Here is a 144,179-nt window from a genome sequence, read left to right on the forward strand (position 1 = left end):
ACTTCAGCAATTTAACTTTGGTTTTGTTTTGATGTTTTAAAACTGATTTATGGTGTGATATATATGAATTATTATCAAATTCCAAATGAGGTGTTAAAATCATTCCTTGTGTGCAAGCAGCAGTGATTTTGGGATATTTATTCTACACCTAGGAGACCTTCCTGTATAAACTTACCTCCTCTACTACGTGATCTGTTCTTGTGAAGGGTCAGATGAGGGAAGTTTACAGTCAGTTAGTAAGGATAGTGATTATTAAGGTCTGATGGCACTGTCCTCTTGGTTGAAAATGTAGAAATCAAGTTCATTTTTAGAAAGCAAAACGTGTGAAAGTCTCAACATCGCCACGCATTTTTTTCAAAACTATTCTGGGTGAATTTGGCCTGCAGTCCATAGCTGACTCCACTCCAGCTCTCTAACCAAGAGCTGCAGGATCAGGTCAGGATCTCAGATTTTATGACTAGTCCAAAATTGCATGTATCGATTTACATGGCTGATAATACCATGAGAACTTACAGCTCAGAATATTAAGTAACCTGCAAAGAGAAGTTAGTTAGAACATGTCATAATTGCTATCTTCTCTCTCCACACTGATCACTAAAAATATAGACTTTTTGTCAAAAAAATGAGAACTCTCAAGTTATTTCTTTAATTTTATGTATTTTGATAATCTTGATTACAATTATTTTACTGTATTAAAAGCTCAAAATTTTCACTTACTAAAAAAATTCAATTTTATATCTAGAAAAGTTTTTGATATAGAATTTTCAAGATGCATTTTCAAGGTTAAGTTTTTGTTTACTTCTTAAAAGGATAAAAACAACCAAAAAAAAGTCCTAGGACAACAACAGCCTAAATTTAAGAAGAAAGTACAGTCTTCAACCCAGATTGCAGCAGCTCGCCTCAAACCAAATGTGAGTTACTAGCTTAAGTGAAGTTCTGCATTACCACATCTGAAACGCTTTTCCATTCATGCTACAGAGATTATTAGCAATCATATATTTGACTGGAGTGTGTACATACACAAAGCCACTTAGCTTTTAACCCAAGCAATAATATCAACTCAGCAGGAAGCTGGGAGGATAGAAACATTCAAGATCCTGCTGCATTCATATATTACAGCAGCAAGAGTAATACAAGAATCTTAATAGAATGTTCTGCCTACCACCAACTTATTTACCCATTAACTCTGGGAATGCAGTGAGCCCCATAGGTACAGGGCAACATTTTCAAAACTCTCAAAGTGGTTTAGGAATTCCCACAGGATTTGGGCTGAGTCACTAAGGAGTGTTAAAAATTGCACAGAAAAAAAAAAATTTAGCCCAGGAGCTTGTTTCCCACACAAAGGACTTCAGCTGGGTTCCAGCCCAGAAAAGACAAAGACAGACAGGAGTATGTCTTTTGGGATTATGTATGTCTTAGATTAACCGAAAGATACTGTTGCCCAGCTCCAGAAGGGAGCAGAGAGGCAGTTGGTGTATTTAGCTGCATTGTCCTGCTCGGCTAATGCAGTTCTTGCTACAGTGGCCACAGTGCTCATTGTTTTACAGTGCCTGGAGGCAAGATCAGCCGATGGAGCTGCTCTTTCAACGGCCCTTTAAAATGGCTCTGTTACTTCGTTTGTGCAAATGCCGAAATCATGCACACATATCATGACTCTAGGTGTGCTGATGATCAGCGAGGTACTAATAACTGTGATCAATCGCACATGCAGTAGAAAACTAGGTCTAGATGGTGGAATTCACAGTTAAAAGTGAATATCTGAACAAGGGTTGTTTTTTGCTTTGACATGATATTTTGCTTCATTTTAACAGATTAGCAGCCCCTTCTGTGAATTGGGGATGTCCTGGGATACATCTGCGATGGTAGTTATTACCTGCTCTACAGGAGAACTGCCTGATTTGATCAGTTTATACTTAAATATTCTAGAGACAGAAATTTTATGTCAGGCCAAAGTAGTACTATTGCTTAAGTACTATAAAGCAGGTGCAGCATTTCAAATCTCAGGTGACTCGAAAAGAGGCACTGTATGAAGCATAACACAAACATTTCATGTTTGTTGGGGCTTCTGCTGCTACACTGTTGTTATTATTTTCTTTCATTATTTAAATTCAGTTTTGATAAAAAGTCAGTTCATACTGGAAATTACTGCTTAATATTTTAGGAACTTCACATTTTTTTCTCTTTTTTTGCTCCTTTGTTTATGCACTTGGAGTAACCGATTGCTTTTTAAAAGGATAGCTTCATTTTTAAATATGAATCACACCGTAATCTCACAAGGAAGGAGAGGAATTAGTCATAAAAACAATTGTGTATTTAAGCACAGAAGAATGCGTAGAGCAGGATAGTGGGGGGTGGGAGGCCGAGATAGACACAAAGCTGCCATAGCTATTTTAATCAGCAAAAATAATAACGTAGTGGAAAAAAAAATGCTAAGCCAGCTTCATAGCCAGCAGAGGGAGCCAGGAAAAGCCCTTAGCATCCAGAGTTAGAGAATAAAGACAAATTAAAACAGACGCATCTTTTTTTCACATCTTTTCTCCCACCTTCATCTCTCTGTTGAAAGTGACACACTCTTGGATTCCCAATACATATCATCTATTTCCACCACTGCAGAGGCATTCTAAATGCAATGAAGTATGTATCTTTAAATGTTTCAGATTTACTTTCCATCAGAGACCAACAGGATTTATAGAACTTATGGAGAAAATGGAGAGCTCTGCATGGACTGGGATGAGTTGCCTACTGTGCACTTCAATCCTGATATCAGAGACAAAAGTTCTCCTGCAGTGTTCTGCAGAGGCCACAAAGAGGATGCATGCACTGATCCATGGCACGTGCTTCTCCCAAAATACCTATCCATAGATGATTACCCCTGAATCAAGTAACTCAGACACTGATACTACACCTGAGCAGAGAAATGACTAATACTGGATTAGCAGTGGACTCACACATTGCTGTTATTCATCAAATAGGACAGCAACAATTTGAAGCCTTATTCAGCCAGCAACATAAACGACTGAAGAAGTTACTGGATAGATTAATAATATCACATAAATCAACTCTTTTTCTATGTGAACAGACTAGATCACCATGAGTTGTAGGAAGACCCAGCGGCACTTCTTTCATTGCAAGTTGTCTTATTTACACAACTCTCAAAATCTGACCCAGAGCTGGGCAAATGCTCCTTTACGATAAAATCCAGAAAACTTCATTGCGGGGGGAGGTTCCTTATGTTGCATCACTTCAACATTTCTTGGGTGCTCATTTTGGGTCCTGCTCTTCAGCCACAAAATCACACAGGTAACTTTAAGTAAATAATGCAGAGTCTGATCTGGTCTTTCAAAGAAGTGCATCAGCACTTTCTGCAAGTAGGAAGCAGGACTGACTCTGGGCAAATTGTACATAACACCTTTTTTCCCCATAAGCAAAATACTTGTTCCAGAACATCTTAATTTTCATTTAGATCATCAGAGCAGCTGCACTTGTTCCAGTTTGACTATTACTTTATCTTGGCTGGTCAAAGACGTAAGGTTTTGCAGGGAACAAGTGATGTCGCAGGCATTCTTCAAATTAAGTTTTACAGGGTTTCTGAAAACAGATCTTTGTCTAATACTGACAGAAAGCTATATTCACATTCATAACCCTACAGGTTTACAAAAAGCACTTGAAACATACCATAATGTTCAGGATAGCATCACTTGACTTATCCCATCTGAAGGACTTTGATCAACATTAGGCACTCACAATGCATTGGCTATAGTGAGCCATGGACCAGGATTTTTTTGGAAACTATTATCTTGTAAACAATTCTAAAGTGCAACTAGAATCAAGGAAATGTCAGTCTATTCATGAACAATCTGTTAACAGAAAAAGTTAAAATATGATTAATAAAACCCTACTCTTCCTCAAGTGACCATGTTCTTCTGTGTCCTTTGGACTGCCAGGAAAAAAAGAGTAGAAACGGGCATTTTAAAAGTCTGTAACTTGGTTATGAGTGCACTTAGGACAAAAATGATTTACTGAAGCTTACGTCATGCGCTATTATTTTCCACTATGACACAGAATCATAGTTGTTCGGCCCATAACAGTGATATGCAAACATCTTCTGTCCCAAGTATTTGCTCTGTGGCAAGGAATACAGGGCACATTATGTTCCCAACTCCTAGAGCAACGATAGGCGAGTGTTCTACTGGCTGAGCAGAAAAGAAAGAAAGAAAACTATCATCAGTAGCTTGTTTTTATACAGAGTGTTCTTCTGTAATGATACAAAAGTTGCACGTTCGGCTGCACACTTTGGATTGCAAATGCTGCTTGATCTACCAGTCTTATCCTGAACGCAAACGTACTTCATTTAGCCCTTGCTGTCGCATATTATAATTTCCCTTTGTTTTTTTCCAGAATATTACCTAAAAGTCTTGTAAGAATATTTTACAATGCTGAAAAAATGATGATAAAACTCAATTATAAGAAAATACTTAGCAAACGGGTAAGAACAACTTTTTTTACAAATGCAGTGATTATAATAGTTCTGGTGTTTTTCCCCTTTGCAAAGTGTGTACTTATTCCTAAGAGATACTGATATGTGTGCATTACCAATGTTCTTTATCTTAAAAATAGCATTGGTAACACACAATATAGCAGTTGCTTTGGTAACTGATTTTTCCCCTTTTAAAGGCTGAATGAATAGTTGTGTAATACACATGTAAATTATGAGTGGGTATGTGACTGAGTCGTGTCTGAAGCAACTTCTATATCATAATTTTTTCTGTGTTTCCATGAATATGCATAAATGTTGAGGTATGACATGTTTACTAAGTAAATAACTTGTGTCAACATGGCATGTTGTGATTAAAGGAGAGTATTTGGAAAACTATGATTTTGAGTAGAAACTGCAAAATTAACAAGTGTTGTGGGAAATAGAACTTCAACTAGTTTCACTCCTCTGGTAATCTTCACCTTAATGCGAGTCCCAACTGTACAGGAACTTGGGGAATGAAATAATTCCATCATGTGTACTTTGAGCTGATTTCAGTAGCAGAACCCAAGCCTGTTGCTTTGTGATTCTGGGGCAAAGCAACAAAAAGAGCCAAACTTAAACTGCACAAACTATTCACGTCTGGCCTGCAGCCCGCTTACCTTGTGGACTACTCATCTTTTAGAGCAGCCATAGTTCCTAGCAGTGCAATCCTGCACTGCGCCGGGTGTATGGGCCATTTACACTGTAATATCCCAAGAAAGCAGATGAATCTCCCTCCAGTCACAACACCCTGTACAAATACAGGGAGCAACTAATCAAGGGTCAAGTAATGCCAACTGACTTCGTTACCAAAGTCCAGTTGATCTCAGCGAGAGGAAGAAAGACATCGTGTGACTCCTGGCAAAATGAAACACATGACACTAACCAACAACACTTCCGCTGAGAAAGCGCTTGTGACTAATTTAGAAATGCAAATTATTTTACGTATGTGTGGACATAGTTGGACATAGCACAGAAAAACTGTCAAACGATGCCACTGTGTTATACATGGAAACAAGATAATTTTTTCCCCCTAGAATAAGTGCAAATATATTTGATCTCAACTATTATAACATCTTTCTAGTGACTTACTTAAAATAAAATACTATTTTATTACTGAGAGCATTAAAATGCCATGTTTATATAGCAAAGATCTAATTAAAATTCAGATTATAATAATAATTTAACACTCAAGCATAGAACTAAAATTTCTTTCGTTATAAATTAAAAAGGGTACGTTAGCATAGATGCACGTGTCAGGAATATGCCACACTATCGCATTTGTGAATTAAGTGCACATTAGAGCAGACGACCCCATTGCTATTGAATGGCCAAGCTGCCATCCAAACACAGTGAATGCTGCCGAGCAGTACAAGTGAAGGAGTGAGTAAGGGTAAATATTTTCTAAGAATGATTCCTTACAAAGATGTATTCAACAGATCTAATGTTTCTAAAACTAGATGCAAGGGCTACCAAAGTCAACTGAACAATTCCTATTAATTTTGGCATTAGGCCCTAGGAAAAGAGGATGCTTTGGGAAAGCAGTGGTCCTGCCTTAAGTGTTTGAAGAATATAAGTGGGTGAAGCAGCAGCTTCAGTCTTCAAAGTCTCAGAGGTCCTTCAAGGGTGACAACATGGTAAAAAACCCATAAAACGGGCACAAAATCAAAGATAGAGGTATATAAAAATACTCTGTGTTATCAAAGTCATTAGTAAATCGGACACAGGTAGGAGGTGATACAGCTGACAGAAGTGACTTTGTGCATCAACTCCAGAAAAATTTTAATTTTTCTGCTTTGTTTAATACTAAGAATTGACTTTTTTCCTCAACCTCTGAAAAAGATTGCCCCATTGCCACCTGAAAGGGCAATAATTCAGAATGAAAAGTATCATGGTTTACTGTCTCCAAGTGCATAATCAGATAACATCAAACATCATCCCTGCCATGGTCACCTGGGAGGAAATATGCAAATTGGTTTTCAAAGTGCTTAACTTTTGACTTACAGGTCCATACTTACACCTTGGCCTGCATAGGAATTTATAAAGCATTTTATTCACTGACATCAACTATGTCTCTGTGTGTCACAGTGCAGAGATCTAAAACATCCTTTTTTAATTGGTTTCACACTTCCAGGCACCTATGATAAGGGTTTTGATGTTTTCAAACAGCCATTTCATGTAATCCGATGTCTGGTGGGACCTGTGTTCATTTAATGCTTGTTACATGTGATTGTCATGTTTTCTCTACTCTTGTTTCTAACGTTCCAAACTAATTTAAAACACACAGTGTCATTAAATTGCTCTGATGCCTTCACATTAACCAGCAGTTTTACCAAGTGAAGTACTTCCCTTTTATCACTATAGGCAGTGAGTTTCATGTGATCTTATTTTCAACAGCAAATTACTTCCTGTTGTGAGTTCAACTGTTTGAAACACTCTGCAAAGAATCCTACACTGCAGGAAATAGTCCCGTTCTATTTAAATATTTGCTAGTTATACAAATTACTTCCTTTCCAAATTGCTTTGCTTCTTTTACTTTTTAAATTGTTCAGTTTAATTATCAAACTGCTTTCAAGTACAGGGTAGCTTGGGTTTTTTTCAGAATACTATTAGTTTTAAGTTATTTCTGTAGCTAATACATGTTTTTACCACATGCTTTTTCAACTTCCACAAAAGTAATTTGAAAATAACTACAGCATCAGAAAAAAGTAACACTGGGATATTTAAAGTTTAAAGGATAAAGTTTAAGTGACGACTAAACAGTGACTTTTCCATTCTGATGAAGACAGACCTTGTTGTTTCAACCCTTAAAAAATCAAAATAGCTAGACATTTTCTTTCCTTTTTTTTCATGCCAAAGCCAAAACATATTAAGATTTTATTTTAAGTGGGAAAGAAGATAGTCTCACGTTAGATTAAGTGCATTAAATGAGTACTGGGGATATTTGATTAAACGTTTTGGAGGCAAATGCACAGTGACATGAGCCTAATGAACTACCAACAGCTCCGATTTGATCCAAATGACACCACTTTCAGGTTATTTAGAAAGGTCACTGTAAAAATAACAATGCAGTTTTCGGATTAGCTCTGATACCTGCTTGCTCAGTAGACCAGCACCCATCAAGCAATGACAAAAGCAGTTTTATGAAAGTTGAGTAGTTATGGCTTAACTCCGCCGTTTACATCAGGATCTAATTATAGACGGCTGGCTCACGCCGCTGGCTCTGCCTGCTTCCTCCAGCTCACCAGCCCGCGGCTGAGTCAGGGCGGCCAAGAGGGAGGAAAGCTACCACTGATACAGGCTCTCCACCTGGCAGAGCCCGGGACTCCACTCCTGGTCAGAAAAGGAGGTACTTACATGTCCGATTTCAAGTGTGGACATTTCTAATAGACCCTTCCTCCAAAAAAAAAATAAGAAAACAAGTATGGGAAGTGTAACAATCGTTCTGCATGATTTTAATCTTTACCTATTCAGAGCCCCAAACGCAGACTTTGCCCACAAATACGTTTAAAGAAATGCACTGAAACATGTGAAATAATAAACTATTTCTAGGCTTGCTGGTTTTTTAACACAATGTACTTGATCACCTCATTGCCGAATAAGGGAAAAGTCCACGAACAATTTTCATCCACAAAAGGTCAAATCTTCACAGGGTCTAAAAGTTCAGACTCCAAGACTGCTTTCTAAATTACACCAAAGACCTGCATTATTTGTCAATTTACAGGAAATTTGTCTGCTATGCAATACCATTGTGAAACAACTAAATTGGGTAGGAGGAGGACAGCATTTTGTAAAAGAGGAGGATGGCTCTGAAAATTAATACAGAAACCTGCATTTAAGAATGCAGGAAACTCCTTAAGTTTCTTCTGCAAAAATTGAAATATTAAGTTATAGCTTCTTTAGTGGCCAGTGCTCAAAATGTCATTGTTAGTAGTGTCAACACAATTCACCTTCTATTTTTTTTATTTGCTAAGCTTCAAAAATTTAGTCTACTCCTGTTAGCTAATCTTTTAACTTCAGTGCATTTACCACATGTTAATCTCACAAGAGCAACAGAGAGAAAGGTCTGGTTAAATGAATTTTCTACAAAAAGGCTGGTAATTATTGATAGCAAAAGTACTGTGCAGTTTTGGTATCTTTTTTGTAGGCATCAGCACTAACCTTTCCCAAGACCATTTGTTCCTGACTTATGGCATTTCAATCCTGGGACTTTTAAAATCATGTTGAATGTTGCTTTTTGTATAGCTGTCAGTTAGAGATTACAATTGAAACAGTTTCTATAGATGGAATTTGATGCCGATTCTTCCTTAAGAAAGAAGTATGCAATCATATCCAGAGGAAGGAAGTGTAATGAATTTATAAAATCCATGTTTACTGGTGAGTGAGCCCTAATTCTGACTGTGATGAATAATTCCAATCTGTGATGAATGGGAAGGGTTACTAAACAGAGTATGCTGCAGTATGAAAGAAAAGACAGTATCTTCATTCAACAAACCAAGGAACAAGAGGGTCCTGAAATTTCAGCAGAAGGCCAAGTGCTTACTGTTTTCCTTTTAATTAAGGTGATAATTTTACATGACTGTATCAAAAACAAAAGAAGGTGCCTAGTCATTGCTGAGAAAATAATGTTTGAAGGTCAAATTCCTCTGCAGCTGCATAGAGGTCACCTGCATTTCATGTAAAGGGCAGAACTGGCCCTGTGGTAGGAAAAGAAAATACCTCTAACATTTAATCTGATTTTTCCTCAGCTTCTAGATACTTAGTACATGATTATACTGAAGTTATTCCATAAGTTTATAAATCTGAAGGACTCAGTCTTTGAATAGACAGTCTTCCAGAAGAACTACTATATAACCATAAACGAAGGCAGGCATTTGGAAATGTTAGCCAGCTTTGTCCATACAGACATTTTCTGGCAAGTAAAATTATTTCATTATTTTAAAGGTTGATGAAGTTAAACGATGGCAAAAGCCATGAGATACCTCAAATACATGATGATTCTCCATATGTTCAGTGCAGGATATCAGTCCTGCATCAGTCAGCTGAACGGTCTCATTGTGCCGCCGAATTCTTGTAGGTTAATATTTACAACAACAAACAGCTGTGCAAAAGGCTACATCTTCTACTGGTATAAAGGATGAGACCAACTCCAAAGGAGTCACTTCTTCAAATGGAGTCATCTCATTCTGTCGACACTAGGCCAAAATGAACTCTGATATTTCTTTCTAATAAAGGATATTAAGGTAAGCTTTGCATCTTTTCCTCTCCAAATACATGTTAATAGTCCAGTCAGAAATTTTAAAGCATGTTTAACTGGAGGAACTGATAGCTTAATACAGGTTGGAAGATTCACACTAATGGTGCTGTCCACAAAATAAGTTCCAGAGAACTTAGGTGAACAGCATTATTCCAGCGAAGGAAGTAAGTTTTATCTGCTTTTTGAAATATAGTAACCGAGTATTTAATAACTAATGGAGACAATGACTCTTTAGTTCTATGAGCTGCTAGATATCTAACTGAGGAATATTTTGAAAACCATCCTACCTTGCTGTTTACAATTAACTACAATCAAAAAAATTCTCCAAAAAATATCATGTTGCTTCAGCTTACTGGGAAGAAGAATGATAAGTTGACTGGACATCAATATTATTACCAGATAATGCAATACAATTTAGCATTCTCTCTAATTTTTCCAGAAAGCTGCTAAAATGAAATATTTAGACAAACATTTCCATCACTAGTACAAACAGCAGAAACTAGTCTTGTTACAATATTTTTAGACATCAATTTTCATGCACTGAATATAAAGCTCACCTTTGGGCTTTCTCTCATGCTTCCTTGTTCATCTTTGGGGCTTCCTCATGCTTCCTTGTGGCAACCTCACTACTACGTACACCTTCAGGTCAATGTCACTGCCCCTTTCCTGCTCCAGGATCCCATAATTCAGACACAAACGGCTGGATTTTCTTTTAGTTATCAGCCACATTTGGTATATGGGATTCTGGAGCAGGAGGGTGGCCATGGCAGGGCACCCAAGCAGGGTACCACACGATCTAGCAATAGGCTGTTGGTGTAGGCCTTCCTTGTCATGCCACCTGGCGTAGCCAGGGCTGGTCATGATGCGATTAAGCATTGCTGTCAAATAACCCAGCGCGCTGACACCATGGGATCCACAACTGCTACATGGTCTGACATGTGAACTGTCATGATTCCAGTGGGGACACTGAATTCTGGTTCCTTAACAGAACTGGGCTTCATGCCAAGTTCTTAATAAATCATAATTAGGAGCTCAGATGTCGGGACTTAGTATGATGACCAGATGCAAGCATGGAATTTGGTACCAATCTCCTCACTTCACCATGTGACTAGAAGAATGACCACCCAGCACTCAGAAAAGCTCAATTTAGCAGTGCATATTGCTCAGTTTAACAAAGTGAATTGCACTTAATCTTCCGCTCTCAGAGCAATCTGTCTCCTGAACAATTCTACTTCATCATAGTGAACTAGTTCAGGAAGAAATTATTTTAACCTTGGCATTAGAATTCTGGATAAGATATTTAATACTCACAACTGGACAAAGATATAAGGTCATAGGAGACATACTGTTCTGAACCCTGCTTTTCCCTTTTTATCGATGCTTTTCCCTTTTTATCGATTTGCAGTAGTATTGGAGACCTAGAAACACAGTAAGCAAACTATTGGACAGAAACAGATCCTCTCCTTCATTAGAGCTCTACTTGGTGCAGAAGACAGAGCAGATATTAGTACGGACAGAGTTCCTGGGCTGAGGTCCAGCTTTGAAGCCCCAGCAGGGAGTCCTCCTACAGTGGAGGATTTCTCTGCTAGCTGGCTGTGGCCAAACCCCATGCCCTTTGTATAATGGAACATACAGACCAGAATGTCAGAATCCATTCCAAGAATTGTGCCAGATATCAGTTAACAAGGAGACTCATTTTTACATGTTTTATAAAGGCTGATTGCATTTATATGAAGGCTTTGGGCTTTGCTGAAGAATAAGTATGAAAGAGCCTACTTTACTTCCTCCACTGAGGTTGCTTTTCTAGTTCCAAGCAGCAGGACTGCAGCAGAGTCAAGATAAAAGAGTAGGTCATGCATAATTAAATATTAATTTCTACCAAGTTTTTAGAAATGCCAATAATATTATTCTCAGTATGCGTGAGAACTTGATTATTTCACCACTTTTCTCTTGAGTGTTTTACTTACACTAACCTGTTAGTGATATTTTCAATAATTTAAATTTTTTTCACCTTTTATAATTAATCGATTATCTACATAAGATATAATTTTTCTTAAGCGGAATAATTTTCCTCACAAAGTTAGTCTAACATTAAAAGTCATTTTAGACTGGCTGCATATTTTCAGGGAGTTAACTTTTTCTCTTGGTAACTTTTTTAAAGGAATTCCATGTTTGGATGCATTCTGCTAACACTGAAGTCACTGTGTATTCTACCACTGACTTAGATGGGGAAAATTAAACCAAAACCAATATTTTTGGCAAAATCCCCTATGTGCCATCCCCTACGCTTGGTTTTGAGAAGGTATCTCATTTTTTTATCAGTTATAAATAGATGTCATATCTAACAGAATCGCATTCCTTGTTGTTAGCCAGCTCTTTAATAGAAAAATATTTGACCACTGCAACATTTTTCTACTGGAGCAGTTAATGGAAACCTTAGTATAGTTCCTATTATGTATTCAAACTATTTGCCAATTTCCTCTCAGCATGTGAAAACCCTTATTTGTGAGCAATGTGCTTCATATACTGGGAGTATCCCAAGGAAGGCAATTACTGCATAAACCGTGGTTACGGTGTAACGTTCTCCAAAGTATAAAAGCATTAGGCAAAAGAGATGAGAAAGAATAGGTTTTATTGCTACCAGAGTCTGCAAAGTAAGAGCTATCCTTTAAAGCCAGCTGTACCAAAGGCTGACCTTTCTTAAAGTAACTCAATCGCATTCCAGTTGGCAACACAGCGATTTTATCAAAACACCTTCTGTTTTCATAATGAACCTCATGAATTTTTGCTGAATTTGCTTTAAGTTAATTTTTAAGTGCAGGTATAGCTTCTCTTTTAGGAAATACAGAATATTGAATCATTCATTCTTTAACGTAGAAAAGTTAAGGAACAGATTTGCACACATCAGTGATGCCTCCCTAAGTTTTATGGACATCTACTTTTCTTTAAAGTACCTAGCAGATGGCTCACAAGTTTCCAGAAACGATCACAAAAGTCAAGCTTATAGGTCAAACCATCTTCTCTGAATATTAACAACAGAAGTAGCTGTTACTTAAAAACCAAAAAACCACAGCCCTATTGAAGTACTCCAGTATAAAAATAACGTGGGCAAATTAAAATGCACTAGCACCTCCTCAGCATTCCAACCATTCACAGAAAGAGTGGAAACATCCAAAAATCAAACCAAGGGAAAGGAAAATGTAATTAGGGTTATACAAAAAAAGGAGTTCAGGAACAGTTGTTCAAACACCTTTCGAAGTAGGGATATGGAACAAAATGGGAAATAAAATTCATCTTCTAGAACACAGCGTAATCATCTTGCAAGCTAAAACCTTGATGGCAAAATTCATCTCATATGAGCAATGTTTGTACGCAAAACTCAGGAGACGAACCTAAAGAAAAATCAGTGCATTTATGATTCCTGTAATGCCAAAAAGACACCTTAAATCAAAACCCAAAACAGATTCCCACCAGACACTGAAAGCAAGATTTTAGAAGTCGAGTTCAAAATGACTCTTCATGTTTTGAAAGTGTTTTACGTGATCAAACTCTGTAATTCACTTCTAGAAACAACTTCACAGGGCTGCTCAGCTCATCAGAAATTGTGCTTGGGTGTGAGGTCAGAGGCCGTTTTCCACACCCACTGGGTGATTCATCCCAGCTCCACCAGGCAATAGAAAGTTTTTTGTTTTGCTTTCTTATTCATGTCTTCAGTGCTTCTCGTATCACAATGTGCAATATATGTTCAGCTAGAGAGGAGTGATTCTTTATTGTACTAGATTTCAGCGGAAGGGTGGAACACTGATGACTAAATGTCATTTTACTGGTGTAGCTTGCACTATAACCCACCCCAGCAAAGGAAGGTACAAATGTTTTTTACGTCTTTCTTTGGAGCTGACCCTTTCTAGGTAAGTAATTTTCTCACAGTGCAGCTCCTTTCTTTTCCTGTTGAAATCTTACGTCATGAACAACTTCTAAATTAATTGTCCCAATTGTATGTAAAGGATGGACTGGGTAATGGAATCTTCCTGCATACAGGGAAGTATCTCAAACAGAAGTGATAAGCATCAAAAATTTTTTCTGAGGGCTCAGTTGAAGCCAGAAGTTAGTTCAACACTTCAAGCTGGCCACAAGGTGTGGCACCCATTTTCAACTAGATGGCAATGCTTGGAATGTAAAAATGACTGATGCAGACTAAAAGACGCTGTGTTCTACCTGGGTTTTTTCCATTATAGATCTGACATCTTAATGATAGGTTAGACTTGAATATTCCTGTATGGACAGATTATTCTTTTAGAAAATAAAAAATTATAGTCTTCTGACGCTTTGGGATTTTTTCCGCCAAAATCCTACATAATTTTCTAGAAAGTTATATCACGGCTATACAATTTTATGAGCTATTTCAAAAGTCTATCTATCTAAGGTATCACTTACTGTTTAGTTCTAGGGGTAATTTTAAAAGTTTCCATGGGACTTTATTAAATTCTTGTAGAATCCTACTATTCTTGTTCCTATTAAATTTCATAGCATTTTTCCACAGGGGTTTGCACAGTCTGTTAAAGCAAAAGCCTGGAGTCGGTATAATCTAATTTGGACATCCTGATGAATGAATTTAAAGGGAAAAATTGAGTCACCATTAATTTATAACACATTGCCAGAACAGTAAATACTGATCACCATAGTTTTGAAATATCTGTCACAAAGCTTATGCTCCAAGTCTTCCACTAACTGGTTTGCTATCACAAACAAGCAATCTCCATAATTTCATGCTGATGTAGACAGCTAGGTATTTGCAATGGATCCTAAACCCTTTTTCTCGATAAAATAATTTTAAAAGTCCAAATAATTTAGCTTCTTCCCTCAAATATTCTTACAGAAATAACCAAGCAAACAGAAAATAGTTTACTCTTATCTAATTGGAAAGCAAAGACTTTAGTCTGAAACGAACACATTTTATAACTATCCAGGATGAACAAACAAATTGGGGCAGAGAGCTAATAACTTATGCCAGCATTGCTCCATGCATCAAGGATCTTATATGCTCATGGGAGGGCATTACAAAAATTAGACTAATGTAGCAGAAAGAATGAGTTTGATCTTCCGTTGCAGCATTATTCTATCACCATTGCTTTGCATTTCAGGCAACTTCACAACGAACATCTCAAAGAGTGAGAAACGTGTACCGGCTGATCAGAATTCACCGGGCTTATGTTGGACTGTAAGACTTTTGAAAACTATGTAGCAGATGAGAACAGTCATATTTCCTCTGTGCTTGCTCCCTTTCATGCAGATGGCTGTATATTTGATGTGAGTATTTAAAGTCTTTTCCAACCTCTTTGATCAGGTTGTTAATCGTTGTTTAATCAGCTCCATCCCTGCCTCAAGAGCATTTATAGGATTCTCTTTCCTGGCATACGAGCATCGTGAGAGTCTCAAACGGCAGGTGGGGAGATGATACTATGAAAATACTGTGACAGGCAGCAAGAGGTTATGAAAGTCAGCTCAGGATTCACATTTTGAACTAACTCACTACTTGAAGAAGTGAAGGAAAAATCCATATACATTCATTACTATTGCTATTTACAGTAAAATAACTAGATAAAGCTCAACTTATAGGCATTATATGTAATCTGCTTTGCAGTGATCACAGAATGGCAGCCACCTTCAGCAAAATAACCCAGGAATGCCACCACGTGTAGTATAAATGACAGGTCTTTGATGCTGAACATATATATTCAACTTTTCCAATAAGCATCTACATGAAAATATAATGAAAGAGACTGCTGATTTATAGTACTCTTCTTCAGATATCAAGATCACAGTTTCCAAAGGTGGTAAGAAATCAAAACAAGAAGTGTACTGCAACGTAAATATTTTACGGAAGTTACTACACTCAAGGCAGGCCATATCCCATATCTCCCTCTACAAAGAAGACCATCTGCAGAAGTCTACCAGAATATGGAATAGCAGTGTTTTGGAGGAGATGCTGCAGCAGAAACTTTACTGCAAAGTCTGGCCCTTTACAACACAAAATTAGGAAAGGCTTCAAGAAACTGCTCATTAAAATCAACAGGAAGACTTTTAGTGACCCCCAGTTTCTTTCATTAACTTCTAACTCAGCTGAAAATAAACATATTTACTGCAAAATAATAGCAATGGTAAACTGGAGGAAGTTCTATTACTGAAAAATCCCACATGAATTCGGCTTTCCATTTCACAAGAAAAGTTCACTGGTTGAGTAGGCACTTCACAATACTTTTCTTAATTTTTTACATTTGTATATATATCAATATATAATAAAAGCAACTCCTTACGTACATGATACAGAAGTGAATATAGCAATTTTGTACTTCATACATTTTCTCCATTCAGTGTATATTTTGTGGACAAACCTCTGAGACACAAACCCTAGTAACTCATTAGCGTAACAACAGTATATTAACAACATCAATGGCATAATAAAACAATAATAGCTTAAGGAACATCAACGTTTTGTCACCCATGTGTCTCCCATGAAAAAGAATACTAATATAAATGCCACTGATAAAAGCATGACTTCATTTTTCTGTCACACACAAAATATCACTACCATATAATTAATGCCAGTAAACTCACAGGCTGTACTCGCGCGTTGCTTTTATCCCCCTTGGAAGGAAATAATTCCAATGGTTTTCATCATATGCAAGTCAGTTTTGCTACGACTCTTTTCAATCCAAAAAGAAAAGCATTGTTTAAAAGTTCATTAAATATTGTACTTTCAGTCCAGCCTCCCATACAGAAAAGGAAGGGGATTCACCGTAAGGGAAGGAGAGCTCCTGCGTCAAAGGGACCCTTGCCTGTGGTCGGTTTGCTGTCATTCTGTGAGGGACTGAATTCACACTATCACTTGCTCTGGCTGATGGACTGCTACTGCTTACCAAGGCCCTAAAAAGTGTCTTCCAGCAACATCAGTTGTTTCATTAGGTTCTAACTCAGCTGAAAATAAAAGTATTTACTGCAAAAAAATAAGTAATTGCAAAAGCGCCAAAGGTACTAACAAGTTTTGTTATTGACTATCCACCTACTGTAGGTCGAATAGGGCTAATTTCTGTTATCAATCAGCCCACGTGTTGCAACATCTGATTCTAGCACATCCAGTGATGCAACCTTACTAGAACAATGAGAACTGAGGTGAGTTGTTACAGTGCGATGGGACGTGCAGGGGCACTGATGCAACAGCAGGAGGTTGTCATTTTTTTAATTAATGCTGGAGTACCAGAAGAGGCCTCAATACTGTAAATAAGACCCAAAGTTGTGACTCTCTCACTCAGAAGACGCAGTGCTCACCTGGACCCACTTTTTAGTGATGCTTCTTCCTCCGCTCAAAAGTTACACGGGCAGCAATGAAGTGGGGTCCACTGAAAGCCAGTGCCACTACCAAAATTTCTGAAGGGGGGGGAAGAAATCACTCCAGACGTCTGTGAAATCAGAGGTGTGGTACTTGAGAACAAGATTCTGGTTTTAAGAATTCCCAGTTTCAAGAAATGGTGATGGGCAGAGCAACATTCTGTTATTTCCTTTCTCCCAATGACAAACTAGCAGGAAAGCCCAGTCACACAATGGGTAACTGCTGGGTCCTGCGGATCTGGATTTTGCTATGAATTCTGTCTCTCTAAGACTGGAAAGAAGAGACATGAACTATAATATATACAGCTGTATATATATTTGTACATGCCTATTGTATATTTATTAGATAAGAGGGTAAAAAATTATCATATGTTACAACGATGCTGGAGGTGAAAAAAGCTGAAGGAATGCAGCCTTTAAGGGTACCACGACTCAAAGAGATTCCAGTTTAACATGCATGGAACAACCACGCACAATCATTCATGCACATTGATATGGGATTCTACAGAAAAAATCTTTGAAGAGGATTTTAAAAACTGTAACGCGAAAACTTTCAGAGAGTAAATAAATTCTCCTTTATATATGTCTCCAGGAAGACATCTGGCTTCTTAAAAAAATCTTATGCTTATGGAAGTGTGGAAATGCAACTAGAAGTCTAGAACATGAATTACAACTGAGTTCTTGCGCTTGGTCTACAGATCAGTGCACATTTGGACAGCAGATACACAAGTATTAAAATATTTTCCTAAATAAATTCCAGTTTTGCCTCTCTCCTTCCTCTTCATTTTCATTTTTATGCGGAATTTAAACCTTCAACAGTAAAAAAAATACAAAATACAAAAATATTGTGTTTGGTGAAACACAAAATTGCAGCAAGTATCATGAATAATAACACTTTTTTTCGTATTAATACAGCAACATAAACTACTGTTTCTCCTTCATTTACTAATTTATTCAAATGTCTTTTCTCCCTAGCACTGGATATAAACCGTAGATTAAAGTTTTCATGCTGTTTCTCTGCCTCTTTCAATTTTTTATAGACTCAGAATGAGTCAAGTTCAGCTATTCCGCCATTGACTGTGCAATTTAATGTCAGATGGTTTGGTAAAAATAAGCACTTCTAATCACTTTGCTTATATTGTATTTCTCACAGGTTGTGGAAGGGAGATTGATATTGCATTTTTGAGTCATCAAGGAAGTGTGACAAAATTAGCTGATGGTAAAAATTATATTTAACAATTAAATGTTACTTCTGAATGCAAGCATTTAAAAGCTCTGGCCTTACACTAAGGCAGATGTGTTTATTAAGATATCTCCTGTGATTCATTATCAATTCTAGAAAACAATTTTTTTTCCTGAACAGAACAGCATCATTATTCATTGCTTTTTACTTGAAAACACCTTGCTGCTATTTGCATGAGTCCTGCTTCTCAAACGAAGGAAAGTGAGAAAGCATGTAGTATTGCTGCTTGTGAACACCAGTTGCAACCTTCATCGCTGGGTACAAGCCCTCATAAAAGACACCTTGCAAAGCTGAGCTATTCTTCGTGTTGTTCTGCACAGTTAAGACCAGGCATCAAAAGACAGTCCCATGTCAGCGTATCTTCTGCTGGAAGAAAAACTCTTTTCCATACAGAAGAGAATATAGGAAGCTTAAAACTCCATGATACGTATGAAAGATCTTCAGGAGCAAAGAAGAATTAAATGCAAGCTGCTTCAGCCTCTAAACTCTCCAGCAAAGCTCTGTTCTAACAGCATGAAAGGAAGAGGTGGAGAAGTAGACAAATGATGGTAAATTGCATGAAGCAGGAGGTTATAAGGGAAGAAAAAAGGTAGTATGTCTTCTGGAAATGAAATTGCAGGAAAACACCAGAAAGTTGGAAACTGAGAACAGAAGTGGAATGAAACCTTTATATGCCATGTGAATCACTGTTTGGCTAGAAACCAGGAAATAATTGCTGGAACAGGCAACCAGTGAAAAGCCGTTATAAGACCCTCGGCAGGAAACAAGCAAGATGACTTGGGAGAAGCTGCTGGACTGGCTCCGGACAATTTCCCTTGATGATGCAGGTTAAGAGAAAACTGAAAACAGGAATTAAGGAACAGACCCCTGCTCACTGTGAGATGGAATACTACAGTGGTCTGATCCGATAAGCTACAGGAAACACTGCACCCAAAGAATCATAAATTAACTTGGTAAGAATGAATCTGCCTAATTCAAAGGGTGACATTAAAATATCTAGAACGGAAGCAACAGATTTCTTTCCTCCATCCTTCCATAAAGCGGATGGCTGCGTGTGGTTTTAAAAAGAGTACTTTTTTCCCTACTAAAAAAAAAAAAAAAGTTTTCCATCAAGTGTTGGCTTTCCTTGGAAAAATGCTGATTCATTTTTTTAAAAAAAAAAGCTTATCACTGAGAAATACACAGAGGGCTTTAAGTTTTATTACGGTTCTGGATCAGAGCTGTAGTTTGAGAGTCTTGTACTTCCATGAGAGGAAAATTGAAGTGAAGGCAATAGCAGAAATAAGGTACCCTGGAAGCATTTCCAAATTCAGAATTTGAGGTTTTAAAACATAAATTTTTGACTGAACATTTTTGGGTTTTCACTGCTTGCTTTTTATTTTTTTTACAAAATAAAATCAAAGAGTATTCCCATTATCTCTAAAGGCAAACTTTTAGAATAGCTGTTTTTAAACAGAAGTGGATATTTACTTAGCTTGATAATTCTAAGTACAGTTGAGTAGGATATTTCTTTGAGAAAGAGCAGGGCAGGAGGATCAGATTGTAGCATACTGGTTTTAATCAAAAAAATGCTATTCTCTCCCACGAGATTATCAAGAGGTTAAAGCTGAAGACATTATTCCACTATATTTACAAAAGTATATGTCATAAACATTTGCTGCAAATATCATTTCTGTGAGGTTAGATATCAAGTTACTGATAGGCAAAGGACAATGATTAGGAGTTAGTGCAATGTGGATCATCAAGCCAGCGCTTCTGTCCAGTCTGAGAGCGTGCTCCGAGTGAAGTCTGTCTTTGAGAAGTCTGGGTGACCAGAGGTATATCTGGCCTCTTGTGCAATTAATAAAACATTCTGTCCTCACTATTGGCAAGTCTGACTCTGGGTGGTCCTTAAATGTTACAATATTCAGCCTTTGTAACACCCATGAAGACACACTCAAGTGAAGGAGAATTTAGCCCTCAGCCATTAACTTAATTAGCTTTTATTCTGCTTTTTCAGGCCAACTCACAACACTACCAGCACGTACAATTTTCCCATTTCTTATGGATGACACAGATCTGAGCAAATTGAAGCATTGCAGAAAACGTGTATCTTTTGGTGGAAACACACATTTCTTGTGCCTACTGATGTCTTTATAATTTCACCCTCTTAAGAGATCATAGTGGTCTCTTTCTTTTCCGCTGATGTAAATTAGAAGTACTCTTATTAACTCAGTAAAATAATAATGGTGAAAGAGAACAAGTAGCAGGCTCATTATACTCTTGCATTACATGAAAATGGTATTCTTCAATAGAACTTTTCACTGTGATCAGTCTCTAGAAATTAGAGCTCTAAGGAGAAATAATATTTACACAGGATTTCAAGATTTTGAAATTCAACTTCATTCTAAACTAAAAACAAAAGCTTTTAAATGCTTTAAAAGCTTTAAACAACAAAAAAAACCCTCTATCACACAAAGAGTGCAAAGACCAAGGCTAGTGGGGAATGGTATTTCCCCAGAATACTCTTTCAGACTCCTAAGCCAGAGTTTGTGTCTCTTATTAAATAGCTATTAATTGGTTTTTCTTTCATAAATTTGTCCAGCTGCTTTTGAACTTACAAAAACTTTTGTTCTCCACAGCACCCTGTGGCAGAGTTCCACAGGTTTAAGGGAGCATCTTATTTTGCTTTTCTGCATCTGCCTGCTGCTACTTTCATTTCATGCCCCAGATCTTGTTGGAAGAGACAGCGAGCAATCTCCTCCTCACTTTTTCCAAGCCTCTCTGATTTTATGGATTTCTATCGTATCCTTCATTTACAGGCTAAAAAGTCCTACTCTTCCTCTATTCTCCAAGAGAAAGCAGTTCCATTCCTGTGAGTTGGCATGCTGTTCCCATGATTTTCCACCTTCTGGAGTTCTACTGCACTTCATCATTTGAGGCACAGAACCAAAACCTTACATACAGTGCTATGGATTAAAGTGCACAACATGCAGTGACATTATAATGCTTTCTGGTTTGTTTATATTTTTTCCTGATTTTTCTCAGTATCCAATTTTCTTTTTTTTTGGACCACTACTGAATATTAAGCTGACATACTGAGCTGACTGGTATTCATCTGACTGATATTGCAACCCTGCTTTGAGCAGGGGGTTGGAGTATAATTTCTCCAGACGTCTCTTCCAATTTCAACAATTCAGTGAGTCTGTGATTCAAGCTTAGGGGACAGCAGGTGAAATATTTCTATTTCGCCGCTGTACAAGATACTGGAATCACTCCTGTCCCAGTGTTATGCAGAGTCTCAGCAACACCCATTCAAGAAAAATGAACGCAAACTGGATCAAGCACAGAAAATCATTACTAAGATGAATGGGAAAGGCAGAGCTTATCTTCCACAAGAAAACTAAATGAACTTAGGTTCAGCCTAGCAGACTGAAGCCTGAAAAGGTTTATGATTGATGTCTGAAGTACATTAAAGAGCTAAATACAGTAAATGCCTAAGCTATATGACAGCACTGAATTAACAACAAACTGTCCAGGTGTATTAGCCATTCTTGAAAAAAATTCAAGCTAGATAATTGAGGAAAGATTCTATCAAGATTTTAAACAACATTTCCATCTGCCAGTGATTCTGGCAGTGACAAAGCCAAAAGCTCATTATATTTAATATGGAGTTTACTGAGTTTTGACATTTTTGTGAGCTCTTTCTTTCTTGAAACTAAATGATGGGGAAGACAATGTGATTTTTCAATGTGCTTTAGCTTTCATGGAATTTCACACTGTAATGGAATATGACGCTTTTGAAATTTCTCCATCCACGTCTATCTCAAAGGCAATATATGCAGTTTGAAACTATTAGCTATAGCAACAAGTAAGAGATAGGCTTTCCACCAACTCTGGATAAAACTTAACAATTTAATGAGGAAAAACTTCAAAAATCTCAGAACTATCTATACTGAAAAAGAAAGGCAAGCCCAGAGAAATACAGTTCTTGGAAAAAGCGAGTAACAAGTTAGAAATTACAGTTGCTAAATCTTCCTAAGGAGATGTGACAAATGTTTACAGTGCTAAAGCAGCAATTGTTCTATTACCTCAGATAAAGTCCCTTATTAATGACTGGAAATACCAACAAATTACTTGTCTGTCAGGTCAGAAAACTCAAGACAACAGCTTGTATTTTGCCTATTAAAACAGAAGAAGAAAGTACGATCAAATTAACCAAACTGAACAGGCTTTTGAACCTGCTTTTTAAAACTTCGTGTTCCCTGACCTCCCTGTTCATTATGCATTTAAGCTATATAAAGGTGGGGCAGAGTTTGGAAACCCATTGGTCTCAGCCCTTGAGAGATGTTTAGCTGCTGATGTGTCAGAAGACCCAGCATGTCAGATTTTACTTGAGCTGCAAAAGTCAATCTGGTAGTTATGAAGTACAGAGCATGGGACATTATACACCTCATAAACTCTTTTAGTCAGAGTATTCTACACAAAAGATTTTGAGTCACTGACTTTTTCAGGATGTGTTAAGAACATAAAAGCATGCCCAGTGGATTGCTGCCGCGATGAAACGTCTGCCACTCTGTTCAGATGGCTTATGCCTGCTCATACACAGCTTTGTGTAAGACCTCCTCTTCTTCCCAGGCAGTGTCCATTTGGACACATAAGTACATCATGTTTTGTGGGGCATCACATGCAGAGGCATGTAGATTAAGGTGAGAGACTTGTTTGTTTCCTGAAGAAAAAGCAAGAGAGTCTCTCCAACACAACTGAAAAAGGTTCCTTAATTTTAAACAGAAAAAAAATTGTTTGCTCCACTTTTTAGAAAAATATCAGTGTCTCTGAGGATCACTTTGCTCTTCCTTTCACAGAGCAATGGTTACTACATTATCTCTGGAGATGACACAAGTCTCCCTACAATTCACATCTTAATCCTGATTTTAATCACTCTCTCTTACCAAGTCTTAACCTCACTAAGGGAATGGGACATACATCACTGGCCTCAGGGGAGTCAGTCTGAGACATTTTTTGTACATTTTTTTTAATTACTATTATTGCAGATTACAGAAATCTCCCTTTTATTAAAATAGTGAACTTCTGACAGGCTTTAAACAAATTACTCTTTTGTGGTGAAACAGATCACATCTAGCAACAGCCAGTCCAGTAAATCACCATTCTGCCTAAGGAGCAATAGCGATGGCAGCTACCTTGTAAATCTTTTGAGAGCTCCCGGGGAATAGAAAATGGGTGAAAAGGTTCAAGGTAGGCTCAGTTGTCAGTGTCTGCTTATCAATCTTTTTTTACTCTTAATTTTATTCCTCAACAGATTTTGTTTGAGCGTCTTTTGGATACCTGAGCTGATTTAACAGGATAATTAAATCATTTAGACTTTAGTTTTCTGATCAAAAATTTTAATTTGAAGGTGAATACATTTATCTGCCTAAGTATATTCCCATGCCTTTTTATTTTGTAATTCTCCTGTCACTTAATGAAATTTACTGCTTGAGGAATACACTGAAATATTTCAGCCAAAGGGTCCGGCTCAATCCTGTCTCATTTGATGGGAAGTCTTTCAAAGACTCTGCTGGCAGTGGATGGGTTCCTAACGGTTCCCTGAACTAACACCAGGTCTAACACCAGCATAGCTTCACTACGCTGCCATTTTAGCCATCCGTTTTCTTTAGCTCAAAGATTTATGATGACCAGAAACGATTCAAAGACCATAGCTATAATGCATACGTAATCCTCAGTAACATATATCTAATGATATAAATATGATGAATCTTAATTAACTTAGATTTTACAATTTTAATATTCTGCAGCCAAGATTTACTGACATCTTGCAACCATTAACTAGTTATTCTTATACTTGCCTGTATGGAACAACTAAGAGAAATGATATATTAGCCTTCTCTCTGCAACGTACAAGAACTTCCCATTATACATAAATGGAATCATCTGGGACTGCATCATTCTAAATACTAAAATAAATGTGGAACTAAGAGCATCATCTAGATGTAACTCTACATTTGGCTGTATCAATATGTGCCATATTCTACTTAGAATAAATAGCTCTTCTCTTTTCATGGGCCACATCTATAAAATTCTGGTCTTAGATGAAACAAGCTTATTTGAAAGTTATCAGTTATGGAATATGACCTTACAAAGTTAGATTTTCAGCTTCTCTGTAACTTCCCAAGTTGACTTAAGCATTAATGCATTAAATTGTGACTATGGTCAGTTAATTGATCTAAACCTACTTTAGCTAAAGACTACTCTCATATTAACAAAAAATTGTAATTGAGTTCTCGTTCAAGTGATAAAAAGTCACAAGACTATAGATGATGCTGCATCTATCCTCTGTTTTAGCATCATCATTTCAGTTTATACCATCAGTCACAGCACTTAAGGTCAAACTGTGTTAAACACGACAGAGGATCCATTCTATATAATACAGACCTCTGTAACATAATTTAGACTTACTCTGATGCAATATTGTAAATTACTTTCATTTTATATGTTCAAATAATAAAATTCATGTAGCTTATATTAGGGTTTGATATTATTATTATTATTATGTTAATATAATATTGAACACATTAAAACACAACAGGATGCAAAGAATCCAGCTTGTACCACTTCAGTGGAATTAAGGTCTTTGTAACCAAGAGGCAGATGAAACCCAAAACATAAATTTTACTATCTACATAGTTTAGACAGGAATAAGTTCAGTTCACAGTAAGACAGGAATAAGTTCAGTAGGGCAAAATAGTATAAAGTAAATTTAGTACCGAAATACATTTTCCATAGAACAGACTGACATTTCTTTGAAGGTTTGCAAAAGGCACTTTATGACCCATTAGGAATCAAATGTAATATTTGTGGCACAAGTGCATATACTGTAACATTTATTGAGTCTATTTGTCTGAGATAAAACACACAGGATACAAAATGTGAAAGCCATTATAATATTTTGTCGCCATTTATTTACCTGGCCAGGATACACTATTGAATTTCACAACTCATTTATGATGGAGTCATGGGAATATGGCCATTGCGTAACTAACACCCCAAGTCAAAATGCAAAGCTGTAACCATTGAAAAAGTAGAATTGCTTTTTATAACAGTTTTTAATCTGCCCTTTTCTCACCACGGAAATATAACGCATTAACCATTTATTGATCTTTGATGTCACCATGTGACCTTTAAAATGAAAAGGCGTGGACTTAAAAACTCTGTTCCATAACAGATTAATGCAGCTGGCCTTTCTTGTGACATCGCTATAGCTTCCAGAGCAAGTGTTTGTGATGTTGGATGCCAAGTATTATAATCACAGCAATCGCAAAAGGAAAGAGAGGCGCCGTGGATCAGAATCATTGGTTTAGCTTGTGAAATGAGAAGTAACCCTAAATAGAAAAAACTAGATTCCATGTAAAATAAATCACGCCTTTGTTGGAACCAATGATTAAAACACATGAAATTAATCATGAAATTAGTTTTTAACTTCCAACTAGGTCATACCCAGATTGTACACACCACATACGAGTATATTCCAATATACACACATCTCCTAGCCAAATCACTTCAAGCTAGGAGTGCTGGAACTTCCACACACAAGTGATTAAACTGACAGGCGTGAAATCCATTTGGGTGCACGAGTCTTCCCATCTTGTGCAGACAAATGAACGATGATGCTCACAAATACATGACTGAGATTCATTTGTGAGACATTGTGTGTGTGAACCGGCTTGAGCTGTTTGGCAGAAATCAGAGCTGCAGGAAGCACCACTAGAGATACAACACGGAAGATTGCAATCAAAGATTCAGTGTGGTGAGATCAGAGCTGGAAACATCCAAACAACTGATTCCTCTCAGTATTTTGTGAATGCAGAGGATGTAACAACTTACGGATGACATTTTGCCTGCACTGAGGAAATGAGTGCTAATAATGAAGTCATATGCTTTCATTTCTGCTGCCTTTTCTTTTTAATTGCACCAGTTATACTAGAATAACCCTAATCAGATAAACTGCTGAGTCATTCAGGTTGCACTGCTGACTCATGACTGTTTCAGTTTAGTTGTATGAAAGAAAGGCCTGACAGAAATTGTTCTGGTTAAGTACCTGCAACTGAATTAAAATTTTCTATCCCGGTACTACTCACATAACAATAATTATAATATTTAAGTGCATAACTGCCTTCTTGCCTGCCCGAAAGCTAACAGAAAAAAAAAAAAAGGAAAGGTATTCAGCATATTCTCAAACAACAGTCTTCTGAAACAGAAAAGGTGAGATAAGTTCCACAATTTTAGAAAGGAAAGTGTTAAGTTTTGTATCAGGAAACAACCAATGTCTACCACGTATTTGGTCTCAGAATTTTACCACCATTTGGGAAGCTAGAGCAAGCGATGTGGAGAGCTGTTCTTCAGGTTCCAGCATTTATTCCAGAGGCCTCCCCGGCCACTATGCTCTCCCCCAACAACTGTAGTCGACGTTCTACATCTTACTTGATATTTCCACAACAGAAGTAATAGGACATATGTTTTCCAGTTACAATAAGAACAATGTGTGGAGAGACGAGACTCCCAGACAATGCAGTGCCAAATGCTTTTCTGTTGCAATGATGTGGCCCCACTGATTTCAAGATGTGGCTTTAGGGATAAAAGAAAGAATGGAAATGCAACTACATCACAGGCCAGCTTTTGAATGAAGAGACAGAATACAGTGGAGTATAAGCAACATTGTGAGTACCATATAATTACATTTTAAAGCAGAACTATGAATCAAAATACTTATTAATGGAACCCCTGAATTTATTAATTTTGCTAAAGAGGTAAGCCACTAAACTGTCTTCGAAGTGGTGTTAATATAAAGGTCAGTCAGTCATTAGCAGCATAAAGTATCCTCCTGCACCTTGGAGAATTCAAATATTTAGTAACGGATGTTAAAAGACAAGCCAAAGTTCTTTCAGAACATTTTAGCTGAAAATTGGAATATTCTTCACACAGAAATGCAACACAGAGAAAAGGTAAACTTTTCACTATAGAAAATGCCACTGCTACACTACAGAACAACAGAAACATTACATTTCTATTGCTTTTTTTTTGAAATGCGACTTTGTAAGTGTTGGCTAACACTGAGCAAGGATAGGCACTCAGCAAATATTACAAGTACTTTTTACCCTATTTACTGCAGCTGTAAGGGATTCAAAATTCTCCCAGACAAACTCCACCTGTGAAAACCCAAACAGTACAGAGGCAGCTGGGAAGCCATATTTTTTCTTTCATAGAAAGTTTTAATCAGAGACAAAAATATTTTATTAAATTCGGGAAAGGAGACTGTATAAAACATTTTTTATTATCAGAATTGAGAACAACTGTATGTTTTCAGATTTTAAGAAATAAATGTACCAACAAAAGTTCTTCTTCCATCCCAAACGTGCTATTTAATTGAAAAGCCATTTTCTTTCCAGCAAAAAAAAGAAAAAGTTTTGATGAAAAATGTCCTACTTGCAACTACTAGTTTTAATGTTCAGACTAAGAGTCTGGAAACCATTGACACTGATAAATTTGCTAGCAGTAGCAGAGCAATGCTGCAAGCTTCCTGCAATCCCCACCTCCCTTCAGGGACCCAGAAATAGCTGCTGAAGTCCCAGAGCGGGCTTAGCTGATTCATGAGAAATGCAATTAGGCCAGAAAGAAAATGCACTGATTACTTATTTCCCAGATAGGTTTTGCTGCTAAGACTGCAGGTGAGAACTGCAATCTTGCAGAGGCTTTTGGCTCGTAAGGAACTCAGCCAAACTGAAGAGGCAATACCAACTGTCCTCATTAACTGACTCTTAATCCACAAGTATAAAGTAATTTGTATCCTGCTTGTAGGGATTAATCTAGGCCAAAGCAAGAGTTTCTAGTGAGCCTAGTGCACGAGAAAATCCCAAATACTGGAAGAAAAGCTTGCAAACAAGAACATGGTTTAATACATATCTTATCATCTCTCAGTTTTTGCAGCCTTACTATAGAGTTCTACAGCACTTCCAATCAGTAACAAACTGTATGTGTCAATAAAGGAAGTTTGCGTAATGGGCATGGAGAATTTAGTGACTGAACCAATGGTCCGGACCTAGTAAACACAACAAAATTTCTCTGTAAAATACATGAAGCATTTTACCAACAAAATAATGAAGAAGAACATTTCTTACAACTTACTGTCCAGTTATGTGTCTCCACCATGCTTGTGTACTGCGCATGTAATTGCTAGAGACCGGTCTTGGGCCACAGATAATTCACATTAGCACAATAATTTCCCCCTACATGGGTTATATCAATCCTTCCCCCTACACATGATGAAAATGGAACTTGTTCTTCCTCCTCCCCTAGGTTAGGGGGAGGATTCAGAAAGTTTTAAAAAGACATTAAACATTATTGCTATTGGCAGGTCCCAGGTTTACAATGCCTAAAACCTTGTATTTTAAAAGATTCTTACAACTATTTTGACAAGCTACCGTGCTTGCCACAGGCCTTTGAAATGCAGAAGACAGAACGCCCCTAGGTTAAAAAAGTGCCTTTTCTTTATCCCATTGAACTGTACTCAGGTTGAGTACAAATTATTTAAACTTGACATTTTCTTCTTTTACTTGAATTGCTCAGGAAAATTTAGGAACATAGGACTGGAAGGGATCTCCTGAGTCATCAGATGCAGTCCGTAGGCACCATGTTGTATAAGCCTTTCCATAAAAGTATTGAGCTCCACCTTAAAAGCAGCTGTTCTTTTTCTGAGCCCACTATCTCATTTGTAGGCTGTTCCAGAATCTCGTATCGTTAAAAAGCCTTCTTCTGATTTCCAGCCAGAATACATTCATGGCCAGTTTAGACCCATTTTTTTCATGAGCAAATACTGCCCTTTAGCTGAAATAGCTCTTTTCTATGTCTTGTGTTTATTCCCTCATGCATTCATATTGTCTCTCAGTTTTTCTCCTCCGATGCTGAATAAGCCAAGTCTTTTTTAGTTCCTTATCCTAAAATAGGTCCTCCACTCCCCTAATGAGCTTCAGGAGCACAGCAAAAATCAATGGTCCGTGGGCATCCTAAAGGGCCAGGTCTGCAAAAGTAAAGGAACAGGACAGACTGGGAACTCCTGAAAGCTACTGGGGACCCATGACTAACCTAGAGCTGCCACACCACTCTTTCCTAACCCAAATCATCGAGCATTCATTGATAAATTCAATTAAGAAGAAGACAAAGCAAAAGTCCTGTGGATGCATCTGATTTTGGAGCCCACCACCACCAGGGAACAGGAGGACAGCACTGTTGCAAGCTTAGATTTTTTTATTTCTCAGGTACTTTTGGAATTGATAACTCTTGAAATATTTGATCTAAGAACAAACCCAGAAAACATCAAGAAGAGTTCTTAAATGTCCAACAAAAAGCCACTGAAATCAGTCTGAATTTTCCAGAAGCTCTCACAAGGCTTTTAACCAAGTCCAACGGGGGGGTAGGTTTTAAAAGTTTAGTGACAGAACTATACAACAGAATTAATGAGATATAAGTCTATACAACAATATATTACACAGATTGGTGTAATTATGTCCCCCATGGACTTCATGATGGCTACAATAAACATACTTCTGCAAAAAGAAGTGGCAAAAATGCAGCATCAATGATGGGAAAGAAAAAAACAGAGAGTATATAATCATATTTGGTGAGTCAATGTTGATTTTGATGCAAAAAAAACACACAAGGAACATTAACTTGAGAATTAGAAAAAGCTCCTTATTTGCTAGAGCCCAGAAACTACAAAGCAGTGAACGTCTGAAAGTTAATAACACAAAGCACTGGATGAACAAACTAGTGTTGATCTGAGAGAAGGAATTTTAATTCTATATTTTTTCTATCTTTTATTTTTTTAGGGTTTGGTGTGGGAGAGGGTTGTGTTCTACCCAATAAATTTCCTTATAAATTCTACCCTGAATTTTTCTCTGTAAAGGAATTTCAGGATGATAGATCAGAAAGGCACCACATCTCTTTCTCATATAGTGAACACATCTGATGCCCTGGAGCACGGCGAGGAGCCTCAGCATTGTTCCACTATTTCTCATCTAAGTCCATTGCTGAGAAGCATTGGAGGAAGACAGTGAGATCAAGGGAATCAGTGCATTTGCCAACCTGAAAGGTGACTACTCATCAACAGCATTTATGAATTATTTAGTATTCAGGGTGCACTTGGAACTCTCTTGTCATGTCATCTATCATGGACACACACAAAGACAGACACATAAACTAGAAAATTAATCTTTATATCTAGCTTTATCAAGTACAATGCGTCGCTGATGTGGTTCAGCCTAACTTCACAAAATACATTCTGAAGACATCACAGTAGGACAACAGCAATACATTTTACCTAGCAAGAGACTTGTTGCTTAAATATTATGTTCCAGAGGCTAACCTAGGTGAAGGATAAGGTCGGTACACCTCTTCAACATATACCCACTTTTCTTCCCTCCTTGAGTAGTTCTGACATCTGCAGCAATGAACTACCTCTTAATAAAAAAGAAAAAAACAACCAAAAACAAACCCACAAAAAGAGTAATTTCTACTGAAAAGAGAGCTGAGAGTATATAACAAGAGCCTTTAAGGCCACCAGGTGTTGCATAGCTTTCAAGACCAATCACAGGTCAAAGGAGCAGTTGCCAATGTAGCTAATGAGTCATTTGATTTAGAAGTCCTCCTGAGTTAGAAGTTTTATCTGTTACTGCTCAGTTTTGCTGCAGGTCCCAACAGTGACTACTCAGTGGCTCCTGATATCTGTAGTCTCTGTCCTCTGACAAGAAATACAGTTTCTTTTTGTAACTTTGCATTGTTCTCTGTCCAAATATGAAGCGTCCTCCATGTCTACCTTCACTCATGAGATGATGATAGATACTACTGAGAGAAAAGAATGTTCTTTGATCTGGACTTCCTGGAGGGAGATAGCTCCATATATCTACTACATTTGAAACTAATCTTCCTCACTATATTTTTGCAGAAATAAGTTTTCTAACTGCCAAGTGGAAATAAGGGTGCCACCTTCCAACACAGTTAAAATCAGTAGCGCGTTCTCAGTGTTCTGTTAAAGCCAGCTCATGAACTGAGTTACTTGTATCCTAATAATCCTGTGAAAGAAGGGGCAAGATTTGCCCTGTTAGGAATTTTACTATTCAAGAAAGGTGACAGCTAACAACCATAAGGACTGAGGCATATTCATGGATTTCTCAAGAGTAGACAGCTGATACACATAACTTTCAGGCTAAGCAGACCACCGCTTAAGATGACAGAAAAGTTCTGGTTTTATCTCCACTAGTATTAGTCTTTTGAGACTGACAGAAAAAGTGGCTGGTTTTGTGACACAAGTAACAGTTCATTTAGACCTGAAACCCAAAACTCCAAACGTATTTCACAGGCATATTTTCCTTTTCTAGTTGGAAGCAGATTACTTTTTTTATGAGGCGTCCTCCACGTTAAATGCTTTTTCAGTCTCTCGATTGATTGCATGGATAGAGTCAGCAAGGAGGCAGCTACTGAGCATGACTGGCTGCATCAGCAGGCAAGGGCAGTTCTCTCTGCTGCTGTCACCACCATGTGACACCAGAAACACTGAAGCAATCACAACTTAAGCAGAGTCCACAGCCCACCTTGTCCATGACCTCTGAGAAGTACATCACAGTAACCAGCACCACACCCACACGCACTACTGGCCACGGTGAGACATAATGGGTGGGTCAGCGCAGGATTTATGGACAGGGCAGCAAGGGGATGGCACTTGTGGGCAGGAAAGGAGGTGTTTTGGGGCAGATGGTATGTGCATGAAGAGATAACCATGTTTTGGCCACTGCTGCTAGACTCTGTGCACAGCTATGGCCCTGAGCCAGAAGCAAAGCAGCATCTTTGCCATAGGTAAGGCTGAATCAGTCCTGGCTCTCGGCATCTGACTGCAACTCAAACCGTGTGCAGATGCATGGGAAGTTGGCACACAGTATGGTACAGGTTGTGTGGGACAGCAAGGACAGCTCTCAGGTCAAGCACTGTCTGTGCTGCTTTGAGGACCCAAGGAAACTATCCCTTGTAACAGGCCTACCAAGTATTGAACACTCCAAGAAGGTCTTGTTCAGATTGCAGCTGCTGCCAACCAAACAGCGCCCAGATTGTTAAGGCAGAAAGACTGTCCATGCACATTAGCCAACTCTACCACTTTCTGAATGTCAAATGGTGGAAGAGTGGTGGCATATAAGAATCATCAAGTAGCCATCAAACGATCATGTCCTTGGGTTACATTGCCCTGTAACAGACTTGCATTGCTAACATTCTGGAAAAGTTCAAGAGTCAGACTTTTAAATAGCCTGAAACCTAAATATAAAGGCATATGAATGAACACAAAGATGTAGAAAACAGACTCTGTCCTCTTAGAAATGACAAATGCCCAACTGCAGCTGTGTTTTACTAGCTGAAAATCACATTTGAGTACTACATCAGTATCACAACAAACGCAGGCAGTTTGTGATTGTCTCATAAGTTTACTTATGTTTACTCCTTCCTCCCTTCGGCTGAAGCTGCACTGATACTTGTATACAACACAGAGAAGATAGAGCGTACAGCAATGCAGGAGTTCTAGCACAGGATACATTCTGCTACCACCCTTTTTAATTACTATTTGCAGTTCAAGGCTGCACAGATTACCTCCACCCACACAAGGTAATTCGAACACTTTTATTTCGTGTAACTATGTACTGACATGATGTTAACAGTTGCAATTTCAAGGAGTAAAATCCTTAGAACTGCAGTTACAGATCAAACAGAAAAATCTCAGATCTTTCCCTCTGGTTTCATAGAATCACAGAATAGCTGAGCATGAAAAGGACCTCTGGAGGTCATCCACTCCAGCTTCTTTCTCAAAGAAGGGCTAATTTCAAAGTTAGATGAGGCAGCCCAGGGCCTTGTCCAGTTGAGTCTTGAAAATCTCCAGAGACACAGATTCCACAACTTCTCTGGGCATCTGTTCCAGCCTTTAATCTTTCTCATTATGATTTTTTTCTCTTCTATCCATTCAAAGTTTCCCTTATTACAACTCGTAACCATTGCCCCTCATCCTCTTGCTGTGCATCTTTCAGAAAAGTCTGGCACGTTCCTCCCTATTACCACCTCTTAAGACAACTATTAGATCTACCTTAGCCTTCTCTTCTCTGGACTAAACAAAAACAAACCTTTGCCCCCCAGCCCCTTCTTCCATGAGGTTCTCAGTCCCCAACCACCTTAATGGCCCAACTGCTATCACACCGTATCCCTCAGCATGTAGATACACTGTACTGCTTTGCATCAACAAGGTTGAAAGTTTGAAAATTATCCCTGCATAGCATAGTGACATCAGGTGTGAGGTCTCAGTCTCAAAGTAAAGCCAATTTAAAATTTGCACTAGCCTTAGTGAGGCCAGGTGCTCACCTAAGACATCTGCCCTTATTGCCAGAACAGAACTAAAATCCAGTTCAGGGGACTAACAGGGTGGAGAATTCGTGTCAAAGATTTCTGTGTTGGGAAAAAATGAACAAGAACAGTGATAAGGAATTAGCTAGTGATTTTCACAGGGATACTTAATTGAAATATGCTCTGAAACAGTGTTATTAAAACTAGAACAGAAAATTATATGTTCATTACCCAGAATTAGCATGAGAATGGACTGGTTTGTGCACAAAAAAAAAGTGTAGTTGAGAGGATGTCCAAGATAACAAAAAAAAAAAGCAAGATTGTTATCTGATGATATCAGTACCAATATTCTGCACTATGTCTTGTATGAAAAATTATCTGTATCATATACTTACAAACAATACGTTGCACGAGCTCACAAATAAACAAAACTCAGCTCTTGCATACAGTAAGTTTAGATATAGGCTTATTTGGTTTGGTCTAACTGTATAACAATAGAGGGAACATACAGTAATACAAGTCAATGACAATCACAATTACGACTGACCAGAATGCCAAGCTGAAACAAAAACACAACTTCTGCTTTCAAGAAACTCTGCACCAGAAGTAACATGTTGCCAAGAGAGCAGATGAAGTAAAATTAATGCACTATTATACAATTAAAATAACACAGAGTAAGACTAAGTGGTGAGAGGGGAGCTGGGAGCAAGTCCTTTAGTTCCTACCAACGTGATTTACCTCCAGTTAAAGACTCCAGGCCAGAATTTCAGGGAAGGTGGATTGCTGTTCCTGTACTGAAGTCATTACTTTAAATTCACTGAAAGTCCAGCTTTCAGGTTGTGGCTTTTAATATGCTCCAACTTGCTTTGTTCCAACCAGACTATGTAGGAAATTTGGGGTTGAGTGTAAAGGTACAGACCTGATTCTCCTCTCTGTGCAGGTTTTACGTTCCCTAATTTTTCAAGAATTACTCTCGATTCACACTGATAAATGAATCAGTCTTTCAAATTAAAACTAGGCTTTTCCATTTACTTCTTCTAAGTCTCACTCTAAGTCAGTCCATTTTGTTTTAAGAAAGCCCTGTTATGCAGACTGTGGATCAGTCCATGCCTACCACAAGTGGACTGGCTGCCATCTCAGCTATAATGATGATACACTCCGTTAGAGACACTAAAGAAAAGTTAAATGGTTCATTATTTGTAAATCAGTATTGCAAATGGATTCAAAATTTTTAAAAGCTACTCTGGTGCAAAAACTAAATAGAGTTAAATTCTTGACAATTCTAAAGCTGACAATGTTTAATTTCTAAAAATAAAAATGAGAGTATAAAAAATTAGAATAATGTCTAAGAACAAGGTATTACCGTTTTGCAAGTTCTTTGTCAAAAACTGCCTAAGTATGCTTTTGAAGTGTACTTTTCCCACAAATAAATGCAATGCAAATACTAGGTCCCATAAGGCCTAGTTTATAGCCCTTACCCTAAAAAAGTAGTCCTAAGGATTAGCATCGTTAAGTATGTACTGTAATGTAGAGCCTGTTGTATATTCATTCACAGTGGGTATAATTCTCTTCTTAGAGACATTACCCTACTCAGCAACAGCCCTTGTATGTAAATGAAGAGTTCCACTAGCTTGTGTTTAAAAGCATCTATAACAAAAAATAATTAACATGCATTTTTAAAGCACAGATGTACGGTAAGGCACCATATAACATATGTTATGTCAAAACATAAAACATCTTAGCAAAATAAAAAATAAAAATATTCTTTTAAAATTTAGCTTCTATGCTGCTAAACAAACCCCCTGTAAATACACACATCCTTTACAAAGTGTGCCATTAGTGACTCTAGCTAACTAGACATAGAAAGAATTTCTGAATGCCCACCAGACAAAATTAATGCTACTTCTCCCTGGACTACAATAGGCTTTCCTATTTTGTCAAGATCTAAAAGCTCTTTAGCAGCTAATCCTTTACTAGCTCATAATAATACTCAAATACAATATATATGCATTTTCTTAAGTGAAATCTAACATAATTTCCCTGGGTCCAAGAAGCCTATAACTGCAAAAAGAAGTCTCTCCTTAAAGAATGTAATCAGAAACGATGCCACAGATAATCCAGTCAATTGCTGGAGAAAGGGCCTGAGAGTTGGGATATGGATTTCATCCCTGACTATGCAACTTGCCATGATCTTGAGAAACATCAAGTCATGATACATTTCAGTTTTCAGATCATCACATCCAAGATATTAATACATTTCCAGTAAATATTTTGAAAATCTCATAAAAATGAACTGATTAAATTTAGCTTTATGAAATCTAATTTAAATATCCATTTAAGCACAAGAAAAACTTTTTTTACTGTGAGAGTGGTTGAACACTGGAACAGGTTGCACAGGTTGTGGAATCTCCATCTTTGGAGATACTCAAAACCCAACTGGAGACAGTCATGAGCAAATATGCTCTAGATGACTCTGCTTTGAGACGCAGAGTTGGACTAGATGATCTACAGAGGTCTTCTCCAACCACCACTGTTCTGTGCTTTCCTAATAATGGTATGTATTTAAACACTTTCAGTGTATTATGGGGTTTTTGCTTGTAAGCTCAGAAAAATGGACTTGGAGGAACCTTCTGGCTTCAGGCTCTCCATCCTCACAAGTATTGTAATCCTTTTCATAAATGGATCAGGGTCCATATTGTCCCTCATGAGTAAGGAATGATTCTTTTATTTTTCTGAAACGTTGCGTGCCCTTGCATAGTTTCAGAGTTATTGTTATAATCATGCAGTGATATTCCTTTTCATTGTGTGACCCTCGTGTGTTTTGTGAGTGGCAAATACAGAGGTACAAGCTGAGTCCATGATTAAAAACCACAAAACACGGTATTGATTAACATACAAAATTATACACCTAGATGTTAAAACCCTGCATATTTATGTATTAGTAGATATCGCTAGTTCAGTGCAATTTTTATAGAGCAAAGTTTCAGGGAAAAAAATCCATTAGCTTACTAATGTGCTGTAATACACTGTGATCACTCTGAATATTACATGTACTCTATGTGTAAACCATACTGAATTTGTCAGATGTCTTCCCTTAAGAGAATCTTTCAGTCAGCTAAACCTAACAGTGTTTTCTATCATCTTGCTATTTATAGATTCTTTATAATGATTCTAATACATCTTGTCCAGATAGTACTAATAAGACTTATCCCACCTTCCTTTAATTGGCACTGTGCAAGTTTTAAATCCTACCTTGCATTACAACTTGTAACATTCTTCAGTTTTTCCACACTGTCGTTTGTTGCTTAACAAAAGAAACCACCTGAGCTATCCACTTCACACTTCTATTTCTACCCACATAAAAATAAGGCCATAAACCAAAGTCTCTAACACTGGACTCTTACCTGTACAGGATATATGGGAATAGAAGAAAATAATGCGTGCGATTTGCTCCTGCTTGATGTATATATATATCATGATTTCCTAAATCTGTTGGAAATTCAACTGTTGAGCTGTCAATTTTGAAAGCTCTGTATACACAAGAGTTCCCATATGAAATTGACTTCTACATGATCTACACTTTCCCGTTTTTTTTTACCTCAGTCGGAAAGTTAGCAAATCTTTCAACAGGAACGTTTTGGCACCTTTCTATTATCTATGACAACATGTCAGGTGGAAAAACAGCATTTGCAAACATGAGGGAGCAGAATATGGAAAGATATTATTTTTGGTGTCATTGGGAGGTACTGGCAAAAGAATCAATGTGTCTGAACACAAAGACAAAGCTATCTTAATTTTCAACATAAGAAAAGACGCAACAATGATTAGCTTCAATCCTTGTCGCCAGACATGGTTCTAGTTTCATAAACTAAGATGGTGAACAATACAACTGTATAGCAAGAGGAACCAGAAAAAGGAGAGATGAACAAGTGTGAAAGGCACCTAAATTCACAGAGATTAAAAGACTGCTGCCACTCATTTCCGTGTTTTTTGAATGAGGCCCTACATAATCATTTATGTTCCAGAACAAACATGTGTCCTGGTAAAGCATCTTCTACAGTGGTTGTTATGTGGCTGTGATAATAATCCACGGAGAACATACCTTTGCTGACTCACACGAGAAACCAATTCTGAGCCACTTGATCTGATGCAAAGTCTCGCTCACTACCAGGTTTTCTTTAGTGGCTGCTGTTATGGAACACTGCTTGTACTGGTTTAGCCAAACATGGTTTTGACAGTGAAGTCTCCTCTAGCAGGGTAATTTCTGTACTCGCCTTTTTTTCTTGCAATGGTGTACAACAATCTGTTTCCTTCTCCTGTGACACACCATTCCGTGCTTTAATTTTTAAGGCAGTTTTTCCTCCATCTCTTTTTCTCATGTGATGTCAGTTTGTTAAAATGACTGCAATGAGTTGATCCTCACACTTGCATGGAGATCTGTTAAAATCAATAGATAACACAAATCAGCTCACAGAATCAGGGCACACATTAGACTTAATATGAAATATTTCCCATCCAAAGTAACAAGCAAATACATTGCTAAGCAATGGGACTTCCTTATTTTCTAAGTCTAGATGGATAGTGACAAGGATACACAACTGCATCATATAGATTCACACATGAAGTATTGTGTTAACATCTTCCATATATCTTAGTTGGCATTCATTTTTTCATGTATCCTTGGTCAAAGTTTCATTCTTCCCCTTCCCAAAATAAGGCAAAACTATATTGGCTATACCTAACAGAACAGAACAAAATCACAAAGTTGTAAGAAGTAAAGACAGTTTTCAGAACAGCTGCCATTAAAATATACTTTCAACCCTAGGAAAGTTCTATTCCATGGCATATGCTTTTCACCAACAAATAAACATTACTTTGTTTTCTATATGTTATTGTTTGTTTCATTATACTGTGGTATTTCGGATTCTATTATTTCAAATCCTTCCTCCTGATGGTAAGTAATTGCATGTTATAAGATCCAAAGAAAAGTTTGGAGGAAGACATTAATTTAGCATCAGAATCAAACTATCACAACTACTTGTTTGCTTTCAAAGACAGCATGGCACAGGGCAAGTATATTGGGCTTTTCCTAAGTCTGCTTCTTCCTGTCACAAAATGATGTAAATTAATTATTCGATAAAAATGGTGCCTTCCTATTTTCCTTTCACGTTCATCTATTCTCTAATTTTTAGATGCTGTATGTACGCTAAGGACACCCTCATCTTGTTCTGCAACTCCTATTTGACTTCACATCTTGGATAATTTTTCAGACAAGCTTCCTGGGGTATTTTAGCTTTCTCTCAGACCTAACAGGTGAGTATAGAGCCATCACGGTACCAAGCCCTAGGGAATCCATTATCCTGCCTATCACCCAGCAGAACAGTGGCGTCATAAGTGACTCTGCTTCCTGCTGTAGCTCCTCACCATTTCCTGTCAACTCTTCCTTTATGAACTCACTAAAACGCTTTCTTTCATTTTCACCCTCACTGACTTTTTCCATGTTCTGGTCATCCTCCCTTCTTGGGTTAGAGACAGACACCTTGTTACCTTGTTCCCTGCTTCCACTCCCAGTTGCTGCTGCTAAAATATTCCCTTTTGCCTCCCATTTTCTCACACAGCCAAAGCTTTGCACAGCTTTCTCCTTGTATTCACCTTTGGTTCCTTGTCCTTCTCTCCTTCCTCTCACTCATGCCTTGTTTTCACTCTTTTCTCATTTAATTTTCATACCTTAGTATAGGAATTCTCTCAATTTCTCCATTTACCAAATTATTCTCACCCATCATTCAGCTTCCTCCTCAAGAGACAATGCAGCCCTTTACAGCGACTTTTCACAGAGCTTGCTGCCAAAATGCACTATTCGGCTGGACATTCCTTGGGGAAACTGTACTATTGACTGTACAGCATCTACTGTATTTGCATAGCACCGGACAGACTGACTAAACAATCCATAACGAATCAATGGCACAGCAATGGCACAGCTATGACAACAGTATTTTAGCTTTCTGAAATACAATAGCTTCGTTTTTAAGTTTATTCAGTCTGAGAGATAATTCCTGTAATTAAAGTAGTGGAAACCAGAGCATCCACCAAATCGAAAGAAGTGTTCAAATGTGACGTATCGCACTTGGAATGCCTCCCTTGCTTGCATTGCTCTCTTGGGATGGGAAATAGGAGAAGGCGGTGAAACAATAAGAGTAATGAATAATCACAGATTTAGCAAAAACATTCAGTTTAGAGTTTGCAATTTGTACAAAAATCTGGATTTTGCAGCAATTTAATTTCAGAGTAAAGATATTTCCATTTAAAGGCAATTAAAATTGGAAAATATGTATTTCCAGAAAATCTGTTATCAGAAAATTAAAAAAAAAAAGTAATAAGTTTAAATATTCCTCTTTTTTCCAAAATACTCAGAGGTATACTGCATGGCTTGACTAGTTACAATAGAGACCTGCAGGGGAAATGAAGGTCACTTGGATTTTTTAAAACTTAAAACCTTGTTTTCTACTAAATGACAGAGAAATACACTGAAACCACAATCAACTTTTCCTGGGTTTGACAATCGCAGAAGCCCTCCTTCTGCTCCTCGCTATTGACTCACACACCACTGCATCCCAAGGGACTGTGTACTCTAAAACAAGGAATGAGTAATCAGGAAAAAGATGTTTCCCCTCTTCAAAGTATTCACTAAAGCATTCATCCTTTCAAAACTTCCAAACTAATATTTGTTTGGGTTGTAAATCTTACGGCAACAATATTGACAGTGTTAATGTAATCTAAACACTGTACAACGTAAACGAAATTTTCTAAAATACAGGCCAGGTCATGGAGATTTCTTCCAATATGGTGCAGGGTGGGTTGTTCTAATTTAAGCTGTTTGAGAGCAGACTAACAGCAAAGGCCAGAAAGAACAGTCTGATGATTAGAACTGTCTCGAAAGAAAAGATGTATATTCTTCTATAGCTTGGGAAGGGACATTTTTTAATTCATTCAAGACACCTTTGGAGAGAGTTGATACTACGAAGAAAGCCAAAAGTTTCAGTGAAGGAATATTTTAGAATGCATCTGAAAAATGACTCACTGTATTTGACCGCCATTTTGTTTACTGCTGTGGAAAGCAGCAAAACAGTAGGTGTAATAAAGCAGACTTTGAAGTGAAATGTATTAAAATGTCTACTCATCGACGGAATATTCTGCTCAATGAGCACTCCAAAGAGCTGATTCGCTACTGTAAACAATAAAAGTCACTTTACAATAAGAGAAAATAATTGATTTATCAAGAAGGAACCATGGGGTGTGATTATTAAGTAATGCATTTTTGGGGAATTAAGAAATTTTTGTTACACTAATTACTCAAATTGCTAAAGGCATGGGTAGTTTACAGTATTTCTTAATCCTTTCAACATTTTACTCCTCAAATATCAAATCCCAACAATCTAAATATCGCTGGCAAATTGGAAAGCAGAGAACAATCCTGCAGTTACTTCAGTTAAGATAAAAAACAGTTATGTTTTGCGTAAGCAGAGTGGCTTGTCCTTAGGAATTCAACATTATCACACCACCCAGCAGACCACACCACCCATAAACATCTTTGAGCGCCAAACTACCATAAGATAGTTTTTATTGAACTGTAAGTCAATACTAAGCTGGTTAGCTGGCAAGTTCCTAATCACCAGAGGTAATATTCACAGTTCAGGAGATGGAGTCAATCAAGAGCTAGATGTGCGTCTGTTATTTCCCAATTTCATGATAAAAGGTGACAATGTTCAAAATACCCAGTATCGATATTTCAAACGAGAATCATCTCAGTCAGAAGAATCTTCGGCTTTACCCCACTTGGGCCATGCCAGGATTTTTGGTCATAAATGAAATTTCAGTAATAATTCAGCGCTTGATACCAGCGACATTTATTAACCATTCCCAGACTTACCGTATTATACTCAATAACTGGCTCCAACCTGCCGCTCAGATAATAGTCTGGGCAGTGCCAAGTCCCACATTAACATGGAGTGCAGCGTTACACAAGGGATTGAAATCGAGATGAAAAATGCCAACACAATGAAGACAAATGAAAGCCACGACCACGGCAAAGCCAGACCGCGCAGCGCTCAGCATCCCTCCCAGACTCTGAGGTAATGACTACCACAGGTCAGCTATGAGGTGAGAACATGGGGCGTAAAAGGTGCACAGCAGACTGGCTATGAAGCGAAGGTGTGACGGGCTGGTCAGAGCAAACCCTAACGGCACTCTTTCACAGCAAAAAAGATAATATTGAGAGGACGCTCAACACTTTACCTGGAGAAACAAATCCTTCACAGCGTGACGCTGCAGGAACACAACTTGATACTCAAGCGGCCTCCGCAGAAGCACAGCCCTTTGCTTCATGGTGGCCATGGCGTCACGCTAAGGGCCCTTTGCTGCATTCCAGCTCCTGCCTCCTCAAGACCCCATCAGGCCTGGTGGAAAGCAAGGCTTCCTCTCACAATGAGCAGGGCTTCCTCTCGCAATGAGCAGGGCTTCCTCTCGCAATGAGCTAGCTCATCTTCACTCATGGCCAAGCTGGTGTGAGAAAAATTCCTCAATCTGGGAATCCTGGAGCAGGAGGCGTTCGGCAGTAATGGCGGATAAGGGCAGGCAGGAGGTCAAGATGCTGCCCAGTTTGCTTGGCGCCATCTCCACACAGTCTCTCTCACTCAGGTAAGCCGCCGTGCTGGGCCGTGAGGCCAGTGGCCATGGGGCAGCCCTTTTCCTCAGAGAAAAGGCCCAGAAGGCTCTTACGTGGCAATGGCCGACAGCTTCGTGCCACCTCGCGTCCCACAGCCCCTTCAAAATGTTGGCCGCCCAGTGCCTCCATGTGAAGACCAGGTGGCGGGAAGTCGGTGGCTTCCATTTCCAGGAGAGGGCTGGCTAATTTGCAAAATGGCTGCAAGGGAGCGGGAGAGGCCTCTCCTTGCCTGGCGCTGGGTGGGTGCCGGTGGAGGCCAGAGGTGGCCCCGAAACCTGCCACCCACCCCAGGCTGCCCCTCCTCTGAGGGCTGGCGGAGGGGATCCCACCACCTCCGTTTCCTCGGCGATGGCCATGGGGTGGGTGGGGCGGCCATGCGGCGCCGAGGGGGCGGGAAGGTGGCCGGCGGGGCCGCCCGAGGCCGGCGGCGGGGAGCCGGCCCCGCGCCCGCCTCTCCCCGCGGTGACCTTGGGCGGGCGGCGCGGCCCTCCCCGCCGCGCGGCCGCTCCTTTCCCCCTTTTATTTTTTTTTTTTAAATTTTTATTTATTTATTTATTTTGGCCGCGGAAAGAGTTTGAAGCGCTCCCGGCCTGGAGCGGGGCGGCGCGGGGAGGGGGGGAAGAAGAGGAGGCCGCCCTCCGAGCGGCCCCGGGACTTTCCCTGCCGGAGGGCGCGGGGGGACCCGTCCCGGTCCCCGTCCCCTCCCGGGGCGGGGAGGGTGGCAGCGGGCGGGCGGGGTGGGGTGTAGGGTGGGGGGGGCGCCGGCCCCGCCGCCGCGGGGGAGACGCGGCTCCCGGCGCTGTGCGCCCGAGCTGCTGCTGGTTACGCCAGCCCCGCCGCCTGCCTCTGCCTCTCCTCGCCTCTGATTCTGCGCACAGCCAGCCCCAAAGCCTGTCATTCTGCAAAACACAGTTTACTCAACAGAGAGAGCGAGTGGGGGAGCGGGAGAGGTGGAGAGAGGGAGACGGCGCGGAGGAGCCCAGTCCCGCAACCCAGCATGGCTTCAGGGGACCTTTACGAGGTAGCGGGGGGCCGCGGGGCGCCGCGGGGCGGGAGGGCGGCGGGGGGGGGGGGGGCGCCGGCCGGGGCGCCGCGGAGGGCAGCGGCGGCGCGTTTGGGTGCCGCTCCGCGGAGCCCCCGTAGTTGCCGAAGAGCGGAGGAAATCGCCGAGGGAAGGGCTGGGGTGGGGGGGAAAAGGGCTGGCGTGTGTGCCGGGGGGGGGGGGGGGAGGAGGGATGGAGCGGCTCCCCTCCCTTCCCTCTGCCTCTCTCTTTCTCTTTCTCTCTCTACTTTCCATCGGGCTTGATCTTAGCAGGCCTTGCAAGAGAGAAGGAGGAAGGAGTGAAGGAGAGCGAGAGTTAGCGGTAGGATGGGGAGGCGATCGCAGTGTGATGAGCCCGGAGAGTGGAGAAAGTCCAGGTAAAGTCATAGGCGCTCTGGACGTGCTGAATGTGCAGATTAGTGCGAAAAAATGCGCCTTAGCGCTGCCGGGAGGCGCAGGGATGGAGGCGGCTCTGCGCCCGCTGTGCAAAGTGCAGGAGCCGGCGCCAGGTTGCTTCACCTCGCGCCCGGGGTGCTGCGGGGGCGGCGGCCGGGCCGGCGCGGGGGGGGGGGGGGGGCCGCGCTGTGCCCCCCGCACCATGGCGGGCTGCAAAGTTTGGCGGGGGCCGCGCTCCGGCGGCGCCGGGCGGCCCGGGGTGCGAGGTGGGGCGGACGGCCCGGGGTGCGAGGTGGGGCGGGCGGCGCCGGACCCCGGCCCCCCGCAGCCCGGCATGCGGTGCCCCCCGGCCGCAGCGGCGGGGAGAGCGGCGATGCATCGGGCGACGGCCGCCCGGTTTGCAGGTCGGGGCGGGGGGAGAGAAAAAGGAGCTGGCAGACAGTCGGCGAGACCCAGCCAAATTTTGACCTCAGGCACCCAGTTCTAATGCCCAAACGGAGAACAAGTCTAGCTGCTCTTCCGGTGCCAGAGAAGAAGAAGGGAGACAGCAGAAATGAAAAATCAGAAAGACTGGACCCAAGTGTTTTAAATATCCAGCTCCAGAAAGTGGAACCAGGGCGGAAGTCTACCATCTAAAACAACCAAACAAGACTGGACGTCCTACACCGGTTCTTGGTCTGGAGCACCTCCTCAGGCTCCGCGTTTCCTGGTGAAATGGCCATTTGTGTCGTGGTTGTCTGGAGCGCCCAGTTTAAGGGCTAGGACGGAAAGGATCACCTTCCAGTTGGAACTGTGTGCTGATGATTAGGCACAGCTCAACCATTAGGGCGTGCTTGGGTGTGGAATTGCTGCTGCGGTTGGTTGGACACAATTGGACTTATTCTCTGTTTGACGATCTTGACGATCAGCTGTAGGGTCTTAAGTGCAAGAAGTGGAGGATCTGTGAGGTTCCACGTAGACAGTTTTTACTTTGTGATGGTCTTTGAAAGTCTTTAACAAAGGTCATAGTTAAGGGATGACATTGCTCTATTAGGACTTTATTTTGCTGAGTGGGGCACAGACCTCCTTTCAAGTGAACAGCACTTACGCTCTCCTATGTGGTGTTAAATTATCGGAAGTACATGATGAGTTGAATGGTATCATTGACCTTTTCCCCACCGTTTTGCGGTATCTGTCACGTTACTTTGCGACTTTAAGGATATTGTATGTCAACTGTATTGCTGTTGTGGCTCTGGCATAGCCAGTGGGAGTCCTGAGAAGAACAACTTTGACCTGAAAAAGTTAGTGATACAATTTTGTATTAGTAATTTCTGAGATGCGTAGAGGATCTTTGCCTGGTCTTGTCTAAGTTCTCTTTAGATGTTTGGATTAGTTCTAGAAAGAAATAAAACTATTACCTCTTAGGCTAATGGTAGCCATGCTGGTTTAGCTCCTACTCGTCATTAAAAAAATCTGCTTTTTTGTGATCTTTGTGTTATTATAAGACGACGATGTTTGGCAGTTGGATGTGGGCTGTGCATTGAGTAGTAGTGCGTGGCATACGAGTGATGTTGCTCAAGTAGTAACCCAGCGTGGAGATTTTCTGTGCGAGAGGAGACTTATAACCCAGTTTGCAGTCAATTTTAGACCCAGTCACTTTGCAAGCATTTGCATGGATGAATGAGAATTGTTACTACTGTGGTTCAGAGCCTCTGAATCACTTTCTTTCTTTGTTACTCCATTTGAACTACTTTTGCTTATCATTATATAATATGGAAGAATTGTATCCACCAGAACAGGTAAGTGGACGTATGGCTATTCATTTCTTGTTGTGATGGTGTTTGGGATATGACCTTCTCAGCTGGTCATGGTGTAAAATCTTCATCTCCGTGTCAAACAAGTGGGGAAAAGTATGTGCAGGGCTTAGATTATCACTCCATCTACGTTTTGCATTTCCACTGTGAAGCTCTCCATGACGGAGGTCAGAAGAGACGTCTAGAAAGCTGAAGAGTTTGTATGTCTAATGGGTAGCAAGTGTGTAGATGGCAGTAGCTTCATTTAAAAAACAACTCAACTTTGCCTTCCTGCTCCTTCCCGTCCCAGAAAACCAACCGCATCAAAGGGACTCATTACAAAGAAGCTCCTACAGCTGTGATGTCCCACACCAGTTAGCACGTGAGATGAAGTGCTTTGTGCCTTCAGAGCTGACACCTCCATTCTTGCTTGGATACATCATTCTTTTCTGTCCTTCTGAACAAGTAAAACATTATGTGGATGGCAGGATGATCATTAAACAGTTTGAGGATTTTAGCTTGAAATACATTGGGGCTATTGGTGTAAATAAATAATTTGAGACTTATGGTGACATTCCAAAGGTATACTACACTCCTGATTATTCTTTGACTCCATTAGCAATATCCAAGTCCTTCACGGGTTCTTACTGAACTTCAGCAAATAAGACAATAATTACCTCTGCAATTTGGAGTACATAATACTGGCTGCAAAATTATTTTTGTTAAAGCCAATCCTGATCTAGGAGCCACGATAAAGTACAGTCTGTGTTACCTGTACTAACTTCTCGTATTTTGGCGGCACTCAAGAAACTTCAATATAAAATTTTAAGTTTTGGAAATAGATGTGCATATTTATCCTGTCGATTCATTCATTTTCTATTGTCATGTTAAAAGGCTTTTCAACCTTTTAAAGATAAATTCAATTCATATCTATATATTGAAGCAAAATAACCTCAGTGTTTGCTTAACTAGGTGCCTTTTTCTAGTTAGAAATGGCTTCTAATCACCTGAAATACTTCCTATTATATTTCTTTTAGGACTGTGAAGCAGGTACCAATTTATTCTAGAAGCGAAAGAACACTTACTAAAGAACTATGGTGCATATTCTTTAGAAATAACAAACTGAAAATAAAGGACTGACAAAAGGGTATTCACAGTGGCCTTCAGTGAGGCAGCCCTGTCTTGCTGTATGATTCAGGTACACTGTTGGATGCATTGATAGGAAATCCTCATTAGTTTTGATAACAAACAGAAAGGGTAACGTATTTACTCTTAAATACCAAGTTTGTTGATTCACATGAAAGTTGTTGTCAGTAATTTGAAGTAATATTTTGTATTTTCCTTGTACAATTTATTTCCCATATTATCTGAACCCAAATACTTCTCTCACAAAGGCTCTGGGAGTAAAAGTATATGAGATGGCTTTAGAGGGGGAAAAAATTCAGTATGAACAGTGCACCTAACTTTATTTTTCCTAGCACAGAGCATCCCATTTACTGCAATAAATTCCACTTTATTGATAAATATATGAATCAGTTACCAGTATCATAGAGATGCTCATGAAGCTGACTTTGATGCTTTTTCTATAAATATTTTGGGAGTTATATACAATAAACACAATTAGACATTCAGGGATGATGATGTTGAAATCTAAAGTCTTATTGTAACGTTGTGTCAGATTATATTACAACACCTTAGGTAAGTGATCTAAAGATTATAGCTAAATCTCTGAAGGGGACTGTCACATGCATGTATCTCTGGATCACAATAATAAAATAAGTCTTTAAAACTCAGCAGTTTTTGCATTAAAGTGTTGCTCTGTCTGGGAAAGTGATGTTTTAAAAAATGGCATCTTCCCACTGAAACGATGCAATGCCCATGGCTAGGAGGCTCGTCCACCATAGTGCCAGGTTTCAATGAAATCTTAGTCTGTTTATGCAGCTGTGTAAGAATGAGCGGCAGTTTATTTTAGCTCACGTGAGCCACCAGAAAGATAGTGTATTTCCAGATGAGTTACAACATCTCCCATTTATACCTGCACTCAGGTACCAGCAAAGTCAAAACTTGATGATAATAACGGACCTGTTTGGCCTGATGAATCTTTGCTACATGTGGAGACATGCAAATCAGAGAGAACATGGCTGGACTTTGGGATGCTAGGTTTGGTTTGCAGATGCAGAGTTTAGAAAATAATCTTTGTTTTAGAAAGTGAGGAAATGCAAGGTTTTGAGCATTGTGGCTTTCCATCTTGCATCTCTTCTAATGGAGTCACTTTTTAGGAGAGACACATACTTAAACCTGCTTATTGAACTGGAAAGCAGAAATCTATTTTTAAAGTATTTCACACTTGTATCTTCTAAGACAGAAGTGACTTGCAAGAAGGTGGTATATTTGAGTAAATGCTATTATTTCTCAACTTAAATCAACCTCTTTATTGATAAAAGTTTCATGTTGAAGAAACAAGACTGATTCCACAAGCAGAAAACAGTGACTTGAAGTGGGATCTGGGGAATGTAGAACAGAGTTAAGCACCTACTCCTGCTATAGAATGGCAAGCCATGGGTGCAATGCTGATTGCAGTCATACCAGGCTTGTTCCCACCAGCTAAGCATCTGGTCATCTCTAAGTAACACCTTTTTTTTTTTTTTTTTTTGGTGGAAAAGCTTTACTAACAACTATTTTGAAGAATCAGCTATTTATCTATGCATTGTCATTGATCTATTATCAAAATCAGTTTTTAGAAGACAACTGTCCTCAAAAGAAGGTAACCTGTGAGCAGTATTACCCTCAGTAAGTAGAAATCTAGAAATCCTGATGCCTGATGAAAGTTTTCAGGACTCTGTTCCAAACTAGATGTGACTTGCAGTTCAGACAGTATTCTTCAATCCTAAATGGGGCAATCATCTGGACAATAGATTAAACTGAGGTATAAAGCCAATAACAAAGAGTTAACCTGAGGTCCCTCTGCCCGGGTCTTGTAGTTCTCTAAATTAAAGATACTGAGTGAGTTTCAAAAGCGTAACTGGATAACTCTGGCAATATTCATTATCTTACTAAGAAATTCCAGTGTCGAGCCGCATATGGAACATTACAATGCACATAATGACTGTCTTGTTTACCTACAACGTCACTCTGTTACCACGATTCCAACTTCCTCATTACATTGTAAACTGCTTGGCATATTTTGGGATACTGAAAACCAATTGATTTCTTATGCATGTTACCATTTTGTTACAATGTCGAGGAAGTGTTTTATCTGGATCAAGTGTAGTTTATCTCAAGGTACACATCAGAAGCATACTCCTGCTGGGAACGGCTACTGAAAATATACTCTGTATCACTCTCTAAAGCCTAAACACCTGCAGTGAAGACTTTCCCACCACCAAAGACACTGAACTGAACATGCTTTCCTTCGTTGTCCAGGTTCAGTATTCCTACCTATCCAAAGATTAAAACGACACAAATATTTGTAATGCTTTCTGAGTGACAAATACAGTGGTTTACTTTGGGTTGGTCTTTGATGCAAAATGAAAATCCAGCATTGTTTAGTAATTGTTTCTGAAAGTTAAAATATTTAGAGAAAGTTCAAATAATGGCAAAATTTAACTGTAGTCTAATATTGAAAGAAATTGGCTAATTATTTTTTTTTTAAATCAATGGAGCAATTGTGATGGCCAGCTATGCTGTAAATAGCATTTCTTTGTCCATTCATTTGACTTTTAGCAGTATTACAGTTTCTTGGCTCTGTACATTTTCATCAGTGCAATCCCTTTTTGTTGTTCCTCCTTACCCATATATTTTTCAGACAATTTCTGCAGCACGTTTTATGACACTGGCATCCTGACACTGGCAAAAAGAGATTAATTAAATAGTTAACTGTGCCTTGTGCTTAAACTATTAGAACAATATAATATATCAAACAAAGTGAAATATTTGCGGTGTAGGGTAACTAGCAGAGGGGTATGTGAATGCTGGCTTGCTTTACATTCATGCTAATAAGAATATTCTGGTTTTGACACAAGGAAAATCATCCTTTTGGATTGTTGAATAACAATGTCACACTCTTTGTTTATTATCAAAACTTTAGACTGGTAATATTGCAAAGCTGAAGGGAAATATACTTCAGTCTGTTTTCTTTGGTTACACAGAGAAAATGTAGATTCCAATACTATTTCAATGCTATCTCATTATCAGTCAAAATATAAAATATTGTTGCAAAACTATTAGGTCTCTAAAAACTTTCCCAATAAGTTGATATGATTGACCTGTGTAGGAAAAAATTATTCTTGTTGTGGCTTACCAAAGAAGGGGCAATAAGTTGACTCTTGCAGAATTGTAAATGGTAGCAGCATGATGGGTAGACTACAACAAAACACTAAAGCAAAACCAGCACCGAAAACATCTGTCGGAAAGACACTTTTCTTTGAAAATAGCAGTTGCCCTACTTGCACTTTGCTAGATTTCTCACAGACCACCCACAAAACTTGAAGTCTATTCCTTCAGAGGGGCAAAACAGGAACAATGATGATATTTTCTTTCACAAGGCACTTCGCTGCATTTATTTAGATTTTGTGGGGTTTATTTGAAATCATCTTATAATAATGTAATCACTTAGATGTGCTCAGCACCCAATGGATTAAGAAGGGATACAAGAGACTACACACCACTAAGTCTGAGCTCCACTGCACGCAAATTTGTAGCACCGATAAAAAGAAATAGCATATGTGTGAACATGTCTTGGTTTGGAGAAGAGTTCACGTGAATTTTTAGAGAACAGTCACATCTCACAGAACTCTTAGTCAATACGTGGATAAGAATGACTCTGGCTGGTGTAAATGGATTATCAAAAAACCTTCCGGTAAGATCGCACAGGAGCAGCTGCGAAAGAAACAAAGCTGTGGTCCAGAAGGGTTGGTCATCTCTTGGACTACCTGGTTCACAAAGAGGAAGCAATGAAGGGTAGTTATGGTAGAGGGTCCAAACATCAGTACTGGGACCTGTGTTGTACAACAGAATCATCAATTATTTGAAAAGAATCACATTTACTGCTGATACCTTCTAGATTATTGTTAGCATTGTCAAGAGAAAGGTTGACAGTGAAGAGCTGGATGAGAGCAGCTGAAATACAGTGTTTATAAATGCAAGCTAATGATCAAAGGAAAGATAATCCCAACTATACATGCATAACAATGAGCCCTGAAGAAGCTGTTACTATTCAGGAGATATCTTGGAATCATTGTGGAAAGTTTTTGGGTGTGTCCACCTCAGTATTTTAATTTGGATCAGGTGCGTGCTTTTGAAGTGACTCTCCCTGTGATCCCCATGACCACACCTCCGTTTGCATCACAGAACTGTCTTGGAGAGCAGTGACCGCCCTCCCTTCAGATGAAACTAAACCAGAAAATGCGTTCCAGCTGCTACTGGGGTCCAGTCCGTGGGAGCAGACTACTGCTTACCAGAGGTAAACCTCAGGCAAAGAGAATTTTGGGTGTTGTTTAAAAAGCAATTGAGAACGAAACAGAAGATGATCACCGTCATGTCACTGGCGGTTACCATTGTGCTTCCACATCTGCAGTACTGCACCCACTTCAAGAACGCAGGACTAGAAATAATTCCGAGAAGCCCAACAGGGTGTTGCGCAGTATGGAATGGCCATCAGTGCAAAGACACCTTATGACAACTTTCTGGCTGGCAGAAGAAGTGATCAAGGAAGATGTGAATGGTACGGAAAAGAGAAATGGGGGATGATTAGTTAATCCAGTGATGAATGCTATTTCTCATCGCACAAGAAAAGGCATGCAGCAAATGAAATGATAGGCAAATGATTGAGAGAAAGGAAGTACTTCTTCACAGTATTTAAATCTTGGAACTCATTGCCATGGGATGTTGTGGCAGTCAGAACTGTAAATGGTTTCCAAGAATGGTAAAACAGCCTCTTGGAGGATAGATCCCTTTATACCTTTCAGCACAAAAAAATCTTTAAACTGCTAACCATCAGAAGCTGGGAGGGTGGAGCAAGAGCAGCACTTACTCTACAGATGCTGTTTCCTAAGCATCCAGTACTAATTTCTATAAGAATACACCACATGTTGAGCTACATGGACCTTTAGGCTGACCTAGTATGGCAGTTCTTAGTTTTGTACTTACTACAGTCATTAAACAAACATAGGTATTGACTAAGATGTTGGTACTGTCCACAGAGATCACAAACATACTTGCCTTGCAAGTTATATTCTGGTATTGTAATTGCTAATCATGGTCAGTATCCTTGCAAACTAAAGGACAAATCAGAATAGTGGGGTCAGTTTCTGACACAGAAAAAGTCAGTTTCTGGTTTAGAGACCTCACAGTCTAGACTTCCCACAAGATGCAACAGGTGGTAGAAGCAAACAAAAGAGAAAAAGAAGGGAGGAGGTGATGAAGTAACGTTGAATCAAACATGCATAATAAAAATGAAGTTTTGGCTCATTGCCGTAGCTCTGGTTAATAACTGGGTAAAAGGGATAAAGAGAAACTAGAGAACATTTGAGTAAACACATGGAATGAGGCAAACGATCAAGTCACTATTACTAGAAAGTTATGTTAATGTAACAAAATGTTTCTAATGAACAAAAACAGCTTTCTCCTACTTCTATGAGAAAAGCATTTCAGCATCTAAAAGGGTTTATCCACAATTTTTCTGTATTTACATTTTTGGATACTCTTCATAGGCTTCCTTAATGCTGTACAGGTTTGTTAATACACATTTATCAATCTTCAAAGGCCTTACCTGAATATACATTAAAAAGCCACTAACTTTTAACAAACCCATCAAGTTGTTATTGTGTTGGGTTTTTTCCAGAAATGGTGATTACTAACATACCAAAATATAAAGTCTAATTTCTAACTGACCAGCTCAACTTGTCAAATTCTTTCACACATACAGAAGTAAATTTTTTTACATCACTTTGCAGTCATGGCAATGAGCTGTTTGTAAACTGTTCTCAGATGTCAGGCTTAACTACAAAGGAGAGAGCTTTGCTTATGTATCTTACTAGTTTTAGGAATAAGAGAGATATGACAAATAAAGTGTGACATTACACAGTTTTTTAACATACTACTTTGTAAAATTTGGCTATGCTAATGGGCTTTCCTCTAAATGTTAGGCAGTTGAAATTTGCACTAATAATATTTTTGAAACCATTAAATCCCCCTTTTTCAAGAAGGGACTGTTTTGCAAAATATAAAATCACGTTAATACACCTGATGAATTTGTCTTTCCGAAATGTTTTTGCCATAGGTTTCAGGTGTTTTAGCACAGGAAATCTGACAGGAAAGGTGCTGGGGCATTCCTGCTAAATACGGTTTATGTGGAACGAAAATGCACAGTAACACCCACTGGGCTCATACATGGATCTGAGACTCTTAGACTGCAAAGATGTTGATCACGAAGTTTTTTGGTGATTAATGTAAGGGAGGAATAGCAGACTCCAGTGCAAATGCGGATGCATTAATTTAGGATGAGACAGCATTAGAAGACTTTCTTTGATGAGAAGTGATTGAACTTATCTCTACCTAAGCAGAGGAAGTAGCAACCTTTTAGGTTCAGCAATGGTATGCCGTAACAGTAGAGCTTCAAATTAAATAGGAATGTGACTCAAGTATCAAAAACCATACAGGGAGGAGGATGGAGACTTTCTAGATCCCAAATTAAGTAATAGGAATTATAGGGGAAACTACATTTATATACTAAGATGCCTTCACATGACTCCAGGGGAAATAACCTGGAAGTTCTTGAAGGAATGAATACTGGCTGGTGAGAAACAATTAAAACTTTGCCATTTGACTGCAGTAACTGGAAGCAAAACTCTAATAGAGTCTGGGTACACAAACTCAAGCTTTTCACAATGCAAAAATGTGAAAAGTTGAAGAGCAGTTTCCACTCTTGTGTAATTAAACACTACCACTGGTTCATAATTTTCTTCTGTGCTGAAATGTCAGAACTGATGTACCGTAATAGTTAGAAAAAGAGATGGTAGAGATGATGAAAAACTTGACAATGTTTTATCCAAGGAGTCACTATTATATACCTAATATGCACATTAATACATAATAGTATACAGTATTTGTATAGTCAGCAAAATACACCACAGTATGGGAACAGTGATAAAAGTAAAAGGAAATGGAAAGAAGCAATAGGTATCAGCTTCAACTCTTTGGCAGCAGAAGAGGTGAAATTTTTATTTTTTTTTTTTAGTTTTTACAGTGGAGATGCAAAATGACTGTTTTTCTGTCTTTATATATAAAAAGAAAGTATGAGATAGGCAATTAAATAAAAAATAGACAATTCAGGCTGCAAAACTTAGTAACACTGAATGTTCTTGTTACTTACCCTTATGGCCTGATAATGTCTTATGTACAATAGAAGCCCTAATCATCTGTGCACTGATGATACACAAAAGATGCAACAGAAACCGCCGAGAAAGCTGCGTTTGATAATGTATTTTTACATATACTGGGGAAATAGTATCTCTTTTACCTTACACCCACAGAAACACTCATGTTTCTTAATAAACTAAAAAGGGTGAGGCCCTTGGCCAGCTTTTATGGCCTTCTCGCTGCCACACTTTATTTGCCTTGTGGTGTCAAGAATGGCAATCGTCAATTAACTGTGGGAATCGTGGGTCTCTCAGAGCAAATTTGTTCGGCACCACAGGGCTGAGCGCTGCCTTCAGAGCCCAGATGATTTGGATCAGCTCCTTCCTCTGACTTTCCTTTGGTTTAGAACCCGCTGTTTTGTACATAACACTGATGCGTTAGTACCTTTAGGGAAGCTGAGGGATAAATACGCCATCAGACTACGCAGCGGGCAGGCTGCCTGTGGGACCTGATGGCAGCTAAGCAGTTTCAGAGTGCTCTGGCCCTCCTGTGTCCTCAGTCAGCAAAGACTGTCCGGAGGCCTTTGGAAGGAGACTCGTCCACCGCCCTCCTGCCATCCTCCCCACTGCCTTCTCACCAGCAGCGAATGACTTCCAGTGCCTTTCCCATGCACTTGCATCAGATGACGGATTAAAGCAGGAGTGCCAAGGTGGCCTTGTCATCTCTCCCTGCTGACTAAGGCCTATGCAAACAGTATGTTCTATGGCATTTATCGGGTGGATCAAGATAACAAAAATTCCGGGCTCCAAGGAAGACACCCTTTTTTTTTCATTGTACACATCACAAGCTTTGGATTATTATTCTCATCAATCTTTCATTACACTGATTGATAGAATGCACTTTCATCGAAGAACAGCATGGCTCAACTTGTGGACTGCCTGTTGTAGTTCATAATCGTGTATGAACTGTTGTTCTTGCTGCCTCAGAAAGCTTCAAGGAACTGCTAGAAGAATTGATGGCAGACTGCTGTTTCTCCCAATTGAATAGCATGTCCCCTAGCTTTATCATGAGCACCACAAAGGATGCCGGATCTTTTTCCTGCATTGTTTGACCATCCTACGCTTTAACTTTCTGACATGACATTACTTGCAGTGTTTCTAGTGAGTGCCAGTGATACCACATTTCTCACTCTTAGAAGTGGTATCAAGTATTGCAGTCATCACTTATTGACAAGCTACTGTGGGCTGTGATTTGAATTGTTCTGCAACTGTGCTGCTGTTATTTTTTGTGCTTCATCCACTCATATCAAATACCACTGACAACCTGCTGAGTTTAGAAGACAAAGGCAGATCTCCTTTTAACATGAATTGGACCATCTATGTGTACCATGAATGATACAGTTTTCCTTCCCTGGTATTTACTGCCGCTCTTGTAGCCTATTTAGTATACAGGGAAAAGTCTTGCTTAATGATCAATTAAGATGCGTATAGTACTCTTATTTTGGATATGCAATCTGCATTGCTGTTATATCTTAGAGTATATACCTTTTGATTTTCTACAGTCCATTTCAAGATCTGTGTCCAAAGTACAGTTCACAAACCAAGGACAACATTCTTTAATGATGTTTTATCCCCAAGCCACAAGGCAGAATTCCTTAGGTAACTGATATAATTTCTGCCTTAACATAACACTTCTGTAAAATTTCTAGATTCTCTTATTAATTCTAGGTTTTGTGCAGCTTAGAACATCTCTAACAGAACTTTCCCTAAACATCTTTCTTACTTCATGTCCAGCTGCTCTTGCTCCTATTACCACCAAAAGGCAGCCATTCCAAGATCACAAGCATCTCTGGTAATCAAAAGTTGCAGTCTAATGGCAGTTGATCTTTCAAAGTGCAGGGTTACGCGTTGAGGATATTGTTTAGCACTGAGAATCACAAAGATATGTTTTGGATGTGTATTTAAATACGTACACTTCTACAGGCATCAAGGGGATATCTGGGGATTGCCTACAGATATTTAGTATTTGATATATCACTTATGCAAGATGTGGGAAGTACTTGAGCAGTAAGCCTGAGGGTTAGCAGAGGAACTGCATGATAAGCCTTAGATCTCACAGAAGAACTGATAGCAGGACCTACCTTTCCATTCCCCCTCTGATTACACAGTAGTGTAACAGGGCTTTGCGGTGACAGATACAGTGTGACTGAGGGAGACAGGATGAACTGAGGCTGGTTTACAGTCATGTTGTTTTTTTTCTTTTGAAGTGACTAGTCTTTAGCTCCATTTCTGGGAAGGTTACTTGAACCTCTGAGTCAAACAGAGACATCTCTGAATGGGGTAAACCGGTAGCTGCAGCACTTCTGGGACAGAAACTGCAGACTGTTAGGAGCATGTTCCCCGTTGCAAACATGGTGGCAGCTGCTTTCGATCTGTGGCTTCTCGCTGCTATTGTGTGAGGGAATCACACTCTCTGAGTTTCAAGAACCACAACAGAGAAGAAGTAAAGCTGTGGCTCATTTAGGACTGGGTGTTATTTTAACAAGCTTAATAAATCCTATATAGGACTGAGAGTTTCTTTGGAGTTCTCAGTCCTGCAAAGCAGCGCTCTCTGTCTGACCTTTGAGCCTTGTACACTATGGAGCTCTAAAAAACTGCACCAGTTCTATGCTGCACCAATTTCAGCAACATCAGCAACCCTAGTGTATGTAGCTCACCCGCTTTAGCGGCTGTTTTCAGCATCAAGTTGATCAGGCTTCTCTGAATGGAGCTTAAATGACATTGTACTGCATATAGCTTCCATTGCCCCAGGTCACCACGTTCACAGACGTTCACAGACGTCCAGGAGGTCCATACTCATGCAGAAACAAACTGATTTGCTTTGCGAAATAAGTATGCACAGAAGATAAGGAGTTGGCATTTTTTTTAACTGAACTCATCACATGGTTAGAGCTGAAACATTCATGAATGTTAATATTGTTCTTGTAAAACACGAATGGCAAGGATTTGTTTCATGTGCAGTATGGACACTGACCTTCAAAGGGCAAAATTCATTGCAGCACCATTTATCTCACTTTTAGCAAAGCAGGATGGAAGGAGATCTCCTAAGTTATTAATCCTACAGTCATGGCTATCAACTCCTCATCACAGTCAGCCATGTCATATAATCACTGTCATCAAAAGAAATGGGTATCTGGATCAGACTCTATCTTACAATGAGCAGGGTTCTCACCCTCTCCTAAAGTTAGAGGTTGCTTCTGGAAAGGATTTCTAACACCTATCATCTCCCATAGTGGTTAGGACTGAAAATGCACTGGAGGAAAGATTCACTCAGCCACCAAACTCTCAGGCCTCCTCTGCAGAAAAAACATTCACCATAGAAGCCTAAATATGACTCAGGGTGATGAACAGGTATCATTTTCAAAGAAAAGTACTGTCACACCTATTTTCTGGCTACAGTACAGTTTTATTAATGGACATGTATTGTAGATTATATATTCTTGGACAGTCTACTTTGGAACACTCAAAAACTAAAAAATTATTGTTATAAAATTATTCCAGTGTGCTTTAATACCAAAAGCTGAGAAATATGGTAGATATACCAAGAAAATTAAAAACCCTAGGGCTAAGTATTTTTATAAAAGTCATTTAAAAAACAGAACTTCAACTAACCCAGTTGACTTTCCTCGTTACAGTGCTGGAGAGATTGAGTTGCGCATAGCTATGAGTATAGCACTGTTTAAATAACATATCAGAATCTACCAGTGGTGTAATGCTTTGTGACTTCTACTAAGACATAATCTATAGCTTTTGATTCAGATGATTAGGGAAATGTCTGATAGGCTAGGTTCTACTGTCACTTACAGGGACATAATTTATGTATATTAAAAAAATAAATGCTATCCTACTATTCGGTAAAGCTATCTTTCCCTTCCTTTTTTTATGAAGCCTTTTGAAAAGGTTTTAAGGTGTCTAAAACCAAAACATACCTGAGGATCTAGCCCTTAAGTGAAAATATTCACAACTTTCCAGAATGGTCATGGTTGAAAAAGGTTGTGGCGCTCTTTCAGGAAAATGAAGGCATCCTAGAACACAACAGGACTGCTGTACCTTTCCTTGTGATAGATCTGTGCTGGTCGTTTTTATGTGTGTGTAGCTCAAGAAAGTAGTAAATCTTCCATGTGACGTATGGATAAGGCAGTCACTTAGCAGGGATGTATAATTTAGGCAATATGTGCAGTGATTTCAAGATCATTCCTAATCCCAAACTGCTTGTACTCTGAAGGCTCTAAGGCACTTCCTCTGTGCTCAGCCCTGTTCCGTGATCTTCCCATCCTATCCCTTCCCTTGGTGCTGATAGTGGAATTTCCTTGGAAGTTGCTGGCCTTGACTTTGGGAAGTCATCCGGCAGCCCCGCAATCCCTGCAGCCCGGCTCCGGCTCCCTGGCACCCCACTGCCTCTCTCTGCTGCCTGCACGCATAGGGAAGCCTGGAAGGTGAGGCAGGTTGTCCACGGCTGAGTCCACAAAAAAACTTGGCTTCAAAGTTAAGCTCAGTATGTACAGCTTTCATGTCGGCTACAGAAGTATTATAAGGATAGGGAAGTGTAGCTTATGTACTTTCATCAGTGAATGAAAATCTCATTATACTCATCTGCCCTGGACCAGTGAGCTCATGTACCACTAATGCAAACTACTGACTGAACTTACCCCATGGAGTTCCCTGATCTCGGAAATGCAGAACTGGGTTATTCTAGTAGAAATTGATTCACTGGTCATGAATTTCATTTGAGAAAATCATGTAATTTTTGGTTCGCTGTCTGCTCTGAAGTGACAGCAGTTCTTTTACATACCCCAACAGTCTCAACAAACTATTTAATAAGTTTAAGGTTGAGAATAAAATACTGTTACTTCTTAATTTCCCACAACACATTTTATGGTGAATCACTTGTGCCTAGTGAATGGTTTCTCAGGTCAGCAAAACCAAGTCCTTTCTTATTTTCGGGCACACATATTCAGAGGATACTAATCATTTGGATAAAAAGAATGTACTTTGGTAAAAAAAATGTACAAACCAGTAAACTCAAAGTATTTAAACTCTTTTCTTACATTTGATTAGTGCTTTATATGCCTGCTTTCAGAACATTCCTAAAGTGTTCTAATTTGTTTAATTAGTATTTTTGAATTCATAGCATGCGGTTTCAAAAAACCCAAGCACTGAAAATTTATTTTTTTTAAAGGTAGATTATTACATTTTTACAGCATGTGTAACTTTCATATATGACTTCTTTTTAAGATTTTGCACTTACGTAGCATTCCGACTCTAAATAAATTCAAATAAATATTTCACAATAAATAAATTTTTCACAAACAGATGAGGATATTGTTGTCCTGTTTCAGAAAGGGTACAGATTTATACGGATGTAAAGCAGTTTGTAGACAGATGTGGGTAATTATATAGTTGTATGCAACGATCCAGTATAGCACAGGGCAAAACTGTTCTCGTTGTCTGTATGACTGAACACATGGGTACTCATTTGAGACAATAAGTAGTAAACTTTTTGCATAGCAGGAATAACACTGTAACTGAACACTGTGCATCCTCCGTACATTTAATTTTTCCTTTTTCTTTAGTCAAAATTGTGCCTTCTTTAAGAGATGCATCATTCTTCTAAGTAATAAACCAAAGAAAATAAGTGACTTGTATTGATCTGGTGAATGCAGTTATTATAGTCCTGCACTTCATAAAAATGTTCTCCTTCAAAAATGTATATGAAATAACGTGTATTTGAACTTTAAACACAAGTGATGATCCCTAACACTTATGATGAAGTTTCAGAATACAGCTTCTGAAGCAGCTACAAAATTTTAGACAGAGCCATCACATTAGCACCCAAATTTTACAAAACTTAAAGAAATATGGAGACTATCATCTGTTCAGTTAGCTGCAAACCACTTTGCAGGATTTAAAGTTTGGAAGATGAAATTAGCTAACAGAGGTGTAAAAGGTGCCAGGGGCTGGAAGTTTACCCTTCATAAATTAGAAATGAGATGCGCTTTTTAACATTAAGGTTATAGCATTTTTTTAATAGCGCTTAGGAGGATTCACTAACAGCAGTGGTACTTTCTGTGAATCACTTCCAATTAGGATGCGATGATTTTCTATTAGATCTTGTTTAACTAAATCAGAGTGTGGGACCTGGTGTGGAACTGCTGAACGAAAAACACCCCTGTGTAACCCAGGACAGACTAGATGGATATAATTGTCCCTTCTGGCCTTCAGCTCTGTGAATCCACAGGCCTGTAAGTAATGCCATGACAGACAAATAATCAAGTCTGTGCCATCATACTGAAAGGGAACAAAGGTTCTTAAATGGAAGTGGCATTGGTACTTCTTCGGTGCCGTGGTATATAAAACTTATTCTAGATCTGTGTTCTAGTTTTATTCTAGTTCTTTTTCAAAATGTTACCAAGACACTACACCCCCAAAAGTTTTATAGCCACAGACTAATCATTTGTCAAAAAAAGAAAACTTTGGTGACATTGAAAAAAAATTTGTGGTATCATATGTCATTCATTCTGAAAGGTCGCTATTATTTTAATAGTTTTGTATTTTTCATTTTTAGACTATACTACACAATAAACACCTAAAATGCTAGAAAGCTCAAGCTCAGACACGCAGAGTCTCTTTCACAATTACTATTAGAACATCTGAAGAACAGGATATCATTAGCTTTTTGTTTTAAACAGCAGTTGAAAATCTATACTTTTAAGAACGGCATGGTGACCTACTGTTTGAGAACCAGTTCTAGTGTATGAACAAACTATGAAGTGCGTATCACTCTCACGTAGCAGAAATTTTCAGTACTTTATACTGTTACAAATAAACTATTTCAGACTCTAATTCTCTAGAGTTATAAGTTTTCTCACTGTACATGGAGCCTATTTAGATTATCACAGGATGCTATTCATTGAACAATGCCCACAATTACTTACATAATTAGATTTCATACTGCTGACTTATGAGTCTTATAACTAGAGAGGCATTAGACAGGGGAAAGAACCTAGATGCTAAAATACAAACTCTGGGGTAGAATAGAGCCTGAAAAATCTCTTTACTCTCTAAATATCTACCATAATAAAACTGAAGCCAAATAGATTTTTATGTTGAAGAAAAAATGCAATCATGTTCCTTACACAAAACTGAAGTGGCTTATTGATTAACTTGGACAGGACTCTCCATTGTTAATTCGTATAGTATTATGAAGGGTTTAAAAAAATAAGAAAGTACATCACCAAACAATTGAAAGTGGAAGGATTTCAGACATTTTTATTATCTTGAATAAAAATGATTTGATATCATACGTCCATCAGAGGAAGTTACTAAACACCTCAGAGTACTCATCTGAGTAAGAAAAATTTCCAGCAAAATGTAGGAGATATAGAGGTGATTCATACACTCTGTTCTCCCTTACTGTCACCTTCAGAGACTCTTTCTAGCCATTTAGGGAGAAACTAAAGAACGTTCCCCATTCGTTTTTCCCCAGTAGCTGTGATCTAACCAGCATATATCCTTACATGTGTTGTAAAATATCTCAGGTTCCCTTTAAAAGTAATTCACAGATGCAAACATGCCTTTTAAAAGCTGCACCGTTTGTAATTGTGTGCATTAACGAAATCAACAAGGCAGAAATTGTAAAGATAATGTAGCATACGGTACTGCATGTGTTGTAGTTGCTCTGTACTGCACAGTGCGGATTCTGAATACTGCATGTGACATTCAGCAGCCAAGGGCAAGGTCTTCTCCAGAACAACACCGAATTTTTGTACTGCAAAACTAACATCTTTGTCTTTGGGGCACACTAAGCAATCCTTAGCACTGATCTGGCAGACACTCTATACTAGATTTTGTGATTAAGATATTCTGACCATTTAATTTTAAGAACAAGTAAAACATTATGGCACACTACATATTAAAGGAAAGTGCTCACTGCTCCGAGCTCTACCTGTTACGCTGTTAAATAACAGTAATGATCATTAGTATACATTTAGTAGGATAGATTTGCATGGTGCTTTGTAACTATGAAAATAACATTTCAGAGTAGTAACTGGGGAAATACATACTCTCTGGGGAAATTCTCTGATTGTTTAAAGACAAACTGTGAGTTTGTTTAAATCCTTCTTCCATGACCACCTGAAGTTTCTTGTTTCCTTGGAATTAAACTAAAAACTTTAACCATGTGCATATCATCTTGAAATCTTCAAAACATCAAAACATAAAATACTTTCTTCTTCTTATCTAGAAGGCAAGTTTAGTTGCATTCTAGATACCTTATCAAGTTCAGTTAATATCCCTGAAAATATTCCAAAAGGATGAAGTTTATGTTCCTTCATTAGGCTACGGCTGGAGAGCATAATAAAGGCAATACTTTCCCCAATATTTACCAGTATTTACGTTGAAATGGTAAGAACACAACACTCCTCCATCATGTGTGTTACTGTTTATTTCTACGCTATTTTTTCTGTGTATGCTTTCTCCAAACTGCTATTTGGAGAAAAAGACAAGTAAGTAGACGTGTGATCAGAAATTCCTTATGTAATTCCAGAGCCATCTAATCTAGGTGTTTTCTTTTTCCCAGCAAAAGGAATTGTGTATTCATCTTATGAGTCTCTTACCCCTCCCAAGTATGCAAGGAACCCCTTGGTCTTGTCAGGACTTTGCACTGCATAATCTACTACAAAACTGCGGAATACAAGCAGCAGCTAGGACAAATGTTAAATGCAGATATTCAGCACAAGTTAATCTTGGGGTTTTTTCCTATGTTTATGTTGCTCACTAGGGTTCAAAACAGATTTGCTTCATCAAAATTTTCATTTTGTAGACTGCTGTACATAAAAATTATTTCAACGCACCCTTCCCATTTTCAACACCAGGTCTGAAATCACACTACAGAGAGGGTGTTCTTTTCAGATAAGGCACGTAAAAATGAAAAGAACAGCTGAGGTGGTGAGAACTATAAACAGAAACTCAGACTTTCAAGGCCCACCTAAGCATCCTGTCCTGCAGAGCGTTCTGTTACTATCTCTGCACCAACCTCCAGGAGAGGTATAAGAACTGCAAGTGTATTTTTATTAGCATGCTTCTTCTTATCTTTGTAGTAAATGTATGGTAACTTATTCCTCCTGAATTCAGGCTGTCTTTAATTCCTTCATATTGGATGAAAAGCAAATATATAGCTGCTATCATGGAGCATGTTGTATGTTCACACCCCAGCTTAGCACATTCCTTGTTCTGCTTATACCATAAATACTGAATGTTCATACAAGCACTGAAAGTACACAGAATAATTACTTCACAATGTATGTCAGTATTAAAAAATGACCATTTAATGACTAAGAAAATCTTTTTAACCTTGTGATCAGCTGACCTTTGTCCTCCAACCCATCTCTCCCTTGCACATCCCAGAGAGTAGATTGCTTTTGCCGTATGACCTGAAAGTCAACAAACCCTGATGGTATCAGGTCAAGGAAAGAAGGAAGTTCAGAGCTGCTTGTGGGAAACTCCCTTCCAGCTGCCTGGTAAACCTAAGCTCAGCTTAACTGAGTCAGTTCATACATCCACTTCCACAGATTGCATAGAACTCAGGTTTCCAAATGGAGCTGCTTCTCCAAGTGGAAAATAATTAATAAAGAATTAGTAAATTATTGGTAAATACTTTAGGCAAAATTTATGTATCACAGAATAATTTAGGTTGGAAGGGGCTTTTGGAGATCATCTGATCCAACCCCTTGCTTAAAGCAGCACCAACTTAATTAGGTTACTTGGGGTCTTGTTCAGTCAAATTCTGAGTATCTCCAAGGATGGATATTCCACAGCCTCTCTGGACATCTGTTCCACCATTTGACTACATGTATAGCTTGTGCTAGGGATGATGGCAAGGACACCAGAAGATTATCATGGACTCATTAGAATTAGAAGACCAATTAGGTGCAAGATTCATAAGATCCTCTAACAACTTATTAGCTGTTTGTTAAAACTCCCTTTTGTAATTTCATAAACCATTTGCAAGTGGGATCTTTGTACTAGATGTGACCCAGAGGTTTCTTATACTAACATGTGAATTTAAGCTTCCGTTCATAAAGTATCTAGAAAACAGCACGGGTGTTGGAGCACCAATGTATGTTGGTCTCTGCACTAACCCTCAATTAATAACAAGCAGACAGCTGCAGCCTTCCACAGCTTCAGTTTGTGACTGGCATAGTGCCACAGAGAGAACATACACTAGCCTAATCCCAGTGAGACGAATGTAGGGAATAAATCTGCGAAACCCTACATTTATAAAAATATAGTGCCCCATTCTACAGAGGCACATGGAACAAAGCCCTTTGCCACATCATTGCTGTAAATGCATCCAGGAGCAGCTGAGGTATTAACACAGCAGCCAAGTTAGGAATCTGACTAACAAATACATGGAAAATTTCCTCAGTAATATATTCACTACTTACATATTCAATACTGCTTTGAGCACAGACATTTCTACATGGTTCCTCAGCTTCTTCAGAGTTCCAGTCTCACCCTGACGCTTGATATGTCTATGTGATCTATCAACAGAATGAGAAGATAGCTGTCAGCATGGAGGTGTGGCACAGGCCTCCACAGTAACCCTTGGAGTGCTCTGGCAGGCATTTCGAGCAGGATGGCAAGATCTGTACCTCTCCACCAGAGAAATGCCAGTGTTGTTCCTTGGGACCTCCCTGAAAGGAGTAATGGATTCTAGTCTATAGCAACCCCTATGGCTGGAAGTACTGCCAACACTTGGCTGAAACCCTATTGTCAGGAATAATGATGATCTAAAAGAACTCGGGACTCATCAATTAACACTTCCTTAGCTTGTGTGAATTACCAAAGCTGAAACAGGACTAGCTGAGGTCAAGGAATGGTGACCATCTGTTGCCAAAGTCAGCTTTCAAGAGGATGTAGGGCCTGAGGACAGCAGAAGGGTAACCTGTGATTGTCTCCCCTGCAGCACAGCACTCTGATAGCAGCTCCCAGGGGACTCTGCCATTGCCAGAGGAGTTTCATGGTAGCACATGGCCGGAGCCTGCCGCGCAGTGTGGTGGAGTCAGTCTGACTCATGGCAGATATTTGTACCAGCACAGATGTGTTAGTGCCTTTCATCCACACTGTAAGCAAATGTCCTCCTCACACAGAGTCCATCTAATTGCTCCAAAACACACCCTTAGGTTAAATCAATGAATATGCTTTGATGCCTTTGCATCTCCACGTTTAGAGTGCGGTCCCCACTTTTTAAATGCAGATTTCTAACTAGCTGCACTTTCAGATGATTTAAAATGCATCCGTCTGATGAACACTGACAGCTTTCGTAACTGCCTCTACTACTGTCCCTAAGATAGTTTGTTCCTTCCAGGCACCAGTAGAAAGTTGGTTTTACACTGGGCAGAATTCAGATCTCAAACACAAATTAAATCTGCAGTGAAAACCAATGCAATAATTGAGGCCAGAACTTGGCCTACTGACCCTGCTCATCTGAATGCTGTTTCTGAGGGGATAATGATGTATTATTCTTCCTTTTTGACAATTACTCTTTCATAGATAATTTTTGAAATTTTATGTGCCATTTTTCTGTGATGTTGCAGTGGTATCCTGGATGCTTTGTTATAAAATTCTGTGCTCCTATCATGCCATTATAGTTGCCTAAAGCATGATTCTTTATTCCTTTTTTCCGCTCTACCTTTCTTTTCGGCTTGTTTCTGTATTCTGCCATCACATTAGCATCATTTGTGTAACCAAGAAAATGAAGAATTCTGCTGAATTCTGCAAGAAACCTTTGTGTTTCATGACTTTTCTTCTCGTATCCCACTACTTTACAAACTGCTGCTTCAGCTTTTCACTCAACGGATCGCCCCTCAACCTTCTTCTATATTGTACAAAGTTATCTATTTTTAGCCCTTTCCTTCTAAACCTATCCCTGCATGGTATTATTCATGAATTTGACTGTTACTGCCTTTGCTATATGGATTCTCCAAACCAGTTGCCTCCTATTCTAGTTTGGATAGAAAGCATGAAATGGATATATCATTTATCCTTCTGACATATCCTTGTCCCTGCCCAGCCATTAATATAACATGGACAGAGTTCTTCATTTTCCTCTCCCTCCTGTCTCTGTGATGGGGGAGGGATTACCATCCTCCTTCACGTTCAGGCCTGCAGGCTGGGAATTCTTTTTGCCTTGCTACTCTGTCAAATATGTATTGATCATTTCAAAAATACTTGTCTCTCCCTGTATATACTAGCTAGAAAACAAATCTTGTCACTGGATATTCTTTACACCGTGCTCAAAAATTGCTATTCCACATCCTGTATCTTGGAGTAGCTACCTTATACGTGCTCTAATTGTCCATTGCAGTCTACAACTACCTGAAGGGAGGTTGTAGTGGAGTGGGAGTTGGCCTCTTCTCCCGGGCAACTAGCGACAGGACAAGAGGACACAGCCTCAAGCTTCCCCAGGGGAGGTTCAGGTTGGGCATTAGGAAGAATTTCTTTTCAGAAAGGGTTATTAGACATTGGAATGGTCTGCCCAGGGAGGTGGTGGAGTCACCATCTCTGGATGTGTTTAAGAAAAGACTGGACATGGCACTTAGTGCCATGGTCTAGTTGACATGGTGGTGTCAGGGCAACGGTTGGACTCGATGGATCCCTGAGGTCTCTTCCAACCTGGTTGATTCTGTGATTCTGTGATTTGTCCTGTTTTCTAACACAGAGATTTCATTTTTACCAAGCCATCATTTCAACAGAGGGCATGTTCCTTGAAAATATCTGCAAAGCTATTACATTGTCCTCTTTCAAAGATCACTAAAATTCACTTCAAAAACTTTGCTAAGGAGAGCGTGTTGTACAACGGCCACTTAGACTGACCAGTATCACCTTGTAGCCCCCTCAATATGCTGTACCCTCCTGTGGTCTCTCATCATCTCCCTGGCACATAGCTTTGCAAAGCCAGCAAGCTGCCCTTCGACATTTCTCCTCAGTTGTCACACTGAGTGGGTAAAGCCTCTCTGAACAGCTGAACCTCATTCTCGCATTGAAATCCTAAGTCCTCAGCACCTGTGGAAGCCACCAAGTGACGAACAGCTCCCCAAAAACTAGCCTGTCGCTTCTTTGCGTTCAAGTTTACCACTTTGCTGTAAAAGGGCTAAGAAAATATTTTTCTACCTACCGCACAAGAACATGTGGTTTATTCTATGACAGTCGTCCCAGTAGCATTTGTAAAGCAATGAGTCACTGAGTGGTAGTACAGCAGAGTAGTTCAAATATTTATTTATACTGTATTGTAGCTGAACCTTTGTATTTTTTTATGTGGAATCTTCACTTCTGGTTAAGCTTTGGGATGGGTGTAAAAGTGTTGAACTGAAGTCCTGGCCTTCAGTTGAATCTGAATGAAGTCCATATGGTGGAGATAAAGACTGAGTGAACGCTGCAACAGAACACTAAAATAAGCTAGAACTGAACAAGGTAAAGGAGAACAAACTGCAAATGAACATGAAAGAAAACAGATAGCATTAATTTTTTTCTAATGATTTCAGGTGCAGCTTTTATGTCAATTAATAACTGCTTTCTGCATTTCTGGACTTGCTGTAATGCTGGTGAAAAGCACCTTTAGTGATAGTCATATTTTTATTTTTTAACTACTGCTTACACATTTCCACATCTGTTTGGAAACATGAGTAATTTCAACAAATTCCAGGCGGTTTTAGTGAAAGAACTGTGATACGTTCACATAAACACTGGTTTGCTTAGAAGTCTTTTCAAGTCTTGCTCCTCTTCCTATAAACTGGTTTTAAAATAAAAATAAAAACCTCGTGGTTTAAATCCTGGGGGTCCCTACTTTGATTTTACTTGCATCTAAGTAAGTTGGGAATAACTGCTGACTCGTAGTACTATAAAGGAAGCATAGGCGATATCAGGTCCTTACTAGATTGTGCTAAACTCTTTTTTTTGCTGATAAACACACATTTCCCATACACATACTCTCACATGGTATAAAACTGGAGAATCCCACTGAATATGCTCTTCCTCCATATAAAGAACATTGTAAAGATTGCCTTAACCTACTGCTAAAGAATACCTTTATTTTTTTAGTGCACTTTTCTTGCACCTTTGAAAACTGTCTTGCTTTCCAAATGAAAACTTAAAATTTTTTTTACAAAATTATTACATTTAAGAATGTCCAGCTGTTTGCTGTGCAACTTATCAACAATAAGCCCAGGGCAGAAATATGTTCTGTATGATGAACATATCCAATATGAAAGGGTTTATATGATGTAATTGCCTACAATGACAAGGACTACACATGTTGACCAAGAAGTCCCATCCTGATTCCTATATCATCTGTCAATTTTCCTTTCCCAGTCCTTTCCCAAGGGACTGTATCAGTCTATACAAAAATGACCTTCTTCCAGTGCAAGATTCTTGTGTATATTATTATTCCTGTTTGCTCCAAAAACCACAGTCATTGTGGCACTTCCACCATGGGTATTGTTTGCACACATACACTTAAATATCCTAGTAAAAGAAAGGGATTTAGATTATATCCTTAAAGTCATAGTGGGAGAGGAAAATGGCTGTAACAGACTGGGAGATTTGAGCGCTGTAAGTTCTGACCAGGAGAAAGCTGCAGGACACAGGACGAGAGAAGACAAGTGCATGAAAATGGGTTCTGTTAAGATGGCATCAAGGGGGGAAACACAGCCCTTGTGTGGAGCTGGAGATGTGGCACCAGGGCAGTTTTCAAAAAAGCCAGAAATGAACAACTGAGAGACCAGACCAGATCTGCAGTTTCAGTGAGACTGAATTTCAGAGAAAGGTTGGACTTCCAAGAAAAATGGTGTAAGGTCACTAGAGATATGAGTCTACGTGGAAGCTGTGGCGGACTGTTTTTCTGCAGGCTATCAGCCAGGGCTTCCTTTGCTGAAAAACTGGTAATAAAGGGAAGCTCCTTCTGCCAGAAGACCCCTTCCACAAAGAGGAAATCATGTTGCTTGCGTAAGCATGGAGCAAGGCTTGTTTCAGTTTCTTTAAAATACCTGGATGCCAGGGAAGGTAACTATCAGAGTACTTATGCAGGCAAAATGCTGGGTCCAGAAATGTCTTAGGAATGTGAAAAAGAACACTTTTAGCAATAATTTCTAATTGCCACATCACTACTGTAAAATACAACTAACTTGCAGTATGTTTCTGTTTTTCTGTATAAACCTGGAACATGGAATCACATAGCAGGAAGCCTCTTCAGTGCTACTACCAGGAGAGAAAGATCAAAGATGCAAGCCTACGTACAGGGAGCAGCAGGAGTTTTTACAACATTTATTTGTTCTGTCCTAAGTCTTCATGTGTATGTGTTGGAGGACGCATATGCCTAACGCAGTGGTTTGCAACATGTTTAATATGAGGCTGACTGACAGGCTTTTTCCAGTGAAAATGAAGAACTTTCAGGATTTCCATGGCAAGTTTAACACCTCTTCTGATTCTGAGAAGATTGTAGAAAATTAAAAATCCATATGCTTAAAAGAGAAAAAGGGAAGAGAATAAAAAGCGGTGTCTTCTTGACATCAACAGGGAGTTCACTGAACTTCCTGGGAAGATGTCATTTGATGTTTTGGCTGTGAATAATTCAGACGCGACTGTCTTCCCTTTCCTTTTTATGACTATCTAGCCCTTTCGCTTTCATTTTGACCTTACAGGTAACTACACAAATTTACTAGTGGGGGGATGTCATATCTGGCACAGAGACCCAGCATCCATTCCACTATTATTTTTCTAACGTGAATACTGAGTGCTTCAGAAGATATAGTGCCGTATTTTTCGTACATCTGGAACAAATGCTCCGACTGCCAGATTTTGAGAAATTATATACAAATACAAGAGAAACACAAATAAGTTACAAATGCAAGCAAGCAAGAGATTTACAACTAATGAAATACGTTATTTCTTAAAGCAAAGGTAACAAAAAGGAGGAAGTTGGGCAATAATGAATTTTTGAAAGACAAACATGTTGAATCAGATGGCCTTTATCTCCCTCAGGAGTCTTACTGCCTTTCTTTCCTTGGCACTTCCTTCTAATACCCTTCCAACACCCTGAGGCACAACATGGGACAAAGACCTCCAATGAAAAAAAAATACATAAAACAGTACAAGTCCTGTAATTTATAGTAATGAAAAGCAGTTTTTCTAGTGTATGTCATGAAATCAGTCTGTGGCTCTGTGCTGTACACCAACAGAGACCATCTGAGCATCACAGATTACAGTTTAAATTGTTTACATAGATTTGCATGGTCAAAGAGGAGATGGCATGTACTTATTTTGGAAATCACTAAGTAGATACACAATCTTCCAAACCTTTCTGGAAGTTTATTGATCTCCTAGAAGCTGTTTTCTGGGAGCATAAGAATCTTTATGCTCTGTAGAGCTCGTGTGAACTGTGAGATGAGTACACTGTGCTCTGATTTTACAGTTATAGCTATAGAAATAATACAATAGGAATTACCCTTTTTTAACTTAGCCTAGATTTTTTTTTTAAGTGGACAATAACACTGTGCTGTTAAATGACTGATTTTGACCCTGAATCTTCTGTGAAGAAGGCGTGTGTGTGTTGTACTCTGCATATACAAGCACTTGATCAGCAGAACACAGCACTAAGTTTATGAAGCTCCACATATTTGTACTATAATTGATTAGTATTTTTTATTTCACATTAAGTTTAGAATACATAATTTTTTTGAAGTATTTTGTTTAGGACTTTCATCATAGTTTGTGCAGTTATGTATAGCGCTAGGTTTAAGTCTAGTTGGAAGCTAAAAAGTGTGTTGCAAATGCATTTGCACAGATGCCATGGTCTCATGCTATTTGTTCTCTTTAAATGTATTTATATGGTAACGTATCAGCACCTCAGTTCATCCAGAATTAGCCAGGAGGGGCAGGGAGAGAGAGAATCCAGGCAAGTAATAGTATATGTCAATTCTAGCACTCTCTTATCTGTGATACCCCTGCAAACTTTGTCATTTCACTTTTATTAGATGTAACTTAGTTTTAGATTTTGATCTATTAGATCTGAATTTGTAGATTTAGATCTATTATTAGATTTAATTTTCCAAACCAAATACAGAGAATTCAGGGATTTGGCAAACTGTAACTACCAAGGTCACTTTTGGGAAGATGTTATTCAGTTCTCATTAAAGACAGAACTGAGGGGGGAAATGGAAAATCAGACATTGAAGCCATAGATATTTTCTGCGTATTCTCAGAACTGTGCATTGCTTATTCTAGGGAAGGAATGAAAGTATTATTTCTATTAATCACTAGCTGTCACAGAATTATTTCTCATTAAGAAAACTCATATGAATTTGTGTAACCTTAAGTAAATGCAGAAAGATTATTACTGTAATACTACCTCTTAAAACAAATATACATCATTAAAAAAACAACATAGTGATGCTTGTTATTAGTGTGGACTGTGAGTAGAAGAAAAATGGGACAGACAGTACCAGGTGTGGGTAAAAACCTGATATTTATGCCTACACTGAAGCACTTCACTGTATGCAGTGAAGAAACGCAGTGGCACTCTGAAGGGGCTAAATATCAAGGAAGACCTTAAAGCCCCGAGAAAGAAAAGGGACCATATTGAGAAGTCAGGTATGTTTGATGCTACCCTCAAATGCATACAGTAATGAACAATGAGGCAGTAACGAGGATGAGGCAAATATCTACTCGGACTTTTTATGCATCATTAGTCAAGCCAGTGGGTATGGTGGCTGAACCAAAAAACTCAACCCACATCTTTTTCATTTTCTCCCCAGCAAAACAATAAACTGAGAAGGGGGTTGACCAGAAACAAAACATTTTGCCTTCAGTTTATTTAGTCGCTCCTTATTTTAGTTTTGTTAGTTAAATTGGAAGTGAAACGTTGGTAGTTTTGTTCTGAAAATGCTGTAATGAAATGCTTAGTCTTTCCCAAATATATTTCCTTTCTGAATGTTTTTTCTGAAATCATTTATTAAATTTGACCCAATTTCATAAATACTTTTATTCTCCCTTCATGATGTGTTGAACTGGTTAATCACATTCTCCATTGCCAGTATTTTGTTTCCCAGGAACAGAGACCACTCATGTTTTCTCCTGTCTTCTTAACTGAAATGCATAATGCCTCATCACCAAAATACTTGAGTGTTTTCCATATTAACAAATGCTCTCCAAGAAGTTTTTCCTTTCACTTTTCCTCCTTGTAGTAGAGCAACAATGTGAAAATGAGAAATCAGTATAGTTAAGTTTAAAGATATATGCATGAGTGAAAAAAGGTGAAGTCAAAGAAATGTTTTTTGTATGTGATTCTGAAAATGGCAAGGTATTTGTCCATCCGTTCTGAGGTTCTTCCTTTGGTGAGCAAGTGGGGGAATGCAACTGGTAAAGAAAGACAAGTTACTCCGAGGCAGCATCAACCTGACACAGTCTGTGTTCCAAGTCCAAACTCCTGAATTAAAAAAGGAGGGGAATACATGTATTGTTTAGCTAGTACAGACAGAAGAGCACTAAACCAAATTCTCTACAGTAATGATAGCTGTGGTCTACTGAGTTTAGCGGCAATTTAATTTTTTCCCCAGGACATATATATATATATGTTTTGCTCCCTGGTATAGTGAGCTGCAATAATTAAAGTAACAAATCCACAGACAACCCACAGGCCACTACAGAGTTCCACGGTTCGATGTATAGTCTTTCTGGTTAGTCCCAGAGAAGAGGATGAGAAGTATTTTAAAGCCAGGACTAATTTGGAGAGCTGGTCTCTATAAAGTCAGCAAGATCATAAGTTTATTAGTTTGACAATTGAAAGCCAAGCCACACATCCCAAATGAGGACCAAAAAAAATGCAAGTTCATTTTTTTTTGTGAGGACTTTTCCCTCCTTTCAGACTAATGATCTCAAACTTGCTTCGACTGAGCTTCAGTTAATTGTTTTGCCACACTGAGCAATCCTGAAGGGGACTGTGCTAAATTCAGAGTAAAGATGATGCCTTGCTTTGCTGCCGCGGTGGTTCTATGCAGATATTTGATAAGACAGAGCACAGGAACGAGCTGTTTGGGATGCTGCAGTTGAGTGCCCTGGAGATGGAGGAAAGCTGTCCACTATGACTCAGACACAGATATCTTAGCACAGTTCCCATGTAAATGAATTGAGATAGAAGTATAATGTTTAGTTGCTAATTACATTTAGACTCCTTTGGGGAACCCAACAAGATTTCTATGAATGTACAGTTCCAGCCAGTGAACAGACAGAATTAATCCATCGGTTTGCTCTAACAGGGGACCTAAAAAGAACAATTACTTACACTGCTGTGATTGCCCTTCTTCAAGGTTAAATTCTCCATACAGATCCGACTGTTGCTCTTCACATGAGATGGGTTTTTTCTGAAGGGCAATGAAAACTATTACATTAGCTAGCCACTTATTTTTCTAAATTAAAAATAGTTCTTTTGGTTCACAATAATGATTTTTTTTCATTAGTGGCATCTTCGTCCCTCATAAGCCACATTTTGAAAAAATTAAGAAATTAAAGAATCGGAAAATAAAACTTGGGAGAGACTTCAAAAGCTTTTCTCATCATAATCCGATTTTCCAGCAGTGACTTTTCATGGCAGATGTTTGTCTAACAAAACCTGTTTGTTCTAAAAACCCTCCATACCTTCCCACAGTACCTATTCTAATGCTTAATTCTTATTACCATTGCAACATTTTTCTTAATGACTTGATCTAAATTTCACTTGATGCAATTTAAACACGTGACTTTCTGTCCACTGATTGTGCTTGGGTTTTCTTATGCACTCTCCCTCTAGTTGAGATCTTGCCAGTGCTGAGATAGTACAAAGATTTCTTCAGTTGTACAGGCTGTTTTCCACAACAGCATGATACTGTTAATTCACATTCAGCTTGCAGTGCCAATATAGTCCCTTATCCCTTTGTGCAGAAATGTTCCTTAAACTAACATTCTCTCGCACAGGTTTATGAAATTCATTGCTTCTGCATAAGAATCCTACCTTTATGCCTTTCATTTGCCTTTTTTTTTAAATCAGTGTACTCACAAATTTTGTGTATTTACTCAAATATTGCATTCATAAAAAATACAAATTTTTATAAGTTGGGAGTAGCAAAGTGGATGTACACTACTGCAACTAAGATCTTTGGTGTAAAATATTGTCATTTGTTATAATCAGTTCTCTGTTCAAGATAGTTCCAAGACATGAAGAAGCATGGGGATGTTTATAGAGACATAATGCACGTGTGGATTCAGGAGAATGATCAGTAACTGACCATATAGCGAAAGATGCTTTATTTAGCTCTTTCAAACAAGAGGTAGCTGAGGAATGCAACAGCAATTGTCTCATTTTACAACCAGAGTTTCAAAGAAATCATGCTGTCATTACTGATCTTCCGGCTTTCTCTTGTTCCTTCACATTGTGGCTATTGCACGTTCCCAACTCAGATTTGATCGGGTGTTTGTGTCTCTTCTTAATGTTTTCAGAAGGGGAAACAGCCTTGCTGTCAAAATACCGCTTGGGCTACTGCAGTCCTCTCCTGTATTGCCAGGTCTGTTCATGGGAATTCTTTGTCGAACAGAAATAAGTAACACTGATTCCTAAATGTTGTGTCACGCGGTTTATACACACAACAAGTAGGCTCTCATCAGCAGTCAGCATGGTCTGTATAGGATCCAATGGGAATACAGTGTGGGACTGCATCCTATGAAAATAAGGTAAATTTAAATCTGCAAAATAGGCTGCTACATGTTGGCTAGCCTGGGTGGCTTTCCGCGTCAGAGTCATTCTTGGTTTAGGCACTACGTTTTAGCAGAATCTCATGAATACTAAGGTGCTTTTACAACATCAAGGAGGCCTTCCTAGATGTAAATGAAGAACATCGTCGTCATGACCAAACTATTTTTCTTTCTAATATGATACTTTTTTGTTTTTTTCTTTTAGGTGGAGAGGATTGTAGACAAAAGGAAGAACAAGAAGGGCAAATGGGAATATCTCATCAGGTGGAAAGGCTACGGAAGCAATGAAGACACCTGGGAACCTGAACATCATCTGCTACATTGTGAGGAATTTATTGATGAGTTCAATGGACTACATGTTACTAGAGAAAAGCGATCAAGACATGGGAAACAGGCCAGCGCTACAAAATTTTTACGGGAAAGCCGAGGGTCATCTATTGAGAAAATATCACATAGACCTGAATCTGGGAAGTCTAAAGGGTCAACACACAAAAGGAAGAGAATTAATTCATCTCTTCAAAAACAGAAAAGAGGATATGCAGCAAAGCCAGCGTCTGCTAATGACAGGGCTGCTAAAACTGTGACTTACCGAACTACTCCCAGCGGTTTACAGATCATGCCACTGAAAAAGCCACATAATGGTCTGCAGAATGGAGATGGCAGTCATGAAAAAGATTCTAGACATTTTGGGAATGTCTCACAACAGCAAAACGTGGATTTAAATGATCATGAAGGAGAACAAAATTTGTCCAGTGTGTTGGAAGTTAGTAATGATTCACCTGTTGTGAATGGAATTGGTATGTGATTTAAACAACTACAGTCTTTGGGGGGGTGTTAATTGCAGCAACTGCAAATAGAGAGTCCACTCGTGGAAAAATCATTGTCATGCTACACAAGTGATATGGTGAGAAGCACATAAGTCCTATGCTCTTTCCCCATATATTATACCATTTCATTATCAGTTGGCTTCTCTCCTCTGTTTCCCACGGAGTGACATGAAGCAGTGTGGGCTTTGTTACATGCCTTTGCAGTGTAAAGTCCTTGTGGGAAATGATGACAAGGCGTGGAGTAGGATTGACAAGGGAGGTATGTATAGTACTGCAACTTTGTTTTTGTATCACCAAGTAATAAATCAGGTATGTGTGCTCAGAGCCAATGGTCGAGAAAGATCAGGATTCTTTCAGAAACAGAATTAATACCACTCTTGCTAAGGTATCCTGGTAAGCATCACTGAATAACATTCAAGTTCCTCAGTATTAATGCTCGTCATAGTCAGGAGTACTCAGAACTGCCAGGTCCGTGTCTCTTGAGAGTGACAGATACATGAGAAGTCGTGAGACATACTTTATGGGAAGGTACAAACAGCCTTGAAGTGAACAAGAAGAAACAGGAGAAATTTCTTTCTAATCCTCATAGTTACTGGCTGGCTTAGTTCTCGAAGAATAAAGGTTTATGTTCTCTATAAATACTATGCAGTTTAATGCAACTAAGTAGCTTCTCGTTATCTGTATGTGTCCAATCCTTTTTTTTTTTTACTCCTACCAAACTTGAAGCCTCAGTGGTGCTTTTTGACAGTAATTTCCAGGAATTAACAGTGAGATGCACATTTCATTTGATCAAGTTTTTGGGTTTGGGGTTTTGTTTGGGTTTTTTTGACCTTTACTTTCACTGAATAAGCGCTTGTCCTTATATGAGAGAATAAAGAGGAAGAGGTCCTGTCAATCTGTAGGCAGCCCCAGCCTTTTAGGCCTTCCTACCACATGGAGGTCTTTCCAGATTCCTGGTAGTTTTCAGTATTCTCTTGTGCCTTTGGTGTGGGCTTTTTTTTTAAATACCTTTTAAAAACAGCAGGAGCTGTTCCAAATGATTTCCTACTGCTTACTGATACAGTGGCGATACAACCTTTTGAGAATTATTTTTTCTTCCGTTACATACTGCATAAAGGTTTTCATTGAGTGATACACAGTTGCTCTTAGGTTTTTTTTCCTTGCTGGTTGCAGTTAATTTAGAACACAGCTATATGTATGATTCCTTTCATTATGCATTTAATCTGCTTTACTGTTGCCAGTTCACCTTTTTCTTATGCCTCAGTGAAGTTCTTCAAAATCTTTCCTACTTTTTACTCTACTTATTTTGTATTCCTTTCAAATTTTCCTCTCATACTTCTCTTCCCAGTTCATTAATACGTACATTAAATAAACTAATCCTTCTACAGGTCCTTGGGGCAGCCAACTACTAATCATTTGACATGATGAAAAGTAACCATTTGTTCCAATTATTTATTTTTATTAGCGACTTTCCACAGCCCATGATAGTACTCATTTCCTTAACAGCTTCTTGTGAATTGCCCTGCCAAAAACTTTTCAAAACTCAACATAAATTATATCACCCCACTTTCTACCCTACTGGCAACCTAGCAAATGCTACTTGATTTGGGATGTAGAACTGTCCTTGCCTAGTCTTACTGGTTACATCCTGTAACTGCTGGGATCTTTCAATCCAGGCATCAAATATCTTGTTAAAGACTCCCAAACCAGCAAAATGTGTGGTCAGCTTTAAATGCATAAGTAGCCCTGATGATGTCAGTGACACTTAAAATTGAGAGTGCAGGCTTTTGTATTTTGATAAGTTTGAGCTCATATGAGACTGCTTAAAAAGTTACCTGCTTCTTTAAGAAGACTTGCGTATCTAATTACAGATGCGTATAAAGTTATTTTTCTTTGCTTTCTTACTGTTTCTAATTAAGATTTTTTAATCATTTATTTTATGTTATTCACTGGGGAAGTTCTGATGCAAAATGAATCTTTAAAATGCATTAATTCCCATATTTTAGAGTCTTTTTTTTTTATGAAGAATTAAAGGGCTACAAAGAACTGTAAGGTCAAATGAGCCTTCCATCTGTCCCCACAGGAGCTAATAAATGGCATCCACCACCCTCTGTTTGAATAATCCCTGTAAGAGGAGAGCTTTATTTCAGTAGAAAGCTGCTTTGCCTAAGCAGCTGGGTGTTCTGCCATGTACAGAGGGTTCCTGGCCTCACAGCTGATGTATGCAGCTCCTTTAAAACATTTCTTTATGATGGTTTTTGCATTCTCCAAATCCAACAGTTCTGTTCTGTACTTTGCTCTCCTTTCTCCCTCGCATTCTGACCTCCCTGTAGGCAAAAGCAAGAGAGCTTTAAATCTCTACCTGGTTCTCATCTGAAAAACCCATACTCAGCAGCACTCCCAAGGTCAGAAATCCCTCCAGTCTTGCTTTGTGATACCCAGCACATGCATAGTGGAGAAAACTACAAAGAGGAGAGATGAGACTACCAAAGTAAGAGCAGACAGAAACTGGTGAAGAAGGGTCAAAATAAAAATACTAGCTTTTTTCCTAATATTGCCCTAAAAGCTTGAGAGAAGTCACATTTTCCAATACAGGATTTTGCATCATTTGCAATGTCAAATTGAAGAAACTTTCACTACTCTTCAATGAGTCCAACAATTTACTAAACTCCCTCAGTATTCACACTCCCAAGGAAGTGGCACAGAAGATGCCAGTGTGATTCTGCCATGTGTCCTGCTAGTATCACAAACTCATTTGAAACAGGATAGGTGTCCACTAAAACTGGTCTGAAATTTTACAAATTACAAATTAAGAAAGTTTCAGAGAAAAATGCCAATTTGTTGAATAGCAGAAGTTTTGTTCCAAGCATCTTGGGTTTCAAAACTTTCTCCAAATCTGAGCCAAGGTCCCAAGGCTGTGTCCCTTGAGACCCAGAGCAATGTGGCAGTCTGCTTGGCAGGACTCCCACGTTTAGCTTTGAGGCAACCAGCTATGCCAGAGGTTTCAGGCAGTCTGCCACGGAGTCTACAAGTTGAAAGCCCGGCATGCCCCATCAACGCTCGCAGGGCTCCCAGGCACTATATGTAGAACAAAGAGGGAGCCTGGAGGACCTGGGTTTGGCTCCCAGAAGCTGCGGCTCCCGGGCAGCACCCTGCAGAATCCAATGAAGCAGACATTTGTGTCAGCTTTGAGGTTGCCTATATGGAGCCCAAATGAATGTCAGACTCATTTTACAGCTAACTTAAGAGTGCACAGAAAATGCGTATAGAAATTTTAAATTGGTCTTGAGATGAAGCTGAGATTTGGAAAACTCAAAAATTCTGAACAATTTGAAAGCGCAGCTGTAGGCCCAGCTCTGCTACCAGTGTTGGCCTATGGTTGAAGGCCTCCAAAACCCATCAACTTGAACCAGTATTCTTTCATATTATGATGATGTTTAACTACCAGTGTATTGAACCAAGCAATATAATTAATAATTTATATACTATAACTAATCAAAAATAACTATTTTGTTTGTCTGTGGTATGCTAGTTATGATGAAACAAAAAATAGCTATTTGAAAACTAGTTTTTGATGACTCCTTGAATGGACTTCCACCAGTGTGTTTGGTTTTGTGTATACATCTACTTGGGTACAAGTGTTTGCTGCTCAACCTATAGATAAAACTCTCACCAGTAAGCTATTTACCCCAGACAGGTAACTGTATACCTACAGGTGTATGCCCAAAATCATGTCTGCACCCTCATGGAGTCCTGGAACCTTGCTGAAGTTGGGACAGACCTTTCTTACCAAAACCTCTCTTCTACCTTCTACACATCTCGTCATAAGGAGAGTGGAGTCATCTTTATTGACAGTTATTTAAGGGTCTGCAAATTGGAAAATGTTGAAAAACTCGGCAGGAGAACATCCACTGATGCTCCCAGGAGCTAACAATACTGTTCTTTCTGATGATATTTGTTGTCTTCTGTTATCACATTTCTGTTTCTCTCCAGATATTGTAATGGAGAGTGATTGTTTTGTCAAATTTCTTGACAGCAACAAAAAAATCCCCTTATAATTTTCTCTTTCCCTTTTCTACTTCACTCTATTTCTGTACCATCTGCTGAAGAATTTTTGCTTGTCATGTATCACTAACCACTGTTTTTCTCCATTACGAAAATCTTTGTAGTCTCATGGTGCCCTTAATTTAAATACTCTCTATGAACTTAGTCACTGGTTCCTCTTGGTTTTTTAGCTTGTTCTGTTTTATTTATTCTGGAGCAATATTGGCAGTAAAAGACAGCCAAATATGCTTGCTTTCTCAGTTTGGATAAAGACTCATTGCTTTTAGATATCGTATAGATGCTCCCTTAGCTGGAGAAGTCTGAAATTATTAGTAAATTATCAACAGAACACTGCTTTTAAGTATGTACAGTATTAACCATTACCCACCAGAAGGACAGAAAGGAGACAGAGAAAGGCTGTTGGGAAGACTGAGGAATGCCAAGCTGTTTTACCAGGGAGAGTAAGGGAGCACGGTTTATTTCACCTAGAACAATTAAAGCCCTAGCTCCATGACCCTTTTCATCCAGCACAAATGCATGCTGCTAACAAAAGGAACAGTCCAGCCCTCCTTCCCATGATATCCTGATCGTTATTCCCATCCCTTCTTCTGCACCAGTTTTAGTACTCTTGAGGCTACAAGGTGAACCTGGTCTGTTTGAAAATTAACCATGGTTTTGCAGGGTGAGTTTCCAGCCAGAACAGTTCATCAGGTCAGTTCACAGCATCGCTACACTAGTACCAGCACAGGGATCGCTACGTAGGGTGGTGGCACAGAGACTGCTCCATTGAACTGACTGTGATAAGACACTAAGAAAAGATGTATCTGAAAATAACAGTAGCTTGAGGTGTCCATTTCTAGAGGATAGAAGCAGTGGAAGGAGATGGGGAGATCCAAGTCCTCTAAAGCATTGAGTGATCTGAGGCTCATTGTGATCTTTTCTCTTTCCTCTCCTACTCTTTGTCTGCCTCATCTTTTTAGACTAGAAATTTCTAATGTGTTTTCTGCAATGCCTAGTATAACGGAGCCCCAGTCTCAGACTCCATCTGGAGTCTTCAGGCACTTTCTAGTGCCAACAGAAGCAGCAGTAACATCGTTACATGTTGTTCCCTTTGACAGTAGTGGAGTACTAGAGAAGATACAGGGACAGACAACTAACATGATGAAGAGGATTACGAGAACAAAAGAGGTTTCAGTTAGGAAAGGAGGAGGCTGAGGGGGAATATGATCAAAGTTTACAAAATCACCAAGGCCTCAGATAAAGTAAATGCAGAACGGTTGTGCACTAAATCCCTCAAAAGCAGAACTGGGGACCACTCACTGAAACTGGTAGAACATTAGATAAAAGCACAGATGAAAGGAGATTCTTCTCTATGTAGTGGCTGCACAACTTCTCAAACTCATACCACAGGGGGCTGTGGAGACAGACAGCATCAACAGGCTCAAAAGGGGATTAGAGAAATCCATGAAAAGGTCCACGAGCAAATACTGAAGGAACCAGGAAGGATGAATCCTCTCATATTCCTATACAACAGTTAGGGATGATGCTAGGGGAAAGGACTGCAGAAAGTGGCCAAGCTTGTGTTTTCTCCTTAAATAGCATCCTTTACTGCCATTCTTGGAGAAGAATTACTAGATGCACCAGTGGTCTGGGAATATCTGAAGTTCCCTTGAAAAATACTGAAACTTCTAAACATCAATGTGTTTTTAGGTATTCCACAAGTGCTACTGCTGATTAAAAACAAAGCAATAATTAAACTCCCACTAAAGGAAGGAATATTTTCTCCTGTTCAGTTTTATTTTTGTACTTAGACTGAGCATCAAATACTTACTAAGCCAGTAAACCACATTTAGAGGTACCTAAAGTTGCCTTAGTTAATTTGTGACCTGCTTGATTTGTTTCACGTGCAGTATAAATTGCTTTGAGAATGCCTCTTTTTTCCTATGTCGCAGTCATTTTTCATTGTGACATACTAGGGTACTGTTACCCTTGTGTGCATTACGCAGGTGCTACCTATTAACCGTCATGCAGAGACAATCTGGATGCTTTAGTGGCTCCAGAGCAAACCTGCAGTAGCTGCATCACATCCATGCAATGGACACGCTAAATTGGCCTGGTTTCACGTCAGTGTTGTCTTTTGATTTTGCTGATCATTTTCTCCAGTTTATCAGATTAAGGAAGATTACAGGGATGCACAGTATACACTGAAACAACAATTTACTCACTATATGTTGTTCTGTTAATCATCCATTCTTGGAAATGACACTTTTCCATTTACATTTCTCTCATATTTAATTTAGATCTTTCTTTCCTCTGGTTAAATTTCTGTCAGCTGGTGTGCAGACAGTTAAAATATTTTTAGAAGATCTATAGTTTCTTACATCATATATTTAATTTACAAACTGAATACAACAAAGAAGAATAAAACAAAAAATTAAAATAAAATTATTACTATGAGGTTTTTTGTTGAGCTGGATTATCTGTGTGAATCAACCTTCTACCATTCTCTTACTATCTGTATTTAAAACACATGTGGCATAATCTTCAACACTAGGTAGATAATCAGTCTGGTTAGTCTGACACAGCTTCCATTCAATGGTCATTTCTGCCTCTGATACTATAAATTCTTTGCACTTTTTGGGGAGATTTATCTCTTCACATCTTAGTAGCTTATTGCAGGGTCAAGCAACATAGTAAGGATTGAATAGATAAAAATGCAATATTTAAAAGTCTGCCTCAGTCAATTAATTTCTTTCAGTATATTATTCCCAGTGCTATTCGTTTTCCATTAGTAATTTCACAAGTTGATTTTTGTTTGTAAGAATACTTATCAAAATATATGCAGTAGCAAAACCTTATGAAAAAGAAGAAACATGCCACAAGGAATTATTCATAATTTTTAAAATTCAAGCACATGGTGATTTCTACACTTGTAGATAACTCTTGTCAAGAAAACAAATTCTAAATTCTGCTGGCTTCAAATGTTGGTTTTTTTTCAAATTGACAATCTAAGGTAATTTGTCAAAGTTTGCATTGCTCCAGTTAAATCCTCTATTCAATACAATATAGGCGATGCTTTAGATAATATGTCTTAATTTAATTTAATACCAGAAGCTGAAACACGTCAGCTTTGGCAGGAGTAAAGAACAGAACAAAGGTGCTTTCATTCAACTCTTTCTTGGCCTTTCTTAAATATGGCGTATTGTGGGCTCGTGTCTATTTAAACAAAAAACAGATTTGGAAACTATTTCAATGAACAGAGTGACTTGAATCCCTCTTCCTCAACAACCTGTCCCTGCTTTACTTTTAATGGCAATAGTCTGAAACATCTGTAATTAGAAAAGGAGTCTTGCATAAGAATCTTGTAAAGATATTTCCAACATTCCGACTCAGCATTGCTACCAATCATAATATATTGCCTGTTACACAGGAACTGTAAACATAAGGAAAGTAATAGTTTACAGTTCATACACAGTGTAAGTCAGAGTAAACTTCCTTTTAAAATTGATGTACTATTACTCTTATTTGTGTTTAAGGAGGAACTATATCTTTCTTGTCATAATTACCTTTTTTCCTTACTGCTGGATAGCCTCCAAAATGGCATCAGCATTAATATTTTCTGTGTACAAAGTCCAATAGTAATATCATATCTGTTAGTCAAAAGTTAGTAATTATTAGTAATTATTTTTATTGTAAAATGTAATGAGCAGAAGCTTGGGATGAGAGCAAAGAGGATGGCTAATTGCTACTTCTAATGCTACCCACAAGGATACATGGAAAAGAATGCTGGTTGTGTCAGCTTAGTAAGAACTCCCTTAACTTACTGTCACGTAGAGATGTGCAACAAGAGTCTGTTCAGATTGTCATTTAAAACTGATAATGCCTTTTTGGTCACCATAAAAGTAACTTTGAAAGATGGGGTTTGGACTAAATGTGTCATGTCAGGTTCTTCCAAAGCTGAATTAGAATTTTCCTATGAATTCAGGGATCACCCCAAATTCGTGTGAAAGACTATGATACAATTGCTTTCATGTTCAAAGCAGAACTGAATCCTGTTAAGAATACCAGTCCTACATGCTCTATAATTCTTGGATCTAGAGGTTGTCTGATCAGAGAGCAAAAGATACTGCATGTTGGAATACAAAATAATAAAACTGGCTTGAGGCCACATTTGACTAGCCAGGCATATTTGTGATTTATCAGATTTATCACATAGAGGCTGTTGTAAATACTGAGCTATGTTTAAGCTAATAGAATGTATCGTTCCATTTCTTTGAAGGTATAGACATAATTATGCTTTGATTCTTTCCATCTGAAAGGTTCTTCTCTGGCCAATGGAAGCTTGAATCTACACAGCACTGTGAAAAGGAAACTAGACGGGGAGAAAGATTATGTCTTCGATAAGAGACTAAGATACAGCGTACGTCAAAATGAAAGCAACTGCCGGTTCAGGGACATTGTAGTCCGGAAAGAAGATGGTTTCACACATATTTTGCTGTCGAGTCAGACTTCAGATAACAATGCACTGACCCCAGAGGTAAGCATGTAGCCATAAAAGCCAGAGAAAGCCATCCTAATGTGTGGGCTATCTTGGAAACACTGCACTTGAACTGGATTTTATGTATTTTTATCCTAATTGATTATCTTATAAAAGAAATATGGAGTTCAGATATATCTATTTTTTTCATGCTTGGGATTCCTATCAAAAAGAATGCAATAGAAATTACTTTTTAATTTACATGTCTGAAACTGAAAATTGGAAGTAAAAAAGGAATGGCAGAATCAGTATTGCCAGCAGGAGTTGTATGAAGCAGTTGCTCACATGTTGAAGTTACTGCTATTTACTATCCTTAGGAGAAATCTGGTCTCTTTCATTTTATTAATTTAAATAGTGTTCCAGTTGTTGCATACAGAGAAATTTCAGGCTATATCCTGAGACAGTAATTCTAAAAGTATACCTTGATCCCCAATTGCTTTTTCTCTAAATCACTTTATGAGTCCTTATTTATGAAATCTTAACCAATTAGAGGCTCTATTCTCAGCTGAATTGCATAAAGTCGTAGAACATATAAATTATATTAATGAATTCCCTTGTTCCAAACCATATGCACTTAAAGTCAGACTTGGACTTATAGTTTGTACTACTCCAGTACATATACTGGTCACTGGACGGGCTGAGAAGCTTTGCCTTCCATTCCCTCTGATCCCAGCATAGTGGGCGGCGATGCCCTGCTATACCTTTCCCATGTCAGAACAAAACGGGTGTCAATAAATGCCTGCGTCAGGATGCATGTCTCGGAGAGCAGAGAACATGCTTGAGCCCTGTTCCACGTGGGCAGTAACGGCCTGATGGAAAGGGGTTACCATAGATCAGAGAGGAGACAACAGGAGCTGCCTCCCAGCACCAGTTTTTCTTGTCTGAGCATTCTGCAGGCAGAGTTCCTCCACGGGCTCCCCGCAGTGTGGCAGATCTCAGCCTTTTCTGCCCTCCAGACATGCCAGTGCAGCTCTGTCTTATACAGAAACTTCAAGATAAGAATATATGAAATACAAGTTTGAGCACCATTTGAGGGAGAAGTAGATTGTAGCTTTGAGGAATTATTTTATTCAATAAGAAACTGTATAACTTTGAAATTAATTACTTGTAATGAGCTTCAGATAAAACCACTGGCAGGTATGATGATTTGACTCCCCTTCCCAAATGCACACCTACACATGGACACAGAATGATACTAAATAGTTAAAACTGTTGGTACATACATTTATCACTCCTAGTTTTTAAACTATATAATATTTAAAAGGACTATCTTGGTAATTAACACAGAACACCAAACACCTGCTTTTAATACTAATTCCTTAAAATGCATTAGATTGCATCAAATGCATCATTCCATCCATGTATTAATTACCACTAATTGACACTTCAGGTAATTTAAACTAAGAGCTCAAGGGCCTGAAAAATTATGAAATCAAGGACTTACTATGTTCAGGCTGACCAGACATAGCTTTACGTTGGTGGCTGTGCTGTTCCACATCAGCAGTGTTCAAATGCTCTAACCAGTGAATTAATTCAGGTTCTTCGGGTCTGCCAAACCAATCTGTTTCATTCTTTGAAAATTTTCAATATGCTGGGAACCCACCTCTGTGGAAGAATAAATGATAAGCATATAATAGTCCTCTTCTTGCATCACCGGCATAGACTATTTCTAGAACCATTATTGAAGCTCACTCGAAAACCAGGAAAGACATTTTAGAAAACTACATTACTGACCAGGATCTGGATGGTCAAGAATTAATCAAGGTAATGAGTTCTCCACATGGAGATTGTCTATTTAAAACTCATCCAGGCTGAGAGCAATTGAAATTTCTTGCCCTCTGAAGGCTGCTTGCTGGCAAACATGAAATGACTTCTTTGGCCTCGGTCCAGGCTGCAGCCCCTGATCATTCACACCACAAAATCCAGCACCTCCAATATTGACAATTCCACACCCTTGCTGGCACTTAGAGCAAAAATCCAAGGAAGTGAAAGGCGGAATACGTTGAATGCCTTGTCCTTGCAGTCTGTCACCCAGAGCCATAGGTGAGACAAACTGACAGTGTATTTTAGGGATGTTTACAACATTTTCAGTTTTGACGCCTTTTATCACCAGTGACTAGAAAGTACAAACACAAAATTCCTACAAAATGAAGAAAGTGTGTTTCAATTTGTTGAAAGAAATGCTAACTTCAGGATTTATTGGACATTCAGTAAATTATGTTGGCCAAATAGTAAATGATTAATTTACTCAGAGCAGGTCTACTTGGTGTGGTTAAAATAATGCTCTGGTTATTCTCGGCCATCTATGTTAGGGAAAAAAGAGGTGTGTATTGCCTACAATCATTATAAAATTAAGCTTATGCAAAATCACTCTCACCCCTAAACAACCCTGCTTCCCTTTGCACTTTATCTTAATCTTCAGATGAAATTTAATAGTTTTGTTCAACCATTGGCCTCAGCTATTTATGCCAATTTAATTAAAATAACGAAGAACTTATTTATACCAAACAAAAAAAGAAAAGAAAAAGAAAAGCTTATAGAAGTCTACCTGAATCTTCAGCCTATGTTTTTGGTACCCACATCACACCTGTGGGTTTCTGCAGGTGATTTTAGCATGAAATGTGCCAATGCTCCTTCCAGCAGCATTTGCACTGATTGAAGTTGGCTCAGTGCCACGCTTGTAATTGAGTTTTTTCTACAAAATATTCAGGGCACTATAGAAATTCTTTCATATGTTTTACAAGACCTTATAAAACTTCCAAGCCAGTGTCATGAAACAGCACAGCTTTTTATTTCAGTGGCTTAGGCTTGCTACTTTTAAAATTCATTTTTAAAACAGATATGTAAAATATTTCATCATTATAAATTCCATTAGGGCATTTTCTCTCATGGGTCTTTTGCTGCTTCTGAAGTTCTTTCTCCAATGGTGATGTTGCTGTTTTAACTCAGCACATTGCAAGGATCCAAATTCTGTTTCAAACTGAAGATTAAATGGATCCATCCACTGTCTTTACTTTACACTATTAATAGAGCTAGGAATTAATACTCCCCTGAATTAAAAGCAAAGCATACCCTAAACAGCTAACGTTTTCATTGAAGACTGATATAACTGCCTCAAATACACTTCTCATACTAAAGAATTAGGTTTCAAATTTTTAGCCATGAGGATTACAGGGTTTGAAGTTCTATCAGGTGCATTTTGGAGCACTGGTTTGCCTTCACTTTTCCTTACTTACAACTTCTCCTGACTTTTTTTAAAAATAAAAAAAAAAAAAAAAAAAGAGGCAGGTACAAGTTTACTGTTATCTGTATTTTTGCTCTCATATAAAGGCAAATTGTTTTTTTGGCAAGTACTTCTGCCTGAAGCCAGCCTCATAGATTCCTAAGCCCTTTATTTATCAAATAGAAAGGACTCGGAATCTGTTTGCACAAAGAGTCAGTAAGTAACAAAAAGTGTATTTATGTAAAAAGGTACGATTGGGGAAGAGGTTCTAAGAACAACTGAATGGCTTGAAAATTTTGGTTTACTGTAATATGTACAGAATATTTACCTTTAAGAATATCAACAGTGAATCCTTAGAGATTCAGAGAAGTTAATGTTTTAAACTAGCATTTATATGAACAAAAGACTTCTGTTCAAGATACTTTGTATAATTACAGTGATAAATTCCCAGCTTCCTGATTCCCCCAGAACATAAGCAATATTGAAAGCAAAGGGCACCAAATGCCTTTTAAAATTTCCTACATCCACTGACAAGCATTAAAAGAAGCTCTTAGAAGTGTAATGAAGTTTTTAAACGTTATGTTTATTTTGCAATATAAGGTGTCCTATTAAAGAACTAACCAACTTATTTTCTTGACAGGATTAAAAAAATATGCAATTTTTGAGGAAGTGATCATTTTGTTGTATATTTGTCTGTCAATAAAACAGTAAGTGAAACATTAGGCCTAGTCTAAATTTATAATTTGATAGATTTTCATAAGTGAAAGAACTGGCTCACATTGTTCTGTAAATCCTCAGAAATTTTGGTCAAATGCATGCAAATAAAAATATTGTCCCTACAACCAAAAATTAACTAAAAGCACATAAAAAAAGCTAATTAAAAGAAGGACGGAACTGGAGAATACTGCTATGGAGCCCTGCAAATAATAATATTAGATCTGGTCTCCTAGAGAAAGTAAAACTTAATTGGACAAATGTCATAGTTATACCAAAACGAGGGAAGGTTGAAGACCATGGAAGAGAGAAAAAGAATATGGAATCTGACAAAGAAATGTAACTAAAGACACACAGTATCTCTATATTTGCAAACTGAATCTACTACTGCATTAAATGGAAATTTGTACTTAAAACCAGACAGCAGTTCTGAACTAAAATTACATTTACTTTAAAGCACTGCAGTTTAATACCCAGTTCTGTAACCCTTTATTTTATTGTTAGTAGCTTTCCTATAATCAGATAAACACCCGTAGAGCAATACCCAAGTAGTCAATGAGGACAGCCACGATGCCGAGGCATTTGGAAGCAACAGTGGACAGCAGGTTGGCTGTCACTAGGCTGAGTGACAAGGTGACCAGGTGAATTTTGGACTGCACCAGCAAAGGCATCACGGCATAGAACCAGGGAGTGAGAATTGACTTTGCTGGCATTGGTGTATTCCAGTGAGCCTCCGAGCACCTTTTGATGATAAGTTAATGACAAACTTACAGATATTTTTTTTTAAAAATACTTTTTGGAGACTGAAAACACCGATACATGATGATTTCCTGATTTCTGATACTGTTTTCTTTTGCTAAAACTAGTGGAGCAGTGGAACTAACTTTCCACTCCTGCTCCAAAATACTATCCATAATACTGTCAAAGCCTTCCCATTTTCAACTATATCTGAGAAATCAGTTCCTAATAACGGACCTTTAATATCACCCTCTCCAAAACATTGAAAAAACAATGATAGCGCAATATTGGTCTTTCCTACAAGTAGTATAACATCTGCTCACAAGTTTGGTGCAGCCATCCAAGTCAATGAGGGGTAAGATAAAAAAGAGCCAGGTTTGTAATGGGAATGATGTGTTTGAAGGATAGCAGTGGTAACATCAAAGAGATGGTACCTATGCAGATATCACTGGAGGAAGGGGAAGAGTAAAGAAACTTGCTGAATGAAGTGTCATATCGTGGCATCAAATTTAAAGCAACACTCCTCATTGTATATAAAACTGTTTGACTGATTCTCTGATATTATTTATACATCCTCCCTAAGAAAGAGCAGATTTTGAGAACATTTAGAATAAACTAAGAGTAAAATCTTGCATTCACATAGAACGAGGAGAATGAAAACACATTATCTTTTTTTATTCTAACATCTACCACCTTCTAAAGTTTCTTTTTTAACTTTGAACAGAGGATTTAGGGGTTTTTTCCTTTGTTTCCCCTTTACAAAATGTGCGGGTTTGGTATGTTTTTACGAACTGAGGGCTGAGACAGCCTCTAAGACTCTGAGAATAAACAATACGTGTAAAATCGCTGATGACATTTTTGTACCTGCACAAGAATTTCAAATACACTTCTAAATTCTGCTGCTTTTAATTACTTCACTTCCACCCACTGTCACATACTCGGTATTACAGGCATTCTGAAGTGCACTTGTAAAAGTGAAGCATCTAAAAGTTCACCACCTGCTTTCTCATGTCCTGGTCTCAGCCGCCAGTAACAATCATTTTAATGCAAACACAGATGGAAAGCAGGCAGGTAGCCTTGCACTGCATGGTTTGAATATCCAAGTTCAAGCTTGGTCTCACAAGCCACCGGATTTCTAATAAAAGGCTACCTAGAATGGTATAAATAAAACTTCTGTTCTGTGTTTAGGGACATTTCTTAAATAAGGCACTTCAGAGACCTGAAGAATTTTTGGAAACAGAAAATAGCGAACAAAAATAATCACAAGCTAAAAATCCTGGTTTTCTTTCACTTGGAAACCATATTTAATCCCCCAACCACATTTTGCTATCTTTTACCTAAATTTACACTAACAGCAAACCTTTCAGTGCAGAAGAGAAAAATTTGGCTCAACAGGACCTTGTGTATAAGAGATACTTCAACACATCAGTATGTTTAAGCTTATAAAGTGTCGCACTAGGTGAAATCGTGGCCCTGCTTCAGTAGGAGCAGATCACTAAAGAGAAGAGGGGAATCTGAAACAGCTGAAATCAATTACAGTTACAAACTACACTGAACTGTGACCAAACAAGAAGTTACCCATCAGAAGTTTATGAAATAATATTTCCTTTTAAAAATCGTTAGGAAAAACAGTTCTGCTCAGATGAAAGGGCATTTTCTTACAATACCAGCAGCTCAATTCTATACAGATTTTGATTAGGTTTGATTTATGGTGCAATTCCAGTTGTAAATCAGAGTGTAAAAATGTCTCTCTCTCAAGTGGCTTTTAACAATATCACTGACCACAGAAAAATGAATAATATATTTGTCATGTTGATGTATATGATGTCCTCTTGTCCTGCCTTGCTCTGGTTCAAGTCATATAAACCAAAGTAGTTGAAGAACTGAAAACTGGGGTTTATAGATTTTGCTTACAACCTGTTGAGGTTAATAGGCTATTGTTGTGGTAACCGTGTTACTGAGGATACAGTGATGTACGCTGAATATACACAATGACAATAAAAAAGTGATATTTGAAATTATTAAATTGCAATCAAATAGCATAAGCTAGCTAGAATTTCCCATAGAATAAGCAAAGAACAGCCAAGTCCTAAAAACTCTTTGAATTAGTAAGCATCTACAAAGCACTTCCAAAAAGAATATATTTTGTAAACTCTCAGTGTTATCATTCTATTAAAATTATATAAATATATATAATTGATGTAAGTATTAATAGTGCCCAAAATTTAAGTCTCTCAAAATCAATAAGGTTTGTAAAACTAGGGAAATGATATTGCAACGGCATGCATGTCGAATTGTTTACTTTTCTTTATCCACAGATCATGAAGGAAGTTCGGAGAGCATTGTGCAATGCATCAGCTGATGACAGTAAACTCTTACTTCTCAGCGCAGTGGGAAGTGTATTCTGTAGTGGCCTAGATTACTCATATTTAATTGGCAGGTTATCCAATGACAGAAGAAAGGAAAGCACTAGGATTGCAGAAGCTATAAGGTGACCCAAGCTTACCTATGATCTCTAAATTATGAAATGCAGTGTGTGATTATAAAGATATTTATCAGGTCCAAAAATGTTGTATATTTAAGTGTTGATTGCATTCTAATTATAGTCCTACAAATTTTTTACTAAGAAGAACCTTGGACCTCTCCTTACTAGAAAAGAAAGCACATTTATTCCAGTGCTAATATTCACAGGGATTTATTTTATTCCACTTCTCTGTATTTAATATTTCAAATCATTCCTCCAAATTCAAATACAACTTTGTTGTTGTTTTTCCAAATCAGCTATTGCTTCATGTTCTAAAGTGGTTCCTGAAAGGCAGACATTTCACTTGTTTTAATGATCATAATTTTAATGAATTTCAGTGCAAATGGGAATCCATGGCTTACTCGTATTCTGTTGAAATAGCAGTCTGCCACTGTATTTCAGCACCTTATTAGAAGGGTCTCCACTCTTTTTCTTAAACTTAAATTACTTAATATATATGTAAATGTAGTTTTATTTTCATAACTAAAATGTGACTTTCCTTATATATATCACATTACCTTGATAGAAATCCAGGGTTTATGACATGCAGTGTCTACAAATCAATCTGCCTAATACATCACCAAATATTTCCATTATCCACCAGGTATACTTTATACATATTTGCCAGCTCTTCCAGTATAAATCGACATTAATCCACTAAAGCCAATGGTATTTCACCAGTCTGTACAAGGAGAGGGTTTGGTCCCTTTTTTTCCCCCCCACTTCCTACAAGTCAATATTATTCTTCTGAGAGCTTTAAAACGTCATGCAACAATTCTGTGAAGGAATATTAAAGAATTTGTTTTACAACCGATCTATATTTTGGATGTATTAGTATAACACAAGATGAGGTTTAGTTGTTACATGACACGTATTAACCACCAATTATCATAGTTACAACTACTGCAGGTCAGTTTGGATTCTCAGTTTAATACTTTTGAAATTCTCAAAGTAGTAATTATTTTGAAAGAATTTAAAATGTGCTTCTTAAATATAATAAATTATGACCTGTTTTCAAGACCCTAGCTATGCTTGAATATCATGTAGTGATATTTAAAAAAAGAAAAACCGTTTGAAGGACACATCCTAATTTTTTTTTTTAATGTGAGGGATTTTTAATAATGTGGAACCAAAAAAACCATGAGGGAAGAAAATCACTATTCTTGTTTGAGAACACAGGCACACTCACACTCCATTAAACAATCCAAATTTAATATTATTCATGTAAATATTGTGTAGATAGGTATTGTTACACATGTATACATTTATCTACACACATTTAATATACAGGTACACTTATCAATTCAACGTTTAAATGAGTATAAGCCAGACTATGATACTCAGTTTTTCCATCCTTGGACTTACAGAACACTCTTGAAATACTGGTACAATGTACTGCTCCTTGTCGAGAATGTCGGCTTCAGGCCCACTGGAAATAATAGATTTTTATTGTACTTCTGGAAACAATACACTACGTTTTCCATTTAGCGCTCTCTGTACTTTCTTTGAACAAAGGACTCAACTCATGGAAAATGTACTGTAATAAGAGTAGAAAAAAATGTACACTTCACTTTTTCAGTGGTTAGGATGTCCTAAAACACATGAACGGATCTCTGCCTCCACTGCTTTGCATCAAGTTAGACTTGTGTCAAAACGAAATTAGAATCTTGCTTACCGTGTGTTTCCCCTTTCCAAAGTATGGATGTCGTATACTGATCACAAGTTAAAACTGAAGTTTAAATACCCATCAAGTTGCATCTCACGAGTGGTTTATTCATTTGGCCCCTGTCCCCATCCACTGCCTTTGGGGCTTGCAACTCATAGAAGGATGGCACTGTAGCTTCTTTCTCCAGCTCCTGAGCATAGATCCATCAGCCTGAGCTGCCATCATCCAGACGTGTGTCTGGCACTGCACTCCTGGAGCAGGGAGAAGGCAGACAGACAGACTGCACTGCAACTGTGCATATGTGGCCTACAGAGCCCTGCAGTTGGAAGACTCGCTGGAAGGCATTCCCTGCATCAGTCTCCCTTGTCACCTCATCAGTCGGGCATTGTTATGTGACCCAATACATAAAATTCTGGGTGTGCTCAGAAGAAAACAAAGGATGACTTTACTTGCTCAACTGCTTTATAGCCTTTGACATACTTATGAGCCCTGATCTGCAGCAAGACCTCTGCAATGATGCAGAGGTATCTGAGCATCCCAAAGCGTATTTGATGGTCAACTTCCCAGATATCTCTAGCAAAACCAAAAGCCTTCTGCATATGAGACTTTTTCCTATCTTTGAGCTTCTGGCTCTACTGTACAACGGTTACGATTTTAAGTCCTTTCCAAAGACTGCCTTGAGTTGAAACAAGGATCTTCTAGCCCAGAAGCTACATGTGTGAACTTATGGTTTGGACACATGGAAACATGCCAAGGTACAAAGACGACTCACTGAAACAAATAACATACAAAACAGGGAACACAGATAAGTGGAGTGCTGGACACTGCAGCTTCTGTAGACCAAATGCAGGCATTTGTTCTCCTCACAAGTTCCCAATATTTTAGCCTTCCACTCCATCCTATAGGTGGCATGTTCCATACCCATCCATTGCACCATCCTCTGTGCTCCCCATCCTTTCCTCATGACAGAGGCTCATTATGTCTTCTCAATGTTCTCTTGCACTTTCTCCCCATCTCCAGGTCCTCCCTTCCTGCTCACTGATACGAAGATTTCCCATTTCCTTCAACCTTTCCCCTCCGTTAATGTGTTCTGCTTTATTCTTCTTCCCCATCCTCTAACTGTTTCCTCTCCACATCCCTTATTGCTTTTCCATATTCACTTCCAGTCCCATTTATCACCACATGCCTCCTGCTTTTCTCCACAACACTGTTTTCTTCTGCCTCCACATGATCCTCAGATCTGCTGCCATCACTTATCCATAGTTTATTTTACCTATCATTCACCACATCCCTGTTCCCATCTGTAGTCCTACTTGAAAGGCTTACTTGCTTAACTGCTAAGGTTCCCAAAATTCTGGCATTGATCAGGTGCAGTGATCCACAGTCATTACTCAACCATAAACAACAGAAGAAATGATGAGATAAGGGAAGAGCATTACTTCTGCAAACAAAAATGAATCACAACTCTCCTTAACCCTGCTATCCTCTAGAAAGAAATGGTCTTGAACAGACAAATATGATGTTCCTTACTTCACTCTCTTTGTCTTGCCTCTGATCTTCTGTTTTATTACTCACTGTGTGAACAGAGCTGCATCGATTCCCCTGAGTCTCTGTTTTCCCATGGTCAAAAATCAACTCCTTACTAGATAGCATGAAAAACAGAACTCATTCATTGAACATTTAATGCTGAGTCACCTCAGACTCTTCATTTTCATTTAAAATACAGCCAATGCCCTTGCACTTCAGTCCAATAAAATACTTATCTTCAGTATGATTTCCATTTTTCTGCCAAATCGGCACTCTAACCTGCAAGGCACACCTCCAGTTCTCAGATACAGAAATCTAGATCTTTTTGACCTCAGTAGGAGAGCTGCAACTCATCAAAGGGCATATTTGACAAAATGTTCTTTCCTAAAATCTGTCAGCAAAGATGCACTCTGGATCTAATGAATACCCAGTGCAGGAGCAGAATCTCCTCTTTTGTTTTTAATTTTATTTATACATGTCTCTTTTCTAAAGTAATGGAGCATCTCGTTTGCCTCCATATACCTGCTGTGCACTGAGCTGCTGGAGCCCATAATTTGCCCACAATTACACTCACGCTTTTTCCTAATTGGCGTGTAGGCTGTTCCATTCAACAGATGTCTTTCCACAGTTGCTGGTAGGTAACTTATTTTAAATATTTCTTCATTGCACAGAATTTAACATGTTCTAGTTCATTGATCCAGATGAATCTGGTCACATTCACTTCCCCTTTATTTCCTGTGGCTTCACATTTACTCTTGTAGGCAGGCAAGGGCATCTACTTTGTTATGTCTTTGCCAAAGACATTTGCAATGAAGACCCAACAGATCACTCACTTAATTCTTTCTATGTTCAAACATTTTTCTTTCTCTCTGACTCCCCTTTGTAGGTCTTGTGCTTTCCGCTGTATGCCGTAAACATTTACTATCTCCCAATCCATTGACAGGACTTGCAGTAACCTTGACATAGGAGAACCTTTTCAAAAAAATAAATATTCAGCAATCCACCTATGAGTTTCCTGTCTTTCACACTGTAATATGTTCATCAAGTTAGCCAAACCAGATCATCAGAATCCATACTAGCCATTGGGGAACAAACTGAGAAGCGCTATGTGTACAAACTCATGAGTTACTGGTCCAGAAGTAAAACTAAACCTAACCAAACCCTTCTGCAAAAAGTACAAGAGTCAGTTCTTATACAACATATACAAAACTATTTAATATCCCAGGTACTCATAAAGATTAAATAACTAAATATGAGCAAAATTTTCCATGTGCAAACTAGAAATTATCTGGCAAATCTGACCTCATAAAACTGGGCCATGGCATTTATTGTGTTCATCTGTGGTTCTAATTTGTTTTCAGATTAAGTACTTTAAGCTTGAGTATTTATCTAAGAGTTACCTCTGTATTCAAGATCTTTCTTTTATTTTTTATTTTAGGGATTTTGTAAAAGCTTTTATTCAATTTAAGAAGCCAATTGTGGTTGCTATCAACGGCCCTGCTCTTGGGTTAGGAGCTTCTATTTTACCACTATGTGATATCGTTTGGGCAAGTGAGAAGGCATGGTTTCAGACACCATATGCAACAATCCGACTCACCCCAGCTGGCTGCTCATCGTACACATTCCCACAAATTCTGGGTGTTGCACTGGTAAGATTTTCTACCTTAAATTGCTGAAGAACCTTTCTTAAATTCATGCTCTTCTTTCTCTCTTTAAAAAGTAAACCAGAAAACAACTGTTTCTTTTAGTTGTCATGAATGGAAATGAATCTGTGGAAAGTTCATCTAATCCCTACCAATTTCTTATCACAAGATGACCTCAGAATTCAATATACTACAGATGCTGTACCTAAGAAAGATTGAACACAGGTTGAAAAAGCAAAGATTGTCAAGATCATGGTAGGAAGGGGAAGAAATGCATTAGCAGAATAATGTTGTAGAGTCCTTGTCTGTATTGTGTTAGGATTGTGCAGTAACAGAGCAAGATAATACTCTCTGCTCTCTAAAGACAATCCATAATATTTCCAGTAAGGTTGCTTAGTTTTTACCAGTATAACAAAGCAGAATTTGCCCCACAAAGTATTTCATACTAGGTTCTGTGACTCTTGGCACTGTATCACTGTATCACTGACAGTTAATCTTGTAAAATCAGCCATACAGATTCATCATGCATACCAGCACATTTCTCTTAAATGAAACCCATGATGTGCTCTGGCCACCTGCACAATCCTGAAATAGCTACCGAAACTCCTTTTTAAGTGTTTTGCAGCATGGAAAGATACAGGAGACCATTTATAAATTTAATCTTGAAACCAGCAGGCAAGTATGGAAAATTTTTTAAGGGAATTATAACCCAAGATCACAAGTAATCTTTTGGTTTCACAGGCAAATGAAATGTTGTTCTGTGGGAGAAAGCTGACAGCACAGGAAGCCTGCAGCAGAGGACTGGTGTCACAAGTATTTTGGCCAACAACATTTAGCCAAGAAGTGATGCTACGTGTGAAAGAAATGGCATCCTGCAGTGCAGTGGTAAGAAATCAAACTCCTTTGTGTTTAAATTACATTTCACAAAGGCAAGGGGTGCTCCCAAGGCTCATCACATGGCAGATCCTCAGTTTCCACAACCACACCTGTGGAAGAGGGCTAGCAACAGAAAATCTGGATAGGGATCAGTGAGCTCATGGAGTTTCCCATTTTTCAGTGGCAGGGAGGATCGTTTCCTTTCCCCATCTTCACATTCATTCAGTCTGAGTGGAACCTCCTTGCCTCAGATTTTGAAAGGGGATTTTAGCATAGGTTTCGTTCAGGAGGGTGGAAGAGTCTGAAACTATACAACTGTACTGGGAAATCTCTGTAGGGCAGTAAGAAAATATATTTGCCTTTCACGGAGTCCTGGCCTACTATGTTTCAGCTGAGTCTGCCTTCTTTTCTGCACCTGCCTAGTTCCTGATTCTGCAAAATGTTCTACACAGCGCACCAGAAGGGTAGGATAGTGCCAGCTAACCTCTGCTGTGAAGGAGAGGTGAGATCCAGACACAGAGGGATTTGAACACAATCTGGTCACAGTGTATTATAACTTCCCTTGCGTGTACATAAAAGTTGGAAGAAGATCCTTTCCTATTTTCCCTTCCTAAGGTTTTTTCCCTTCAGGCAGATCCAGTCCTGTTCTGGGCACATCTTTGTTTAAAAAAAATTCAGTGAAGAAAGTGATACTGGCTGCAATAAAACTGTACTAACTGAAGTGTAAATTGTTGGAGTTTCTTGCTATACTTCTTATGCCTGAAACTGGCCTAGCATCCCCCAGTTTCATTTAAAAGATCCATTGTAAAAGAGAAGGTAGAGACACAGGAGATTTTTAATTAAATGAAGTGTAGATTAGATCTCATAAAAGAGTTTCAGAATGAAACTCTGGAAATGTAGCATAAGCTTATTTGATCATGCTGATATAACATGTATTATATGAGTTGGGAACACCTCTGGCCCTTACTGTGAATTCTTGCTTTCTTCACTGTTATTGGCTGCCAATGAAATTTTCTCTTCAGACCTGTTAGGAAGACTGGTGCTAACTTGTGGACAAAGATGAGAGTTAAAACCGTCAAAGACTAGATTTGCTCTCTGACGTCCTAAATGCAAATCAGGTTGAAGTCACAAAAACAATGATGAGCTCATCCAAGATCACTGCGGATACTTGTTCACAAACAGTCCAAAACAAAATACACAGGCCCCGCGATTTGCAATTAACACCATTTACTTGAGTTAAAGGGAAATACTATTTTGGAATAGCAGTGTTGTAACCTAAAACAGATAGGAACTGGGCTTAACATGTAGGTGTTGACAAAGCTGAGTGGAGAGTACGCATCTCCCTTACAATAAACACTGTATTCGTTTACATTAAGTTTTCTGCCCCCAAAAAATCAATAACATATGAATTATTAATGGTTTTGTCTGCCTAGTTGGGTTCCTTGTGAGATACATACTGGTGTTACGTATTTCAAAAAGAATTTTAAAGAAGGCAATCTCAATGTGTCTAAAAATGGGTCAGGGAAAGACAAGCTGAACTATGGGAGCAACCATGGACCTGCTGTTCGTGCCTTTCAGAATTTGCAGCAATTACTAAGGGCTTGAGATTGGGCTTTCCATTGCAAAGACCTTAGGTGATTTGTTATGACTATTTGTATCTGCTAAGCAGATCTAACTCCAGAACACAGTCAGAGGGTGCTTGTTTTGCTTAACAGCCTTCTTTTATAAAATATTTCACTTTTATAAAAAGTAAGTAAATAAACTTTAAAAGGTATTTGCAGTAAAGGCCCTTTCCTATTAATTTCTGTTTTGATAAGGAAATGATGCATGAAGGAAAATTGTTAAAGATGATGGACATGCACATTTGGGTTTCCAATCTCTGTAACCTTAAAGACTACCTTCCAGAAAACAGGTAGCCAATGTATCATACCTCACACATTTTCATTTCAAGGGATCACATTTTCAACAGGAGGGAGTTCAGCTCCTTCTTGTCCTTCATGGCAGACCTTCAATAAACTAAGGTACTTCAGAATCCCTCATTCCTTTTAAAAATGTTGGCACTAACGCATAAACCTCAGAAGTCCTTCATTCTTAAAGATGCTGACCATCAGCAAGTGGAGTTATGGCTGTAAATCAAATCTGATTTCTGTGCCCAAAGGAGTTATTTAGATAGTAAAACAGTCTCAGTAGTGTAAAAATTATGTTCATGCCATTATCTGTAATAATTTTGTCAGATTCAAAATGAAATACTGAGCGATATTTTGGCTTTAGGTATTGGAAGAGTCCAAATGTCTTGTGCGGAGCTTCCTGAAATCCGGACTTGAAGATGTGAATGAGAAAGAGTGTCAGATGTTAAAACAGCTGTGGAGCTCTTCCAAAGGACTGGATTCGTTATTCAGCTACTTGCAAGACAAAATTTATGAAGTCTGATGTCTTGGCCTAACTTAAAGAGAAAATGCTCCCCTTGTGAACAGAGTCAAACATTACCTGTGTTTGAAAAGCAGAGGCAATGCATCATTGAGGAATTTGTGACAGTGTATCCTAATACATATGGTTGTGTCGATTTCCTTGTGAGCTACACAGCTGCTTGTAGCTGGTTTGGTTTTGTGTAACCGAGACGTAGGCAGGCTTGTTCAGTGCACATAATCTCTACAGAGGGCTGCATCTTTCACATGCTCATCCAGATAAAAGTATACATTCCATGTGCTTGAGAAGCACCACTGAGGCCCAATAAGGCATCTGTAATGATTTATTTCGTCTGTACTTCTTAACTTATTCTTGCTCTTGCAACACATCTGGGCTGACATAGAGGGCTCAATCTAAAAACTGGGTCAGCACAATATTTTGTAGACCCAAGTACCATGCTTTAGAAATATTTTAATTATTTTTTCTAAGTTCTAACAGTGTAATGGAAAAATCTGATAATTTATATGTATAATATGTAAAGTTAGTTTTACAAAAAAAGTACTAGAATTTTTTTCTTTGTTGAATTTATTTAACTTATTTATTTTGTGTTCATATTCAGCTGTTTATTGATCACAGATCTTATTTTCATACTTCCCTTGACTGAATTAATGGCATCGCATGGGAACGCAAACACATTTTTAGCAGCAAATTGTGTAGAAAAATAAAGAATATATAGAAAACACACAGAATGCTGTGGGCAGTAAAAGAAACAGCCACGTGCATGCTTCTCTATGTGCAAAATTGTACAAAAAATGTATGAAATAGATTAATTTGCCAGGGTTAAGGGGAAAAAAGTGGATTCTGAAACAGTGAGTCCCTCCTAAGTCTCTCTTCACTTTCTGCCTTCTTGAGGAGCATTGAAGGGCTTGCCAACAAGATGCTTTATTTAAGTTTACTATAGTCCTGTTAGCCGGATGTCAGTAACAGGGTGAGTGGTGCCGTTATGTGGCATCGTACTGTTTTTCAGGTTTAAACATCCCCTTTTGGTCTGAAGTCTAAAAGCAAATCCTTATGAGCCTTAGTCTAGTTGCCTGATTCCTCAGGTGTGAGATAATTTCTGCTCTGGAGGCCTTTGGGTGTGGGCCAACAGTTTATACAAGGTGCTAGGTATTGAACTAAGTGGAGGGAGAGGTTTTGTTTTGCTTTTCCCAGCTCTCCACATCTGGCCACCCCACCATCTGTTACAAGAACTTATGGCTATCCATAAAAGTAGTCCACAATAAACGACAAAAATCCAGTCTGCTATTTTAGAATGTGATCCTAGTACTTTTCAGTGACACTGACTGACTTCTGAACACTGGATCGCTCTCATTTCTGTCTTGCTAGTAAGGCAATTAATATGGAAATATCACAAGCACGCTCTGTGACTTCACCTGCCATTTTAGTATGCCCAAATTAAAACCTCTTGAAGCAGAAGCTTTGCACATTTGTTTGCTTTGTAATTTGTGCACTTGCTCTCCATCCTTGAGCTCAGTGACTTGGTTATGGTCTCAGCCTCTGCAAATGAGGCTGCTACGTTTTCTCCCGCCCAGTATTTCCATGAAGAGTTTCAACAGAGCCTTTGTAAAGTTAACGAACAGGTGATTATAGTAAACAGTAGCCTTCAACACATTAATACAACATTTCTTTTTCCACAAATAATTGAAATTGCTGTTTCTATGGCCTAATTGTACCACTGAATTTTAAGGAAATCATTACCCTAAAGACAGAAGTTCTCATGGAAATTCTTCATTAAAAAGACAACATCTGGCTTCTAATTAGCCTCATGTAAGTGTTTTAAAAAAAACTTATTGAAACAAGTAACTTATTTTTAAATGTCTGAAACAGAACTCTCTCAATAACTATTTGAAACTTATTTTTAAATGTCTGAAACAGAACTCTCTCAATAACTATTTGAAGTGATGGATGCACCACTTGTTTTATACTGATACTTGCTTATTTCCACAACCTGCCAGCAATGGCACAGCACACACGCGCAAAGGCTTGCCTGGATCGAGGCCGCAGGACCCCCTGCTATGCCAGGGTGCGCACGTGAGCCCCCTATACGGCAGTGCCCTTAAGATGAGAGGGATTACTCAAGTGAAAACCACTCACATGCATACGTGTTTGCACAATCAGGCCTCCAGCATATGGCTTCAGAAAAAAAAAAAAAAAAAGAAGAAAAAAAAAGCAATGGAAAGTACCACAATTCCTCAATTTCCTTTCTTTCCTTTATTCCCGTCCAGAGAGCCATAACTCCTAATCATGTGCTAATAAGATATTAGGAAGTTTATTTCAATACTATGCTTGTTTTTTGTAGATAAATATAGAAAAATTGCTCAGCAGTGTGAAGGTATGCTTTCCATATGAGATTTTTGAACAGAGAAGAATCATAAGTTGTTAGACCTTTAAACTGCATCATTTCATCTGAATTTTCAGATATCTGTATCTTAGCATTTTTTATGACAAAGGAATGGTTGAAATAATACATTTTCTATAATTATTTTTCCATTAAAGCAAGCGCTAACCATAGTTAACATTTTTAATTATTCATATCTATACAGTTACAATCTAGTTTTCACGGAATCTATTTTCCCTTCAAAAAAGAGTAATAACAATGTCAAAAGCTTCTTTTCCAGTATTTAAAGATCAGAATCAATTTTCTCTTGTGTTTCTGTCCTTACTAGGTATTCAGATATCTAGATGTACTGTACATATTAGTCTGGGTACCTTTACTAATATTCACCGTATTTAAGATTATAAATGCAATTTGTTGTTAAGTATGTTATTTTATTCTTGTGTAAATTGTTTTGTACAATCTACAGTTTTGCATTTGTAGATATTAAAGGTAAGCAATTTATTTTGTGTTGTCCTGCATGTATATTTTTGCTGTAGATAAGTGTTGCTTAGTTTACTATTTCAGTACATTTCTGTTTAAATGAATAAGCTTACAAACTTTAATACAGTATATATTTTCAGAATATAAACTTTTATATTTCTGTGGTAGGTTAGGGTATGCGTTTTAGGCAATCTTTTTCACTACTATTAACTGTTCTTTTAATCTATAAGATAATGGTTTTGTGCCAATAGTTTTTCATTGAAATAAAATGCTCTTTTAATGTTAGGGATAAACAGACAATTTTGGTTGGGGTTTGTTTTATTTTGTTCTTTTTTTTATTATTATTTTGCCAGCCTTTACAGTTTTAAATGTAATTTATAAATGTATTGCATTTGTGAATAAGCCTTACCATTAGGTACAAGAAATCTTTAAAGCTACATAATTTCTTATGTAGTACTAAGGACTTCCCCAAATAATTGCTGTAAGAAAGTTAGCAAATCAGAGTACAGGGCCTTAAGTTTTTCTTGTGAAAAGGGTAATACGGGTTGTTTCTTTTGAACAACATAGGTAGACTTGTCAGCATGGGCTTTGTTATATATAAACTGTGCATTTGTGCTCCCAGCCACAGTAGTTTAATCTCAGGCTTTGTGTGGCTGGGTCTATAAAAGTCAAATCTGGCTAAAGCCAGCGCTCTTTAGGAGACACTAAAGAAGTTTACATAAGAGACTTATAGACAATCTTAATCATAGTACACTTGGGTACTCGGTATCCTAGATGTGTTATCTGTGTCTGCCCAATTAACCGTATGTTTTAAGCCATATTAAATCTCTTTACTGCTACTTTAAATACTACACTGAAAGTCATTCACTAGCTTGCTTACTCACAGACAGGATTTCAATTTTTAGTGAATAAAAATATTATGCCTTCCATAAAAACAGAGGACCAAAGAACTGCATTATTCTAACAAAGCATTAGTTCCTTTGCCAGTGAACTAGTCTGACATTTGTACTGAAGATCAGATAGTCTCTTTCTGCTACAAACACTGCATTCTCATCCACGTCAAGTGTAAGGGGAAAAGATGTATCCACGGACCTATTGGGAAAGGAGTGACGTTCAGCTAGGATGGCATGTCTATTGGTAAGGCTTATTACCAAACCTCTGAGATGAAGCAAAGAACCAAAAATTCACAAATTATGTCAATGTAAATTTATTTTCAAAACTTGCACAAATAATTAATTGTAGAACTTTGCAAATTAGGCCCTTAAGTTATTTTGTCAGAACGCCATGGAACAGACTAAAACAGTTTCTAATATTTGTAATGATGAGTACATATTATAATATTATAAGGGTACAGGCACCCCTATATCACAGTGTTGTAAATATTTTCTGAAACTGGTACAGTACTGAGGGACTTGTATCTTCTGATATATCAAATATTGACTGTCTAGATCAAATTGTACACAATTTATTTGTTGATGGTCCTGTAACTAGTGTATGGACACATTTCTGGGTGCCTTAGAAGTTGTATTTTTCATGTGTGTTAATATGCAGTATTTATACATTGTGAGAAGCTGCTTTGAATAAAAACATTCAAACTTCATTTCAATGCAGTGATTTTCAGTTTTACATAATCAGAATGAATGTGATAAGGAGTAGGCACCACGCTTGTATTATGTATGAGAAAGCTATTCATGGACTCCTGCCTTTTAAAAGAAAACAGGCATACAGCAGGCTTTTAAAAAGAGAAATTAAACTTAAATCATCTTTTTTTTTTTAAATGGCAAAAACCAGGGCACTAAAAGACACTGCAATAAGAACTCTCTGAAATCATTTATCATGATCCATCTCATTTATCATTTCATGATCAAATCCAAGAAAACCACCAAGAACTGTCTTATAAATACACTTCTAGGACACCTTCTCCACCATTATCACTTCCACTATTTTATATCTGCCCAGAACCGAATACTAACAGTATTTTGGCTCCACGTGAGGGAATTTGATTTTGCAGTGGTATTGCTGGAGAGGCCAAGATTCAGCCCAGAACCCCATCACGTGTTGTGAAGCTGGATCACCCTGTGGTCCTCCCACATGGTTATAGATGGCAGTCCTTCCGTGGGGTCTCTTGTATACAAGGTGATCGTTTGGCTGTAGCATCCATGAAATTATGTATCATCTCCCATGATTAGAAGGGTAACTGTAAATTACTTCTGCCTGGGGCAGAAAAGGAAGGATATTTTTACAGGGAGCCAGTGTTACTTACAGAACAAGGTCTGAAAAAATGACCTACACTTGATTAAAAGGACAACAACTATGTTCCAGCAATTATCTTGGTTAGCTTTAAACTGATGGACACTGTTAGTAAAAACTGTGGTCAGCTATTTAGAGCAGAGGATTGAGCAATTTAGTCTTGATTCACCATCAACAAATCCAATTATTTATTACAGTGACTCTTGTCAGGAATTAACTTACCGTAGCTTGCACTGGACTGTAGGCAGTGTGCACATGATGAACAGAGTATGACACCTTTCTCGTCTGGCAGATTTATTGATAAGTTTTGGTCTTAACAGAGATTGACAATGCTTGAATTTTATTTTAAATAATAACTCATTTTTAAAGGAAAGCAAAAATTATTTAAAATTTAAAAATCCATCCAAATATTATAAGTCAAGGTTTTTTAAAGCAAGATAAATGTTAGTCCTTGTTGCTGTAAATTTATATACCAACTATATGGAAGAGGAACCCATTAAGTATATATAAAGAAGGTCTACAAATCTAAGCAGACAAAACACTGGTCTATGAATTGCACATAGAAAAGAGCAGGCAGGTATTAATCCCCACTTAAGATATAAAAAGCACTCAAACAGGTCAAAGCTCTACATAAACTAAGACGTGCTATTTCTCATTTTGCGTTTTGAATAACAGACAGAAACAATGTTGCATATCGAGAGAACACGGAGAGGTTTTGAAAGGAATAAACAGCAAGTGAAAGCACATGAGAAAACCAGAAGGACATCATTTCAAAGGCTGGCGGGGTTCGAAGCAAATCAAGTCTCAGAAGTCGGACTAGGGGGCAGTTTGGTTGAGGAGCAAAAAGCCAGAGGGTGAAATTCTGGGCCTATTACCTTCAGGAATTCACCTCTCCCTGGTGCCCTATGTTGCATGAAACACCCTCAGAAGAGTATAAAACTTAATAAAATGTAACGCTTCATGACTCTGATGTCTGACTTATCCTCAAAACCAATCCACAGGCATAGCATGGAGAGAGTTTCAAATTACTAAGAAAGCCAGAGTAACAACCTGCTCTAGAATTCAAACCATTTGAATTGTGCTAGCACATCTTTGCTTTAATTTATACGCTTTCCTTGGGTTTACAAAATTTGCTCATTACAGATGTATAAGAAAAACAGAACCATTTAGGACTTTGTTGAATTCCAATTATTAAGTCCATCTGGCTTGACACAATAATTTTTACCTGGAACTGTCAAAAGCAGTATGGGAGAAAGAAGGGAATTTTCATTTTGGGAAAAGAAAACAGCGTATCATTTATTAGGGTAAAAATTAATGTACACAGAACATGAAGCAAAGACCAGAAATGCACAAGAAACAACGAAGAGTTTTTTTACTCTTCTAGTATAAGAATCAACTTTCTCCTACAAACTGGTTACAGAGGAATATCTAGACATATATATATTATCTCCAGCTATATATTATTAGAAAGCAGCCCTAATTGTTGGGCAGTTGTTGGAGGGGTGGTAGATTTTAATTATCTTAAGCACTGCAACAGTTTTTATCATGACATAATTTACAGAATGTCATCTTTATCAAATTCTTGGCACAAAAGATGTAATGCTACTTAATGAGTCAGGAACAATCCTAGCAATTACAATTTCACCTGTCCTTCAGTAAATTTCCATGTAAATAAGCAAATATCCTCCTTCCAGAAGGACAGGTCATTAACACCTGAAGTTTGTATGTGTCAGATACAGTGCTGTCAATGTGACTTCATGTCCCATTCCTAGGAAAAAAGGAGTGTCATGATCCCAAAGGAAACCTGTAACTTAAGCCTCCACACCACTTTCTCCACAATACATGAACCACATGGAGCAGAAGTAACGCAGAGGGTAACTTTAAAAATCCTCAGCTAAACGGTATCACCTTTCCTTTATCGATTCCTGGCACTGGTGTCACTACAACAAATTCAGAGGATCCAAGTCAAAACCCACCAACATCAATGGAGATCCTCCTACTGACTTCAGTTGCTTCTAGATCAACCCCAGTGGTTGACAGATACCACAGCAAACTCCTTCACTGTAATAGTACAGGGAATATCTTGTAGTCATCTTCTTCAAAAAATAATGTAGCACTGATCAGAAAGACACAATTAGCAAGGGAGGCAGGGTTCCATATCTTTAGCTCAAAATTTAACAGTAGTGTCTAGGAAATTTTGAATAAAATTCAACATTTTCCATTTTATCCCTGACTCTTGTTAGTAGAAAAACATGCTCTGCTGTGTTTTAACCTTCCTCAACTCTTCAGTCACATTTATTAACTTGGATTCTGGATGACTATGTAACATCTGTGAAACTTATTTTATACATTGGTCATAGACAGAAATATGTTGGTGAACAAATCGAAAAGTGAAAATGCTCTTTGCAACTAAGAGTCATGTTTGAAACAGGGGCTATTGAAGTGCTGCTGCCTCCTAAGATGTTAGCTAAAAGGCTGCATCTCACATTAGAGTTTCTATAACGAAAAATGATTTCAACACTAAGCGGCAATCTTGACTTGTTAGGATTAAGTTAATTACTATAATCTAGAAGTAAGTTATTCACAGTGATCCAGAAATGTGTTTCTGATGTGTCTGTAAATAAGCGCTACAATTTCTATTACTCCAAAAAGATCAGCAATTTCATACTGCTGTCCTTCCAGCCTTCTGGTTAGTGATTACATATGCTGCCTACCAGGCAGGCTCTAGGGTATTCACTTTCTACAAGAGGTTCATTAAATGGATAAAGGCATTCACATAAAACTCTTCCCATGCCTAATTATTCAAGATCTGCATTATCTTAGCCTCTCACTTGTTTATTTTGTATGCAGCTGCAGCGAGTTGTTTGTCAGGGCTCCGGCAAACAATTCCTTCCAAGTCCACTTTTTGCCCATTAGGCTCATAATGAGCAACAGCTCAGAATCCAGCCGGCAGAGCTGCCAAGGGATCCCCTGCCGTTCAAGGGTAGAGGTCAGACGAGCACGGCTTTGCTGATCCGCAGCAGCATGCCCACTGGTTGGAGTGCGGGGCTTGGAGTCGACAACTGCTCGACCTCGATCCTCCCTTTATTTCTGAAAGCAAGCCTTAATAATATCAGTGCTCCAGCCCTCTGGGGGTTTTCCTGCCATAACGACCTTTCATCACTCCTTTGCACAGGGCTGCTCCCTGGAATGACACCTGAAGCAATGTAACTTATTAACTATAAAGCAACCTGCAAGTTCCTTATGCCAGTGACCAGGCCCATCTTAAAAAAGCAATGGACAAGGTGATCATAATACCCGTACCATCCCCAGCACCACACTGTGCCTAGCTTCATCAGACCAGAAAAACTGGACATTATATTTTTCATGTATTTACATGTAACAGGATAAAACAGTAAGACTTATTTTCCTGGATGCTAATGTGATGCCAGTTGGAAAGAAATATCCCAAAACATGTTAGACCTGGTAGGATTCATCTTCCATACATGGTTGTAGTTAGTTAGAACACAAAGACACTGTCCATCTCTAAATGATGTTTCTTAAATAAATCCACTTTTGCTAAAAACCTCTTGAAATATTAAACTGAGCTTTAAAGTAGGCTGCGATACAGCTGATTTGGAAGATTAAAACTTATCCCAACCGTTTCAAGCAGGAGAAAATCCAAGAGTACTCCATTTGCGATCCAAGCACTTGGTAAACACACTCCACAACTGTACCATGGCTGTGTGCCAACAAAATGGTGAGTCAGCAGGCAGGGTAGGGAATCAAGTGTCAAGAATGCATTTAACCCTCACTCTAGAGAACACTTTTATGAACAGAATGAAAACGCTCCATAAAAAGAAAAAAAATAGTGGATTTTTTTTCTCCATTAGTACAGGCAACCATCTCAATTCTCCTCCAACTTACAGCTTGCAAATTTTAAATTAGGAGAAATGCTTAAGAAAATAGCAATCAGCAAACTGATGGGAAAGAGTTTCATGAACCCATATCAGTCCAGTCCTATGATCCTTACTCTGACAAAAATCCCACTGATAAACCTGGCAAGGCTGAGTGCAGAAGGGTTTCATGAGAGCATTAGAATCTATAATACTAAATACTTGCACAGATATAAAAGGGAGTACATTTTCCTAATGAAAATACAGTTCAAATGATCTGTCATATTCCCAAAGGAGTATCTGTGCATGCTACTTTGCTTCACAGTGTTCTTGTAGAGTGTTTGATGAAATCATGAGATTTCCTAAATCATTTTTAAATTAATCCCTCTTAAGAAATTCCCTGTTGAAGCATCACTTTGCATGATCACCCTAGATATTCTATTCAGATTAGCAGAAAAGGATAAAAAGATTGAGGACTAAAAAAATAAAAAAAAGATTTGAAAGAGGACCCAGTCTTCCACCTGAAAATTTGAGCACTCATTTACAAGGTTGTTAAACACTGCCAAACCAGAATGGCAGCATTTTATACCTACTTTCTCACTCTTCACAGGTGTAAATAACCACATTGGACACCTGTGGAGGAGGGAAAGGGGGGTGGGGGAAGACTCTAGTTATTACCTTCACAGTGTTAGTTAAGTGTAATTATAGACCAGCTGTGAACTTACAACTTACCCCCATTAACGAACAGATACAGCTTCCAGTCAAAGGCTGGGAACAGCTAGCTCTGCCATACCTCACGCTGCTCAATCCTACAAACACCTACACAAACGAATAATTTTTTTTCACACATTGCCCCACTGAACTCCATGGCCTGAGCCATCTTCTACAGGAACTCAACTCCTGGCCAGTAACGTCCATTTAATGTTATTGTTTGTCCTGCCCTGGATTAAGCCTGGGCTGTGAAACTACAGAGATGATAAGAATTAATTTGTACAGACATCTAATGTATGACCAGGGTGGAAATACTGATAGTTTCCCTGCACGGATCTATGAAAGAATTTTTCTCCCGTCTAACAGCCCTCACAAAGCCTAAGTCCAAAGTTCAGACAAAACCATCACCCATAGCATTAAGAGACAAGCCCTGCCAAACCCTGCCAGAGTGGCTGGAGAGACTGTTACCCCAACCTTCAACCAAAGATAGCAACTGTAGCAGGGGCTGCAGATTAGACAGCCACATCTGCACAAAGAAGATAAATTTGAGCTGACTATGAGCTCAAATGGTCGACAGAAATCTAGGACACTTGAAAGATGGCAACCTCCCACAAAGGAACACAGCAGCAAGAAGGAGGGTGTCTCTTCAAACATCGCATTCCCCTCCACCATGATCTTATGGACTGGAAATACAGAAATATGACCAAAGAATAACTTTGATGAGAAACCGATGTCACTCACTGTGAATGATTCTGTCGTGGCTCACGCTTGGCTTACACAAGTGTGAGAACACAATCAACTCCTGCAGAACTTCAGCTTCAAAAGCAAATTCCCCACGTATGCTGCTAAATTCCTCCATCTGAAATTCATAAAGAAAGAGGAATGTAAAAGATTGTCAGCTTGCAGTATTAAGCTTGCAGTTTATGGAAGGAAATCATGACACATCTTTCCTGTATGCAGAAAGCTCTAAGTAATCTTCCGTCATCATCCCAGTACTAATTCCCAGAAATCCTGCAGAGCTCCAGAACTCTCTAGAGCACTATTTCATACACCCAGAGATCCTCCACCAAAACATGTCTTAAAAAAAAAAAAATACAGTTACAAATAGAAAATTATTTCCCCTTTCTTGCACTCCCATACCCAAATACCTTTTTGGTCTTCTGTGTATACATACCCAGGAAATGCTAACATCTCCAGGTTCTACCAGTTTACACTGCTTGCAACATATTGAACAAATCAGGAGAGTAAGAGACCAAATGAAATGACACATGCAGTGGCACCACAAGACTAACACAATTATTGATTTAGCAGCAGAAAAATCTGAACCCTTTACAACTTGGTGGCTTGTTGGATGAAGACTCTTCACCCAGATAAGAATGTGAATTATTGTTGAGAATTTTATTTATATAGTCTTTGCAATTTTTATGCAGAAAGCATAAGCAGAGACTGTTTTAAATAATTTCAGATACTCAGCACTAAATAAGTGGCTCGCTTTCAAGAAACAACCAAGAAAATATGTTCCACAGAATGTCATATATTCCTTCAAATGGGGAGTTACATTTCATCAGGATGGATGCTTAAGTGGAAATCAGTCTCAGTATGAGGACTGTTTTCAGCAATAGTTGTTAATTAAGCAGTAAAGTACTAATAAAATGTTTAATCAGGTTGCATTTAAATAGCACTGTAATGATATGTAATTACTAAAAAAGAGTGCAAAAACCATTCTGCAATAGACTGCATTCAGTTTTCAAGCACTGTGCAAATCCATTTAAAACCAGAAAAGATTCCAGTGTCCACTTGTACTGAGTCCGGCTGAGATGGAGTTTATTTTCCCCACAGCAGCCCTCACAGGGCTGTGCTGTGTATTGGTAGCTAGAAAGGTGTTCATAACACACCAGTGGTTTGGCTACTGCTGAGCAGTGCTCGCACAGCATCAGGGCTGGCTCTCCAACATTCCCCCGCCCCTCAGCAGTAGGCTAGGAGTGGGCAAGATCTTGGGAGGGGACATAGCCAGGACAGCTGGCCCCAACTGACCAAAGGGATATTCCATACCATATGACATCTGCTCAGCAATAAGAACTAAGAGAAAGGAGGAGGAAGGCAGGGGGACAGTCATTATTTATGACATTTGTCTTCTGGAGCAACTGCTATGCGTACTGAAGCCCTGCTTCCCGGGAAGTGGCTGGACATTGCCTGCTGGTGGGAAGTAGAGAATAAATCTTTGTTTTCCTTTGCTTCCACACACGGCCTTCGCTTTTGCTTTATTAAACTGTCCTTATCTCGACACACGAGCCTTTCATTGTACTTTCTCTCCTCTGTCCAGTTGAGGAGCAGGAGTGATAGAGCGGCTTTGGTGGGCACCTGGTGTTCAGCCAGGGTCAACCCACCACACCACTGTACAGTGGCCAGCATGCAGGCAAGCTGTGAAACTTGTGCTCTAAGTCACAGAGGAGAGGCTTTTATTTAAAAGCACACTTTAAGTTTCTCTAACAGAAGCTACAGAAGTTAAAAGAAAAAAAATTTTTGAAATATCCAAAGCACTGAAAAAGACCACCACAAGCACAAAGACATGCCACCATAAATGGACTGAAATTGCATCGAAAATGAAAAAAAAAAAACCCAACATATTCTTAACACATACAGGAAGAAGCAAACACACAGTAGCAGTGAGGCCAGCAGCTCTTCTGCACACTCATAATGAAAAACCACCATAAAAACAAGAGCCTGTCAGGAAGCTCATAATACACGCTGAACACACCACGGGTGACACAGCAGAAACCTGTCCCCAACGATACACAGCAAAGGGTTAGCCGTTCAATTCAAAAGTGAACTTGGTGGAAAAGGCACCAAAATGTTCTGCTGTGGCTAGGTACGGTGAGAGGGGTATAATTCTGTGTGTGTAAGCAAAAGAAGCTCAGCACAGCCAGGATGAATTTCAACCAAAAGAAAATGCAAATATTTAAAACTGAAAAATGCGTCAATGAAGATAAAGGCTCCGGGGCAAAAAGCATAAGGATGAAGCTGAAACTGAGTCCCACAAAACTGCCATCACAGCAGAAATTAAATAAAATGTACTGGAGAGAAAAATGCTTATAACTTAGATATAATTTATATTATTATCTTCAGAAGATAACAACCAAAGACACCAAGTACAGAGAAATTTTGATTTTCTTAGAGCTCCTCTTACTCATGACAGTAGTTCTCTACTTATGGTATAAATGCAGTAAGTAGCTGACAGTCTAACGTCCCAAAGTTGCTCACAGAATCTTCATATTCTTTACAATTCTTTATATTCCTCAGTAAGAGCCATTGGTGTCTTTTAGACTAATTAATGATAGGCTGCTGCAGACATGGGCCCCAGTTCCAGAGAAGGTACTGTTTGTTCTTAAATCAAATCTAAGTAACATTTATATAATTACTATGATGACAAATAGTTTATAAATATACATAATAATTTTGAAAACTTAATTTTATTTTTACTCTATGTTAAACTAAAGCTTGGCAGGCCCTTCCAACCTAACTTATTTTATGATTTGCAAACTAATACGGTACATCTCTGTACCATTAAAATCCTCAGATTTCCTGAGGCCATAGTTCCATTTGTTTTTAAGACAACCTGTGGAATGACTGTACTGCACATCGTGGCAGCAATGGGGCTCCTTCCAAGTCACAGAAAACAGGGCACCTCCTCAAAAGATTTATTCCAAATTTGCATCAATGGAAATTAGGTATCAAATTTACATAGCTGCTTTTGAGAACCTGTCTTTTGTGTCTTCACTGGCAAGCTCTCTCTCAGTGTTTAGGCAAAGTCTTTGGTCACTTAGAATTGTGCCAATAATCCTTTTTAAAATACAAGAGTGCCTGCTTTTGTGAGCGCTGCCTGACTCCAGAATGCCCACTGAGGCAGCATTTGGAGCATGTGCTCAGTTACATAGCTTGCAGTCAGGCATATTCCTAACACGTAACTGCCATATGTTTAAAAACATCCTTTCTTGAAAACAAGACTTCATATCACCTTACAAAACAGAGGCAGGCTGAGATACTGCAGTTGCAGAGGCTTGGATTATTTTTGCCTGTGTATTACTTGCGTATGATCTACAAAAACACTAAATCACAGTTTTGGGTTTTTAATTAAAGCAGCTGACCACAGGTTATACGCATGAAAATACCTATCTTAGGAGGAAGGTCTTGTTCATTTGACAAGAACGGTACATTTTTTAGAGATTCAAATCTTACCACTAGAAAAATAGGTCATCTTCAACTGATATAAAAAGAATTATAACCAACCAAGAACAAAAAGCCAAACCCACACACTCGGGGTGAGGTTCTCGCGCTATAAGTCAATTAATGCTGTAAAATGTTCTCAATTCTATTCTGCAAGACCTCCCAATTTTCACTGTGTAAAACCTGTGCTTTGAACATTAAGGAAGATGACATTTATATTATGGGAGTATGATTTGCTGCAGGTTAATGTTCTACTTTGTGAACAGATTACCAAGAAAGAACCTTCCCTTGTCATAAAAGCCACTTTTTTTTCTTTGGATTCAGAAAGCTGATTTCACCATGTAACTGAGTCATCAAGGAGATCACTGAGCAGCAGCACCAGCCAAGAAAGAAAGATCAGATTGCATCTGCTGCTGCTCAGTTCTGCACCTTGCTTTTGCTCTAACCCATTTGTACTTGAGTCACCACACTCTATTCAGGACTCCTCTTGTACAATATGCACAGCAGCTTCTTTTCCAGATGTTGTGCTAATCCACAAAGCGACACTGCTGAAGCAGAACAGGAACTTCATTCCCACCCTCCCAGATAAGTGCCCTGACCAGTAAGTCACAGCAATATGCTTGCTCTCTCTCACTGGCCTACTGAGCATTTAACTGCTCTTTGCAAAGTAGAACAGTTTCAATGGGAGGCACTGAGAAAGCCCTCCTTCACTTCTAAGCATCCTGTTCATCATTTGGGATATACTTTTGGATGTTGCAGGAGGGCGATCCAAACCCATGAAGATGAGGGCATTGCAACTACACCTCTCACATTCCATATTCTGGAAGAAAAGCTATGATTCTGAATAGAAGTAGATAGTATCATCTCTTCACTGGCCTTCTTACATTTACTCACTTAAGAACTCATAAAACTGGACATAGAGTGGGCAAATTCACTGGTTCCAGCATGGCAGCAAGGTGATCAGTAATGCCCAAATCCGTTTCCATTCTCTTTTTCTTTCCCAGTCTTTGATGTTGATATTACAATAGAGATGAGATCCCAAACCCAGATTTGGCTCAGTTGCCAAGGTGCTGCAGTAACACAGACAAAGACATAGCTCCTGTCACAGAAGGAGGAAAATTCACCATCAGAAATGCAGAGTTATAAATACAGATACATGGAAATTTAATATTGACCTTGCTATACTAAAATCAATGAGAGATTTTTCACCAACTTGAATGGAAATAGGATCAAGCCCAGAGATAGGAGATATGCCAGTTTTGCTCATCAGACTATACCTAGCCTTTGAACCGTCTCATTTATTACAATCATCACATTCGAGGGAGGTCTTCAGGATCAATATGAAGCAGAAAGAGACACAGTAAGTTTGTATGAGATTTAAAAATGGGTTTTGTGGCTGGGGATCGAGAGACATAGAGACAAAGGACAAGTAGGAAGAAGCATGGATTAGCAGCTGATACCAATCATTACAGCTCCACAAGAACTGTGAAACAACTTCATGAACACAGGGCTTAGAAAATAACAGGGTGAGCACAAAAAATGAAAAAGTTGAAAATGGGGCTTTACTACAAGAAAAAAGGATGGCTGAGTACATTTTTTTATAAAGGTAATTAGGGGAAATAAAATGTTTCTCTCAAATTCAAGACTTGGAATTACTCCATGCATCTATGGATTTGTTGTCAGCCCACCTAGTGGAAGGTATTAGATAAGAGAGCTTTTACTGATTTGAAGGGAAGTAGGAACTAGCCTAAACATGAGGGGCTGAGTAATGCACTGATTAATTTACATGATATTTCAAAGTCCGTAAACAACAATTGTTAAAATAACCACAGAAATGTCAGGATACTGAGAATTGAGTGTTCTCAGAGTGCACAATGACATTAACAAGCAAATCAGCAGTTAGTGGGTATCACATGACTGATTTTTGAGTTCATTTTTATGAACATTTGACTCAAAAAATATAAAGATACTTCCACTGTGACCAATAGCAAGACAAACGAATTAGGGACCACAAGTCAAAGAGTCTATTTTACCTCAAGAGAAGCGTTGCCTACTCATCTCTAGTCAACAGCCCTTTCTAAAAATACTGAAAGTAATTTTAAAACCCCAAAGAATGATGGAATTTAAATTATTTGCAAGGGTGGAAGACTGAGAGGTTTTCGTACATGACCAGTCATTTACCAGAAAAATATCGGATGCTCTATTGCATCATTTAATCATATTTATGAGAAAATTATTTTTTCCCCAAACTCCAGCCAATACAGCTGAACTCAAACACATCACAGCAGATTGAATTTGCTCTCCCTTCTTTGCAATATAAGTTTGTTGCAATCTACTATTTACTTTTCTCATGGTCATATGTGCATTTCTATATGAATCAGTACATTCAAATCATTCAAATGAAATAGTTTGTACTTCAAATGAAGTTCAAATTAATTCAAAATGAATCAGCCAGCTTACAGAGAGAAAACAAGTAGGTTAAGGTGGTAGGTTCAGCTATACAAAATCCGGGTTCAACGCTCTGCTCCAGCAAAACGTGTGGTGTGACATATGAACTGCTTTTGGTCTCAGTCTGCAAAGCTATTTAGGTACTTTTAATTGAAATCCCCTAAACCAGATTGTATCAATGAAGCACCTCACTCCACCATCAGTTTCCCCTTCCATCCGAATTATCACGCTAAAACCCAAAAATGTGCTCAACTGACCAAGTCAAAAGGGAGACAATAAAAATATAAGCTTTTTTAAAAGCTAAGATACCAGAAGGGAATGGAGACATATTTTTGTTCTATACGTGCGCACCACTCTTCACTTGCTTTGTGTCTTTTTCTGAGATACTAAGGTTCCTCTAAAAAATAAACATCACACAGACTAACCATTCATCCACACATGAGATAAACTCAAATTTCCAGCTCCACAGTTAAGTAAATGCAAAGTGACTAAGAAATTGGTCACTGAACAAGTATATTTGTAAATAAATAATACGCTGCATGAATGTTGTCAACAAATCTCTCTTTGGAAAGGGCATAACTCTATATGGACTGAGACCGATGATAAAACATAGGCTAATTTCCACAGGTCAGGATTAGAGCCTTGGATCTCCTACTGAGAACGCAAACATTTTAACTTGCACTGGACCAGACCCTCAGCAGGTATCAGTCACGGAATCTCTACAGGAAATCTACCAAGGACACACAGAAAGAAAAATGAAAAAGAAAAAGAAGTCCCAGAAGTCCTTTACCATAAAGTCAGATACTATTTGTGGACGGTGGGTGAATCTCAGCATTTAGCTCCAATATAAGGCAGATAGCTGCAAGGGAGTACATATTTCCATCTGGGCACAACTCCAATTTTATATTAATAAACTGGCTCTTTTTTTGTAAACAGAATCAATATCCTGTTTAAAAGTGATTCTCAGAAGAGCAGGAAATTAGAAAATATTAGTATTAAATCAATCAAGCATCTGTTCATGAAATATTGTTAATGTTAATGGATAGATTTCTTTTAGGTTTTTTCAACATATACACATGTCCATTGAAAACATTACCCTAAACATACAAACTATGTGCTCATTCGAGATATACAAAAGCTACATATTTTCTTCTTATTAGTGGTGATTCCATGAACACTAAATGAGTGCTATTTCTACTTTCAGGGATTATGAATTTAAAACATGATCTAATTTTTCACGTTGAACCATACAGAATAAGTTTCTTTTTGCTCTTTAGTATTTCTCAACAATATTGGATGTGCCTCTAAAAGTAAGGAGCAAAAAAGAAAAAGCATATGGAGAAGCAGAGATTTCCTAAAACATTTTATTTTATTATTGGCATACCAAGTCCCCATTTCCTTCTCCTTGTCAGCAAACTTCAGCATCATTGAAGGCATTCTAGACCTTGGCTTATGTTTTTACATAGTTAAGGAATTTCTAAGCTCTCTACAGTTTTTCTTTTGCAGAAGGGTAAAAACAGTTCCCAGTTTAGAAGAAATGTACCCAAGACAGAGAGAGGCCTCCCTGGGGAAAGAGCAATGGAAGCAGGGACAAGGAGGGAGGCCACAAGAGTGAAAGGGGGTGAAGTTTTGGGGAACAAAATGTCCAAAGAGATCAGTAATCTGGTTTGGTTTGTGAGCCTGATGAATATTAAAAACACTCAGAAATTATTATATGGTCTGAATGTAGATAAGAAATGGGGATAGAAGAGAGGAAAAGAAAGATTTTGCAGTCTTTCTCAAAATCTAAAATCATACAAAACCATCTTCTAAGATGAGAAAAAAATCTGCTGAAATGAGTTTATAAAACCGGCTTACTGTGCAAGTCTAAATTTAACTATAGCATTCATTACCAAACACACTTTAAAATACATCACACCCGGGGAAGGTTACTTTTAGAAGAAATTACTTACTCCATCTAGACTGTCATTCTAAACCTCAAAACTTTACTTCCTTGCTGCATCAAGCTATTTTAAATCGTGAACTGAACAGCTTCAGGTTCTTTGATACGACCTACGAGGGAAGTTACACTTGAGAAGAATACACCTGAAAATATCAACTGCATAAACCAAACACCGAATATCTCGAGAATTACTTGCAAGACTGAAGTGCCATTTTATTTACTGAGCCTTTTCCCTTTTGTGTTTGCACATTCACAAACAGTAACTTTTTATGAGGTCTACTGGAATCCCAGTGTGAGAGTTCATGGTGATGCCTTTGAAGCAATAAGCAAACATTTTTAACTGTGAGTGTGCTAGATTAGCTGTGAACTTCGCATCTACTGCCCTGCAGCTGAGATCACTGCTAAAGGTCCCTAACTGTGGATTCCACAAGCTGGTGAGTGGGAGAAAGATATGACAGTTCATTCAATTACTCATTCATCCCAACATACTCTTGGTCTTTTATTACAGCATACATAATTCACACGGGGGAAAGAAAGTAAAACTATTAACAACCTTCAACATTTCTACCCTTCCAGTAACACATTTCAACAGCTTCAGACCATCTCCCTTCTCTCTGTTACCTTTAAAAGGTTCAGGTGTTCATACCATCAAAACTGTATATATGTCTTCAAAACTGGGCACATGAATCTCTGAGTTTTAGTTTGCCGCTGCCAGCTTACACACACAAGCAAAAATGTCCACAAATTAAGACATAAGGACTACAGATGCTCAACTGTACTTGCACATTTTCCAAGTGCACAAGTAAAGGCAATTTGTTCCAGAAAAGGGAAAAACAAACTACAGACTGTTGAATAGACTGCAAATAAAACCACAGATCATGGACAAGGTTCTCTTCTATTGTGCTCTACCTTTCACAAGTGTTTTAAAATAAACACTAAATAGTTCTTGCTTAATGCACCTTAAATATGCCTTTGGGATGCTCTGTGGACAACTGCAGAAAGTCACTAGAGCCACAATATACTCAATACATTTGAAATATTAACTACCATTAAAATATCATTATTTTCTGTTGTTACATCTGTCAGCAATAATTGCCAAAGGACATTTGTATAGAAAAATTCTCTCCTCTGTGTCACTGAGGCTTCAATACAGCTCTTCCATCAATGCTATACAGTGGCCACAAATGCACTGTATTTATTTTCTACAGTCTCAACCTACAGTAAAATCTCTGAATGAGTGGAGAACCTGCTGTTAAATAATAAAATGATAGGATGCCTGGTTATTTTTATGCACTGAAGAAAGTAGAGAGATGTAAGTATAGCCAAAGATTAAACTAAACTGTCTTATTTTATAGACATATGCAGAGTCAACATGGTAGCATGTTTTATGTATGAGATGATATACAACATGTAACCACAGACTTGGCAGTGAAGACTGATTTTTCACATCTTGAAACAAAAATCAAACTTGTCTTCCACACTCTAAGCACAGAGCACCTTTGTTTAAGCAGTTAAATGTTCTTGTTCCAAGGCCAGCCGCTAGAACGAGCTCTGATCTCGCAGAGCAAGCCTGTCTAGTAAAGAGGTTTTATCACAAAAAGTAGTAAGAGGTTACACAAGGTTAGTCTGATTCCATTTAGGAACAGTACTCAGCCTGATTATTTGCTTTATACTTTAAAGTCAACAAATCTTTACACATGAAGCCTAAAAAAGCCTCTCTCTCAAAAATATGCTTGTGTATTGCATGACAGCAGCTCAGTAAGCTATAGTTACGCTACAGAAATCCTCCTGGCCTCACAGCCCCACCAAGGTAAAGCCCAGCACAGCACCTCTGCTTTCAGGTTGATAATGTCTTTGCCAGACTTAAACACTCATGCCAGTAGTCTGGCTAGATGGAGGAGAACAGCAGATAAATAGGGAAGACAACTAGAACACATTTGGCAGGATAAGACTTTGCAGAGGGAAGGGAAAGAACTTGTGAGGTGCTATGCAAGGTGCCAGCAGAACTAGCATTTGGGGAAACTTCCCATACATTATGTTATGTAGTGTCATACAGCCCTAGATTATGTAATTCCATATTATTCTTTTCCACACTCCCCACTGCTCAGGACAGTTACACGCTGCGCTCGGTTTGTTTCGAGAAAAAGGCTCCCATGTTATCGCTGAAGTTCACAAGCACATTTGAAACAAAATGGCAGGCAGTGGGAAGAGAAAGGCAAGCAAAAAGAAGACAGTCTCATGTTAGGACACCTGAATATTGCATAGTCGAATGGGATTTCATCCCCATCTCTGCTTTACTTTCTCATAGTTGGACAATATTTTGAATCAAACTTGTTCCACAATTTCAGAGCTTCTGACTGGAGATCTTTGGGTATGACATTTCTGAATACTGACTAGCTGCAATGGAAGCTGTTCCCTGATCATAGAGTGTATGCACCACATGTTGGTTGAAAAAAGGTAACTTAGCTCCTCGGCGTCTCAACTGGGGCAACCAGCAGTAGTATAAACTGTCATTCATCTTCCTTTGCTTCAGTTTATTACCTGTAAAATGGGGATAGTACTCACACATCTTTCAGACTGTTTTGAAAAAACCTGATGATTACAGAACAAACATAGTATACAAGAAAGCCTCTGAAGGAATTAATCTTCTTGTCTACATGGTTGAGTGTGAATGTTGTGCATAAGTCACCTGAAAAATCAGAAAAGAACAAAATACGAAGTTGCTGGCCATTTCAGTATACAGGAAGTTCATTCACGAATTTCACTCTTGAAATTGCTACCTTTCTAGCAAATCTGACCATGTGCTTTCAGCAATTTGCATAAAACATTTACGGAAGGGCTACCACGCTCAACATTAAACTCAGCTGACACATAAACCTACAATAAACTGGAAACCAGCAATCAAAGTTTCAGCTTTTTGATGGAGGCATGTACATACTGAAATTCACTTATTTTCTGAGCACAGCAAAATAGGCTGCAGAGTGTTTTGCATAGTAGATCTTCCTCAATGACACCACTTTTCTTAACAGAACTTATTTTACTATTCTTCTCACTCCACTACATGTGGAGTAAGAACTACGGATGAATTCTTGCTGTTACAGAGAAGAAATTAACCATGAAGCAACACTAAAAACTCCAAAAATAACTTGCTCTTTTTGAACTCTGACTATAAGTACTTTCAAAAACACATACACTACCAGATAAGCATGGATTTATTACTGAAAGCCCTAGCTTCCTTGCTATAGTCTTCGTACACGGGTGTTACCAGCACCTGCAAGAACAGTTTTCACTCCTCTGAAAGGAGGAAGAAGTAGCACAATGTAGAACAGAAAAAGTATGTGCACTACTTATGTACGTTAAAAACCAGCTGTGAATGCATGCATTCATGTGCAAGGATTACTGTAGCAAAGCCTACAACCACAGATAAAATGAAACTGGTTTTTTTTAGCCTCCTTAGTCCTCATGTAATATAAGATTTTTACTTTCTCTTTCTGACATGCCCTAAAGCTTCCTGTATTCTGATCTCATGGTCTTTTCAGCAGTACTTAAAATGGACCCAAAGCCTCTTGTTAGGCAGTTGCAATTCATCAGATCTGCTGGGAGGCACCTATATTCAAACAGATGCACTGAGAAGAATCTGAGAATTTGTAGCATTTACAAGATCACAAATGCAGCTCAGTTTACATATTTCACTTATTTCATTCTTTACTTTTTACTTCAGAATTTGAGAGGTGCAGTAGATGAGAATGAAATTACAGAAGATAGTTTATTTGAGAGTAACTAGAGTACTTTGTCATAACATTTTTATACTATGAAAGCCAAAGCACATAGTATTAAAAAAAATTGCTATCCCAATTTCTTGTTTCTTACTGATCTGTAAGAAACAATACTAGATTTTTACCAGTCTGTATCATCTGCCAAAACCAACACTAATCTATCCAAGCACATCGACACTCAGTATCCTCTTACAGGTGTGAGTAAACACAGCAGGAAGCTGAGATCCCTTCAATTTCTCAAATTAGGTTTCTCAGTTTTAAAACCAATACATGATCCCCGGTAAGACTTGTGTCATTTTCATGGCATGAACAAAGCATGAAGCTCAAATACAATACTTGGATTGGCTATTTCTCCTCTCACAAACTGCTCAATTAACATTTTTCTGGTTGGATGTTTTTTTTAATGTGGGTATTTGCAAGTTGTTTAGTTTACCATGGCTGCAAAAAAAAAGATAGACATAAATATTCATGGCATCAAATATTGTAAGGATTATTATTCAGAACAAGATCCCCAAGTTGTACATTATATACCATGATCTACTAAAATCAATGGAGCTGCGATAGTTTACATCCATGGAGAATCTTGCTCATTATATACTTGTACTGAAATATTTTTTCCCTTGGTCACGATACAAATATCAAATCTAGGATGTTTTCATTTTGAAGGTCCTCTAGTGTGCACTACACTGCAGAAGGTACTGAACCCTATGAAAAACAAAGCAGCCAGATGAAATAGCGTCGCTAATTTCAGAACATGCAGCTGATTTTTATCACATTTCAGTAACGCTTCTAATCTCCCATCATAAAATATAAACCAGCTCTCTGAAAGGCTAAATAACCAACTTCAGCTGCTACGATGTGCACAAAAGACTCTGCTTTAGTAAAAGATACTTGCTTCCATAGTTTTTAATACATCAGTTTCTGCTGCACTAGATAATCATTTATCCAAGTTTTCATTTCCAAGCTCTGCACTGTTGACATTTTACTGTATTTTCTGAAAAAGAAAATCAAGAACAAAATAATGACAACAAAGAGGATTATGAAGATGAAGATCTAAGAAAATCTTTCCGTCATTTTCTTTACCTGCCTTAAGTGTGTTTTATGTTGTCGTGGTTTAACCCCAGCCAGCAACTAAGCACCACGCAGCTGCTCACTCACTCCCCCCTGGTGGGATGGGGGAGAGAATCAGAAGAGTAAAAGTGAGAAAACTCATGAGTTGAGACAAAGACTGTTTAATAGTTAAAGCAAAAGCTGTGTGTGCAAGCAAAGCAAAACAAGGAATCCATTCACTGCTTCCCATCAGCAGGCGGGTGTTCAGCCATCTCTAGGAAAGCAGGGCTCCATCACGTGTAATGGTTGCTTGGGAAGACAAATGCCATCGCTCCAAATGTCCCCCCCCTTCCTTCTTCTTCCCCCAGCTTTATATGATGAGCATGATGCCACATGGTATGGGATATCCCTTCGGTCAGATGGGGTCAGCTGTCCCGGCTGTGTCCTCTCCCAACTTCTTGTGCAGCCCCAGCCTACTCGCTGTGAGGAGCAGAAAAGGCCTTGACTCTGTGTAAGCCCTGCTCAGCAATAACACAAACATCTCTGCATTATCAATGCTGTTTTCAGCACAAATCCAAAACATAGCCACGTACTGGCTACTATGAAGAAAATTAACTCTATCCCAGCCAAAACTAGCACAGTTGTGTGTACTGAATTCTTGCAACGACAGTTTTCGTAATAAGAACCTTCATAACAGATTGGCTACTGGTTTGCCTTCTAACAGGATCAAGAATTCAAAGTTTAAGAAGTACACGCTATACACCCACAGCCCATGCCTCATAAAGGAACATGCCTCATTTATTGCTGCTTAAGGACATTGCTCCTAGTCTTAAAAAATGAAACAGTGTCCCAGGGCTGATGGGGATACCCAGACAGCTGTCCAACAACTGCCACTCCAGAGCGGAGGCAAACGGTATCTTCACTCAGCTTCTGGTTGAATGATGTGAGTGCTGTGGAGAGACTCAGCGCTCATTCATACCCAGGTTTCCTCCAAAACCTCGTGTGGGAGGACCGGAGAAAAAGAACTAAGAGCTCATGCTTTGTTATAATTTGAATTCATCTTTCCTGTTAAAACAATGCCTTGGATTCTTAATCAATGCCTCATTAAGAATTAAGGACACCAGACTGGCACTACCACAAATCACAACCTCTGCCACCAGCTCTTCTCTGCTTTATCTTACTGCAGATCCTCAGTGGCCTTGATCAAGAGATGGAAAGAGAAAGAAGATGAGGCTATTAATTCCTGAAGAAATCAGTCTTTCAACTAGTGGGAAAAAAGAAAATAAAGAGCTATATATTCTCAAAATTTTCTTGCAACTATGAAGTAAAATCTCTGCCAATCCTTTAACTGACAGTACATTCACGGATATTTTCCTGAGACATGTCATAGCAAAACTTTCCTATGCTCTGTATTCCAATAAGATGAAATACTGCCAAATAGGAATGGACAAGAAATAATAGATAATAAGAAATTAACATGTAGAACTTTCAGCGCCAAAAGGATATGTAAGGGTTTTGCATGCAGCCATTTATTTTCCTACGTTCTTAGTTCAGCTCTGGAGAGAGAAGAAATTAAGGGTGTGGACAAACACCCACCTTGCAAATAGCTGTGTTGGTGGTAAAGGTTTATCCCCAGATGTTCATCACCAACTCAGTTGCAGAGGTAACTGCCCCTTCAGAGCAGCTCCCAGCTGTTCATTTTAACTGGTACCAAAACCACCTCAGCCAAACCAAACTAGATTAGCATAGACCTGCCTCTTAATACTGTTAGAAAAATTTATACCGATGAAAGCGGGCAATGCGTCCCCTGCCCATCCCCCTTCTGTCCACTCATCCTCTCCCCCACGCAAGCAACAGCACTTAACTGACCCCTTTAGGCATCACAGGATGCTAAATAGACAAATAATGACTTTTTTATTGAACAGGGGAAAAACTGGGGGAAGGGGAAAAGCAGGAAGGCCTTCAGCTGCAATCTTGGTGTATCCTGGATTAAAGTAACCAGGAAGCCATGTCTTTATCTTCAGTACATAAATGGGAGAGAGAAGGAAGGTTAATTTATTTCACTTGATGAGAAATATTATGCCTCCTCTTCAACAGATAAAATGTGGAAGTAATGGCCCAGAAAAGAGTAAACTAAGTACATGGCAAGACAGTTTTAAACCATCCCAGGTCTTCTGCTCCTTTAGGATCAAGATCTCCTATCCTTCTTATGGCAAGAAAATCTTTTACTGTGCAACCATTTAGAAAGACTATTCAGATTGTTTTGTTTTACTTTACATTTACCAAACCTGAAACACCAGAATGAATAATTACAAGTGTGTTCACCCTTGCTATTAGTTTCAGAGCCCTCTAGGGCAACCTGTTTAATTCTTGTCTTCAAGGCTAAAAACTATTTTTCCTTCTCGAGAAGCAGTTCAGAGAATGGCATGGGTTTGATCAAGAAAGATTTGAAATATAGAATAAAAAGAATCCTTCATTATGGGCAGAGGCTAGGAATCTCTTCCCCCCACCTCTTTTTCCTGTCTTTGAGGAAGATAAATTGCTAAAAGTTTAGACATATAAAAAATAACAGCAGCATCAATTTTGAGGCAATGTATATTTCAGCAGACAGCAGCACATCAGTCAGTTTGGTTTATACAACCTGAGAAATGATGTTTTAACTTTTACTATTGCTTCTGTCAGTGTAGAAAAAATGTAGTTTCTCTGCTTTGGAGTACAACAGATAATACTGTCATGTTCAAAATTATACTTATTGCTTATGCATATGATAACTACAGCATTTGTCCTGCGTTTAATTTTATGTCTGTGTCCCAGTGTTTGCTTGGTTAAAAAAAAAGAAAGAAAAAACAGTGTGAGAGTGCATGCGTGTTCATGTGTGTAAGTGCATTTTTTAATGTGCAGTGTCTAATTTGTGGAAACAAAACAACAAAAAAAGGTAGAACCGCTGCATATTTTAGGGAAGGTAATTCAAAAGCAGCATGATATTAACCTAAAAGCTAATTACACCTTGGGTACGGCAAAGGCATTTCTGCAACACAATGGCAACAAGCTCAGACCAAAACTTTCAGAGCTCTTCCCTTTCCTCCTGCCCACTGCTTGGATAACAATCATCTCACCAAGCAGCATTGGTCTTTTTTCACAAAACTAACAAGTTTTAATGCATTCTGGGTAAAACTTGCAATGATGAATTTAACCCATTCACTAAAACTGCTCTGCGTAGAACAGTCCAAGATTATCTTTTCTTACAGAAGATAAAGCCTGAGCAATATCATCTTTGTAACAGTCCACAGTGGCGAAAACATCAAGTGTGACATAAGTAGTACTGATGTGAACCAAGAAGGGATGGCTGATCACACTGAGATGGGACGTGGAGGTGAATCCTCCGTACAGCCCATCCCTGTCAGCCCCTCGTATAGCTGAGGCAATTTAGACTATCAAATAAAGCCTTGTATGAGGTCTATCATGCAGCGTGGTCTACGTACAGTGCAAGACAGTCCTTTCCCTCCTTCCATACCTGGAGTCCAAGCTCTTCTCATTCCAGCACGAACATTAATCTTTTCCTTTGGGACCACATACCCAGAATAGCTTAACTCGGTGTCCTAACTCTGGTGTATACCATTCCAGAAACATTACTTCATTCCCACTCTTTGAAAGTTGGCTAGCTAATAAAATGCTGTAAGTGCCAAAATATTATGATTAAGCCAGAAATACATTATTCAGCCAGTCTAACAATACCTTGAAAGAACATATACAAGTGGCAGTACAGCAGGATCAATAACATCCAGGGGACAAGAGGAGAACAGATCTCTGAGGGTCAGTCTGCTTGAGCTAGCTGACAATCAACAAAGACCAGATACAACATGTATCCCTGGCAGTCTAGGCACTTCACAAACACAGTGCCCTGGAACAACATACTCTTTGACCTTGGTGGAAGTAACCCCTTTAAACAACACTCACTCCCCCCAAAAAATCCCTACTGTAGACAGTCTTGTTTGAAAAATGACAATAAATACTCATAGTTTCACATGCTTCCTTATTTCTCTGCCTTGTCTACTTCATTGTAAGCTCTCCAGGGCAGAAGCTAGGTTTTTTAATGCTGCAATGAAAAGTGCTAAACCAAAGATGGCTTTGAGCACCACTTTATTTTCAAAACAATAGAGGTCTACTTCATCCAAACATTGCTGGCTTGGTGAAGAAAAAATGTGCTGTCTAGAATCTCTTCCTTTTCTGCTTCTTTGCTGTAAGATTACTAAACCTTTCACTGGGTTCATCACTAAAACACGTGTTTGATGAAAGCAGGACCCCTAATAAGACTGCCGCAAGATGCTACTCTTTCCTACACTTCTATCACTTTCTGTTGCTGACTTTTCCTTGCTTTGCTGACTACTCCTAATTTCCTTCTGTGTGTGCACATGCTTACACGTGCCCATTTCCTCCTGTATTCTTCAGTTCTTCAAAGCTACTGGTGTTTACACCAGAGCAAGTACAGTGCTCACGATCAACACACAAAAGCAATAAGGGAAACAAGAAAGACAATCTGACTTAGACTGGCTGTGAAACGGTATCAGTTCAGTGGTTCACATCACCATCAGCCATTCTCGGCCGCCGGCCCCTGCCAGCAGCGAGAGTCGGACTGTAGTTTTACAGAATGAATCGGTCCCTTCCCCCACTACAAGAAATCCCTCCCTGGCCTCCAGCTGCCAGATGGAAGTGACAGCCAAGGGTCAGATCTTCCTTTGTTACGAACATGCACTTATTGATCTGTGTCCCCCCAAAGCACAGAACTCCAGCTCAGCCGCAGCTCTCAGACCACAAGCTGTTTTAGGTCCTGGGGCAAACAAAATATTGAAGCCTCATAACTGAGACCACAGTGCACAATATTCTCTTTCTCTTTATTCCTCCAGCCGGTGTCTTACATTTACCAATGGATAACTCTGCACAGGAGCCTTTACACCATGGCTGTGAGAGTCAGAGCAAGCTGAGAGGGGAATATGTGAGATGATAAGGTGGCAAGGCATTTCTCCATTTTTTTAGGTCTCGCAGGCCCCTTATTATTGCTGGGACATAACATTATCTCTCTTCATATTCTGGCTGGTCTTGACCTTATATTTTAACTCCAAAACTCTCAAATTCTGCGCTACTGTCCCAAAGAACAGGCAACTATAGAGAATAGCAGAGAAGAAAGAGCCTGGGCTAAATGGTACAAAGGAGAAAAAGCACTGAGAGCACCTGTGTCCTCATTCTGATCTGCTTTTCCTGCTTCTCCATGTTTATGGGCTACATTTGCTGTTGGTGTGAGCCAATACAGGCTACATCCACTTACACGGGGGTGGCATCACAAACCTTGTAAACTCCCGTGTCTGTAGAAGGAACTTGCATCCTCCAACGTGATGCCATTGCCACCATCTCCTCAGACATGCTATGTGAGCACTGCCCCAAATGTTTCAGCCAAATCTGACAGACTATGAGAAACAGCTGTAGAAGAGTTCTCTAATTTGATAGAAATAGGTTGCAGAGCAGCTCCACTGGCAGGGCTGGAAGATGGCCACCTGTCCACAACCTACTGGAAACCACAAACAGACATCCTTGCCAGATTCAGCTAAAATCTGCACCCATCTCTACCTTCTCATCATTATCTGCCAGGTCAGTACCCTCCAGCAAAGGTGTATTAACACTATTAGGTAGAATTGCTTAGGGAGTGTTCACACGGCTTCTGTTGCAATACAGAAACCTCTGGCGGAGATAAGTTTCTGGGGGCAGCAGACTCACCCACCAGCTCAGCGATCTGCAAAAATGAGCTTCAGTTTATGGCCCAAGAACCTCTGAAGTACATGAGATGATATAAAAGCAGAAACAGCTGTAATGTGGATGGAGGAATCACACAGCTGCTCTTGCTTACGTGACCAGGATGTGGGACAGCACACCAGGCAACGCAAAGTAGAGGCAGAGGCAAGAAGCAACTCTCTTGGCCCTTCATCCAATCTCAATAAGTCTGTCCCTGTGAAAGCAACCTTTTTGATTTGGTGACTTTCTACCTGTACTTTGCACGGGTACAAACTGCTGGACAACAAGTTAATGAAGGCCTTTTTAACTGCAGCCTGAGCAAGCACTGCCTGTCCCATGACTCAGTGCCATTCTCTGCTGTTTCTTGAAACTGCCTAATCACAAAAGCAGTCCCTGTGTCCCAAAACCTGCCTGAAGTACCTGAACCAGGAGTTATTCTTCTGATTGGATGAGTTATAATAAGAAAGGGTATTTTCAGAACAGTTTTAGGCAGGGATGTGTGCTAACCACTGGCAGTAAGAAAAATCATAAAAAACTTGAAGAATGGTACAGACTTTCAAGCATGTAATATCCAGTTGTATCTAAGAGGCAACAACAGCTACAGCAGTGAATGCTGAGAAGCCTCTGCTGTCATTTTGAATATTGTCTTATTTTAATACAATCTTGCTTTTACTTTCACATAGAATCCAGCCTCTTTCCTGCACCGGTAATTTTATGCCTTCTAGAATGCGGTCCTGTAAGAAACACTCAACACTGTGATGAGCACAAGCCCTATTCCAAACAACTGGTGATGACATGATATTGTCAGCACCAGTTTTAATAGCCACTCAGCCTGGATGCTGAACAGAGCAGGGGACCTTCCCCACAGACGTACAGAAAGAAAAGGCCTCTGTTCGCTCCAGTAGCAATACCAACATATGTAATAAAGGAGATTCAAGGAAAAAGTACGCTGAATTTCAGAAAAGTCTATGCAAATGAAAAATCAGGTACATTGCTATAAATATCAGGCATCCTTTTTACATGATATGACAGAAGATGCTGGTGTGTCCAAGTCCCTCTGACTCCCATCTTTTGTTTATGTTCCATACAAGCAAGCTGCTGCCTTCCAGCCCCACTGTCTTCCACATGAATTCACAGGAATCTGATGACACAGAGAAGTTTGCAGCTGGTTTTGGTGGTAAACCCTCTCCCTAAACATCCACATGCAACGCTCCATGCACGTGCTCCTCCGTGCTCCCCCAAAGAGAGTTCAATCTAAAAGCCGCATGGCAGAACGGTAGTGTAGCGTGAGGGGAGATAGTAAATGTGATTCCTGCCAGCATTCACTAATGCTCCAAGTGGAATAATTTGCTTCAACAGTGTATAGACTCACCCTAGTTAAATTCATAATATTTAAGTGCACAAGCCTCTCTCCTTTTTCCTTTTTAAGACTAGAAAATGAGGTTTTTGTGGTCATCTCAGGTATCTTGTGTCTGCAAATGAAACTGATACTTCTGTGGGGTTTGCACTACCAATTAACTTTCCCAAGTAATGAGGTGTAATCCCCCCTGAGTAAGCTTGCTTCATCTGTGATATACTCCCTGCAGAACTGTAGAAATCTAGCAGCCTAAGTTCAGATTCATGAGATTTTTTTTTTAATGTTCTTTGAGAAGCTACAGGAATAAAAATTTGACATGGGAGCCCTCCTACTGTTTTCCTCTCCAGGACAAATAGCATATAATCAGTGAAGACTGTTTAACACTAAGAAAGGTAACAATATTTTATAATCAGTGCCCATATAAAGCCATGTGTATTAAAAACTTTCAGTCAATCTCTGTAGAAAACAATGAAGATAAATGACTGTTGTGAATTAATTTAGAGCTGCTACTATAAGATGTCTCAATTTCTCACATATTATAGTAGTGAAATTTATGATTTACTCTGGTTTTTATTCACTGCCACTGCAATAAAAAACCCCAACAATTTGTCAGCAATATAAATGGTTTCTCATCAACATCAATAGCGTCAGTCCATGGACCTGTATCTGTTTTCACTTGAGCACAAGTAAATCAGAAGTTAACCACTTAAACATGAATTACACTGATACAAATTTAAGAAAGAAGGAAGCAGAGCTAGACATTGATTCTGCATGCCCTTTGCTAATGAAACCAGCTCTGCTATTGTTTATACCCTAACTGAATGCTATCACAATCATTTGGATACAATAAACAGCTCTTGCAGATGGCTAACTGCTAAAGAGGAGAAAAAAAAAAAAGAGGTGTATAATGGCCACACTAAAAGGCTTTGATAACAACACATCAACTTCATAAACTTGTGTCCTGCAATAACACAAGTGAACATTCAGCAGACCACAAGCAACAAAGGAAAACGTGGATGACTTCATCAGCCATTAAGTCTGCTGTGCCCTGATCTAACAGCATGATTCGAAATTAAAATCAAGGAAATTTGTCAACAAGCATTTCCTCAGCTCAGAAGAATCCTCAATTGTTGTGGCTTTTCCTCTGCGCCCATTTGGGAGTGTCAAACCGTCCGTGAATGGGGAGGACGCTGAGCAGACTGTCGCTGTATTTTACCAATTCCAAATCAACATAAACAGTCCTTTGAGGCTTAGTCTGTATCAGTTTTACTTTATGCTAGGGACTGGAACTGATATGTGACATTGCACTCTAGGGTGGAAAGGAAAACAAGCAGTTTCATTTCTTCCTCCTGCACCCAGACCTTCCAGGCGTGTTCAAAACACAGCAGAGCAAGCCACTGTGAATCTAAATCACAGTGGTCCTGAGGAGTGAAACTCAGAGCGCCTTTCTGTGGCTGTGGAAAGATGTTCTTCAGTGATGGGAGTTACACGGAGAACCAAGAACAGATTAGATGAATATTCATTATTCAAAAGTAGGATTAAGAAGTAAATGATGGTTTGAGGATGTAATTTATGAAACAGAATGACGCAATCCCATACCATTTAAAGAGCAGCTTCTCAAATTGCCCCTGTACTTTCACACCCACACTTTTTCCCTTCCCTTAAATGTTAAAGCACTGGGGAAGAGGCCTAGTGCACAGAAACTGCATATGGATACATACCCATTTTTCATGTATTTATGAAAAAAAATCTGAGCTCTGGAATATGCTGAAAAAAATTGCACACAGAAAAAAATATTTCAAGGCATATTTTACTACTCTATCCAGTAAGTATTTCTAAGTCATACACAGGGCAGCATTTGATTTTTCTGATCTGGAATCTTCTCATATAAACACAGAGCCAGTTTTCAGTACCAATAAGGGTACTGCATATACATCTTTACTGGCTTCACATTTTGCTTTGTCAATTAATTCAATCATTTTTCAGTAATTAATGTGTTGAATCGTTATTTTAAAAAACTTCGATTTTAATCGTATGAACTGCTACACGCCCTAAGATCTTTATTCTAGTTCCATCCTTAAAATCCATCCTTGAACACACTTTTTGGCAGGTGTTCAAGGCAGCAAGTGTTTCTATAAACTGCAAGTGCAAATATGTCTCATGAAATGCATTGCAAACAGAGAACTGAGGAGACATTTAAGAAAACTCAACTGAACAAAGCAGTGACATGGATTATAGGGGAAATTTGTTTTATGCATCAGTATTTAAAAACAGTTTCTTTCTGGCCAGAACACTATTTTTTTCAGAGCCCTCTGCTGAGTAGTGTAACAGGGAAGTCTCTTTGTACTCTCAATTTTCTTGCTTTTAAGGGTCTTAGTTTAACACAAAATTTAAGGATTTTTAAAAAACTGACAAACAGAGAAACAAAGAAAGAAACTAAAGGGAAGTAACTCAAAGCACTCTACCCATGGCTGGTAACCCCCACTTTATAGATATGGGAAAAGATGCAAATATATGGAATTAGCCTGCCTAAACTCACATCCAAAGTCAATAGGACAGTCAGGAACAGCACCCTATTTCTATCTCCTAGCCTAAGCACCAAGCTATAGTTCTTAGAAATGGAAAAAAATATTCACAAAAAGCATGGTCCTATCAAAGAGAGGGTAGGGGAGAACAGTCTCATTGAGGCAAATACTTGTTTGTGGAGATTACTGACTGTCTCACCAATACCCTAGTGACCACCCTGTCTGCACCCATAATTAGAGCAAGCCCTTCTGTAACTGCATGAGGTCATGTTTTTCTTTCAAGTAGCAGTAAATTACCATGCTTGTTATCACTTCTCTACACCAATTCCCTCAAAAATTAGATTATCTCCAGGGCATCCTTTGCTATTTTATCATTTTCACTATCACTCTCACTATAGCAGGAAAAAAACACCCCCCCACAAAAACACCCCAGCATTTAGGGTTTGAGAAACAAAGATATTCATGTATTGGGGGGGAAAGAAAAGAGTGAAAGAAGCAGATCGTTCTGGAGCTGCCAATTTTCTGTATCCTTTGAGGATTAGATCCAAGCTTATAATTTCAGTGAGCAATTATCTAAATAGAAATGCTCTAATTGCACTAGGATTGTGCTTTCTCTGGAGTGTTAATTCTTTCAAGTATCCTGCTGTTTATTTATATTCAGCTAAATAAAAGGTATGCTGAGCTAACCAGCGATTTACACTGCAGTAGGGATGTTACCATTGGTACACAGGAGATTGCTGGTACAGCACAGAAAACCCTCTAGGCTGTTCTAACTTACTAGAACTAAGCCCATTCCAATCTCTGTCTTATAAACTCACAGTTTAATAAAGAAAACAAAGCAATTCTTCCTGGATGATTGTCAATGAACTGCTTTGTTGCCTCTAGAATCACTGCCAGCTCAGGGAGAAGCAGGGAAAAAATTAGGCATCATGATGCACAGCTACCCAAGGAAAACAGCTCACCCAGCTTGGTACCCCCCGTGTCTTGAAGCAGCAAATGTGTTTGTTAGGGGAGAGACTGTCACAGAGGCAAAACACAGACACACACATGGTTCCTTCAGTAGCGATAGCAGTTTACACCGATCGTTTCAACATGCCTGGATGGCTGCTGTAATCAATATTACAGATACACTGGGAAAGAGAACAGCACTAAGACAAACAGCCAAGACACGAAAGACCTAACACTTGCTTATTAAAGTTTCATACCTAGTAAGAGCAAAAAGGTTTTAAGGGTTGGCCTCTACCATTATGTACCTTACACACCATTGCACAAGAAAAGTTTTATCTTAAAGGTTAATAAGTCTGTAAGATGCACACACATTTGAGGCGAAGGCAAAAACTTTCCTTCACAGGAAATCGTGGTGATTATCCAAAAAGGGCTCCTATTCCTCCTTCTCCAGAATTGTAGCAAAATGTCAGAAGGAAAAGCAGCAAGAGGAAACTCAAAGATGGTTGCATTCTGCTTGAAAAACAAAATGGATCACATCAGTCTAGAAAGTCTTAGTGGCAACATCACTATGTGATACAAAATTGTTAAAGGGTCAGGCAACAGAGGAAGTTTCCTATTGCACGTATTCATATCAAAAGCTACTTTATATGTTAACTTGTGTTTATTTATATTTATACACAGTAAAGGAAATACAGAAAAAGGTGAAAGGGCCAAAACTAAGAAAGTTTAAAAGAGGGTAAAATTCAGGAGAATGCATGAAAATTATAGTTTCAGGGGCACTAAGCATCAAGTATGAACAATTCCCTAGAAATGTCTCTGCTTTTTCCAAATTCCAATCAAGAGTAATGGTTTTATGTTAACAGTAAAGAAACAATGAATAGCATGTTCCTCCTCTTCTTAATGTGCTATCATTAATGGAGAACTTGACAGGAGCATTAAGTAAAGAGGATCTTTATCTTCCTTAATTTTATTCCTGTGTAGAATAAATTGTACAATTCAGTTTAACCATTTTCAAACAGGACAGCAACTTTTACAGTCGTGGCTCCATTCTCCTTTCAAACCAAAAAGGCGTGACAAATAGGAGTTTGTGTACAAGCCTAATTTTTGTACCACATTTTACCATACAAAACATGCGCAGAGCACCTGTTGATGAGCCACAGGTATCTGTGACATGGGTCCCCAGAATAAAACATAAAAATATGTTAACTAGCAACTAAAACCATAACAGACAATAAATTCCAATCCCTGACAGGGACTGAAAAACATACATTTCAGAAATGTACCTCCTTAAATCTAGTTTTCTATGCTGCTGTGAACATTACCAGCAAAGAAACAGTTTCTACTCGCCTGTCCTTTAACAACGAGGAAGATGACTGGGAGGAAAATAAATACGATAATTTCTTGTCCAAAGCTGTCACTCAAATTGATGGAGCAACTGAATTTTTCCACAGCTGAATTAAAGGAGACATATACCTCTTAATTTTGTTGTTTTTCTCTACTTATCCAACTGAAGTGAGAACCTTGAAAGCCTGGGACATCTAACACTAGAACAGACAAGTCCTACTTACGCATACACAAAACATGAATTAGCAGAAAAAAAAGCGTCTGCAGAAACAGAGCAGATTCAGAATTACTTGAGGATAAAATCCTACTTAACCAACTGGAAGCTGATCTGGAGCAGAGGTTCTCTACCCGTTAAGTGCATGCTTCACTTCAATCACTTAAGAAATATTATTGCCTCACATATTACAAAATTGTCACACATAAAGTTTTCTAAGCTTGGTGCATTTTAATGACTAAGCATTCAGGACAAGAGGGACAAATAAGTCTTTGCTGCCTTTTTGTTCAAGTTTACTCCCTTAGAGCCACGAGCTCAAGGATGCAAAATCTCCATGCGGAAGCAGAAATCCACAATACGAATCAGATTTTTTTCTCCACCAAAGGGTCTAAAGATAGGGAAAAGGGCAAGGGAATGCCATGCAGATTTTAAAGGGTCCTGGGCAGCAGAGCACTCAAGAATCCCAGACTAGTCTTCAAGTCTTACATGCCCCATTTCAGCTGAAAGGGCAAGAATGTGCCAGTGAAGAACTTGGTGTTTAGAATATCACACACAGATTTTGGGGTCTACCTTTTGCCGCTCCTGCCTGTTCAACATCATTGTTTTTCTTCTTGCTCCAGCATTGTTCCAAACCAGTATTCAAACCCAAAGCTTTCATGGGATTTTAATGACCTTGGTATCCCCAGTACTTTGAAGAAAAAACAGGTTCTCTGTATGTGCTCAGAGGTTCATGTATGTCTTTCTTCATGTAGTACTGATGTTTTATTATTTTTATACAGGTATTATGCTATTCCGTGGTGGAAAGAAAGCTTTTCTGTCTTCCTTGTTCTGTCTTCCACAAAATGAAATTTTTACCACCTAATTTGCAAAATGCAATTACACAATTGCTCTTGCAAATTACAGCGATCATTCGGATTTCCAGAAGTAAAGTCTGTTCAGGAAAACCAGATTTAGAATTGAAAATCTGTAGGATACACAACAATGCAGTACCTTAAATTCTAAACATAGTTGGTAGCAAATCATAAAATTCTAGCAATATTGTTCATCATTTATTCTCAGCGTATAGCAAAGACAAAGAACAACTTGTATTTATCATAAAGGCCTCAGTATTTATTACTTATTCCCTATTAAATTCAATTATGTTGCTATCACTGCCAGTAAGTCTTTCTCTGGTAGATCCATTCAGTTAGCCACACTGTGTTTCAGCAGAGCAAGGATTTTGAGACTGCATTATCTAATCAACTGAATCTATGAATTTAATGTGTTCTGGGATCATCTTACAGTTGGCTACTAAGCTGTTTGTTAATATACTATCGAAAAGATTGGAACAATAGTAACCTATCATAGACATAATACTGCCAAGTTACCTAATTTCAAGATAAGCTTATGCTTCTTGACCTACTAGTTTCCTTGAACAAAAGTTAGAAATTTTCTGGCTAGGATAGGAAATAATTTTTGAGATTCCTAATTTTAAGATAAAATATGAAGAAGAGTTTTTTCTGCAATTAATTTGGCATTTTAGTTTTTACAAAACCATTCAAGGAAGACACAGTATCTATCTTGAAGGCTCTCAGTTTTCAAGATAGTTAATGAACAACCTCTGGATTCTGAAACCACAGTTCGTATCTCAAGCTTAAATTCTACTTCAGCTCTGCTTCATTATCTCCATCTCAGTGGAAGACAGTTACATACTGTTTTCTGTGTTACTACTGGTTGCAGTAGCATTTTATTTTTATTTATTATTAGCATAGTATTGTCTCACCACACATTCTTTTCTAGCTGCTTCAATGCTGCTGACTTTCTTAAATATATTCTTTGAACTGTGCTCCCAATTTCCTGTGAATAAGACTCTTTTATTTGCAGCTGGCTCCTAAGATAGCCTTCTCTTTCTCATACATATTCAAATATCAAATAGAATTCGTATTTCTCCTGTATCTTATTAAATTTTGGATAGTAATAAAAAAATCAAGACTTTTAAAGCAAAAAACGAAGCAGCGTTCCAGTCATATTCCTCAAATATACTAGACACAGTGGATCAGTTGCCTTCCTGGTGAAATTTCACCTAGAGTTTAATTTGGTAATGCTGGTTAATACAACTCAACAGATAGGCACTGGCCTCTGTTCACAAGGAACAAAACTGATCTATTCTATTAGTACCCAAGAAACAGACAAGCTTGAACAGTTATACCACCATAAGAAATTATTCATCACCTGTGTTTGCAAATATTCCCTCTGCTTATGAACAAATATTTTCAATCCCATTCAGTGCACTAGCTACCTTAACGAATCAAAGACACAGGGATGCAAACTGTTTTCACACACTTTTTTCATAATCGGTCTTGATCTTTCATCCACAGCAGGCAGAATGCATGTGTGCAAAAGCAAGCGGTGTATTCTCATTTTGTTGTCACATTTTATGCTCTAGAGCGATAGTAGTTTTTCATTTAATTCAAAGAAAATATTTGAAGCCATCACTGCCTCCATGAACTGTTCTTCTCTAACATATATGAAAGGAACTATCATGCTGTCTCTCAATTCCATGTCCGTATTAATTTTCTCCTATCTTAAACCAGTCTCTAAGTGAAGATGTTTAATTGCAAATGCAGATGTAGTTATAGTAAGTTGTCACTTAAGGCTCTAGAAACAAGGAAAACATCAGGTTTGAAAACTTCACCAGTTTGGAACTGTTTCTAAAGTTTGTGAAAAGCAAGTCAAAAAGAGATAACTGAAATTAAATACAAAGAAATAATTGAAAGGCTATACTAAATGATTGCACCGTGTACCACAAAGCCAAGAAGACAGCATCAAATGGGTTTGCATTAAAAAAGAGGGAAAAAAAAACTTCAGGAAAACCAGAAGAACAATAGCATAATTTAGCATATTTGTACTTGGGTCAGATCCAGCTGATTGCTTTGGAAAAGATTCTGCTCAAAGTGAAAGGGGATGGGTGTTTGTCATTTAAAAAAACAATGTGGGAGAATGCAATGAGTAGTGAATGTAGTATGTTGCAGTAAACACTCCAAATATTCGAAAAAAATACTATAGCAGTATCTTCATTCCCTTGATTGCTGTTAAGTAGAAGGCAAACAAATGTTTCTTTGCAGAAACAGAGTCTGGAGCTCTGCCAGGAATGGTCACATCTAACACACATTACATATGACTGTATAAAGTGCAAGAATATTAGTCATTTAGTGAATAGTTGGAGGCTGTCTGCTACAAGACATAAAATGATCATAACTTGTTAAAGGTAAAGAAGGTTAAAAATGAGAATTTCTTCACTCAAGAAGTTGTAAGCACAGAACAGTCTGCACCTCAGGTCTACAGAAATGCATTTTCTAGCTTCTGCTAAAACAGCCGCCACAGGTACCACTGATGGCCTTTTTAAATTCAAGTCCTAACATTGTCTTCTCCTTACCATCTCTTACAAACCCCCATCGATATCTTTGACATCACAAATCACCCATCTGTCACTAAAACTTCAGTTTGGTACACAGTTACACTCCCAGTGGGCTTCCTCTCTGCCTTTCTTCTCAGAGCTACGTTCAGTAGTCTCCTCTTCCTCCTCCTCCCTTCATACACTGTGGACATTTTCCAAGGGGCTCATCTCACTCTACCACTTTTTCACGTTTTCTATTTTTACCCTTCTGTTGACCTCATTCACTCATGCGGTCTCTCCTCAAGCAGGGACTGACAACCCTCAAATATTGCTCTTCTGCAGATCTCTACCTTGCCACTTTTCTCTCCTCTCACGGATACTGCAATACTAAATATAACAATAGAATTACACGTTTATCCCACCTAACCTCATTCCAACTATTGCCCTTCTCTCCAATAGGAATCTTTCACCAAACTACGGATGAAGGTTTTGAGACAGAGCAGCCATAAGATATATATTTTTTCCTTTATTTATACCTCACTTATTTTTCTTTTTTTAATCATTTATTCTGATATTTAAAAATGCATATTAAAGAAGAGAAAAAAAGTGCTCTCTGAGAAGGATAAATTCTCTTTGGATCTGTATTCAAATAAGGAGATGAAACAGGACACAAAGACACAACAGCTTTTTCATTGTTGTTCAGAAGACACCTGAAATTTCATGGAATACAGAGCTATTTATATATGGAATCTAATTACATAAAGTGTTCTGTACCTCTGCCACTGAATTTTGTGAAGCAGCATGGGTTACAGGGTTTGTTGCTTGTTTTTTTTAAATTGTGGTTTTACACTATTTTTGCCTCTTTTAAAGCAGCTCCCCATTTTCCTGAAGAACGGCTGTTTCCAGCCATCCAACTTTGCTACCTCTGTCATAACAAACGGCCATGCCTGGCTAACTACTTGCACAATCTATTTATTCAGTTTCCAACACAGCCCAGCCCAGCACAGTATATCTGGCATCATGTATCATACATATCATGCAAAAATGTCTCTCAAGCATAATCACGGCTCTTAAAACTCAAGCTTTGCCACACAATGACAAGGTCCCCACATTACCAGAATTACATTCCCTCCTCCGCCGCCCCCATCCAACTCCTCATCAGTCTCTAGCGTGACTCAGCCCGGTTGAAAAGCAGGAGGTTTACAAGTCATTTCATTTCTTTCAAGTGAGACACATCATATGGAGGAAATAAATAAAATGTTTTACAAAAGTTATTTTCAGTGCCTGGTCCCTGGTGGGTAATAGGGTCTATCTGGTTTCATAAGCTGCTTCTAACTGAGAATTTTTCTAGGTTAGTTTTGGCTTAACCAGAGTGATATTAGCATTTTGCAGTCCACTCTATGATGGCGGCAGAACCATGCCCAGTAGTACGTCAATATTTCCTTCTAACTCTTTAAGCTGACAAATGTATTTTGGAACTATTCCTGTTTTTACAGTTACGGCCTTATCTCCAAGACTGCGGGCAGGGTAAAAACTGCCTTTGCACAAATGCATTTTTCCTAAGGTCCTGTGCTGAGGGCCATCTTTTACTTGCCAAAACACAAGCCTTCGGCTAGACTCTGAGGTTTTCCACACATTTTTAACAATTTCACTTCCAAATAGTAGGCAGCTTATTGGCTAGCCATGAGATGTTTATGTGTATGCTCTTCTTTGTCTCCCTTTCACTGGTATATTGTTAGTGGGGTGAGCTGTGTTAAAATTTATACAAAACAAAAAGAGGGAAAAAAAGAAAATTACTACCATGTATCATCCTGAGGAAAATGAAGTTTAAGTATCTTATTTTCAGTAGTCATGAGGGATTGAAACCAGAAGCAAACATTTATCTGGATGTTGCAGAAACTGATACATCATTATGATTGCAGCTTCTTTTATTTTTTTTAAGAGTTCCACAATGTTAAAATTTTAAGGATGAATTATGCCAAGTTTGGAGTACCCCCTGCTAGCTGATACTTGCCCTTACTTCTAATCAATTTACTTGAATTGATAGCTGTCAGCACTGTGCAGAATCAAAAGCCCTCTTGGAAAAGCATCCCCGAACCTACAAAAATAACTGCAAAAGAATCAAATGGGGCAGGTGTGAAAAAAGCGATGAGGGCTAACGGAGGAGAGATGGTTCATTGAACTGAAAGGGGCCAGGTAGTAGCTGAAATTTCAGTATTATAAATAGGACATTATGTAGCTGAACTAAAAATAGGAGTTTTATTTTTACTTAATGTTCCTCACTGCTGGCTGCTGACCTAGAGAAAGAGGACTCAGAAAGGAGAATTAAACAATTCCCCACAACCATGCAAAACAAAACCACTAGCCTGGTTCCAGTGTCTATTTGTAAACTAAGAAGAATACCTTTTTTTAAACCAATTTCAAAAGATGTCTAATTGAAAGAAGTCCCTAATGTTGCTCTGAGAAGAATGTAATAGAATACAACAATTTCTGCAGAAAATCAACTGCAGTTACAAATTCCCTGTCTACATACTTGCTTGTAACAGAAAATCACTAGTGTATCTAATCTGATTCCTTCACGTATTTTACATGTGTGCAACTGCTGTCCTATGCCGTAAGCAGTCTCTGCTCATCAGTAATAATATATTATCATTCCAGTGCTTGGTTTCAAGTCAAGATTGAGGGGCCCAGCATAGGTTTGGAGGAAAATGCTATGTCAACCTGCCACCTGCCAACTGTCTCTGGGCAGCATCTTGTGTTCTTCCCTTTCCTAAGGACCAATTTTACACTTAAACTGAGAATCCTAATTTAGCTATGGTAAAATGGCAGCTTATATGGCCAGCTGTTAAGATGGCATTCATACTTTGTTTCATTTGGAAAAAAATAAAAAAGATGAAACTAGCACAAGCCTAAACCACCAAATCTGGATTTAGCTTCAAGCCCACACATCTACTCCTCAGGACAAAACAGACTTGAAACCATGGTTTTGGTTCTGCTTACAAAGATAAGAGGAAGCTGTAAAATAAAAACAGCTCTAAATCTGAACTTAAGTTCACAGATGTTTAAGTCCATGGCTTTTTTGGGGGGCCCTTCACTAGCTAAAATCTAAGTAAGTGTCTCGATAGACTTGAGGTTTCCCCAGGCTATTTTTGGCTATATCTGCTAAATACTGGATCTTTGTAATGTACCATAGACCCCAAGGGGCTATGCTGAAGCATTTACTCATCACCACTTTTGCATGATGCTGAAATGAAGATGAGAATATGGTGATTTAACTTTGTACAGTAAGCCATAATTACTTAAAAGAGTTTATGGCAACAACAAAAATAACTTGCATTACTTGTAATTGCTGGTCAAGTTGAAATAAAGGTATTTATTACAAGAAATTATTATCATTATTTAAGGAAAAAATACTTAGCATCTCTGTAGTCTGTATGCAAATCTACTAGTCAGTCATGCTTTCTCTTGGGTGGAAAAATGGCAAATTCCTTACTTGCTGTATTTGTACACTATTTGCATCCTTCATTAGTATCTGCAATCTGATCTGTTTGGGAATGGCAAGACTCAGAACATAATACTGCACTTAGCTTAAATAATTCTAAAATGCAGGTTAGCACAGAGGCAGATGATAATTCAAAACTTCTTGCTGCTGCTAAGCTGTTTTAGCTTCTCTTACTGTCAAAGCCAAGTCAAACATGCCTAAATTAAAATGCCTATTTGTAGTCTCTCAAAAGACAACAGAAAGATTAATGTATTTTGTTTTCTCTCTTGGTTTTAGGTAGTATTTTTTCACTTTTCATATGCTGAATCAAAACTCCAAAATAAAAGTAAACACCATCACTAATGTTGCACTGTTGTATTACTGCTAGGTTTCAATACAGCAGGCAGCTTCAGAGGGAAACAAGAACCATACACCTTCCACATTTGAAATGTTGGTTAAATTTGCCATTTCCTTTCTTTCACTGTTGTACTAATTTTTATACATTTATACATACACACATATATACACACACCACTCATTCAAATGTAGCTGTGGATGTTACTAATAATTTCAATAAGCCTACATTGTTGCCTTTACTTTTTCCTCTTCCCCTTCCCTAATAACTCACATAAAGTAGACAAGAATCGCTGTGCTACCTCTGGAACACTCTTGGCTGCAAACGGAAGGCAACACAGCGACTAAGGAAGGACATGCCAGAGACCTCGGTTCATGTGACCTGCGCTTGCCAGGCATGACCTACATCTCTTAAGCATCATCTTTGGTGTAAGGACATGAGGAAACTTCAACTTAACAGCACCACAATACACTAAAACTAGCATCTTGATCTATCACCGCAAACAATGCAAGCCCCATCAAGCCACAGATAAAAGTCCCTATGAATAACGTCCCAAGTTCCTTCCCAGATATTCAACCTATTAAAGCAGAGGTAGTTTCATACAGACAAGGTTCCCTGCCTGCCATTCTGCTCGAAGGGAGAATTCTCACTTCACTTGCAGGTATGGCCTTTCTGCCTCCCCTACTCAACTTCTGTAGGCAGTATCTTCTAACACATGGTAAGACCTAATAAGCAATTAGAGATAACATTACATCATCTCCAGTGAGCATTGGCTACTGGAATTGGTTTCCACTTGAAGCACCACTCCCCATAATAATACGCAACTTCCCAACTAGGAGATTTAGTTCAACTACGTCATTTTCCCCCTCACCTTGAACACAGCCCCAAGCACAGAAACAAAAGCCCTTGAACACAAGCCCAGCACAGAAAAATTCAAGCGAGAATGTTTTGCTCTTGTTATAACTAGAAGATGATTTAAGAGTTTCCATTTTGAATATAAAGAAGCTCCAGAGGAGAGTTTCAGGTTTCCTTGTTGCTACCCCTCTGTAGCCTTCATGCTATCTATTCTTGGCTATCCTGCAAAACAGAACCAACAGCAGCACAGCTGCATCAGGGTAAGGGCAAACTCGTTTTCTGAAGAAACTTCTAGTATTTAAATCTTTTCCTCACACTGAATACCATAACCCCCACCAGCCCCTTCTATTTTCCTAGTTAAAATAAACTCTCCTATCACAAAAAAGTCTTGCACCTCAAAACCCATTGCCATCTGCCAGCTGCATGACAGGGAACAGAGACCAGGTTTTGGACTGTTTGCTGTCGCTTATCACACACTTGTATATCCACCTAAATGAAGCCACTGTGGACCAATTATGAAAGATCTGTTATTCCATTTGGAATTACTCATTTGGGGATTTGATTTCTGATTTGTTTTCCTCTGAGGTTTTTTGGAAGCACTAGTGGGATGAAGTTTAAATTAAATTGGGACCATCAGCATCCCAAAGACAACTATTCAGTAGCACACATTTAATATTGATTTAATATGATCATGTGGGTTGCTTGTAACCACAGCTAACTAACATCACTTATACACAAAGTACTTTATATATTCATTACCAGTAATGTTAGAATATGAAGCAAACCAAAATCCAGCAAAATAACCCACACAAATATTTAGCTCTGAAAGCTACAGAAAAGCGTAAGAATTAAAAGTTGGAATTTTCAATTCACAAAGACAGCTCAGATGGATTGTTTCATGAATCACACACAAAGTCTAAGGTGCCACTGGATAAATAATTACAATATTATAGAATATAGAAAGCAAGTGACAAACCAACCACCACACAACCCAAAACGAATCACTAATAAAATAAACTGCAACAACGCCAGTTGTCTTTTGAGGATGACCTTATATTCCTGGCTGCTTCCAGAGCCAGGAGCATCAGCCAGTTCAAATATCCTGCTGA

General features: G+C 38.7%; 1 protein-coding gene across 3 annotated transcripts; it reads left to right on the forward strand.

The window, feature by feature from the left end:
- The first annotated feature begins 43,284 nt into the window (after positions 1 to 43,284).
- On the forward strand, positions 43,285 to 104,114 carry CDYL2 (chromodomain Y like 2). Of its 3 annotated transcripts, XM_068411390.1 has the most exons (7): positions 43,285 to 43,568; positions 75,158 to 75,749; positions 84,143 to 84,360; positions 91,354 to 91,526; positions 96,191 to 96,401; positions 97,137 to 97,280; positions 99,543 to 104,114. In XM_068411390.1, the coding sequence occupies exons 1-7, from the start codon at positions 43,545 to 43,547 to the stop codon at positions 99,699 to 99,701; spliced, it is 1,521 nt and encodes a 506-aa protein (XP_068267491.1). In that variant the 5' UTR covers positions 43,285 to 43,544; the 3' UTR covers positions 99,702 to 104,114. The 3 variants fall into 3 exon arrangements, 1 of the variants encoding a protein (XP_068267491.1); XR_011049080.1 differs by lacking the exons at positions 75,158 to 75,749; positions 84,143 to 84,360; positions 91,354 to 91,526; ... (1 more) ...; positions 97,137 to 97,280; positions 99,543 to 104,114 and adding exons at positions 43,860 to 43,966; positions 44,459 to 45,451; XR_011049079.1 differs by lacking the exons at positions 75,158 to 75,749; positions 84,143 to 84,360; positions 91,354 to 91,526; ... (1 more) ...; positions 97,137 to 97,280; positions 99,543 to 104,114 and adding exons at positions 43,863 to 43,966; positions 44,459 to 45,451.
- The last annotated feature ends 40,065 nt before the right edge of the window (positions 104,115 to 144,179 follow it).

The sequence above is a fragment of the Nyctibius grandis genome, chromosome 12 (genome assembly GCF_013368605.1).
Source record: "Nyctibius grandis isolate bNycGra1 chromosome 12, bNycGra1.pri, whole genome shotgun sequence".
In the NCBI taxonomy this organism is placed as follows: Eukaryota; Metazoa; Chordata; class Aves; order Nyctibiiformes; family Nyctibiidae; genus Nyctibius; species Nyctibius grandis.

What these genes read in the sequence shown, in the direction of transcription:
- CDYL2 (XM_068411390.1), top strand. Translation starts at nt 43,545, where the DNA reads ATGGCTTCAGGGGACCTTTACGAG. An exon ending in ACCTGTTGTGAATGGAATTG is followed by an intron (nt 75,750 to 84,142) that starts GTATGTGATTTA and finishes TCCATCTGAAAG; the next exon opens with GTTCTTCTCTGGCCAATGGA. An exon ending in TGGCATCCTGCAGTGCAGTG is followed by an intron (nt 97,281 to 99,542) that starts GTAAGAAATCAA and finishes TTTTGGCTTTAG; the next exon opens with GTATTGGAAGAGTCCAAATG.